General features: G+C 42.3%; 11 protein-coding genes across 15 annotated transcripts in view; 5 read left to right on the forward strand and 6 right to left on the reverse strand.

Annotated features, from left to right (window-relative positions):
- The first annotated feature begins 5,314 nt into the window (after positions 1-5,314).
- On the forward strand, positions 5,315-62,344 carry LOC125009296 (pre-B-cell leukemia transcription factor 1). Of its 3 annotated transcripts, none has more exons than XM_047587124.1 (9): positions 5,315-6,045; positions 6,892-6,965; positions 47,160-47,404; positions 48,879-49,069; positions 52,161-52,296; positions 53,581-53,629; positions 55,604-55,716; positions 56,609-56,698; positions 58,810-62,344. In XM_047587124.1, exons 1-9 carry the CDS (start codon positions 5,858-5,860, stop codon positions 58,900-58,902), a joined length of 1,179 nt encoding a protein of 392 aa, XP_047443080.1. In that variant the 5' UTR covers positions 5,315-5,857; the 3' UTR covers positions 58,903-62,344. The 3 variants fall into 3 exon arrangements, with proteins under 3 accessions (XP_047443080.1, XP_047443078.1, XP_047443081.1); XM_047587122.1 differs by having other exon boundaries at positions 5,317-6,045; positions 53,581-53,740; XM_047587125.1 differs by lacking the exon at positions 55,604-55,716 and having other exon boundaries at positions 5,319-6,045; positions 53,581-53,740.
- Positions 62,345-68,893: 6,549 nt separating this feature from the next.
- On the reverse strand, positions 68,894-73,196 carry med8 (mediator complex subunit 8). Of its 2 annotated transcripts, none has more exons than XM_047588374.1 (7): positions 73,109-73,196; positions 72,677-72,798; positions 71,888-72,032; positions 71,671-71,811; positions 71,488-71,575; positions 71,149-71,388; positions 68,894-69,285 (listed from the first exon to the last, which is right to left on the reverse strand). In XM_047588374.1, the coding sequence occupies exons 1-7, from the start codon at positions 73,112-73,114 to the stop codon at positions 69,215-69,217; spliced, it is 813 nt and encodes a 270-aa protein (XP_047444330.1). In that variant the 5' UTR covers positions 73,115-73,196; the 3' UTR covers positions 68,894-69,214. The 2 variants fall into 2 exon arrangements, with proteins under 2 accessions (XP_047444330.1, XP_047444329.1); XM_047588373.1 differs by having other exon boundaries at positions 71,128-71,388.
- A 3,023-nt stretch (positions 73,197-76,219) lies between these two features.
- aldh9a1a.1 (aldehyde dehydrogenase 9 family, member A1a, tandem duplicate 1) lies at positions 76,220-81,675 on the reverse strand. Its single transcript, XM_047587965.1, has 12 exons — positions 81,515-81,675; positions 81,127-81,285; positions 79,972-80,117; positions 79,589-79,718; positions 79,362-79,496; positions 78,434-78,630; positions 78,199-78,339; positions 77,916-78,104; positions 77,650-77,737; positions 77,398-77,539; positions 77,021-77,133; positions 76,220-76,644 (listed from the first exon to the last, which is right to left on the reverse strand). Exons 2-12 carry the CDS (start codon positions 81,266-81,268, stop codon positions 76,550-76,552), a joined length of 1,518 nt encoding a protein of 505 aa, XP_047443921.1. The 5' UTR covers positions 81,269-81,285; positions 81,515-81,675; the 3' UTR covers positions 76,220-76,549.
- A 1,662-nt stretch (positions 81,676-83,337) lies between these two features.
- tmco1 (transmembrane and coiled-coil domains 1) lies at positions 83,338-86,099 on the reverse strand. Its single transcript, XM_047587269.1, has 7 exons — positions 85,894-86,099; positions 85,384-85,461; positions 85,228-85,287; positions 85,089-85,135; positions 84,941-85,008; positions 84,645-84,789; positions 83,338-83,777 (listed from the first exon to the last, which is right to left on the reverse strand). The coding sequence occupies exons 1-7, from the start codon at positions 85,961-85,963 to the stop codon at positions 83,679-83,681; spliced, it is 567 nt and encodes a 188-aa protein (XP_047443225.1). The 5' UTR covers positions 85,964-86,099; the 3' UTR covers positions 83,338-83,678.
- A 1,553-nt stretch (positions 86,100-87,652) lies between these two features.
- uck2a (uridine-cytidine kinase 2a) lies at positions 87,653-93,362 on the forward strand. The gene is made up of 7 exons (XM_047586467.1): positions 87,653-87,828; positions 89,215-89,374; positions 89,527-89,623; positions 90,369-90,511; positions 90,649-90,746; positions 90,843-90,891; positions 91,393-93,362. The coding sequence occupies exons 1-7, from the start codon at positions 87,724-87,726 to the stop codon at positions 91,527-91,529; spliced, it is 789 nt and encodes a 262-aa protein (XP_047442423.1). The 5' UTR covers positions 87,653-87,723; the 3' UTR covers positions 91,530-93,362.
- aatf (apoptosis antagonizing transcription factor) lies at positions 93,232-95,353 on the reverse strand. The gene has a single exon (XM_047586466.1). The coding sequence runs from the start codon at positions 95,261-95,263 to the stop codon at positions 93,584-93,586; it is 1,680 nt and encodes a 559-aa protein (XP_047442422.1). The 5' UTR covers positions 95,264-95,353; the 3' UTR covers positions 93,232-93,583.
- A 416-nt stretch (positions 95,354-95,769) lies between these two features.
- magoh (mago homolog, exon junction complex subunit) lies at positions 95,770-98,583 on the forward strand. The gene is made up of 5 exons (XM_047586468.1): positions 95,770-95,961; positions 96,250-96,308; positions 96,851-96,961; positions 98,189-98,271; positions 98,363-98,583. Exons 1-5 carry the CDS (start codon positions 95,871-95,873, stop codon positions 98,460-98,462), a joined length of 444 nt encoding a protein of 147 aa, XP_047442424.1. The 5' UTR covers positions 95,770-95,870; the 3' UTR covers positions 98,463-98,583.
- Positions 98,584-98,705: 122 nt separating this feature from the next.
- cpt2 (carnitine palmitoyltransferase 2) lies at positions 98,706-103,064 on the reverse strand. The gene is made up of 5 exons (XM_047586465.1): positions 102,548-103,064; positions 101,809-101,889; positions 101,607-101,713; positions 100,227-101,531; positions 98,706-99,690 (listed from the first exon to the last, which is right to left on the reverse strand). The coding sequence occupies exons 1-5, from the start codon at positions 102,727-102,729 to the stop codon at positions 99,362-99,364; spliced, it is 2,004 nt and encodes a 667-aa protein (XP_047442421.1). The 5' UTR covers positions 102,730-103,064; the 3' UTR covers positions 98,706-99,361.
- Positions 103,065-105,417: 2,353 nt separating this feature from the next.
- On the forward strand, positions 105,418-113,431 carry scp2b (sterol carrier protein 2b). Its single transcript, XM_047588144.1, has 5 exons — positions 105,418-105,585; positions 108,152-108,242; positions 109,425-109,554; positions 109,735-109,814; positions 112,759-113,431. Exons 1-5 carry the CDS (start codon positions 105,449-105,451, stop codon positions 112,852-112,854), a joined length of 534 nt encoding a protein of 177 aa, XP_047444100.1. The 5' UTR covers positions 105,418-105,448; the 3' UTR covers positions 112,855-113,431.
- Positions 113,432-119,475: 6,044 nt separating this feature from the next.
- Positions 119,476-132,126, forward strand: podn (podocan). 2 transcript variants are annotated; one of them, XM_047587882.1, is made up of 11 exons: positions 119,476-119,572; positions 121,269-121,562; positions 121,684-121,777; positions 123,736-123,800; positions 124,997-125,106; positions 125,191-125,347; positions 125,509-125,624; positions 125,820-126,033; positions 126,196-126,639; positions 126,999-127,147; positions 129,610-132,126. In XM_047587882.1, exons 2-11 carry the CDS (start codon positions 121,278-121,280, stop codon positions 129,764-129,766), a joined length of 1,791 nt encoding a protein of 596 aa, XP_047443838.1. In that variant the 5' UTR covers positions 119,476-119,572; positions 121,269-121,277; the 3' UTR covers positions 129,767-132,126. The 2 variants fall into 2 exon arrangements, with proteins under 2 accessions (XP_047443838.1, XP_047443837.1); XM_047587881.1 differs by having other exon boundaries at positions 119,486-119,602.
- Positions 130,893-141,275, reverse strand: part of slc1a7b (solute carrier family 1 member 7b) — a 30,165-nt gene continuing 19,782 nt past the window's right edge. Inside the window, exons 4-11 of the mRNA XM_047587883.1 lie at positions 138,599-138,641; positions 138,275-138,506; positions 138,070-138,169; positions 137,208-137,441; positions 136,003-136,197; positions 133,715-133,849; positions 133,525-133,624; positions 130,893-133,255 (exon numbers count right to left, since the gene is read on the reverse strand). Coding sequence (XP_047443839.1) covers positions 132,995-133,255; positions 133,525-133,624; positions 133,715-133,849; positions 136,003-136,197; positions 137,208-137,441; positions 138,070-138,169; positions 138,275-138,506; positions 138,599-138,641 — 1,300 coding nt within the window. The 3' untranslated portion in view covers positions 130,893-132,994. The remainder of the gene's footprint in view (positions 133,256-133,524; positions 133,625-133,714; positions 133,850-136,002; positions 136,198-137,207; positions 137,442-138,069; positions 138,170-138,274; positions 138,507-138,598; positions 138,642-141,275) is intronic.

Raw genomic sequence — 141,275 nt, forward strand, 5'->3', positions numbered from 1 at the left:
ACACGGTGATCACTATAATGTAGAATCAGAAGTCCTCTGCAGGAAGGACAATCATCTCAGCAGCTTCCTCTCATTCAGATCCTTTAAGGTAGAGCAGCTAGATGGAAGCCACGGGGTGAAAGGTAATTGATAACTGGAATTTCTCAGACAGCATTTAAAGAACTGTGAGAGACTAGAAAAAAAAGTATTCTCTGGTGCGATGACATAAAAACTGAACCCTCTCTGAAAAACTCAAAGCACTGTGTCTGGTGAACGCCAGAATGTTAATAGCATCTCCGCAGTCAAGCAATAGCACCTATGGGGGTGCTTCACAGAGGCAGGAACAGGGAGACTAGTCAGAACTGAGGATGAATGCAGCCATGTATAAAGAGGTCCTTCAAAAAAAAGCTATTTCAGAATGTACATGACCTGAGACTGGGGCAACAGCTTATCTTTCAGCACAACATAAACCACAGTAAGCCAAGTTTGAGTGTCTTTGGCCTATTGCTCTTGAATGGCCCAGCTAAACCCTGCTTAAAACCCTGCAAAGTATCTGAGGAAAGACTTGAAGGTGACAGAAATGGTCAAATATAAAGCATTACATAAACCTGTCAAGACAACCCAACCTGAAATTTGCTTATATTTCTAAAAATGTCTTTTTGGTTATTATGAATTACTGAGTGTAGGTTTATGGGCACCACGGAAATCTGTGGGCCAGAATACTTTCTGAAATAATAGTATGGACTAAATTAACGTGACCAGGGGATCCAGTGGATGGTTTGTTCTTTGGTAAATTAATGCAAAGGTAAAACGACAATCCATGTATGGTATAAGGGGACAGAAATGGACTTAAAACTGGCATAGACTGAATAAAGAGAGAAATGCATAATGGAAAACTCAGACTAAACAATAAATATTTAAACATGTTGCTACGTGAATCAAGACAAGTGACAATTTTAAACATTTACTGACAATTTTTGTCAGATTGTTCCATCTGTATAGCTCACCACAGTCTCGGTCTGTCCAATGTGACAGAGTCAACTAAGACTAAAATTAGACAACATCCACCTTGTGGGAGCTGCGTGAGTGGAGAGCTATAGTGAGAGGAGCTTTTTTTTTGTCATAGTCTAGTATAGTAACCAAATTTTCAGCTTCCCTTCTACTTAACCGAACCCTGGCTCAGTTGGTGTTTTTGGCTGTTAGCATAGAGATTCAGATGCACATCCTCTGGACTGAAGTAGACTGGTAGCTGAGAAAATCCAGAGGCAATCAAATTTGTGATCGGACTAACAGAAACATATTTAAGGTTTATTAAATCACGGAACTCTATCTTGTAAGACATAACATCACCAGTCAGAGCGTTTACATGCACAGTTTAATAGAGCTACTATGCTGAGAAAATCAAATAACTGACGGAACATGTCCTCCTCCTCCACACCAGGTGGCGATATGTGTCTTTTCTCCAGGTTAATACCATGTTAATACGCCCCCCTTTCCGGTTGACCTATTACGTCATATAATAAACGAGTCTTTCATGCGTCAGACCGGCATTTCAAACAACAACCACATTGATAATAGTACAGCTTTTTTAATCTCGTACGCAATGTGTGCTACTCATGGTGCAGATAAGATGCGCACTATCCCTCAAGTGGTTCTCCGAACAGCTCTGTTTACCTTCCTCTGCAACCTTCTTGGATGTTTTTGCGTTGTTGAGTTAAAAGTCCGATTAAGCATATACATGCAGCAGAAAATTGATTTCCCATTGCCTTATCTGTGTGTCTTCATCTGATGAGGAGAACTCAAGTTGTCCAGTTAAAGCCGGATTAAGGATTTTTTTTTTTCCCACGTGCATATAAACGTACTGATTGTGTTAGGAGTGTAAACTACAGTTAATACTTCTGTGGGAGGTGTGATCCATTCATACTTGTGTGGTCTGACTCACTCTGTAAAAACAGCACCCAAGCAGTAGTTGGCACTGTGTCTTTTTTTGCCAGTCAGGTTCAGTTTTGTTTTTACTTGCTGCTTCACTTTCAGGGATGGCGTCTAAGACTTTCGCTGAAGTTTTGCAGAAGATGAATCCTGTAAATGTTCGTATCTCCGAAACCTCCAAGATTTTTCTCCCTATGTGTTCCATCGTTATTGATCCAAAATTATCAATTCGAAAACTGCAGATGGAGAAGTAGCCAGCAGCGCTTAGCCTCACTGGGGTCATGGGGGTTGCTGGAGCCCATCCCAGCTGTCACCGGGCGAGAGGCGGGCTGCACCCTGGACAGGTTGGCAGCCTTACACATAGACAAACAATCATTCGCACTCATACTCACACTCACACCTCAAATCACTAATTAGCCTAACGAGAATACCTTTGGAAGTGGGAGGAAACTGGAGTACTCGGAGAAAACCTACACAGACACAGGAAGAACATGCTAACTGCACCCAGAAAGGCCCGAGGCGGACTTGAACCCGGACCTTCACGCTAAGAAGCATCAGTGCTAACCACAGAGCCGCCAGGAAAAAGTAAAGCATCTGGCAATGTATAAATCAACACATTAAGTTCTCATGTAGACAAGTTCTGTTATGAGTCTGTTTCTTGTGTACATGATTTATTTCCAGTCGACTCTGTTTCCCTCTGCTGCTGCCTTGGAGGACAGAGCAGAGGTGTGAGGGACGAAGCTGCTGTCGTGTCCTACACCTGGGCGTTATATTTGCCACCACTGTTAGAGTTTGCCTTTGTTACTTTTAATAGCTGTGACACTCTCACAGAATCCCAACAGGGTAGATGGCACTCTGGTACAGGGAAATTCATGCATTCAGCCCTGCACTCAGCAGTATACTGCGTCTATCTCCGCTGCAAATTAAGCATTTTACTAGGACATCTATTAGCATTTCCTGTTTCATCACTAGTGAGTGGCAAATCATGCATCATCCTGGCAATGAATGGAGGAAGATCAGTGCCAGCTCTGTGATTTGTTTGCCTTGCCATGTAGCCCGAAAGTATCAGCATATATTTAGATTTCTAAATGCCCTGCTAACATAACTTAGCAGATGTTGGGGAGTCATATGGATGTTGGTGTAACAGAGACCCCCTTAGGTATTCTCATTATTCTACTACTGAGCAGATGGCAGCGAAACTTACCACACTTACCATTATCCATCATACATATTCTGCTCCCAATTTACATAGCTGCTGCTTCACAGAAGCTCCTACGGGGAGAATAGCAACGTAGCTCCAGGATTTCTCTGCAGCTCCACCTGAGGCCCAGGAAACAGTCTGAGATGTCACTGCCGCTGCACTTCAAACTCAAATATGCTAATGGTTGTACAGAGGAATTCCAGTAGGTGCATTCCAGTTGCATATTTTTGAATTGGAAAGGAGAAAACTCTGATCCTTGATGATTTTAAAATAGTTTAATATCATACGGGGAATGTTTTGCGATGAATCAGCCTTAATAAGATGGTAAAATAGTGGCTTTTATTGCATCCTTTGAGGTTAATTTTTGCAGAGAGTGTTACTTATAAGTGTCTCAAGTTTCCATAAAATAAATTAGCAGTAAAATACCCTGTGTGTTTTTGTCGCTTGCTGGTTAGTAGAGGATGAGAATTAGACTGTGATGATGCACTTCATTTCACCAGTCAAACTTTTTAAAACGAAAACATTAGCATTTGAATAGCCGACTTTAAATTGTATTGAAGAAAATGTTTTTTTTTTCTTCAGAATGCTTAAGTTTCTGATGGTAGCACTGTAACACTAGGTTTTTACAAGAGGATGTTTGTTTTGTTTGTGCACAGCGACTGAAAAACGAAGAAACTGTGGAAGATCCAAAAAGTGCAGTTCCTCAAATGGCCACCTGAGGCTGGTACCCAACGTGAGTCAAACCCCATAGACGTCAATGTTAAACCAACTTTTCGGCAGAAATGAACCGTTTACGGTCCGGTACAAAAATCTGTTTTAGTCGTTAAATTATACCAAAGCTTAAAGTTATGCATAACTAAAGGTATGGTTGCTTTGAGTGACACGTCGTCGCCCTGCCAGGTTACGAACTCTTTGCTTTGATATCAATGCACAACAATGTTTATTTTTACTACTTTTTATGCTTGTATCACGAACACAGCATTAGCTTGGCAGAGTCAGGCACTGCCAAGCTAATGGTCCATCTTTACGTACAACCATACCTGCCAGCAGGAGTGTCATGAGATGCAGCCATGCACTAAGAAGTGTAGGCAAGAGGAAGGCTTAAGAAAGCAATGAGTGTAAACAAGGTCGTTTTTTGTAAATGGTCATAAAGTCAGTTTTACAAATCCTTTTTATTCGTGGAAATGTAATGTATTTAGGTCGTTGGTTAGACCTCAAGGATGCACACTGTGTGCAAAGCTCCAATGACTATTTGTTTATGGTGCATTAGATGAGATAAAAATTGTTTCCAAAATTTCCAAGAGTTGGGAAGATCTTCGTATTGATTTCAGATAAAGGTAGATGAAATATTTAGTTAGCAGCCCAACAACATCTGTTTACAATAAACACTATAGTCTCTTGGATTTTTAGGATACTGTAGTAATATATATATATGTATGTATGTATATATACATATATATGCACTGCTCCTCCTCTCTCTTCCTCTGAATGGCTCACAGTGGTGGAGGGAGCAGCAGCAGTGAGGCAGCACTGGGCCTGAAGGGCACTTTTCAGCCTGGCCAGACACACTCGGGCCTTGCTGCTTGGCTGCGCAACATGGGTCACCGCCTTACATTAGGAGGACCCTGCCAAAGTCAGCCAAGCGTGGCCCTGCAACATACCTGAAAATGAATGAACAAAGCCGATGCGCCCACCGCGAGAAAACAAGCATGTCTTAAAGTAAAGGATTCTTAAAGGATTCTTGTGAACATGGACATGAAATATGAATTATATCAGAAATGTGTATTTATTCTGAGCAGACTGGGTTTTTATCCAGCTGTAAGCCTACAAGTCCACATGCACATTATCTATCCAATATTTTTAACAAATGAGACCGGCCAGCGGTTTTACTTGATTAGTGCACATTGTCTTGGCACTGCATGGAAATGAAATGGTCTCCTGCGGAGACTGGCGGAGCCAGAGGAGGCTCTTCCTGAGGTCAGAAGGAGAGACTGAAGCAGACCTCATGTCTCAGCCACTATTATTTATTTGGAGTTCAGGCTCCATCCATCATGGTGTTGCCACTCTGTACAGTCTCCCAGGTCGCAGGCTACAGCCACATCTCCCAGCTTCTCCTCTGCATCCCACTCTTAATGATCGACGTTTCATGAGAGGCACCTCAAGGTGGGGCTAAATGGTCTTACAGTATATTCCCAATCATGTCGCGTAGGCGGAGTCTGACTCTCATGCTCTCTGCTGTGATGCCGCCTGCCCAGTCTGTACTGTACATGACTAAAGCAAGAGGATGGAGTGAGTGAAATAAACCCTCACTTTTTATTTCTCGCTGCCACTTGTCTTTTTTTCTTTTTTTTTGTAATTTGACAGGGAGAAGGGGTTTGAATCACTGCGCGAGACTGCGAGAAAGCGTGCGCGTTAGTAGTGGAACACTGGCTGTCTCTTACGCACACCCTACTCCAGTGAAGGCAGCAGCAGTTCAGATCAGATTTCACATTCAGCTCCGACCAGCTGAGAGAGAGGCAGCTAGAGAGCAGGAGGGCTCGATTCTCCGCTTTCCACTCCGAAACCTCTTTTTTTTTCTCCCCCCCTGTTCGCTGAGCGCCACTAAACGCTCCTGCGAGGAAAAACCCGGGTGCGCGGCGCAATTATCGGGATTTTTCCCTCCCTCCTTCTTTTTTTCTTTTATGTATTTTTGCAGGATTTCAGCCGCGAGAGCGCCACAGAGAATTAGATAAGAGGGAAGAGGAAGAGATGGACGAGCAGCCGAGGTTGATGCACTCTCACACGGGGGTAGGCATGGCAGGGCACCCCGGCCTGCCGCAGCATATGCAGGAAGGCACCGGAGGAACGGACGGCGACGGAAGAAAACAGGACATTGGAGACATTTTACAGCAAATCATGACCATCACGGATCAAAGTCTGGACGAAGCCCAAGCCAGGTAAAGGACGTGAACCGGTTCACTGCCAGGAGGAGGAGGAGGAGGCGGCAAACTAGAGGGAAAAAATATAAAAAATTGGAAACATTAGGGGAAAAAAATATGAGCATGTAGCAAAAAAAAATATACAAATTCAAAATAAATGGAGATTTGGATGACAAGAAAAAAACACGAGGGCGTCGCGTTGCCTTGTGCAAAAAGCCGACAGAACGATTTTGCTCTAATTAAAATAACTCGACAACCGCGCTCCAACTGAAAATTAAAGTGTACGAAGTGGCGTTTATTGCCAGCGTGTCGGCCACCGAGAGCGTTTTTAAAACACTCGCCACCTTATTTGAGCCACGCTGCATTTATTGGTCAACACGGACGCGAAGCTCATCATTTATTCTAAATATGATTTGGACTCAGTAACAGTCCAGCCTCTCTCCCAAGTGCTGTGCAGTTTGTTTGCAGCTGGGAGCAAACGCAAATGCAACTTTCTCAGATTTTACCCGTTTGTGTACGCCACCATAAAATGAGTCAAGCTGAAATTGCACGTGTTAAAAATCAATTGTTTTATTTATGTAGCATGTATGTGATGAATTATATATTTTACACATATAGCTATAATCACAATACAATCAAAGGGCAACACATTAAGCTTGATGAAGGTGCAGGTGTTAATAATCCACTTGGAAATGTCTTTTCTGTAATCACAGACCTATAATTGTACTGTAGCATTTACCTTAACTTTAAAAACAAAACAAAACAAAAAGACAAAAAAACAAATGTCCAGTAATTTAGACTCTGGCTAAGTTTTGGATGAAGGTTGGATGTTGGTTTGTTCATGGAGCCACTTTTCTGTTTCAGGAAACACGCTCTGAACTGTCACAGAATGAAGCCAGCTCTTTTCAATGTCTTGTGTGAAATCAAAGAGAAAACAGGTACGTTGCTAATGCTAATTCTACACAGGAGTACTGTGCACTGTGAGGACTGCTCTGTTGTTGCCTCCAAGTATCCTCACCCAGGTGAAGTAGGAATACAGTAGAGCACCCAGTGATACGCAGCTTTAAAAAAAAAAAACACAGAGGCACAGTACCTGCTCTCCGTGAGAAAGAGTGTTATGTGAGTGTGTGTGTGTGTTTAATCATCAAAGAGTCACTTTCTGTTGAGGCTCAAATTCACATCGGAGAACCTGATGTTGGTGGCTCACTCGCAGCACAATTCACCATATAAATTTCACTGACATGCAAGACGTGTGTTTCCTCCTGTAGCTGTAAAGTCTGCGCGTTTCACAATAGGAACTGCGGACAATTACCTCCAACAGCCCTTATCAATTATCGTGTCAAAATATGAATGAGTTTTTTTTTTTTTTTTTTTTGTTATGCTATTGTGGAATAATAGAGAGTATTGAGCAAAATTGTCACAAGCACGCTGACGTCTCCCCTTGTGAGTTATCTGTCAAGTCTGGTGAATACGTCTCTTTCTATTATGCATTGTGTCTCTCCATTAAAGCAGTTGTGAGGGAGCATGTCAGCAGAATAATTGCTAGGAGAGAAATAACATAACATAGGAGGCGTAAGTCATGTTTCCAAATCATTTTCCCCGTGACATTTTGGAAATTGGCACAGACGGAATTCAGTGCACTTCAGAGTGATAGCGTGCGTCTCATCTTTCATTTCCCTGTTTTTATGCTGATGTGCCATAGGACTCTCCAGAACTTACACTGTCGAGATACTGAGTCGCGAAAAGCGTGGCAGTTTAGGACGAGAGCGAGCGCGTTGCGTGGGTGTTTCACACTCATCAGTGCATGAAATCAAAGGGAATGGCTGTCGGACGAGGACGATATTGTTTTCATTGTCTTTAAAGTTGCACTTGCTCATACTTGACCTTTGTGGTGGCGGAGGCTGGTGCTGTTTATATTGTTCCTTGTGCGTGTGTGTGTGAGCCCACCCTCGCCGGGTGCTTTCATGGTTTTCATTGAGGTTTTCATTGAAGTTCACCTTGCTGCCCCCCCCTTACCCCCACCTCAACCCAACCTGAGCCTGGCAGTTTATCTTGAATCGGCCGCTGCCTCGGGAGAGAGCAGGGGGGCCTTTTGAAGCCTGCTGGCTCGCTCTTCTTTTTGTTGTCTTGGTAGGTTTTTTCGGAGGGGGGGGGGGGGGGGCAGTGACACAGTTATGCATAGTGTTTTACTCCCTGGCGCTTCTCGGAGTTCACCCAGAGTTCGGCTCTGCTGAGAGTACAAAGTAACTTGGACCTCTTCCTGCCCGCACACCCTGTCTTTTCTCTTTCAGCTGGTAACCTATGTGTACAAGGTGCAGCTTATGGAGCTTTACGCACGAGATCTGGTCGCTTGTGGACTTTCACTTTACACAGTTAGCTCTGCTCAAGTGTTAGCAAGACACATTTATGGACTAATTCAAGTTTTAAAAAAAAAGTTCCCAACCTTTTTAATCAGCTTAATTAATAAAGTAGTTTTCAATAATGTTCTGTCGCGCCTGCAGTGAAGAGTAATTTCATCCTCGCTCTCAACATCTCAGCAGTGCTGTCAGGTTTAAAGTATGTGTTGAGTGTTAGAAAGATCCATTTCCTTTCCATGAAAGAAGTCTGCGGAAAAGTTCATGGGACTCACACGTTAGGAAAATCAAGTCAAATGTTGTGTCTGCTCATCAAATCAAGACCATACGACTTGGAAGAGAAAACCAATACGTATCACTTAGATTCTTATTTTTTTTTTTGCTGAGCCCAGCAGTGCATATTTAACAGAGCTACTGCTTATACGAATCAGTATTTCCCTGGTAATGCACGAGTTTGAATTTCAGTGTTAATTAACTACAGCGGTTTGAAAGAGTCGCAGCTTGTTGCTCCATCTAGTGGCGCCTGTCTCCCTTAAAATTCAGGTTAAAACACAGTGACGTGGGTTATGAGTAAATTTTTTTAAGGTATTGTAAGTTTAACTTTCGATTTCTCAGTTTATTGCATTTACATTTCGACTGCGCAGACCAGGACAGAGCAGAGTAAGCAGTTTTTTTTTGGCTCACATGTTAGTTGAGATTCTTAGGTTTGTGGTTTGTGGAAAAAAAGAAGAAGAAGAAAAAAAAGCTCTTAAAGGACTTTATTTTACAGTAAGTACTAGAATTGATGTGACCTACGAAATCCTTCTGAAGCAACTTTAAATATTAGTGTACAGACCAACAGCTTTAGTCACTCAGCTGCAGTTGAGCTGTAACCGAGTGCAGAGACAGAGTGTGTATCCACAGAGCTGCTGTTTGCTTGTGTATATTTTCCATCCCTGGCTGTCCCTGGAGCAGCTGACAGCACCTGCAGGACACAATGCCGCCGCTGATCTAGGGCCTGAACTTGTGACCCGCTCTGTGTATTTTTGCTGGGATGAAGTGAGGGATGGCCAACAGAAATATTGTGCAGTTTAAACAAGCACAATAGTGCAGCGGCGCCCCAGAGGAAAGGAAGAAGGAAGGAACTCTTTATTTAAAACTATGACTTTTTTTGTTTTCTGTTTAGGGTTTTTAAAAAAAAAAAAAAAGAAAAAAAGAAACGCAGACACCGCCTCCGTCTTCGCCCAGTTTCATTCCAGGCATATTTGGGTTGTCTATTTTACTTCAAAGGAATGCTGTTTTTCAGACGCCGTGTGTGTGTGTGTGTGTGTGTGTGTGCTTGTGTGGCATAATACATTCCTAAGAGGAGACGGAGCATAAAATATATAGAGCATATTAATTATGTGACTGCATGTGTCCTAAATGTAGAGCAAAGGTAAAAGCGTCCGGGTCTGCCTGTGTTGGTGCTCGTCCTAGCAACGTCGGTGCGCTCTGTTAGTTTCTCACAGAGACTTTCCAAAAATATATCAACAGTTTGACTCCGCTGCTATTGGGCCGTGAAACCTTAACCTCTCACTAACTGAATTCCTTAAGTTAACGGGCTGGTAAATATAGACGTATCAGATAATCTGTCTGTCTTTGTTCCAGGTATTTTTTAAGGTGGACTGACTGATTTCCCCAGGTCATCACCATCACTTTTTTTTATTTTTTTATTGATTGATAAAAAAAAAAAAGGCCCCTTTATATAAGCAAAAGCTTGACAAACTGATTTGGAAAATGAGCTGCCTTGACCTCTGTAAACACTTCATCAACATCATAAATCTCTGGCACTGTCAAACAAAACCACTCCTTGACTGAGCTGCTCAGTAAATGCACTGCTCTGACTTAGTGTTTAATTTTTTTCCTCTCAACCTCGACAAAAGGCCAGCTTTCTCGTGGCCCGTGTTTGTATAGTGTAAGGTTTCAAGCCTAGGGGATCCTCCATTTATAAAAATGACTAGCCGAGTGATGTAATGTTATTTTTTGAAGGGTGAAAATAGGGTGTTTTACAGAGGGCAGTCGAGCAGCGTTTGACAGGATGAAATGAGCCAGAGGTCTGATTATGGAAGGTGCATGGAAGCCTACACCACATTGACTTGTCAGACCGTTCAGATGCTTGGCATCTGCCTATTTGTATTACAGAGAAACACACTGGAACAGCCTTCAAAGGGTTCAGGTGTGATGTAATCTTTAAAACGCGATATGAGCTGGTGCGGTGCTAGTGCTGTCGCTCAATTCATTGAGAAGATTATCTGCAGGAAATGAATTACCAGTAGTTTGGATATGTGATTATTATTTCTCAAAGTTTTCAGCGCTCGTTTTAGATTAAAAAAAAAACATGGCTGCAACTAAAACAGTTTGTTTTTTTAAACTAATGAATTAATTAATATTATTATTTACTTTCTCTTAAATAAAATAGAAAAAAGTCAAAAACATAATTTCTCAGAATGTGAAGCAAAATATCACCTTCAAAAACATAAATTTGTCACTTTTTTTGAACATTAATATAGTAAATTAATATTTGGTCTACTGCCCTAATCTATTAATTGATCATTGCAGCTTTAGACAAAACCAAGAGATTTGGAGCCGTAATTAGTAATTAGTCGTGATTAATTAATGACAGTTCATTTCTGAGCCTTTAATCCAAATCATCAATTGCTAAACTAGAAAAAAAAAGCTGTTTAAATTAATATCCAAGTTATTTTCTTGATTGATGTATTAATCAGAGGACCTATAAAATGTCAGATAGTGGATGAGCTGCAGTCCTAAAGTGGTGGCACGCAGCAAACTGCTCGTCAGGCCGGGCCGTAACAGCTTCTTGCAGGGTTTGTTGGGAGTCGTTGACAGTGCAAACAGGCGGGCGTTAACGGCGCACGTTACCCTCTGTGCGCAACATTACACGGCGGCGTACAGTAGGTCTTACAGGGCCGTGCTTCCGCTCTCGTGATCGTCTCTCGGCGGACACGGGTACGTGCAGCTTTTGTCTCCCTCTTATCCTTCCTCGCCTGTGCTGATGCAGCAGCATTCGTGGGGAGAGAAATGCCAAGCTCGCCGCCACAGCTGTTTCCCCAATCTCTCCTGCTTATTCATCCACTGAGAGAGAGGAAGAGCTGAAGCCTAATTCTGCTCCGAGGATGCAGACAACTGGGCAAGATGTTTTTTGATTAACCGGCGCGAGACGCGTATATCGACTTTTCCGGTTCTGTGTTCGATGCAGAATCCTAATCACAGGATCATCAGTGAGTGACAGCATTGTAAATGGTGACTTAATACCATTACAGTATAGAACAATGTGGTTACATTATACATTATGCAAATTGTCATTCTCCTAATTGATACATGTTAATCATATTAAGGAGCTTAATTATAGGAATCTTACTGTGCTGCGATTTGGTAATTAACACTGACATCACATGTACAAGGAAAGTGATCTATTTTTTTTTTTTCTTCTCCAGGAGTCGTATCCGTATTGTCGTACCCTACTCTCATCCTTGTGAAAAGGAAGCGCCAGCGCTAAACCGTTTTTATATTTTTAACTTCTGAATTTCCTGAACTGATGAATGATTTTTTTCCTCTCGGCTGAAGGCCGCTGGAATGTAGTTTGTAGAAAAATTACACCTCGCTCCGAGCTGCTCTGCCGGTGTGGAGATTACAGAATGAAGGCAAGATCCGAGCAGACTTGTAAAAGAGCGCGGGCCTCAATCCTTTACCCGAATGTCGACTCCGGTGCTCAGCGCTGAGAAACGATGGCTAAAATATCACTGTTGTGCCATTTACCTCGATCAAGGCTCCCTGTGCAGTCTCGGTCCCTGCAGGTTTGTCCCGCTTTTTTTTTTTCTTTTTCCTATATACACACATATATATATATATACACACACACATACCGGTCTCCTTAATATGTAACGAATTTAATCAAGTCTGCAAATTTGTTATGCACGTTAAATTGAACATGCAATGGCACATTTAAATGTGGTTGCCATACCAACCCCCCAGGAGTTCATTTTCCATAATGTAGTGTTTGGAATCTCATTTCCTCCACTCTCCCCTGCTGCTACTTGCAGACGCCACCTCCAGGCTTCCACTGTATGTTCACTGTGAAGGAGGCTCGGCTGCAACGGCTTTCAAACACTGGAGGGAGAGAGAGAGAGAAAAAAAAAGAGAGAGGGAGAGAGGCCTCTCTCCACGTAGTGGAAATGACACAAATTAATATACACTACTTAAACCAGACCAAGATTAATGGTTCCCTTTCGCTGCAGCTTAGTCCCACTGTCAGTTGCCGGGTGCTCGTTGGACAAAATCAACACTAATCAACATTTATTCCACTTTTGCCCTGGGCTCTCAGGAGTCTGGCAGGACTGCCTGCCCCCCTCCCACCCCACCCACCACCCCCACCCCACGCTCCCTCCTCACCTCCTCCCTTCCCTCCCAGCAATCCACCCCTCCCTCCGTCCGTCTCGCTACGCTTTTCACCTCTCATCCAGCTCCTCCATACATCACCCTCCTCACACCGCTCCGCTCCTCAGAGGAGAGTGCGCCCCCTCCTATCAGGCCACATTAGAGTCATGATAGATTTTCTCTTTTCATTTGCATCTGATATTTAACACAGCAAAGCAGTTGCTTTGTCACTTTACAGTACGGGCGTGTGTGTGTGTGCGCGCGGGGCTCTTGAGCGTGTGTGTGTGTGTTTTTGAAGGAGTCGGTAATCTTATCTGCACTCAGTCACCACTGCATTATGAGAAACAGGATATGTATTCACTGTTCAGTCAGGAGTGTGTGCATGTGTGTGTGTGTCAGGTATTACAGTATTACACAACCCTTCATTTTCTGGAAAGTAGTATTTTAGAGTACCCACGGCTGTAAACTGAACTCCCAAGCTCTTGCCATAATAGAAACTTATCACATGAGCGTTTCCTCAATATTTACAGAGCTTAGTCTGAAACGACACGCTGTTCGGTCTGTGCTGCGTGTTGTACTTTTCCTTTTGATTTCAGCGACTCGCAGCGGTGGCGTCTAGCGGCACGCTGACGTCTCCCTCGGCTTCGCCAGCCTCGCAGAGCCACACGAAGCGTCGCATGAAGGCCCGTAATTGGCCGAGCTAATGCAGGTCGCAGTTGCGGCTCGTCTTCTCCATCGTTCCACCAGCTCCGGCAAAAACAAACTCACAGGGGCCGTCATTAAGACGCGCACGCCCCAACCTGTGAATGCGCAGTGAATGAAGTTGGCGTTATTATATGAAATCCAGTGACTGGATTGAGTCTCGGAGAAGACGTGGAATTTTCTCATTTCAAGAGCTACTTATGAACGGTGGACTCTAATCTGTAGGTGCTTCTGGTTTATCCATAATTCATTACTTAAGCGTCTGTTTTCAGACATCACAGCGTGTTCTCACTCCAGCATTAAAAAGCACTGATGTCAGCTCATGTGATGGGGTTTGTCACTTTTTAATGATAATTTAAACAACTGGTTGCGCAAGAGAAACAAACAGCGGAGAATGCTTGGCTGAATGGATTATCGTGACACGCGAAGTTTGGAGAGATGTGTTTTCGGATCTGATGAAAATTTAAAAAGAGCTAATTCACCCTCGCATGTATTTCACCCAGATGTTTTTTTTCTTACCCACAATTTAAGGATCGTAATGCGCAGCAGCACTGGGTTGAAAGGCAAGGAAACACGGCGAACGGGCGCAACAGTCCATCACAGCAGTTGAGATTTTATTGACGTCCTGTAATCTGAGGTGGAATCCCTCTTGCCACAGCCTCCGATCCGAAGCCTGCGCGCGCTGCTTTGTTCTCCTCGGAGGAGGAAAATTGTGCAAACAGCTGATGCCCCTTTTCCTACATTGCCAAGATATTCAGCGCAGTGTTGTCCATCTTGTAGTCCTGCATGGCCGGAGGCATTGTCATGGCACCAACTGGCCTCATTGAAGTGACACCCGAGTGCTTTGTCAGCTTTGTGTCTCAGGTGCCAACCTACGCTTCCCAAAATAAACTGTCATGCAATGTGGCAGGACAGAAAAATGTAGCGGGAGCATGTTTGGACCCCGCGCGTCCCCGTCCCCCTCGCCCGCCTGTCCCCCCCCTGAAAGGAAACAAATGTTCCGTAGCTGAAATGTATTGTGATTTTGGACGCCTTCCCAGCATCAACACCGGTGACGTGGTGGGGAACTTAAAGCGCAGGGTGTGATCGTCTGCCGCATCGGCGGGGGTCACAGCAGGTGGGATCAAAGACGCAAAACGTGGGGTTTCTCTTCACCGATGCTATTTCATTATTTTTTTTTTTTATAACAGATTTTATTTCACCGTGGACCTGTTACATTTTGCATTTTGACAGCTCTTTGTTATCTGCAGACATCCTCTTCCAGAAATAACTTATGCTCACTGAAGTAAGCTCCTCTTCCTGCTTTATTATGGTCTGTCATTTTCTCTCCGCGGTGCAACATTACACCAAGAGAGTCGATGGAGGATGTGCACTTGGTTGGAGCCGCTTTCGGACGGTCGGGGAGGGTGTTGAAAGTCGTATGCGGAGATACCTCACTGACCTCTAAAGTGTAACCGGTGGCCGTGTCTGCCCTGTTGGACGCGGCCCTCGGTGTGTAATTCTTGTTAGATCGCGCTGTGGCCTGTGCGCTGCCGTGACATTGTTATGACTAGTGGACTGAAGTAAAGGTGGGAGTCACAGAGGCTTGAAATGGAACCTCAGTCCGCACCTCCATAATGAGGAACCAGCAGCTAATCATGCAGACAAAAGGAAGGATTCTGTAGGCTGACAGGGAGAGGTCTAATGATGTTTCACTAAACATGGATGGCTGCAGAGCTTGGAATCCGAACAGCATTTGACCTAGGATTGTCCAGGAGGCGGTGAAACGGGCTCATTACTTTTCCAGGGGGGTCACTGCTCCATCCAGGCGAGACAATAATGCGGTTAAAACCGCGCACGCAAAGGCTGCTAAAAACAGAATAAATTAAACACTTGTGTTTTTAATACGCCGAGTATAAAATCCTATTGGTGAAAATTAGAGCTCAAGTGCGTGAAAGCCCCCATTTGGATTTCATTATGGAGCGTTTCAACCAATACAGAGAAAAAACAAACTCATGCATAGTTGGATAGTCCAGCAACCAATCACAGACACTTTGTCCGAAACAAATTTGACTCAACAGGGCTCAGATGACATGTATGACTGCATTGCTGTTGCTCTTCTGGCCTTCTCTTCTTACCGCACAAAGCTTGTCAAGCAGATTTGTTTGATCTTCGCCCGGGCATAATCGGCTCCCATCGGAGTGACTCCAGGCCAACTTTCCACCACAAAAATTTTGTGGGAGAGCGAAGTTTGGGCCGGCTTCCAGGTTAGAACCAGGCTGCGCTCACAAATATGTGAGTGTTTTGCAAGTAAACATCAAAGGGTGTCTCTCAAATGCTTCATATTGAATATGAATTCAACAGAATTCTCTGCAAATACCCCAAAAACCACTGGAAATAAATACATTTCTAAATGCGCTGCGTTGTCAGCGCCCATCTACCCTGAAGCTGTAGCACGAATGTTAGCTTCACCAACGGCCATTAAGGAGATATTTTCCTGCTGGAATAAAGAGAGAATAAATCAGTTTATTGATGGGCTGAAAATTCTTCTCACTGGTTGGATTTTCTGCTGTACCCTGTAATTAGTAATTGAATATGTGTCTTATACTTATAGTCAGGCAAAACAAGAAATTAAATAATCTCCACGGGTTTCCTTTCAAAGTTTTCTGTCCATTTTTTAGACTAAACAATGATTCAGTTAATAAAATAAAAGACAAAAGAAAAAAATCAGAACATGAATTGATGATCAAAATAAAGAGTGCTTGCCGCTGTAAAAGCCAGCTGGCCACCCTGTCACTGCTCTTCCAGCAGATAAATTAACGTCGCTCCGGCCTCTGCTGCAAAGAGATTGTGTTGTTAAGTTAATATTCTGACAACAGAGATGAGATAAAGAGGTTTTAGGAGTTTGGAGGATAGTGTAACCTTGATAAAACGCTCATCTCAGTGACACTGATTTTCACCATCCATCTTCATCTGATATGAAGTATGCAAATGGTGGCATCGGCTGGGAGTGGAGTACAGTGCTGTTAAATGGGCCATTTCAAATGTTCTTTGTACCATGCTGACTTCCAAAAAAAATTCACTGTCAGCCAGCGCGCCACATCTTGAAGTCTTTTTGGAGGCGCTTTTCCACCTTTATCTTATATTTTCTTCTATTTATTCCGCTTCCATCCACCCTCTCTTCCCCCATTTTTTTCTCTCTCCCCGTCTCCAGCTTTTTCCCTTCCCCTCTCCCTGCGTGCCATACAAATTAGGCAGACACTGACAGTGTCAGAACGGCTACTCATGAAATATTAACAGCTTGTAGAGAATTTTACATTGCTACATTTCTCTTCATTTTTAACTATGTCAGCACAGGCTGTGGAACATTTATTTGTGTGAGTTCAGGAAGGCTATTACCCTAACAGCTTTTTTTTTTTTTTTTTTTTTTTTTTTCGTGTTGTAGATGATATCCATCACCCCTATTTCCACATGCATATAGTTTGTCTCACCTCAGATATCTTTCCCCGGCAAATGGAAGCGATTGGAGTGTGTTTATTTTTTTACCTACCGCATCCAGGGAACGGATACGAGGTTCTTGATGTAACGAAGCGTTTATATTGCCTTATGAAACCAGTAATTATCTCTTTATGAGTAAGATAAGACCAACGTTTTGCATTGAACAACATATGGGCAGTTGTTAAAATGTCAGGACTGTGATAAACAAGTCCAATTAGAAATTGCGTGGGATTAGTATTCCTGAGCATAAAAGGGAATTTGAGAAGCATCACGCTCCTCTCGCCTGGCTTTAAGACGGCTGCTATTGCTTTTGTTTATTTATTTATTTATTTGTTATCTCCCCGGTTCACTTCTGGTCTTCAAGCGCCTTCGGCTCAGTGGGCGGGGATGGCCTCTCCCTTTCTGCCTTTTTTGTCGGATGGCCTCTGTAAAGATGGAGCTGTCAATCACGCGCAGGCTCCCAGACTCTTGAGAGGCAGCATCAGTTTTCAATGAGGAACTGGAACAATGACTTTTGTTGTCACACATGTGCGTTTCTGTGGAGCGTTCCGTGGACAGCGTGTGTGTGTGTGTTGCTCCGTAATTAAATTCATCCTCTCTGTCTGCAGTGAATTTAGACTACGTGTTGTTTTGAAGGGATGATAATTCCGCTGCAACAATGTTACATGTAAGCGCAACTTTTTTTTCTGACCTCCTTTCTTTTTCATTTACAAATCACATGCCCCAGGTTGGGGTCGTCGGGGCGGCTGAGGAAACGTGCGTCTCTCGTGATAGTTCCGGACTCCTGTGTCTTGATTAGATTCAGACGCAAAATAACGTCGGTTGCATTTAAGGGAGTTGGAAGAGAGTGACACAATCTGCGGAAACAATTACATGTTGCAGTGATCTGGAGTTTACAAACCTTTGTGTCACACCGTAAAATCTAATTTCATTAGATTTCACTGGATTCAAATTGTTGATGTTAACGAGCGAGTGATAATGTGCATGTCGTGCATTCAGTATAATAAACATCTGAAGGACTCGTTGCTGCGGAGACCATATAAAAATTCAATATTGCCCCAAAAGCAGCCTTGCTCATTATTTCCACCTTTTCAACCAGCTGCTTGATGTACTGCTAATGTAACCGGGGTCACGTCACGAGAGAAATCCGTTCCAATGCCTCTAAATGCTTTCAGCGTGGACACAGCCTTATCATATTGCCAAACCTACGCTGAGGACAACCAACGCAGAAGCGGTTCTGAAGATCCAGGTGTGAATATTCTTTCTGCGCTCGCTTTGTTGCTATAAAATAAATGGAGGAAAATTAGTTAATGAGCTGTGTCCTCCTCTCTTATTATATGTGGCTCGGGCTTCCTCTCCTCCTGACTAATGATGATGTGTGGCACAGGTAGCTGTCAGCGCAGCGTGATTAATTAAAAGGAAAACTAGGCCAATTTGTCATATTGTTTTAACAGTGGTCAGGGAGCAAGGCGGATCCTTCCCCACCCTCTCTGCCGCCGACACCCGAGTAACTTGTTGGGTTTCTGCAGCTATTTGTGAGAACTCTCATCAGCTCCGGGGGAGTTTTTATCAGCGCCTCTCCGCTCAGCCTGCCTCGACACCGAGCCGACAACAATTAGGGAGGCGTCTGCTTTGGAATGGGGGCGCAGAAATATAAGCGTGCCAAGCGAGGCTGACATAATGAACGGATCCAGTACAGAGGCGAGCGCTCCTTTGTCTTCGGAGTTTCAGTTTTCTGAGAAGCACCGAGGGTTTTTGCCACTAAGCGCGGCTCGAGTTGCGTTCGAGTTTCAGTGTTTGTCTTTTTGAGGTCCATCCGTGCAACAGTAATTAGCATTGTTGAGGAGCCGGCGTAGTTTTCAGCGCACGCTGACTGAGGCTTCTCAGCTGCCAGCTGTGGGTCTCGCTGCAGGCCCGAGTCGAGAGAGCAGAAGCCTTGTTTGTGTTGGACTGCAGCGTCGCTCCCAGTGTGCAGCCTGGCCCTTGTCAGTGGTCCTGTCATATCTGTCTCGGGCCTGTCCCGACAGCCGAGGCGGGCTCGTCCTTGGAGAGACAGGTGTCAGCAACTTGCACCTCCTCCCTCCGCTGTCCACCTCCCACCCACCCACCCTCGTCCGCAGCAGATGTCTTCTGCAATGGAGCCTCATATTTGAAGCTGAGCAACTCGGAAGGGAAGGGTCATCTCTGCCACCCATTCGCAGCCGCCACATCGCGAGAGACTGTGGCTCTGCGAGCGCGTGAGAGCGCTCACGTCAGACACGGAGCATCCACCAGAGGAGACTGTCCCAGTCCGAAAGCATTACAGGCTGGGCCCGCGTCCTGACTGACTTACACACTGACTGACAGCTTTATTGTGTCCTTTGAGGAACGGGGATGAAAGGCTTTCATGAAGAGGCCTTCTAAACACAGACCATACTCGGTCGTGCTTGGCAAGAATTGCTCGTTCCTTTGTATGCATTGTTGTTTCTTTGTGTAGAGTCCACGTCTTTTAGCTGACAGCACACTTTTCTTTTTTCTTCTAATTGTACGAAAGCAGCTGTGGGGGGAATCAGACTTGTTATATTCTGACTAGCTGTAAGGACGCAACAGGAATTTCACGAGGAATACTTCATCTTTATGAAAGATGAAAGCAGTGTAATGGCACTGTGGCTGTTTTCCAGTAAGGGCTGCAGGGGTGGGCTTCTCGAGGCTGATCCAAACTACAGTAAGAGCTGCATATACGGCTGAGGGCATAAAGACAGTTACTTCATTTTATTTTTTTTAGTTCATTTGTTTTTTTTCTCCATTTTTTTTTTTTGCAGTTACCTGAATTGATCGACGGCAAAGCCAGACAAAGATTGCTGTATATTTAATGTCTTTCAGCAGCCACATTAAGGGTGCAGTTTGTATGGTTGGTGGTGGGTGAAGGGGCTAGGGCTGGGGTGGGGGTGGGGGGGCTGCTGTGACATTAATAATTTAATTGCAGTCGTGTATCTGAATGCTGCATGAGCGCCAAGTGATGGATATTTTTAATGATATGAAGAGTGAAGCCCAGAACGATCAATGCTGGCACACACACTTTCCAACCACACACACACACACACACACACACACACACACACACATAGAGTGTCTGTCAATGTGAATCTAAGAGCCTGGTGAGGATGATTGTGCTCCCGCACTAATATTGTTTTGGTCCGTAAGCCGTCTGGTCTGATCTTACAGGCTGAAGGTCTCCGGCCCAAATGACTCTGTCCCCTTTGCTGGTGCTGTCAGAACTGACAGTCCTCATGTTTATTTCATTTTGCGTCTGGGCTGTCTCGTTTCCCTATCCTCCAATGTCATTAACGCTCCGAGCCAGGACCCTGCAGTGGCGCGCCTAATGAATTCCTCTGCGGCTCCTCACTCCCCACCTAGTTACCCCAGCTCAAGGTGTCAAATTAAAACAGGCTGGGAAGAGAGAGACGGAAACACTTTGTGTACACGCGTGTCTGTGTTTGTTTTAAGTGGTTATTACAGAGAGAGTCTTGGTTTCCTGGCCACTGAGAACAAATGAACTTTTAATCTTTTAATTAAAAATGGGCAAACAACAAAAGACGAAATAAAAAATAAAAAAACACCTCTGTGGTGTAGCGGAGGGTTTGATGCTGTATTACACACGGCGCTTCTGAAGTCGACATGCCGCTTTAACCCTCTATTTTTTGGTTGATGATCGGTGTAATTATTGTGCGTCACTTGATGAAGAATTGTCGCTTTTAACATTTGGGATCTCCGGGATAATTTGGGGAATGAAGTCGGCGGCGGTGAGGATGCCTGGGTGACTGCTAATTGTGCTTATTTAGTCGTCATTGTGATAAGCGTAACGAGGCTAGACGTGTTATTGAGCTGTGAGGCTGCAGCGGTGGGGAAGCAGATTTCATACATTCACGCCACATTATGGAGGCTTTACGAAGCGCATTTTGTTTGTGGGGTATACACCGTGTGAACATGATCAGGTTTTGTTTTTTTTAACATCAAAACACGCTTTTGCGAACATAGCGCTCTTTGATTAGCACTGTTTTTTCCCCTCAATTCTGCTTCGTGAGAATACAGCCGAGGCTAAGCGAGAGTGTACCAGCGTGTCCATTTCCCAGCGGAGACCCTTCAGAAGTGACCACACTGCTGCTGCTGGACTGTCAGAGGAGCGGGCCCCCCCTTGTGTGGCTCCCTCCCTTTCCCTGACAGCACCGGAAGATGGAAAATGGTGTCAATCAATTCATCAGAGCAGCACGGGTGGCTGTGCAGAGAGGAGAGCTGGGGGCGTGGTAATGGCAGCGTGCAGGAGGAGCGCAGCACATGATTATGGCTCCCCGCTGCAACTATTTCCCCCCGTCGCCGCCGTAGCTGATGCTGCAGCGCCTTAAAGGAATGAGTGACTGCAAAGCCGTCGGCTGCAGAAGATTCCAGTGGAGCGTCTTTAGCGGACCACAGTTGCATTCCGTTGTCTCGCGGGAGCGTCTGGAATAGGCCTCGCCGTGCTCTCCACCGTCGCGACTGTGCTTTGGACCACCTTGGCATTCAAAGTCCACAGCTTGTTAGAGTGGAAGAATGTGCCGCGTTAATTAAAGATGTGTAAATATGCTCGAATGGGCCGCATCTTCACATTAGAGAGATTTGCGGAATCAGTGCTGTAATATATTTTAATTAAGGATTAATTAAAAAATAATGGGGATTTTATTTCGCCTGGCAGACCGGCCTTGGACGCGATTCTGGCGTCTGCTGTGAGCTCATCAGTGGAATATTGAGCACCACGCCTGCTTCTCAGGAGCACGGGGAGACTCTCAAGGTCTCTAGAAAACAAAAGCTCTACCCTCTCCTGTGCTGGGAAAAAAAAAAGCAGCAAGGAAAACAGACATTTACTGTGAGAGGGAGTGGCCAATGCGTTGGCTTAATTAAATTCCCTCCCTCCCCCCCCGCCGCCCCACACCCCCATCCTCACCCTCACCCATCCTCTTCTCGCTTTTTCGGCTGGCAGAGCAGCAGAGTGGCTCTGAGACACGGAACACTAGTTGTGCTGGCAATTATGTTAATGGGATGCTATTAGGCCATGATTCCGTATGAGCGATCGGGGAGAAGAAGAGCCCCGGCGGCAGAAAATGATAACGGAGCGTGCGCCTCGTTGATACCGCTCCAGCAGGATCATTTGCATAATGAACCCTCCCCACTAACGAGGGGTGTGGCCTCGACACCGAGCTACTTAGAAAGCTCAGGAGTCGCAGCGTGAGGCGAGCCGACAGTGAAGGCACAATGTGACAAAAAAGATTCATGGACTTCACTAGTCGCTGCGAAAGCCATTTTGGCACGAATTTAACTGTAGCATGCAAATTCCGACGCTCGCTCCTCTGCGAGCTCACTTCACAGGCACTGCTCAGTGTTTCCTTATACAGAGAGACATGACAACGCAGTTTCTTTGTAACGCACGCTTACCTTGAAAAATAGACGAGGAAGTCTCCGTATAGCGGGCTCTTTGGCCTCATTTAGTCTACGGCCTTGGACTGGCTGAAGTCAAAGGCGAGTTTCTGCCCCTGCGTGGTGTTGGCACATACACTGTATTGTTATTTCTGGCAGCTACATTCTAAAATGTCTTCGGCTTCCATAAATAGTTCCAAATAAAATATTCATTACGCTGCCATTGTCAATTTATTTGTGCTCTTTTTTTTGTTGCTCTCCGAGTCAACATTTTTGCATTCCACGTACAGGGGACGCGTAGACGTTTCTTTTTTTTCCAGCTCAGGTATTGGGAGCATGATTCACTAGGCTTCAAGATGGAAACTACCTTGGGGCACCACAGCCCTGTGGATTTCCCTCGGCGGCTAAAATAAAACAAACCGAGCAGGGATTGCGCTGCTTCTTTCGCATTACACACATATATATATATATTTGCCGAGCGTAAGGTTATCCACTGGTGTTATTGATCCAAACCCCAACGATTCATTATTAATTTGTGCGGCGTTTCTATCCGTGCGCCGCTCCTCTTCCCCTTGATGTCTTGATGTATTATTTGTGTGTCCACGCAGCGCGCCTATTTTCCTGCGGCACGGCCCGTCGTCTTTAGACACAGCCTCAGGATTTGATCGGAATGATCTGGGGGCCCAGGGGAAGACATTAAACACCCAGAATGCCCCTCAGGCTGCTCTCCCCTCCTCTCGTTCTCAACCTTTCATTCTCCCTTAATGAGAACTCCTCCTAATTATTTCAGTGGCTGGAGCGTGGGGACACAGGCTGAGTTAGATCCCCTGCGCTCGGACGTGACTGCTATGCTGATGAAGGCAGGGGATCAATAATTTAGGCCCTAGCCTTAATGGTGGGTTGAGGAGAAAGCGATACATCTGAGTCAGAGATTACATTTTAAAGGCACAGCCAGAGCTCCAGCCGGAGTTAACTAGAAATCCCTGAATGTGTTTGCTGTAAACAGCTGACACATTTACGTTTACTGGAATCCTTATTGCTCTTCCTCTAAAGCTAAGTCCGCGTCTAAGTGCTTGTTTACCTAGCTTTGTATAGCCTGAATTCACTTATTATCGTCTGCAGACTCACTCCAAAGATGACTCGCTCGCCAAATGATTTGCATTTGAAGTATGTGGGGATATAATTGATTTAGAGGCATGAATATTGATAGTATCTTATCAGCTTGGTGCCCATCCCTCAAACCGCTCTGTGGAGAATAATGGTCCTCTGAGCATTTTTCTGGTCATCTTGCTTTAGCGGATGCACACATAATCTTTAAGTGTACAGAGCCTCGGCTCCATGAAGCCCCTCCATCTCCCTCTGGGGAGGCATCCATGCATCTTTTAAGGATTCTTCACATCAAGAAGGCCTGAGCAGAGTACCCTGCAGTCTCTCCCTCTCAATTATTGAAGCTGGGATTTTGATGCTGTTTTTTTTTTTTTTTTTTACTTAGCCTTGGAAGAGAGGAGTAGGGAAGGGAGCCACATACAGAGGACAGTAGCCAAGCCAGGCCTCACGTCCCCCTCTTGAAGGAAGAGAAAGATGGTGACAATTTTCTGTGGCAGTTTATTAGAAGATTCTTTTTTTTTCTTTTACTTTTTCTTTTTTTTTCTTTTTTCTTTTTTCAAATGGAAACTTGGAGGAGGTTTTGAAACATTCATACGGATTTCATATTGCAGACATTCCTGCTTCAAACAGAATGATTCACTGCGGGTTGCATTACAGCTTTCCAGCGCCGCATACACTGTCACTGCACGATAGAAGGAAGGGCTGCATCCAATTATAACAAGGGACACATTTGCTCACAGTGTTTCCTTTGATTGATGTGTGAGGGCTGTGATCGGGGCTCTAACGAAGTCCAAATGGCTCGGATTGAAACGTTACTTATTGCCTCAGCCCGACGAACAATAACATCAACAACAGACATCAGTGTCCTCTGTGCTGGTTGCCATAGAAGTGGTAAAAATGAGTGATGAATCAACTAAACTCGAGACAGGATCTCACGTTATTCTCTTCATCACTTGTAATGTAAGAAGATTTAGTTATTGCGTACAGGCTGTGGGTACAGAATCCCACTTGGCCTTGATTGGATCATTGTTTATTTTTTCATTTAAGCGCCAAGGAAGTCATGCAAACTCCACAAATTGTTTGGCTGATGGCAATGGCACTCCACATAAACTCCATCTATTGTCTCTGTGAATTGCAGCTGCCTTTAAGTCTGATTAAATATTGATATCCATGTAAACACTTGTGCCATATTGAGTACTTTATCCAGAGTCAGAGTCTCCCTCTGCAGCATGGAATGGAGCTGCTGCCCCGCATGAGAAATAGGCCCATTGTTTCAGGGATCATTGTTGATTTATGGTGACAAAATAAAGTGTTCTGACACAGAGCTGAAATTAAGGCCCAGCCAATTTCCAGCTCAGGTGTCGGAGAATTTGAATAAATGCCTCTGCAAGAGTGGGCTAACGCGCATGTCCTCGGTTTACGGTGCACGCGAAGCTGCTTTGAACAGCGGCGGCTGTCGCAGTAATTTAATATTGTCTTCCACAGGCATAAATATTCGCTGGTTGGGAAAAAGACAGAGGATTAGTACGGCCTAATTGATAATTGACAAGATTTATTCAGCATCTACAATCAATCAAGACAACACTCTGTGAAGTGGTGTGCTACATGAAAGCCAACATGTCTTTGATTTGCACAAGTGCAGGCCAACATGTGTTAAACATGTTTATGAACAGATCAGAAAGATAACATGTGCACATTCATGTATGCCCCCCTATATGGATGGTAAGTGTGTGTCCATTTTAGGGATTCAGTGGTTTAACCACCGCACCAAACTGGGAAATAGTGAGTTTCTGTAAAAATTTACAACTATTATCATGTGCTTTTTTTTTTTTGTATGTTTGAGGCGAGCCTTCCTCCCCATTTCCCTTGTTTATCAAGTATATTCATATTCTGCTCATTATTTAATTCATTTAAAATTCCAAAGTCAACTCATCCCACTCAGTTGTTTCATATTGAAAACTTTCCTTGAAGCACAAGTAGTTGGGAATGCTGAGTGACTGAAAAGGGCATTTTGAAATTATAATACAAAACTTTTTTTTATATATATATATATTAAAAGTCTCCCATGGACTCACCTCCGATCTTGTTGATCACCTCCTATTACGGGAGGTCACGCAGGAAGCGCTGAGTCCTTTGACAGCAGTGTAACAGAAAAAAAATGAAAAATAGAAGCAGTTGGAAAGGAGGGATGAAAGAATAATAGTCGTTCCAGATGCTTTTACTTTATGTTTTTTCTTTTATCATGGTTACAATTAAACTAATACTAAACATTATGTGCTTAGATACTTAAAGACTTCCAGCAGTTTAAGGGGCTAAATTGTTTCCTTCCCTGACAGCGTTTAATGCGATAGAACATCTGCAGGAAGTGACGTGCAGCAGTGACTCAGAAAATGGCAAAGCAGAAACAATTAGAAAATGGTGAAAGATGAAAAAATAAGCGCGCTGGTGAGGACGCATTAATCGTCATTGTAGTGTGAGCCACCCCGTATCAGCGTCTGGGCTTTCATACGCTCATGCTGTAATTTGACAGTTGGTCATTATTTGAAGCTCTGAATTTGTTTAAGAACCGTTACTGAACCATCAGACAAATTGCGAGCGAATCTGGGGACGCCATCATCCTGGATTGCATCCGCAGATTAGCTTGAGGCACAGTGTAGCTCACTACCACCTGCGTCTTTCATCCTACGCTGCAATAGTTGCCACATACTGAGATAATGCTGCTGCGAGGAGAGGCATTTTCCTTCATTCTCGCTTTCTGTTTTTCCCTCTCTGTCTTTGCTCTGAATAATAGATCTCCTCCCAGTAGAGTGTCTTTTTTTCCCCCATCTGTGTTTTCCCGATGTCTCAGGGTCAACTCAATGGCCACGTGAAATAGAAGCATTACAGACTCTTACTTTGAGACTTTACAAGTGTGTGTGTGTCCATATAGTACAGTATACCACGCTCCATGTCTGAAATGCCATGCTCTTGGGAGAGGGAAGCTATCCACATATAAGAAATGAATGAGGTAATGTGCTGAGAGGTAATGGGTTTATGCAACATACTGGAACAGAGAAGCTCATTAGGAGACTGGAGCCTTAACCCCAGTGCTGCTTGCCTTTACTCCCTTTGTCATAACAGACTGGTGGAAGATGGGGAATTCAGTGCTGGAGGGGTGGGTGGTGGGAAGGAGGAGGTGGTGGGGGGGTTCCATTTTGGGAGGTGGAATTTAATACTGGGAGCCTTTGCACAGAGGCACAGGTGAGTTAGTTTATGTATGAAATGGCCTGTCTCCAAGCAGCTAACCAGCCATGTCGCTTCTGCTGGCAAGGCAGCACGATCAATAAGAAAGCTCTCAGTATTAATAAGTGACCTACATGTCACGGTAAATGTGCAGAAAGGTCGATAGCAGTAGTGATTTAAATCTAAATAATAAGTGCTTGAAAGAGATTGGTGCTGAAACTGAATACTTTCTGGTACCAACCCAAATGTGTCCAGAGTGGCCATAGACTGGTTTATGTTCAGACGTTCCAACGGGGCCGACAATAGATCAAAACATTTCTTTGCGATTAAAGGAGTAGTTTCCATCGTTAATGTGTGATTATTGGTAATAGATTGTTTGAAATGTACTTTGAGGTTTATTTAAGTTTTTATTACTCTTGTTAACATTGGAGTTAACGAATGTGATGTTGCATATTGTAGCAATGGCAATTTTGCTAGCCCCTTCCCCCCCAATATGCTCTCTGCCCTCAGTGATGGGCTTGTTGCTGTAATAAGCAGTTTCTTTATCAATTTCTGTTTTTGTTTTTTTGTTTTTTGTGTGGCACTTTTGACACTACAGGGTGTACTCCTGTAATGTCACACTTGAGATTCTGCTTGCTTTTCACATTGCTTTCCACTTCACATGACCGTGCAAATAGTATTTTTGTAGCTGTGCAACCGACACTTGTTTCCACTTGAACTGGTTCATAGCAGGTCACAAAATGTGAAGAATGTTTAAGGTGAAGCTTTCAAACCGCCGGTGCTGGCTTGACCAGAAAAGACATTCACTTCATCATCGCACGGGACAAATCCTCACAATTAAGGCGGCGGAATTAGACATTTTTTGGCAGTTTTACTTGAAAACACTGAAACGGTTTAACCAAACATTAAGCAATCTGTCACTTGACTAATCAGTCAGTGACTCATCGTTTCAGCCTTCGGCCCTTTTAGTATTGCTGATTTAACGGTTGATTTGATGGTAATTCATATTCCTCAGAGAGGGAAATTAGTTTTTAGAGCAAACTCTTTGTTGCTGCTCAGATTCCTAAAGGTCTAATGTTAAGATTTAGAGGCATCTAGTGGTGAGGTTACAGATTTGAACCAAGTGAATCCCTCTCGCTCATTTTCCTCCCTTTCCCAGAGAGGATGTGACTGTGGAGGTAAAAAATAAAATAAATAAATAAAAAAGCTTAAAATTGACAAAATCTCAAAGTACTGTATTGAAAAATGTATTTCTTTGGTTACGGATCCTGGACACCCACACCACTAATGCAAAAATAAAAATCAATACGCAGCCCTATTGCTTACTGGCTGCTTTGATTTTCTGTAACTGTAAACTTCCCATCCTGTTGCGGTGAATTCAGCGACAACAGGAATATTCCCTCTATTTTGAGGTGGATTTTGTTGTACAGTGTGTGTTTAGTTGGTAGCTGCACACGACACGCACTGAAAATTCGAGCCCGGGCTTTGTGCCATCTAAAGTGTTATCACACATCACTGGACAGCACGTCAGCTGACTGAAGTGTGCTACAGCATGTGCACACTTCGCCCAGTGACGGTGTCAGCATTATAACTCAGTGAATAACATGCTTCGATCATGTTTGGTTTGTATGATTGAGTCGTAGATGTTTTCTTTTTTTTTTTTTTTCTCCCTCACTCGCTGTAGCGGCAGGATTTGTTTGGCAGGCGGACAGGCAGGCATCACCAGGTTCCTGGCCCGCGCTGAGGCAAAGTTTCCGGTCTATTTCCAGCGCGGCGTGTTCATTCTAGGTGACTGGGGGGACTGTGTGTCATTAAAGGCCTGTCCTCTGCCTCTACCCAAGTGTGAAATGCTGCGCCTTGGAGATGCTGGTCCGCTTTTGTTTGTTCGACCAGTTTGTTGCAAGTCAGAAATCCTGGGCAGAAGGTCAGCGCTGCTGTTGGAGGTCAAGAACGCGCCGCGCTCTTTGAATTCAGCTTTTAATACAAGCGTCCACCTTAGACCTAAAGTGTAACCGGCCATAAATATTTGCTAAAATGAAACGAGTATTAATTTAACCAAATCAGGCTGCACGCAGACTTCCTTGTGTACTACAAAATTTTCTCATCTACTGTCAGAAAAGAGAAATGAGCCCATTGGGACACATCCACCCAACAATAAAGTTGGTGAATTACCCCCTTGTTGACTATTTCAAAACCATTTTATAGTTGATTCAAAGATATAAAACTTTATTGGATAAAAAGACACAGGACGGGGCGCTGTATGGTTTTCCTGGCTCCAGTTTATACTATCTATATTATAGGTCCTTCATGACATTTAAAACTTTATTGGACAGGACTTAGAAATCTGGGGGCAGTATATAAAATGAGGAATTTATTAGACTTTGTGCCCTTTTGTGTGGGATGTGGTTGAAATATTGTATGGAGAGACAGATGAGGCCAGCCTGTGTGGTTTTAATGCAGCAGTCAGTCAGTAATGATGTGCAGTAAAGAGCAGGTAACAGATGCTGAAATAAAAGGAACATGATATATCAATATTTAGCATAACAGATGTGATGTGGCGTTTTATAATGCCAATAATCCCCAAGTGACCCTGTAAGCCTGTAACAGCTGAGTGATTAGTGCATTTAACAAAACAAGGATTCAGGTTTTTATTTTTATTTCTAGGCTTGTCTGTTTTCTTTTTGTTTTTTTCTCGAGGATGTGCTGTGATGTACATTTCCTGCACGGGGAATGATATGCTCTAGATGCGGATCAGGAAAGGCTATAAAAGTCCCGTGTTAAACCAGAGTGTTTTTTTTTTTTTTTTTTTTTTTTTTCACCCCCAAGGCAGGTGCGCATCCTCAGCCACGAGAGCAGAATTTAAAAGGAGCCAGGAAGGTAGGCTCTGCGGGGAAACCAAAGTAGGAAGTCAATAAGGCCTGAATCTTTTATGAAGGCAGAGGTATTCAGATCACAGCTCTGCCAACAGAAAGAGCAGACTGCTGCTTATATGAGGAGACAGAGAGTAGTAGAGGGTCTAAATCTCTCCCAGATTTACCTCGGCCCTCGTTAACACAGGAGCCGCTGCTCGTTACAGCTCCCGCCTCGCAGTATGTATGGTTTTCCACCCACTGTGATGCCAATTGTGAACAACAATACACACACTGCGACGTGAGTGCATTTGTCATCGTGTTCTATCGGTTACGTGTCACGTGCAGGCCTTTTTAAACTTATTTTCATAATTTTTTACCATCGTTTTGTGGCTTATGGGAACAATTTCCAACCAGAGTCTGGGATCATGTTGACAACAACATAACCAGTGCGGTTGTGTTCAAAACAAACCGGCCCATGCAACATGACCGACCACATCTTAAGGTGTTTTTCTTTTGGACGGTCTCTTGAGGACGTTCATAATGTGACATGGCAGGGAAAGTGTTTTTCTAAATAATGATTTAGGACCTCAACATCACCTCTACCCACTAGGCCAATAGAGATGCCATTACCCTGGTTATTTATCACGAATTATACGAGACTCACAGCTGAAGCGCTTCTGCAGCGTGAATGGACCTGAAACACGTTCTGGTTAAATCATTACGAAATAAAAATGAGAACATATCTGGTACTCGGATTAAAAAGAAATAAGGATACAGAGATGTTGACTGTATTACCCCCATTAGGCAAAAAAAACATCCTATCTCAGAGCTTAAATTTCTGCTAAGTACGATTGTAATAGCAGGTGGAAGCTGAGAGCTGGGCAGTGGCCCCAGAACCAGTTCCTGAGATACGCTTTCCATCCGTGTTGGAAATCAAGTGTGTTTACAGTCTTCCCCGAATGACCACGCTGGAAATGGGGGGAGTGAGTAGGCAGCTGTCACAGACAGGCTGGAGGGCAGACCTGATATTGGTTAAAAAAAAAAAAAAAATGGGGATAACAGTGCACATTTTCAGACAGTCTCTCCGGAGAGACATTGATAGTGTTGCACTGGACTGTACATGTGAAAATATAGCCACAAATAGCTGGGTAACAAAAGAAACAGCCTGAGAGCTAGAAAGACATGCTCAGAGCCCAGCTCCTCTCTAATCTACGAAGAGCCGACCAGCCGCAACTGGAAGTGCGTGTGAACGTGGGATTGTGAATTTTGGGAAGCCGCAGACTAGGAAAGCAGACTCAAACGTTGAAAGTAGCGTATATGGCAATAATAGAATGATATTGATTGCAACTCTTGGCTATAAATATGACGAAGGGCTCCATCACTTCCCGTTTTGTCAAAACCTTTATACTAAAAACGGCCCTGATCGATATTTTATATTAGCGGCGGATCACATGACTGTATGTAATGTCAAAGAGGTTGATTGTAGCCTCCCATATCTGCAACCCCTCATAAGTATAGAGAGTGTTTGAGCTTCTTCTGAGTTCATCTAAGAAACTTTACAGCTTGTGTCGTCATGCTCGCCAACATCGCAGCGAGATGAACATCCTTTAGCTGCTGAGTGAGTGGTGGAGACCAAAATGGAGCTCGATATGAGTGAAAGCTGGAATGAAAGATGGTCTTTGTCTCCGTTGTGTAGAAGTGACAAACAGTTTGCTTTTGCCTGTGCAGTATAAACACCTCATCAGGGCTGTGTCACAACTTGATCCACTGGCCAAAAACTGTCTTAATTCAAGTCCAGTAAAACAGATAATAAGAAGATGCACTAACACTAAAATATAAATGTAACAGTTTAGATTAATAGGTCGACTTCAAGGCTGAAAACAATTCACACTCCATCATCTTCGTCTGTTCTCCCGACTTCACCCCGACTTTTTCCCGCTTGCACTGCTTGCTTGATGTGTTTTGTGCTGAAAGACGGAGCGTCTGGGTGGCTCTTGTTTACTAAGGCCGCGCTGGGGGAAGTTTAACTCTGTTATTGATTAGGGAGCCAGAGTGCATCTGAGAACTGATGTTTTGTGAGGAATCGCCTGAAGAATAGCCCGTGTTGTGTCGAGAACTGAAAATAGCCCATCAGCGCCCTAATCTAATTAGTGCGTATTTGCTGCTGCCAAGATCTAATTTAGCATGCTCGAGAAATGCACAAAGACACCAAATGACACTGGATGAAAAGGGGAAATATTAATTTGAGAGGGAAACAAATATCCAACAGGGCCTTAATAGATGCCTGGAAATGTAACATTGACACCGCCCCGCTCATTCATGATATCGCCCCGGCGCACAGGAAGGAGCAGGTGCAGCATTGCAGAAAGGTCGAAGTTGGCCTTTGTGAATGTTGGCCTGCTACACCGGGGCCTGGGAGATGTCCACAATAACAGACCTTTTTTATGTCCTTTTTCTATCCCAGAGATGCTCCGCTGGCTCTCATTGCAATTAAAACCAAGTGTCCATCAGAGGCTATCTCTGCTCTGTGTGGCCCATATGTTTGGGTGCTGATAGAGCGTGGATTACTCTGTTTGGGACACAGATAACAGGCTGTTTATAACCTTGGCAGAGTCTGGGGCCTAATCTGGCAGGAGCATATTTCCCCTTGCTCCCTGATAAAGGCCTGTTAGCAGCTTTATCACACGGGCAGATAGAAGTCGAGCCAGAGCAAGACGAGCACAGCGCAGAGCCCAATCTGGCACCACACACACGGTTCTGCCGCTTTATTTTTAGAAGTCTTCTCACCCCCCACCAAACGCACATTTACACAAACACCAGCTCCGCTCCTTGTCAGAAGGAGCTATTAATTTCTACATCTGCCTTCTAAAGCAACACAAGGACCCACAAACAAATTAAAAGGACAATGTCCCTATTCATCATTATAGCATTTGGGGCAGCGTAATGCCCGTGCTGGAGAAAGGAAACAAGAGCAGCAAGACAGAGGCCATTCTTCCTTAAACATCATCATGTTTGTTGTAGTCTGTTATTTATTTATATATATATATATATATAATGTAGAATCTAAATGTAATTAGCCAGAGCTGCAAAAAAACAGAACGTACATAGAACTGTGCCTGTAGAAAAACTGTATTTTTGTGATAAGACTGGACACACACAAAAAAAATATCCCTGACTAAATAAAAAGGCTTCATAGCTGTTTTCCTGCTTATACCTCTAAGTTGCTCTGGGATACATGGAAAGCCTCCTCTGTTATTTTCTGTATCCCCATCTTGATGGCTCTGCGTAGGCACAATTAGAGAGAGCGCTCCTTTCACAGCCAGAGAAAATTGTCGTCCTCTGTAAATTGCTTTTGCCGCAGCTTAAAGAAGATCTCTTGTTACCCTCTCATTCAGTCTTTCTCGCGGCCCGCTCTCCCCCTCTTTCAGGAAAATTGCTTTCTCGCTATCAACAGATTGCTTGCTGCACTTAGGGGTAAATACAGGTAGACTAGAGCATTAGCATAACATTATTCAGACAAGTGTCAACCTCTAGGCTGTTAGCGCTGCATCTAAGCTCGGTGTGAGGTGAAATGAAGTGCTACAGAGTTGGAGGAGATGCTTCCGCTGCTGCTGCTGCTGCTGCTGCTGCTGAGATTTTTCTGAGAGGAGCCGAAATTGGCCAAAAGTGCGAGAATGAGAAAAGATGATGTGCGTCAGTGTTTCTGCACTTAAAAAGGCGGCGGCGGTGGGAAAGGAAAAAAAAAAACGAAAAAAAAAAAAACCCGTCGCCTTAAAGGAATTCAAGCATGGAAATGTGACAGCGGGTCTCGCTTCAAGGTGACTTAACGTGTACGGTTTACTTCCTGTCAGGCTGCAGGAGGAGTTAGATCCTGGACTCTCGGGAGGTCTGTAGCATGTAGGTCAGACCAACCTCATCATCCAGCCGCACACCACGCATGATGGAGGTTCAATCAACGGCCAGCCGAAGCGTCCTTGGGCAAAACACTGAATCCTAAGTCGCTTCCGATGGAAGAACCTCACACGGCAGCTTCTACCACCGGTGACGGCGCGCGTCAGTGGGCGAATGAGACCTCGTTGCGTTTATTAGATGCCGTTGCGTGAGGCTGAAGAAATGCTGGGTCCTGTAGTCTTGCTGCAGAAAAAAAAAATGTTAATGCTTTTTCACCCGCTTTGGTTAGCTCAAATTAACCTCACAAGCAAGAATCTAATTAAGTTTCCTCATTGAAGCTTAGCACCACTCCTCTCCTCTGCGGATGATTTGATCTCCTCTGTCCTTGGGGAACGGCTGTGAAGAGCAGCAGGCATGATCTTTCACCAGGGGAGACACCCTCTCTATCCTCCTCCATTACTCCACCCTTGCTCCGTCTTTGATTGACAACAGGGGTTCCTTCTGACCTACATTTGCATCTGCTCCCTGACCCAAATAGGGCCCACGTAATGAGCCGCTCGGTCATTTCTTCCCCCGTCCTGCGCGCTGAACTTGTGTGGTGTTCGTCCTGGCTACAGGGGGGTGTTTGGCTGTGCAGCGGTAGCCGTGTCCCCAGGGCTTTGTGTCTGGAGCTGCAGGGCTGCACAAAGACACTGTCCCATTCACAGGCTCGCCTGCACAGCCACCCGGGCCATTCTAGGTCATCTGATTACTCTTCACAGCGATTACTAATCAGGGACTTGTGCTAATATGCTTTATCACGGAGACGCGCGGGCAGAGTCATCACTCAGATTTCAATCTTGTTTGTCAGGCGGTATGTCATCAGTTTTCCTGATGTGTCTCCTCAAATATGGCAATAAAAACGAGATCCATTCTGAGTCCCTGTCACGCAGAGCGTTGGGTTGTAATATAATCCGACTGCGCAATGAGCCTATTGTTGTTTCCTCCCAAACGCCAGAAACAGTCAGCGCTAGCACACACTTGTACACAAACAGAGAGGGAGAGAGAGAGAGATCCCCTGGGATCCCACTGTGGATTCCACGAGCGAGCGTGAAAGTCGTTCGGCGCTCTCAAGACATGTAGCTCGTGTTAGCGCGGCAGCCATCACAGCAAAACCTGTCTGATGAACACACATCATCAGGTCGGAAATGTGAGCGTCTTCTTGATGAAGACGCTTTGTCAAAAATAGTTCTGTTCTTCCGACACATTAAAGTGTACTTAGAGAACAAATCACCCCTTTCTGTTCTCTTGCGACTCCGTCAGATCATATACGTGAGCCGCGGCGGCGCTGCACAGCGTCGGACATGTGAGCAGTGCACAGGCATCGCGCACGTTCCTGCACGAACATCATACATAGGCACGGGGAGGAAATTGAATTTAGCTTCAGCAGAAATATAAATTTAGACTTGCAGGAACAACTGTGGAACTTGTTTCCTGGTTTCATTTCCTGTCTCTTCACTGTGGGATTTTCTCTTATCAGCAAGTGTGATATTATGAGAATAATCTCATTTTCCCAGAGCCTCTCTGCAGCTTTTATAATGACAATTTCCCACATTCGTGATTTTGATAAACATCCACACTGCTGTAAGTGTCGCAGATAAAAACCGTCCCTTTTGGAGGAGAGGGAATGAGACGTATTCACCTAGAAATTGCCTCTCTTTTTATTCATTTCACTCCCGGTTTAGTCTACCTCATTTCTGATATTATTGCTCCCATCTGTGCTGAACAATCAGAAAGGAAACCTTTTCTCGTGGCATTAGATGGCCTTTCATTTTCCTTGGGCCTGCAATCATAATGACATAATGTTGTGCACAAGCCTCTGCAGCGCTCGCCTCTCTATCTCTCACTGTGGATTCATTCTCGAGCAGCTTCACTCTTCCCGATATGTAAAATACCAAATCCTATTATTTCTCCAGCTAAATAACACCGGTCCCAAAGGCCTCTCGTGATGTTTTAATGAGTGTCCCGATTCCCGATGCCGTCTTCCCTGCATTTCCTTAAACTGCCAAGTAAGAGCCCCATTAATAATTCAGCTCATTAAAGTGTGTAATTAATCTGGAGCTGTGTAACAGGGAGAGACTGGGGCACGGGGAGAAAACTCTCCAGGGGAGCGCAAGAGAAACATTGGGCTAAGAGACACGGCGCACCCGCTGTGATGGAACCGGTTCTCCGGTGCACAACCAGTCCCCTTGCATCATTTATCTGGCAAGGAAAAAGCTACAGAGAGCCGCTGCCGCCGCCGCCGCCTCTGCTGCTACACCCCGAGACATCTTCAGGCGGCTGGGCCCATCAGCGATTCAGTGCTGTGTTTGTGTTGTGTTGTCCTTGTGAACGCAGAGAATCTGCTCTGGTGTCAGTTTACAGCAGAAGGTCAGTTTCTTGGAAGGCTGTTTTAGTCACCACAAAATTCCTGATTCCTGATTCTTTTCGTTAGAAAATCACTTGTTCCAAATAAACTAAACACACAACACACTTACTCACTGTGTTGTATTGTGAGCCATTGTCAAGGAGACACATTTTATTTCATTTTATTTTGGGAAGTCATTATACATCAGCCATTTATGACTATATATAGTCACAACTATGACTGCCACCCACGACAGATGTGATTAGCACATAAATATGAGCAAACATAATAGTGAACAGTTAATATGAATGTCAAAATACAGGAAAGAAAAATTAATTAACATCCCAGTCTTCACCTTATCAATTCAAACCTTTTTTTTTACATTTATGTCCAATATATTTAACCACATCTTTTGTTTGTACATACTTTCTTTTCACACATGCTTGAAATAATATCCATCTCGGATGTCGGCGGGTATGCTAGGTCGTGCCAGCACCACTGAAATTCCTTCAAACCCGATTCACCAAAAAGTATCAATCAAATAAATAACATGAACTCCACTCTGGGAAAAAAAAAAAATAAGATGCCACTCGCATGAGGATCATTAAATTTCGATGGAGTGAATAGTGATGAGGCAAGCCTTTTAGCCTAAACAAGATGAACCATGGTGAATATTTGCAGGTTTCCTCTTTTCGCTCAAAATGAAACTGTTTGCATTCTGTCTTTTTGTTTCTCCGTAACCTTTCGTGCGGTAATATTTCCTTCCGTTCCTTTGCAGACTGACAAATTTGGCCACGTAATGATCGATCCTCATGTTATCTATGAAGACTTAAAACTACACCTTCAGTTTCAGAGCCGGGTTGACATTAGCTCACTGCATTACATGTTATTTTTGCTTACAAAGGTCAATATGTTGCAGTAAATACGTTTGTGGTCACTGTCAGGTTCATTCATCAACTGTAAATGCCCCGTTATCCTATGAGCGTCTGATCATTTGGCCTCAAACATCAGTCAGTAGAAAAGCAGAACCTGAAACCAGATGATGTGATGAACGACATTATATCACTCACCTAAACAGTTTTCACTTTATATCATTTGACCAGCTAATTAATCATTTCAGTTCTAATAGTGTCAATAAACTTCAGATGACAATATTGCAAATGGCAGCAATTACTTAAAAATGAATTAGTGTCTTTATCGATTGTCAAATATCAGCCTTGAAAAGTCAGCATCGCGCCGCTTGTAATCCAAGTTTCCGAGGTCTAATCGCAGTAGTTATCAGGCAGAGCTGCACAAACATCTATGGATGTTTGAATTCGACTTGACGTTACACAACTGTGAGGTAATATTTCCTCTTCCGCGAGACACTATCTTAATTCACGCTGCACTTGACAGCACAAAGCCCAAACAAGGCAGCTGAGACGGGCCCTGTGCTGTTTGCTTTCAGATGCTTCAGGTAGACCTCGGTAAACAGTGGCACTCACACTCAGCATGCCTGCTGCCACTCACGAGCCCTCAGCTGCTCCAGATGTGGCTTAATTTACTGCGACTTGGCTAATCATGGTGATTAAGGATTAATTACTGTTAATCACTTTTACATAAACTGGTTGGCAGTAGGAGAGCTGTGCGCTTCGAATAATGCCACCCACAACTGTGTGTAGTCTCCAAGGCTTCCCGGTCCAGTGTTTCCGTTTATGCTGTATTGGAATTTTTCTAGTCTTGAGCTCACCACTCCATGGGTGAACCTTTAAGTATCCTCTGCATTGGATTGTACCAATCAGATGTAGGTGTACTGGATGTTTTTTTTTGGAGATTGGTTGAGTCTCAACCTTCCTTAAGCATATTTGTTACTAACAGGAGAGACATTATCGATATGCGACACAGCAGTTGTCTGGTCAGCTGAGGCTAAACAGATACTGCTGGGCTGTGCGACTGTCCTGCTACAGGAGATAAGAATGTGAAGGAGCATAACCACTGCGAGTTCCATTAACACAGACTGACAAGGGAATCACAGGGACATCAGGGGGTCCGGGACGAGGCTGACAACAAAGCTGCGCTCTGCTCGTGTCTCCTCAACCCCCCCACCCCACCCTCCCCTCCCCTCTCCTGCACAAGCTGAGGGTGGCAGTGTGGTCACCTTCCCTCCTTGGCCTGGTTTCACACTGTGACATGCTCGTCTGCTCTCCTCAAGGAATGGCTTTAATAAGGTAGAGCAGATCAAGGCGACTGTTAATGACATGGCAGGCCCAGTCAACACACAGCCCGAGGCCATGGATTGGCCCCAGTCTGGTGCGTGCTGCCGGACGCCCGCTATCTCATGTGGGACGTACACACACACACAGGACACTTATCGGGATGCTCTTTAACTGCTACCCATCCTTGGATGCGGGCTGAGAGTTTGCACGGTGGAATGAAACCAACCAGATGGGGGATTGGCTCATTCGCTTTTCATTTTTGACAATGGTCATCAAGTCATTGTTTTGTCTTTTGTATGTAGCACGTAGCACCTTGGAGCCCTTATGTTATCCCGACATAAAGACCAGCTTGTCCAAATTTCTTTTGTTCCTTTAAATAACCAACACAGGCCTCTCTTTAACAAAAGTCATTCCTGGCACCTACTTAACGATGATCATACAAGCTATGACTGGTCGTTGACTCTAAATATATAGATATTTGGACTAGTACATAATAATAAGACAGTACTAATTTACAATTCATGTGGTATTTTATCAAGCATTTCTGATGCATGAAAAGCCATGTCTTATTATGTATGTATTTAGAGACTGTATTTGATTGAAATCTGAGAAATTAGTCTTTGGCCAAACATCTCACAGCTCAGCATGTGACGAGGGATCACATGATCCCTTGTGATCTTGTGCAGTGTATGAAATCCAGTGGGTGACTGTGGTTTGGTGCACATTAGGGGGAATGAAACTTTCCTTTAAAAGAGTACTTTGGTCCGTTTTTGGATGTGTAGTCAGAGGGTGCCGGTGCGTGAACGTCATCCTGAATGCAGTGAGATTAGGTCAAGCATTGCATTCTGCTAAAAGAAAAAAGTTTTTTAAAAAATTGTCAGACAGGAAGTGGATGGTGACTAATACAAATCCTCTTTCGTGTAAACTCCAGTAGGAAGGGTCCTCTGTACCAAACTCTACGTTGTCATTAGTGGCCCTAAGGCCTTGGTGGATCTAATTCTAATTACCTCCATTAGCGGTATCTGCAGAGGACTGGCGCGTGTGTGGGATCACGGTTTCCTAACAAAGACGACACTGCTTCTTTCCCTTCTGAACTGGTGGTGACAAAGCGGAGGGGCCACACCGAGGATGAGAAAGCAGCAGAGCGCTTTAATGTGAAGGCTGTCAGATCCACTCTCCTTGGTTTTCACCTTCTGAAGAGCACAAGGCCTTATCGGTTTAATTGCCACTTTATCTTTTTGTTAATTTCCCCTTTAGTGCAGGAGCTCTCATTCTACCTTTTGATATGTCATTTTACGTTGGTCTTTGCGTGACTTACAGGAAGTGGCTACATAGATTAGTATATTTCACGAAAAAGACAGATTTCTTTTTAACAACACTGTTAAGGACCTCAGATACCTCTTAATTGTCTTCTTTGTCCATTAACCTCTTTCATATTTTCTGTTAACCTTTTTGCCTTAATATGAATTACATGCCTCCAGGTTCATGCTTTGAAAGCAAGTCAAGTGAAATTATTTTATGCTTCACACATCTCAAATTACTTTTTGGACTTATCTTTTAAGTGAAGTCAAATTTTATATTTCTGGCAGGAGTTTAAAGACTTGAGTCTTTACAAAGGCAAACAGAGGGGACTTAAGGAGAGCGGGATTTAACAGTTTGATGCCTGTCGTCTTCCTCCTGGTGTATGTTGGTTCTCTTTCCATTCCAGTACACTTGCGACTGTATAATGAATTATGCCGATGTTGAATTAGCATGTAGCTGTCGCTTCAGCTCTGGTGCTTGCCTTGTGACAGGACCACCGTAGCACAGGCTGGTGTGGAGAGAGGGGGCTTCTCCTGTGATTTATTAACTGCTGAAGCCACAATGAAGTGTGCCCACTGAAGCACCATTGCAAACAAATAGGGCCAGTGCTGTCACTGTAAATTCAAGCAGACAGGCCGACCACAGCCTGGCCAGAAAGGGTTAATTATGCAAAAGCATTTGGCTCTCAGACACATGGGGATGTTTTTAAGGATGGACTCTTTGAGGCGAGATTACACCACACGCCGTTCATCACAGTGCATGTTGTAAATGTTGATTTTCTTTGGTAACTCCAAATTATGTTCCCCTCAAATGATATTATAGTCTTTCTTTCAGTACACAAGGAGCCACAAAGCTAGCACAGTATATGTGTACCGTATTCTGTATGTTTCAAGTATTTAAATCTTTAAAATGTCCAAAAGCAGTATCAGTATTAAAGCTGCATAACTGAAAGAGCAAGACTTTGTTCATTTAAAAAACAAATTAATGATTTTAATCCTTGAGGGTGATCATAATGATAATGATGATGATGATGATGATGCTTGTGATGGTGGAATATTTTTAAACAAAAATAAAAGATAATTAACACAGAGTGGCTGCAGTAAGTGTATTACAATTTAATGATATTTAATCTTACTTTTAAAAATGTTAATATGCCAGCTGCTCTTTTGATTTAGCGAACTTTCTTGGTTTGATGAGTTTAAAACCAAAACATTTAAAAATGAATTTAAAACTGTACCGATCAAACCTGTCCAAGTCTTTGTCAAGGTGCTGGAAAAATCAAAAACACTTGAATTTGTGCAATGGTTTTATGAATTTAAAATATTATTAACAAGCACTGCCACTGTTAAATTAATGCAAAGGACTTTTTGATATTAGCATCAACTTGGTTTATTCTTTTGCTGAAATCTCGGTTGGTTCAGGATTTCAAAGTGGATCTGTTTGCCAGGCCGAGTTACTTGGAGGCATTTTGAAATGTCAGCTAACAGTCTTATGTTTGTTTTCCTTGGTCTCATTTTTCAGTCACATTTTAGAGTTCGTCATAGTACACGAACAGCTGTGGATTAAGTTACTAACCATCTCCTCATGCCCTCAGACAACAGGCTTGTCTCTATACTCGTCCTGTTAGATCTCAGTGCTGCATTTGACAACACTGATCACAATACTTTACTACCTGTCCATGTCAGCAATAATTCTTCCTCTTATACAAAAGTTAGTCATGGAGTTCCACAAGGATCTGTGTTAGGACCAATGCTTTTCACATTACATATGCTTCCTTTAGTTCTCAAGCAGATGGGTCCATAAAAGCTTGGTTCTGATAAAGATTTCCTTGCTACTATCGCCTTAGTTCTTGTTCTGTGGGTTTCATCTTCAGACAGTTTGAACTGTCATATGAAATTGGATTGAATGTAACTGAATCTAAGTCTAATCCATACTAACTACCAAACTGGAATTGCATTTTATTCTCCGGAGTCTGTCTTTTTTGGCCATAGTCATTGTTAAAAACACAGGTATTTCCGACTGAAAAACTGTAGATAACGTCACAGATTAAAGTATTTCTACTCAAGGAGATCTCTGAAATGTCAGACCAGGCAGCTGTTGATCTGTCTGGGCACGCTGTCACCTGACCGGCATCGACTGTCATTTTTGGCTGACTCTCCCTGCGCTGCCGCTCGTGACGTAACAGCGCAGATCACATTTCAGCATCTGGGTGCAGTACGGGAGGGCCTCTAAAGGTCTCCACCACTTTGAACTACGGCATCCAATCTCTGTCAGAGACCTTTATGTTTCACCGTCCATCCCGCTAACTGTGACAGAACAGCCCAACGTCATTAATTAAACATCAGGCTTTCCCCAATCACCCGATCGCCATGACAGGCTGCCATGCCAACAGTCCCTGTCGACATGCCTTCGAAATCTAGAAGGGGATTACATATGGTAATGGTTTTTGACAGCCTGCCATTTGCCTGTGTTAATCTGATAGGATAAGATATCTGGACTGCAGAGCACGGTGTTCTGTAACATTTTGAGTCTGATATTGTTATGCCATAAAAAAAAAAAAAAAAAAAAAAAAACTGAATAATTTTGAAGATGGAAGCAGTGTCCTGGAAGAAATCTTAATCCCCCTGACAAGCTTTTGATACGAACCCAAATATTGTCACTGACTCAGAAGTGTATTTTTAGACCCGGATCTTGTATTTGCTGTCAATTTTAACATTTCTCCCATTTATGAGGTGCTGTCGTGTATAGCGAGGCAATGTGACCCTTCCAAAATGATAACATTTCTTCAAAGAACCTAGTGATGGTGTCCTGGGCTGCCAACCCACTTTTATTTTGGGTTCGATTCATTCCCCCTCACGGAGAGAAGACACAGATTATTCTCTGGTCTTTGTTCAATTAAGACTGCCACCAAACACGTAGCTGCTCTGAAATGATGTATCTTTGTTGCAAGTAGTTCAATTAATATTTTAATACCCACACCAATCTTCATATGAGGCCACGAGCCAATCTTCTCGTATGACTAATATATGGGGAACAGAGAATGTTACACATGTGCTCGCTGAAAAACAAGCAACGAGGGGGGAGACGAAGGGGGTTTAGGCAAGCTGCTCTCCCCCAAATAGGGACGTAAATCATCTCCGAGCATGATATTCCGAGCTTATCCTCAAAGTGCAAAAGCTTTTTTTCCTCAGCTGTGTGGAAATGAAATAAATATTCCCAGATAAACGACCAGACAGTTAAACATCCACCTCTCCAAAAGCCAATTGCCCAGGGCTTTTATTAAATATCGATTTGATTTGTAAAAGGCCAGATGTTGTGAGGTTAAATAAATGTCATGTTCTCCCATTCCAGTTTACTTTTCTTGTCTTCTCAGTCGGTGACATTTTGTCTCTCTGTGTGTACACAGAGCAGTAAAACCACCGACCATCATGTTCCAATCCATCCACGCAGCGATGCATCTACACCGTAAATGCATTTCACTTCCCACACTCCCCCACAATCCTGCATCCTGCGCGATATTCTTAAATTCATTAGCAACCGAGGCCGATGTAAAAATTCCTACGATTTTATTCATCTTGTCGCACGAAATAAAGCGAAGCAATAAAGAAGCCTGGTGCCTGCCTCCTTGGGAGAATTGCTTGTCAACAACAGGGGGGAGGAATAAGGCATCGTCTGACAACAAGCCATCTTTGAAACGCCTCCAAGAGGGAAATGGCATCCATTAGAGACATACAGAAAATGTGTGTTCACCGAGGGGGAGTGGGGCCCAAATCACACACACACACACACACACACACACACACGGATAATTGTTTGTCCCTGGGAGAACCTTTAGTGTTTGTCTGCGGGTGGGTAAGTAAGTTCACCAGCACTATTGGACAGGGAGTGCCCAGCAGACCCAAGGCTTGAGCATTAGGATGAATCAATTAGGCTGCCATTTGCCAATAAAGTGGCCCTCACTGAGTCGTGTAATTATGACCCACAGCAAAGCCAATTTTATGGAGGCACATTATCCCTTCCTTTTCTTTAGTAATTTTATTTGTTTGAGATAATCCCTCCATGGTTTTAATTACGTGCTTTAGATTTCAGGGTAGAATAAATAAATCATCATTTGCTTCCATCACTTCTGAACACTGCAGGTCTGCGGTGTAAGGGAAACTACCCATCACAACACAAGAGGCTGCAACCGTCAGGTCTGCCGTGGTTACGGGGATCGCGCTGATTAGTCCCCTAAATTAAAAAGTGAATGGCGTCGCGTCCCCCTTGCAGAAATCCACATTAACCCCACTCTGAGCGAGTTCCCATCAGATTGCGTGATAAGAGGCGGCAGGAAGAGCTGATATTATAGGCAGGCAGCTACCTAGCTTGTTCCCAGCTCAGAGGACACTGTGTAAGTGTGACAATGTGCTGTCAATGAGGGATGACAGTACACAGCCAACATGGCGTAATGCATTGTTCCTTCCTGGGTCCCTCCTGACAGATGCTCTCCAAGACAGCTGGATCAGCAGCAAGAATGGAGCTGGGATCTGGGCTGCGCACGAGGAGAGGATGTGATACGCGGCTGATTAGAGGGGGTATACACGTGTCAACAAGCGAGGCCTGGGGATCATGTCGGAGTTTGTGTTAATTGTCAGTTTAAGACACGTTTACCTACTTATTTTTGATTTTTGAAAAGGGTTCCTTAAAAAGGGTTCCTGAACGTAACCGTTTATTTTCCGTTTTTGCCCGTGATGAATTTTTTAAAAATTTTATTTAGGAAGAAGAAAAGAATCAGTCTGCTTTTTTTTTGTTTTTCTTTTTTTTTTCTCTTTCCTTTCCAAGTGATCTCCGGAGAAATGACCTTCTCTACAGCAGGCGCTCTTATAAGACTGATGTTGGAGAAGCTTCAAGCCAAGTAAAATAAACACTTCATGAATGTTAAGCTGGAACTTGGCAGACGTGAATCGGATCGTTTTTGTGGACACTGGGATTTTTTTTTTTTTTATGTTCCCTTTTCATTTGACAGTCTAGACGTTTTATGAGTCGGGAAAAAAATCCGGCCTCGGATTTTTGCAAGAAACATCTGAGAAGAGCTTCCCCTTGTAGATTTCCATGCTGGTGTTTATTGGATGTTTACTCTAGGTCTTGTGACGTTTTCCCCCCTAAGCCCAGCAAACAAACTCTGTCAATCTACACAGGTACTAACGATACTAGAGGCTTAAACTTCTCTGAGCACAAACGATTCTGAATCAGTTTGAAACTGAAGGTAGTATTTGTCACATGGGGATTTGGAAACCACCGCTGGTCTGTTAGGTATCTTAATCAGGAGTGATGTAGAAAGGTCTGTAACCTGCTTTGCACATCAAGTTGGATACGCATCATATTTACACCTTGTAAAACTTTGGAATAAAAAATACTCACATATTCATAGATTCTGCATTTTCCTTTGAAGTAGGAGGCATAACCAGGTAACGGAGCTCCCTCTATGGAAGTCAGTGTATTTTAATATAGCTGGAAGGGGTCTTACAAGTTATAACTGTAATTTCTTATTGTGCACTTTGTCAAAGTTGTCAGTCTTCCTTCTTCTTTTAAGTATGTTGTGCTATGAGTTGTTTTCCTTCAGAAAATTACTTCCAGAAAGTGCAGTTCATTTCCCTCAATGGGATATTGTGGTGTGCTCTCATTTTAACACCCACTTTAGTCTGGTATTTATGAGGTGGTAACTGTAGAAAAAAAAAGCGCCTCTCCGTACTGGTGAGTGCTCAGCAGCCGGGGCGGGGGCCGACGCTGATGTACGTTAACTAAAGCAGACAGGCGGGTTTAGAGTTTCTGATGGAGCAGGTCTGATCGGGTCAAACCGTGGCTGCAGTCGTGGCGGCGTGGAAGCGAGGCGGGTGTGAAGCCATCCGAGATTTCTCCCCCCCCCCTGAGCTCGTCCATACATTACCGGAGTGATGAAGGAGTCTGGGTAATGAGACAGGATGTTTGTACAGTCCTGCCATCCCGAGAGACCCCCTCTCCTCCATCCTCCTCCTCCTCCTCCTCCAACTCTCCTCCCACTCTCAATCTACCTCCCGCTGAGCCTGTGGCCTGAACCCCTGACCTCTTCCACTCGCCAACAGTTGCCATATTTGCATTTCCAGTTCACTTAAAGGCAGAGGCGGGGAGGGAGGGGGGTGAATCCGGGAGCCCCCTCCTCGTCCCCTGCTAGTACAGCAGGCCTCATTCTCATCCCTCTGACCCCCTGCCCAGGCCTACCAACCCGGACAGCAGTCTGGGGTTAATGCACCAAGCACTCCTATTGTCTCTGAATTAATGAAGTGCTCCCTGCCTGTCCCTTCTCATTCAACGACAACGAGGCAAATGACAAGCGGCGGCGTTTTAAATGGCTATCGACACTCGCGGGGGCCACAAAGTCACAGAGTCAGAGCCCGTGTTAGCATCGCGGCCCAGTCCGTGGAACAATACCACCAGCTGCCATCGATGCGCTTTCGATGTCCACTGTGGGATCAATTTGGATGCTGGAAGCACCACTGTCCACACAGAAGAAGGGCTTTTATATTGAAATGGATGGTTCTCAGATGGAGGAGGGAGAGTCTGAGCCTTGGAGTGTTTTCACTTCAGAAAATGGAAGGTGGGACGTTGATGTCCCAGGGAATGGCAAGGGAGACCTCTAGTGGAAGACAACCGCATCTGTTTAGATCATTGTTGATCTGGAACGTAGTAGTGGGCAGCGTTTATTGTTCCGTTAGATCACATCCTGTCACTAAACATGAAGTGAATGTGGAAGCTCACATATATAAACGTCTTTGTCTCTATCCGGGCCGGTGAAACATGCTAAAAGGCACCGGACAGCTGATAGGATGCTACGAAGAAATACTGAATACTGAGGAAAAAGGGACAAAGTTAATCACCTTGTCATCCCGGTCTTGTTTAGCATGAAGGTCACTTCAGTTCATCTGCTAATTATTTTTTTTTGACTGATCCCTTCATGACACGAGGAAAATCCTAAAGCTCAAGGTGGCGTCCTGTAATATGCAGCTCTCTTTAATGCTAATTGTTTTCGGGTCTTATTGAATCAGAGCGGCAGTTAGTTGGGTGGGTGGACGATTGGATTCCAAATTTACAGCAATCAGCTGTCTGGCTGCTGAGGAAGTCGAGAAGGGCAGAGCAACCTGGCGGAGACTGGAGGGTTTTTCTTTCTTTCTGTCTTTCTTTCTCTGAAGTGGAACGAGTGGACAGGGGATGATTACCAAGCACAGTGCTGTGGAGGGCGAACGGACGCGCATGTTTGGTCATAGCCGGAGAGGCTCCGTCCGCCTCAATATGTTCCCAAAATGGACCCATTATCAGATTTAATTTAAAGACCTTCTTCCCACTCATCACCTTTAAACCTGCAGCTCAAATCACAATCATTTCTTGGAGTATTTCTGGAAGGAGTTGTGCAAAATGAAATTCCTCTAATTCTTATATATAATATAGTATGCATTAGTGGACAGCAGCACAACTCCTGTACATGAGCCGATCTTGAACTGCGATTTCCCTTTCACATCAGAGCCCAAAGATTAAAAGACAGTAATTTAATAAGGAACAAATCAATCAGTTTTAGTCTCTGAGGTTTTGCTTAAGTGTTCAGCTCTCTCCATGACTGAGGCTTGATTGTGTCTGCCTTTGCCGAAGCACACACTGCACGGCTCACACTGAGCCGGGCTCGCTGGTGTCAGCCGTGCGGTCAGGCTGTGCGGCTGACAGCTTGTTACGATGCATCACTCCACCGCAGGTGCGACCTTTATGACTGACCTCTGACCTTCTCCTGTCATCACAGTGCTGAGCATCCGTGGCGCCCAGGAGGAGGAGCCTCCGGATCCCCAGCTCATGCGCCTGGACAACATGCTTCTGGCGGAGGGAGTGTCCGGTCCGGAGAAGGGTGGCGGATCGGCGGCGGCGGCGGCTGCGGCGGCCGCCTCGGGAGGGGCCGGGGCGGACAACTCAGCGGAGCACTCGGACTACAGGGCCAAGCTGACCCAGATCAGACAGATCTACCACACGGAGCTGGAGAAGTACGAACAGGTGCGAACAGCAGAGGTCTAAACTTTATTTACAGCATATCTTACATTTCTTTTAACAATAATCTCATAATTAACTTATCTGATACTCGTCCTCAAAATGTTACCAGGACATTATAGGCAACATCTCAAGATACAAGACTTATATAAAGTCACTCAAACTAGAGAAAACTTTAACAATACTGACTGATGCTTGTCTTAAATTGAGGCTTTAATGAAAATTAAAGTATTCATAAAAGAAAAGAGCCCTTACCACACCACCAGGCTGAAGTTAAGTGAAGTCAGCAGATTTCATTTCCAATTTTCTAGTCAGCGACATTAAATAATAGCACACAAAAAAGCCCATGGTGATGTTGTGAAATGACTAATAACATATTGCAAATCTTGTAATGGTTCGAAAATCCAAAGATAAATAAATCGGCTTAAATTTTTTAAGATGTTTGTAATTCGGTAAACAGATTCTCTTAAGACTAACTGTAGGTCCATTTGAACAGCTCCTCTGACTCCTGTACAACTTTATGTTCCTCTTTACTTATTGTTTGGGACAGTAAACTGTTCTAACACAAAAACAACATATCTAAAGTCATTCAGTGTCGGGGTTGTGCAGTAGCTACTACCACAAATACGCAAAATCGCTTCACAGAATGATCATATAGCTCGTCCATCCTCCCACTTTTTCTTTGCTCTCCTGAACTTTGTAATCCAGATTTCTTACTGGATCATCTTAAAATCAAGTGGTAGCCCTTACAGACTCAAACTGTTTCCTCAGTATACATCACTGTCTGTGAGAATTCACTATAGAGTGCGTTTCTTAGCCCAGAATAGTCCGTCACATGCAGCATGTTGTGTGTCTCTGTGTGTATTCAAAGTACAGCTTTTAACGTCTGCTGGAACGGAGGGGGGTGATTTCCTCTCATTGCCTTGATAACCGATGCATCCATGACAATAGCATCCCTTTCAGATGAATGTGAGTAAGACAGATGAACACGCAGATAGACAGACGCACACAAAGCTTGACACATTCAAATCCGGAGAGAGATCGACAGGAAGAGCAGAAATAAAGAAGGGGAGACAGGAAGACGCGCAGAGTCGGAGTGCAATATCGTGGTAGATTCACGCCTGGTGTCACATGGGGTATGGGGGGGGGCTGTGGGTGGATGAATAAAATGCCGTGGCATGTTCGTCTGGCTATGCTGTGAAAGTGTGTGTCTGAGAGGGGAACAGCTGTCACTGGATCCTTTCAACATACTGCCATCACCATTTCTGTTAAATATGAAACATATCAGTGCTCATATTCCCGCTTGGCCCTGTGAGGGAACTGTGCCCCAGAACTGCATTAAGCAAAGAGCCGGATTGTAAAAATTCCACCATCTGTGAATTTGAAATACTGTACTCTGTGCGCTGAACGTGACACGGCCACGTTGACAAATCGAGGTCTCATCCGCAGCTTTCGTTTGTCTTGTGTACTCTCCCTGCAGGCATGTAACGAGTTCACCACCCATGTGATGAACCTGTTGCGAGAGCAGTCGCGCACGCGGCCAATTTCGCCCAAAGAGATCGAGCGCATGGTGAGCATCATCCACCGCAAGTTCAGCTCCATCCAGATGCAGCTCAAGCAGAGCACCTGCGAGGCCGTCATGATCCTGCGCTCCCGCTTCCTCGACGCCAGGTGTGTGTTCTTGCATGCGTGTTTGTGTTCAAAGCGCACATTCCACGCTCCGTACCGCAAATAACCCCCCAATTTAGCAACATTACAAATATCTCATCGTGTCTCTCTCAGCCTCATATCCATTTGAATGGCTGATGTAGGAGGTCTCTCACGCTATAAACATGCGGTAGCACATGCTGTTTTTGCTACTTACCACACATGCTGGGCTGGTTTGCATCTAAGGATGCCATTTGGACCAGCATACCCAGCGACACTGGCCAATAAGAGCTCTCTGCGTGCTCCATAACACTAACTGTTTCCTTTTTTTTAATGTAATCGCTTGTTCTCTTTGATGCGTGCCTCGGATTTGCATACATTTCTCCAAGGATAAATCTCACTCAAAGTCTGAGTTGGAGGCATAACATTTAAATGAGGCATGCGCTCCCGCACAAAGCTGCCTATCTATTCTCTTGCAAATGATTGTGGTGGTGCGGCAGAGAGGGGAAGGGAGAGGAAGAGGAAAGCTTTCACTGGTTGAGAAGCGCTGCCACGCTCGGCTCCGCTGATTAATCTAGTGGCTGCCGGAGCCCATGCTGTGCACATTTACATATCCTCATGCAGGCTTTTGGAGCGAGGGACCGAGATTTTAGCACAAATCTCCTCAACGGTGGATGCATGCAAAGAGATTTCACAGGGTTCCCCTCCAGCTTATGCAAAGCCCTCTTTAGATGAGGCACATGCAGACGTGACCTGATAGGTGCAGAAGGTGGAGGGGTCAGTCACTCATGGGCATCAGCATTTGACATCTGTCTGGTGTTGGCGGCTACTGCAAGCTTCCTCTCCCCCCTTACGAAAATATGCGTTGCCGTCATCTTTCAGGTTGTTGCTTTGGCTTTACAGCGATCAACTTTGCTACTTGATTCAGTCTCAATATTATCCTGACCTCGTAGCTCTTTTCATAGCTAATTTACATTAAAATAAAACTACTGATCAACCCATTACACTATACATTACCTACACAGCACCTCACCGCAGACAGACAAAAGCAGCAGCTAGCATTGATCCAGTTGCGCATTTAGCACCTGAATAATGAGTAAAGTCTTTTAAAGATTAGGTGGAGTGAGGCAACAAGAAACTCCATCTCAACTGAATATTAATGTTACTTTATGTCTGCAAATGATAATACTGTGTCTCAGTTTTGGGTAGTGGGTTGTGCTGACCTCTGGTGGCCCAAGGTTGAATTATTGTACTAAAGAATGGTACAGTTTATTTCTAAATACACTGCCTGATCAAAAAAAAAAAAAAAGTCTGGACGAATAGGTACGAGCCTCCTGTTGGATATGTACTGCATGGGCAATTTTGTATTAACAAGTTATTTAACCCCAACTGATGAGTGAGTAGCTTCTCATTTCTTAAACAACCATGTCGACAGACACATCTCGTGGTCATGGAAAAGATGTTAGTCAGTTTGAGGGGTCAAATCATTTGCATGCATCAAGCAAACATCTAAGGAGATTGAAGCAGAAACTACTAAAACTGGGTTAAGAACTGTCAAATGCTTTATTGAAAGCTGGAAGGACAGTAGGGAACCATCATCTTTGAGGAAGAAATGTTCTGATTCATTGCAATCGGCAATCACTTAAACGTTGGGTGCAATCAGATCGAAGAAAAACAACAGTAGAACTCAGGGCTATGTTTAATAGTGAAAGTGCGAGCATTTCCACATGTACAATCTGATGGGAACTTGAGGGATTGGGACTGAAAAACCACTAACTAGTGAGGCTAACCGGTAAAAAAAAGGCTTCAATTTGCTAGGGAGCATTAAGATTGGACTCTGGAGCAATGGAAGAAGGTCATGAGATTTGATAAGTCGAGATTTACCCTGTTCCAGAGTGATGGGGCATCAGGGTAAGAAGAGAGGCAGATGAAGTGATGCACTCATCATGCCTAGTGTCTCCTGTACAACCCTGTGGGAGCAGTGCTATGATCTGGGGTTGCTGCAGTGGCATATTCCAAGATGACAATGCCAGGATTCATCGGGCTCAAATTATTAAAGAGTGGTTCAGGGAGCATGAGGCATCACTTTCACACATGGATTGGCCACCACAGAGTCCAGACCTTAACCCCATTGAGAAAAAATTAATGCAACACAGGATGGAAATGAATTCCTATTTAATTAAGCAACTAATCACTGTATAAGTATATAAGATAACAAATCAATTTGGAACTGTTTTGATTCCCTGCCCCCCAATGGCTGTTTTGAATTTCTCTACATTTAAATACACATTGTTAAACTTGATTAAATGTTAGAACACATACTTGTTTTGTCCACAATTAATATTCACTATCTGTACGTCTCGATTATGACCCAGCATTTCCTTTTATTGCCACCGTGGATGTTTTTTTTTTTTGCTGTTGCTCATAAATGGAGCTGTATCACAGCAGTTCTGGGCCAAACGGTTCTCTTGAGTCCTGACAAAGTGTCTCAAATCGAAACCGCAGCTAAATTGAAATTTTGTGGCACAGCAGAGCTCTTATCGAAGAAAGTAATGTGCAATATAGCCAAAGCAAGACCAGATAGACCTTAAGAGGCGCTATAAGAGCTGTCATAAGACACGGCTTTTTGAAGACCACTTCTCCAACAATAAAACATAATACAATGTCACACATGTTGAGCGAATTGCTTAAGTGTAATTTTTGCAACTTGGAAGGCGGCCATCTTGAATCCAAATTTGTGGATGAATGCAACAACAGAACGAAGGATGACAGCAAAGCTGATACATCTTAGATTGGATGTGCTATTAATGTAACTTCTGGAGGCACAGCAGTGTTTGGACAGCATGCTCTGCAGGGCCACTGGTGAAGGAGAGACGAGGGGTAGGGGGGATGGAGTTTTTCATTGGATTCAAAATTAGCACTGACCATAAAGTGCAAGATGAGTCATCAACATTTTTCTCCCTAGTTTTCCTCTCTCTTAAATTCAACGGAGACTTTTTAATTTCATGGTGACTTTAGCGCCCCATGAGTTTTTTCCTTCTGCATTACGTGTTTCTTTGATTGACATAAACTGTAATTTATTCCCATTTCAGCTGCTGATTTTTTGCAATTTCAGACGGAAAAGACGAAACTTCAACAAGCAGGCGACAGAGATCCTGAATGAGTATTTTTACTCACACCTCAGTAACCCCTACCCCAGTGAGGAGGCTAAAGAAGAGCTGGCAAAGAAGTGTGCCATCACAGTGGCCCAGGTAAACCACAGATCACTGCCACTTGACACCACCTGTAGGAACACTACTGTACACACAACAGTGAGACGAAGACGACTTTTAATCTGAAGCTGCTGTGAGCGTCTTGGCAAGTAACTCAAGTAACGGGGTTTCTGACTGTCACAAGTACAGACAGCTCCTCTAATCCTTTAGCACTACCTTTCATTGAGACAACGAAGGACTCAAAGTATGAATATACCACGTTAGACATCTATGATCCAGATAATCAAATCAGGCACTGCTGTTATAATTTTATTTATTCCATCATACAGTGGGTCGTTTTTTTGTAAAAAATAGAATATAAATACAGCTAATGAACTTTCTAATCAGCCATGCTTTTACATCAGGGTAACATGTTGAAGACTGACATCTGTTGGTTGTCACTATTTTTGCCGTTACTGACAAAGCAACGAATCGATTAAATCCATAGCTGCCTACAGCTTTGAATGAGAGTAATTAGTAAATCCGCTAGACCTCTCCTGTCAGCCGAGGCATGTGATGCTTTACTATAAATGTGACAAACATCTAAAGATACTCAAGGTGTTTTCTTTTTCTTTTTTTTTTGCCAATGGTGCTGGCAGGCAAGAAGAGTAAAAATATTCCGGCACCTTGCTTTTTCATCTTTGCATTCTAGCGCTCGAGTTGTTAAAGTCCTGTGAGAATTGATTATAAGGAATGCAATGACGACGCCAAGGTAAACAGCAGTTTGGGTTTTGAATCCATCATTTGGGAATGGATTGTTTTCTCAATTGGTTTCATTAATTCATACCAAATGATTTGAGGATGCAGCTGGGCCCGATTGTCGAAGCTGCTCAGTAGCTGAATGATTTGTGGAGTTTCCGTTTCTTGGCCACAATAAAGGAGAATGTTTACCTACTCTGTGTATTGGAAACTTCCAGGATTGATTTGGTTTTCATTTTAATGTTGTTTATCATTAGCGCTGGGATTACCCTCCTGGCTTCATCTGGGAGTCCATTAGCCGTAATGGGTGTTAGCGGATGTTGACTGATTGGTGCTTGCGTGAGATCTGATGATAGCTGCAGTCATGGTGACATAATGAGACTGTTATTGGCAATCATTCCATCCTGGCTCTAATGCAGATTCACAGCACCAGTCTATGTAGCCACTACCTCTGACAGAGACTCTCTGCAGTGTTACACATGCCATTAAGGCCATGCAATCTAAACACTGCTAAGATTTTTTCAGAGAGGCTCTGTGTGGTAATATCCCATGAGAATTAAACTATTTTCTTGTTTGTCTGCTCAGGTTTCCAACTGGTTTGGGAATAAAAGAATCAGATACAAGAAAAACATTGGTAAGTTCCAAGAAGAAGCCAACATGTACGCTGCGAGAACTGCCGTGAATGCGGCTAATGCATCCTCACATGGAAGCCAAGCAAATTCACCCTCAACTCCAAACTCTGCAGGTGAGACAGGAAGTCCCTGGCTCTGCTCAGCTACTAGACATGTACCTCCTCTCTGTGCATTACTACAACTAAGCAATTTGAGGCTTTTTCAGTGCTGATGCTGGTAATTTGTAAGGGATGAAAGAATTAGGACATTCAATGAGAGGCAGTTCTTGTGCATAGAACCTGCCTATCACCTGGTAATGCACCATAATTATGTTGAATAGGTTAAACGGTTCCCCTTAACAAGCTCTCTAGAGCAAAGCTGTGTCAGAGATTAGCCAACCTGAGCCCCATGCCAAGTCTCCATTATCTCCTTATTGTCCTTTTGTCTTGGTTTCAATTAGTCATATTCTATTTTAACACTGTATTCACCATGGTCTGATACTGACATTCAAGGGATAAGTCTGGTGGCATTCTGTATTTTTCTTAAAAAGATAAAAACCAGCAATGAATTGATCCTACTGACCTGGCCTTGGAGCTGGATTGTTATGGATGTTTCATCATTACCACGATCACAGACGTTGTAGTAGCAATCAACCCCACATGCACTGTCCATATGCTCTTCGTACTAAGTAGAAACCTGCATCCATCTGCAGCTGAAAATAGTCCTCTGAGTTTTAAATTAGTCTGAACTATCTCGGCTGTTTTGGGAAATTACTTGTTCTCAGTGAGGAATGAAACTACATAAACGGATCAGGGAGCTACCGCACATGATTCATTTTGAAAATAAAAACGTCTGGACTTTCTCAAAAAGTCTTGTGTGAAATTGATGTGCAGCTTCCAAGTAACATTTGGCAAAGTTGCATTAGGGTTACTTACGTCCACAATGGTGCGTTGTACGTATATGACTCCCAACAGCTGTTGTGTTTGTAACATCAGCTTTCTGTTTCTTCAGATTGAGATTCATACTTTATTGTCCCCAGGCGGAAATTTGCTTTTCAGTCCGTATACACAGCACATGTAAGAACATACATCATTCAAGCACACAAAGCATTCAGCACATATCACATATAACACCCGACATCAAACACAATATCACATAAAACACCCAGCGAAAATCATAATATCACAAATATCACAAATGATAGTGGATGCTTATTTATCCCATTAACAGTTTTTAATCATAAATATTTTTTTCATATCGAATTAATACAGAGTAGCTAAATGAGAGTTTTGAGCAAATGTGGAGCAAATGTATTACACACACGAGTATTCAAGTCCTTTCATGTGCTGAGACGAACAAACATGGTTATTATTAAATTAAAGCATTTTTTAAAAGTTTTGAATGATGCCAGACTTATCTTTTGAAACCACAATCCAGTATTCTTGGGAAATGTTTGCGTTTGCTGTCTTACTTTGACAAAATAATGTTGTCCATGTTTTTGAAAGCTAAAATACAAACTTTAAAATGGTCTTCATGGTATATCCTGTTTAGCAGAACAGTCACCTAATTCATCCAAAGCTCATTTAGGATGGTCTGTTGTAACAAAAGGGCAATTTCCCATGTTCTTCTAGTGGTATGCTAAAATAAACAGCACATCCAGCCTACGTACTTCTTGACCCAATAATAACATTGTATTTGACATTGGATAAGACAGCAAACAAGTGCATTTCTCATAATGTTGGACAGCTTCTTCAACTTTCAACTCTTTTTTTTTTTTCTAATACGCAAATGACTTGCCATGCTCAACGCACAGCTTTTCTGTCCTCACGTGTCCATTAGCTCCTTCTTGGCTCCGCACCTCTGATCTAACAGAGCCTGTCTGGCTGCTAGCTAACCTCTGCATGCTGCCCCTCCAGGCTTCTGCCTGGACGGGCCACTTGCCTCCCCTGCTTGCTCTCTGTCTCTCTGTGATTCGACTGCTCCCTCTCTCCTTTCAGGTTCTGGTGGCTCTTTTAACATGTCAAACTCCGGGGACTTGTTCATGAGCGTGCAGTCTCTCAATGGGGACTCGTACCAGGGGGCTCAGGTGGGAGCCAACGTGCAGTCGCAGGTAGGGCCCCGAGCAGAACAGATAGACAATAGAGGGGCAGGTCCAGGACTATTCCTTTTAATGGCAGACCTTTTGTCGTGGGCAGGTGCTTATCATAATTGGACTAATGTCACCATTAGTCTGTTAGGAATCATCAGTACTTACACGTATATCAGCCAAAACAGTACTGTAAAACCAATCAAGTTTCAACAAATTAAAATTATTATTAGCTAATTAATATAATAATCAGGCAAGGTAACAATAATATACACTATTTATTAGAAAATGTTTTAAAAGACAATCACACCTGCCTTTTTAATTGAGTATGATGACTAATGCAACGTTTTCTTGTTCAACATATTGTGAATGCTTTCTGCTTTGACTGGCATGTGTTGGCTTGCTAGGTAGGCTTTACATTTACATTTTCAGCCTAAAAACCTGTTGGCGGGATGCGTATTGCCAGCCTTGCTAGCATGAAAGCACAATAAATATTTTTTAACCCAATCATACACGCCCCCATAGCTCGTTTTTACCTAAAACTACGAGTAGTTTTCACTTGAGGAGCTCAATGCTGTTAATTATACCTGTGTGTGTTTTTTTTTTTTTGCTAAGTCAAAATGTCTGTCATGAAAAAGGCTTCAAATCCACGGGTTCCTCACAGTCTGATAGTGCAGTTGTCTCAGTCTGAATGGTTTTATTTCAGCTAGCTGGCTAGAAAAACAAACAATTCCTTTCAATTCCGTTTCCTTTCCTGTTTGATTGGACATTGTTGCTTCCAAGGACACGCAAGACAACAAGAGCACACCGCTGCTCTAGTGTGCTCTTGTTGTCTTGTCATCCCTCTCTCTTTTCTCCGGTGCTTCTTTTGTGTTGACTCTGACCTTGCTTTGTCTGCTGTTTCTGAATGTTTCAGGTGGATACCCTTCGCCATGTTATCAGTCAGACAGGCGGATACAGTGAAGGACTCACAGCCAACCAGATGTACAGTCCGCAGGGCATCAATGTAAGCATCCTATTTTCCATCTTTCTCTCCCTACCAATTATTTCAAAGCCATAGGGCTCAGACTGCCACTTAGTTGGACTTATCTCCACTCCACGGTCACCTAGTTGATTGCCGCTGTATCGCTCGTGCCACGGGCGGCGTGCCGCCCAGCGCACGCAGGCATGGTGCCGGCCACACGCATGCAGAGCCGCCGTGTGAGCCTGTCATGTCGGATCAGGCCTGGCGTAGCACCTGCAGCCACGTATGGTCAGCCGTGAGAGACCTACACAAACAGGTGACACCTCGCGCTCTAGACTTTAAATCCCTCTGACCACCTGACCCGTGATTAGCAGCCCCGAGGCCAGGAGCTCCCATTAATGCCTCCCAGGAGGCAACGCCGCTGTTCGCTAAAAATAAAACCTCACACTGCTGGAAACATCTCCTCATGTGCCATAGGGGTGTGTTCCCGTCGTGTTTGTCTTATTTTGCGGAAGAGTTCGGGTAGAGAAGTGGGGGTTGTGGGGAGAGGGAGGGGGGGTCTGCTAGCTGGCGGCAAACAGTAGGGAAATTCACAGCGACAAGCTGTGTCGTAAAGGGGAAAATCGATAAGACAGACACAAGGAGAGCAGAGTGTGGACTTGGGACAGCAATCCAAGCGCATTGCTCAGATCATGTTCCTGCCACACTAATGGCCCTGACAGCGAGCCGCGCTGAGAGGACGAGGACGGTCACAGCCGCGGCTGGGTTCCTCCTCTGTCGTCGTCGTGCCTCGCTGGCCATATGATAATCAGATGAAATGTCTCCCGTATAAAAAAAAACAAGTATGTGTATTCAAATAAGCTTCCTGGCGGCTCGGAGTGCATCCCACAGCCAGATGCACTAACCCTGAGAGGCCGCTAACGTATTCAGACCCTGTTCTTTCTCAGTCCTTTGACCTCACGGATACGGTTCTCCTTGGACGCCTGCTTGCTCTACCACATCTTACACTGCCACAATATGCTGTGTTATTCACTTTTATACCCTGTAAAGAAGCTCTGCAATGCATAATGTAAGAGCAGATATCTGTCTGCCAGGCGTTTGGCCTGTGATTTATGTAGCTAAGGCTAGTAAGTTAGATATTTTTGCTCTCAATATGTGCACTGCATTTTTTATATATATATATATATATATAACATTTTTGCATCTAGTAGGATTTTCTTTTTCCAAAGTTGTTTATCTTATAAAGAGTTATTTTTCATTAGTGACTTTCATGGCCTCTTTTGGGATCTTGAATTCAACTCACAATGGAGCTCCAACGCGACCGTACTTTATAAATAATACATTTTATAAATTTATTTTCCCCCTTTTTTTTAAGCTGCAAATAAATTTAAAAAGTCCGCTATATGAACAGAAAGCAGAGAAGTTGCGTTGCACATAAGTTAATAATTAAATGCAGGGAAAACAATTAACAATTCAATTAGAAAAAAGAAAAAAAATCTTTCCCTGAAATAAATTAGATTGACTATGTTATAAGACATGACGCATGCCTCGGATGATTACAGCCATAATTATAACGGTGAAAGAACAGGTTTAAGGAGACATAAAAGTAGTTTGTGGTTAAATCTAATTTTAATATCCCACATTCTTTTAAGCATGCCTGTCCCCCGTAGTGGAAACGCCCCCCAGACCTCTAATTGTGTGTTAATTTCAGCTGTCATTGTCATAATTAGAGCACACGACATTAATTGTTCTCTGTTTTGTTTCCAAGGCCCTTAAATACAATTTATATACATTCATTCAGTTTATATTGTTTAAAAACAGCAGCACCAGATATTTATTTCAAGACAAAATCTTGCAATTTTCTTCAGTGTATCGCTACATGAATTTATGTGTGCAGCGTATGACAGGGCGCAGACTTCTAAGGTATTAGCTATAATTTCAGCTATGTGCCTTTCCTCCTATCTAAGAGGCAATTTGGCCGGAGGGCTTTGTGACGACTGTGTCTTTCACAGTATCCCAGCGTTCGTAGACTGCTTATCCCCCAGGACTTCTGTTCATTGTACCTCAGTTGTGTTCCAGCTGCATCGGGTAATGAATACAGAAGCAACACACTCACCCCCACTTCTGTCTCTCTCTTATGTTTCCCCTCCCAGGCAAACGGCGGCTGGCAGGATGCTCCGACCCCCTCATCAGTGACTTCACCCACAGAAGGACCGGGAAGCGTTCACTCCGACACTTCCAACTGATCCTCCACCCCCGCCCCATCACCCCCCTGCCGTCCCCTTGACTCCCCACCTTCTTCTTCCTCCACTGTCATATCTCCCGAAACTTAAACCCAGACCCCCTTTTGGGACTGGATGTGACACAGCGGGACACAGTCGGGGTCTGGGGATGACTTGTTCACATTTAACGGGCAGAGATTTCACTTTTCCTATCTGGACCACCGCAGCACCGTTCGCAGCCCGCGTAGCGGACTTACATCCACACTTCACAGTTTGTACAGTTTCCACTTGATGTCCATGTTGCCTCTTTGTATATTTTCTTTACATTATATATTCACACGGTAGGCTCACAGTCAGCTGCATATTGCCCCACGTTCTTGTAAATTGAATTCACACTACCTCTATTCGAAATAACAACAGAGCAAACAACATTTAAAACGCTTTGGTTTGACAAATTTTTATAACTATTCCAACTTTACTGTACACCACGCAACGCCCTGTCACGACACATCTGTTTTTAAGAGTGTACTCTGATGATTTTTCTTGTTTATCTATAGTGCCAAAGTTCAACCCTGGAGGTGAATTTTGATAAAGTTTTTATCTCGTGTCCTTAACATTTTTCATGCCATGCTTTGTGAGGTATTATTATGTTAGTCCTGTCATATTAGTCAAGTAATATCCAAGTACTCTGCCTCAATTTATATCATTTATATTCAGAACTCCTGCAACAGATGCTGACGTATACGGTGTTTTTATATTTTCTTGCCAGGGTAGTCATGTTTTCTTCTCATATGCAGAACAACGATGTAGAGAATCTATAGGTTGCCGTTCAATTCTTATCAGAGTCTGGTAAGACTTAATTAGCATTTAATTATGGGTTGTGTTTAAACCAATACAGAGAAAAAAAAATACTTCTGGACACAATTGTATAATCCTATAAACCAGTCAGAGCCATTTTGTTGTCGAAGGTGCTTAGAAAGACGTGTGTGACTGTGTGACTTTTACTCTTCTGGCCATCATTGCATACGGCCCGCCCAAACGATTTGAGCGGTGCTGGAGATATTTGCTGGAGCATAATTACTTCCAAACAGAGTGACTCCAGACCAGCTTTCCTCTGCAGAGGTTTTAAAGACGAGATGACTTCCAGGATAGCGCAAGTTAAATAATTAAACGGGCTGAGATGAAGGTCTGTCGCGCATTTTTGGCTGCATCCACGGTAATTAAGTATGGCTCGTCAATGCGTATCAAAGCACAATAAGATCTGCTGATCAAGTGAAAGGAGAGCATTTATAAAAGGATTTAACTCTAGTGGTGGTATACAACACAGTACATTGTCAGATATTGTTTATGTATCAGTGAGATCAACGTAGCCAAATACTGCTGGTAACCAAATCCAAAACATAAACTTTCTTTCTGATTTAAAGGTATAATTTTTTGAACACACATATTTTTTTTCTTCTCAGAATTCACCTTCTCTTTTCATGTAAGGAATTATATCTCTCTTAAAATTCTGACTGAGCCCAGAATAGATTTTTGCATTCCTCTACATTGGCAGCTTCATTAAGGATTTCTTTTTTCCTCTTTTGGACGCATTTTAATATCTGCAGTACTAGACAGCACCCCATAACGCTCTAGTAATCTGTATTCAAAGACAAACGTTGCAGTCAGAACACAGTAGTGTTGATAGAAATTGAAAATGAAAACGAATAAATTATTCTTTGAGATGAGCGTTCCTCTGCAAAATCCACTTCTGTACTCCAAATGTCCTACTGTATTCTCAGAATTTAGGCCCAAATGTAATTCCCTATGCATTTGGTTCAGTTCGACTTAAGGTTATTTATCCGTAACCCCTGTTCTCTGATAACATTTGAATTTTGAACGGATGTGCTTTTATTTTCATCACTTTCAGCACGAGTTTTTGTTCCGAAGGGATGCTACATTCATCAACTCAAACCAATCCAAAATGTGAAATAAAATTTGTGACTTTTATTGTATGTACAGTATAGTATGTGGTCTATAACGTATACATGATTACAATAGTCCTCATGAGATATCAGCATTTACATACTTTGATACCAAAAAAAAAAAAGAAAGAAAATGGCAGACTTTTTAATCCTCTACATTGGAATCAGCTTTATCAAGGTTTTCTTTTTCCTCTTTTGGAAGGCTTTTATTATCTGGTGAGCATCCCACAGTGCTCCAGTGCTCTGCATTCGAAGCCAAAAGATGCAGTTAGAATTCAGTAGTGTTTATATAAATTAAAAATGAAAACAAATACCCAGATGGCACACAAATTCATATGATCTTTGGATATATTTTTATGATCTCCATTTTGTGAATAAGTCTTTTGTTTGTTTGTTTTCATTTGGTGTTATTTTGACTGTGTCTTTATATGTTACCATCATATATGAGTTAGCCCAAGAATGCTCTATATACATTATGTAGATATGCACCTTTACTCATCTTTTGCATCAGCTGTTGGATTAGGGGGTAAAATCCTTTTTTTCCCCCCCTTATTATTATTTTTGACTCACGCTACCAACACAAGCCGAGACAGTTACTGTCGTTACGATGGTGAAAACTTATCTTTAACATCACCCTTTGGTTTTGTTTTTAGCTCAGCAGAAAACAAAATCCAGTTCCAAGACCCCTCCCGATATTCACAAGACAGCCTGAAAACACTTTTTTTTTTTGAAAACAAAAAAACAAACAAAAAAAAAAAACTGGTTTCGGTGTGTTTGTATTTATTACATGTGTATGAAATCATGGTTGCTTTGGCGCTACAGCGTGGAGGTCAGCCCCAGCGTGGTAACACCTAACAAACAAATTTGGATGATTCTGGACACCCCTCCCCCCTCCCCTCCTCGACTCACCTGCTCAGTATTACTGCCGAGGGGCCAAGCACCATTGAAGTGATACACAGAACCTGCCTCAGTCTTTGGAAGTCATTGGAGTGAACTGACAGCGGCGGCCATGCAAGGCAACACGAGGATTGTTTTTGCACCCCTCCGAAAGAAAAAAAAAAAGGCTTAACTCTACTTTTCACATTGCCTGTCAAATATTATCGAAGCTTCATGTAATGATGCTTTTTAGTTTTTGAATATAAAAGGAAAAGAGACATGAAAAGAAAAATGAACAATTTGTAAAACATGAAATGTTTTATTTGTTGCATGTCTTTTTGTTCTTCAATAAAAATAACGTACTGCAGTGTTTTGAATGTTAACTTCTTTTTTATAAGGATTTCAGAGTGAAATCATGGAGCCTTTTTTTCTCGACAGGTTTTAACTTTTAAGATCTCTGCGTATGTAAAAAGGTATCAAATGGAAGCACCATTGTCTTTTTAATTCCGATTCAAAAATCTGTTTTCTGTGGAGAAAATTAGCTGAAAGGTGTAGGTTTTATGGTCTCTTAATTTGTACTGGCAATGCATATCCCAAATAAATAGTTTCTTTTGTTGCATAAACTGCGACTTTGTCATTCGTGTGTGTTTCTCCTCCAGAGTTTTGTAACAGGGTCAGGGTCAGGAGTCACTGTAGGATACAAGTTAACACGTTGTAGAGTTGGCAGCCCGACACCTCTGGATAACATTGCACGTCTCAGTTCCTACTATGCCGTGGCACGGAGGCATTTTATCACCACTAACACAGCGCCGGAGCTCGGCCGGGCTGCCGAGGGTGTGAAGGGGACATTTTCACAGTTTTCGAAGTGAGTGAAAGCTGTGTGCTCCGGGCAGACAGACGCCTCCTCTACCCCTCACCACCACCACCACCACCACCCTTCCCCTTCCCCGCGCCCAGCGCTCCCTCCGAGGCATGGTTAATGTGCGTTCCCCGAAAGAGGCGGAATCCACACTTATCTCTCTCCTCCAGATAAACCAGACAGGATGTCTGATTCTGTTCCTTCAATTCATCCCTCCTCTGGAAAGGAAAAAAAAAAAAAAAAGGAGGAGGAACGGGCTGAAACATTAACTTGTGGATTAGCAAGAGGTTCCCAGGAGCATCCAAAATCAGAGAGCGTGGCAGGGACTGTGGGAGTGACATATGCAAACATGATCAAGTGTAATTACATGGAGACGCCTCCTTGTTTCTATCAAAGGGCTTCTTTTAGCCACTGTTCCAGGGCTGAAAGGCAAGAAGTGCTGGACGTGTGTAATTTATTCATGTGCTCCTGCAACACCAAAAGGCATTGTCAGGCTAATTCAGTCATTACATGGTGAAAAGGTGTAAATCCCTTTCAGTGTTATGTGCGTTCTTTTGAATTCCTCTAACGAAGGATAACGTGCAAGGCCGTGACAAATACTGCGCAGGTTTTTAAGGAGACAACGCGGTTTGTTATTCATGTTGAGCAATAAAAGTACACAAATCCAATCAAGTGCAGAATCTTGACTTCTTTTGTACATTAACCCAGTACCTTGTGGGTGAAATATAAAGCGATTAATGAAAAGAAATATCCCTTCTGCATCTGTGGACCTCAACCTGAGAGCAGGGATTCATATGGACTTTTCTCAAGAGCATGCGTAAACATGGCCAGTACCAATGTATATGGCAATTAAGTTGCATAGAGGCTTTTTCATGTAATTTCATTATATGTCTGACCTGGCCTGATCTCGCCATTGTGCCTTTGCATTAACTTGCTAAACTATTAGCCGTGGCCATGGCCAGACACTCGTCTAGCAGTGGCGTGCTCATTATTGATGGCTGATGTTACCAAGTATTTTGCCTACATGACTTACCATGCCATAATCACAAGCTCCGTTTAAACATAACACCTGATATCAAGGCTCTTTAGCTGGTCACTGCTGCACAGACTTTTTGCAAATGATAGCACAAGCGGTCAGATTCATTATTGCATGTATTATTCAGTTCTTCTCTTCCCCCATGTGGCCCCGCCCTGATGTGTCTCACCTGTGCTTCATTGTCTCCCTTATCTCCGTGTTCCCTCCCTACTTTTCCAGGTCGTCTTTGTTCTTCATGTCAGAAACGTTCTAGTCTTTTCCTATTGGACTTTTCCGTTTTGTCTGCTTTTATATCCACCACTTGTCCTGAGTTGTGCATTTGAGTTTTCCTCAGCCAGTGGGACGTCTCCCCTCTTGACCCTGTCTGCAAACCTGCACCTTAAGTAAAAAGAAAAAAACAAAACACAAGCCTAACTGAATTTAACACAAAGATTTCACACATAAACCTCCTGTCAACCTCTTCATGAAACACCAAATGTTGCTGCTAAAGTACCTCAACCGACTTTGGCGCTGAAGTCCTGGATGAAGATTACACAGAAGTAAGAGTTCCGGTTTGGACCAAAACATTTCTGAGATCTGGTGTACGTTCAGAGCTGTTTACTCCCAGGCTTCACTACGTATGTCCAAGATGTGTGTTGACAGGTTCAGAATGACTTTATGCCTGTCCAGTTTCATGTAGCGAGATCAAACAGTACTGTTAGCTAGAAAAGGGTAAAATGAGCACGTTAGTTGTTCACATAAGCCGTTTGAAATATTGCCCAATTTCAACCAGTTTGCTGTCTCTTCAGTTGCTCATCAATCAGGGGAGCACTGAAATGGAGACAGTTTGTCAGGTTCCCTTTGAACCTCCTTGTGAATGACTTGTTGCCACCTGCAACAAAGCAGTACGTTATCCTTTTGATAAGAGCATTTGAGCTTCCCACGGTGAGCATGACGTCAATCAGACATTTTCTACTGGTGGGGCACAGTCAAGTGGAGAGACATTTTGACCACACTTAAACCATGTTTAGGGTACTGTGTCTATACTGTATATGTTTCTATTTCAATCACCTCACATTATCTCTTCTGTTTACTTGTCTACTGGCAATTACTGGCAAAGTTTTGAGAAAAAAGTCAAAATTTCAAGAGAAAAGTGCGGTACTGTATGCGTATGCGTAAGTGCATGATGATGAAAAAAAAATCTACCTCTAATCTAATTTTTTTTTCTCATGGGTGGCCCTCTTCTATACCTAAGTACTTTTTAAATCTATAAATAAATATATATTTAATTCCAACTTACTTGAAATATTTGTGAGCAATGAATGAAGCTGGAAATCTTGCATCCATGCATTTGAGCCTCCTCACGCCTCGAATATCATATCAGTCATTCTCAGAGCTGGACCACAGTGCACGTTTCACGTGCACTAGGAACACGGGTCACATTATATCAATGACAATAACAAGGCTCCTCAAAAGCCTAGTCTTATTTACAATGCATAATGTGCATCGGTTGTATCTACGCCTGCCGGCATGATACGCGCACAAACGCCAAGACAGCTCACATGTGCCTGAGGGAAGGGGCTCCTGAAGCCGAGGATTGAGGTCAGAGGTCTGAGGGCGCAACGTTAAGGAGAGGCTTTGTCTCAAGGAAAACTTCTGCATTAATAAGATGAAATAAGTCCTCTTCTCTTCTAATAGATCTTAAGCGAATCACAAACTAACTGCAAGGAAAAAAGGTTCTGCAGGAATAGGGTCAAGTAATTAGTGGCTGTGGGTGTGTTCCAGTCAGTGCTGCAGATTTCAGATTTGGAAACAGTTCAGTTTGGCAAGGCCTCAGCGCTCGTATTGCCTATGCCACCCACAGATCTTTAATGAATTCCTCTGATCCCAACTTTCATAAAGAAGACATTTGGAAAAGATTTCACAGATCCGTGTGTGTCATCCTATCCTTTCAAGTTACTTCAACCGTGGAACATTTGAATTAGACTCTGCAGTATATCTGAGTGTTATTTGGGTGTGGGAGTTTAAGGCTGTAAACTGTTTCTTTATATTTGCCTAAAGCTTCCATAATGAGCAAGATATGGACCTTATCGTGTTCTTCAATTACAGGGAAAATAATAATAAAAAAAAAACCTTTAAAACCGTGCCAGGAGACGCTTTTATTAAAGAAATGGGAAAGTTATCTCTGCAAAACATGGATCAAAAATGAAACAAACAAAATACGTTGCGTTGATGATCAAGGACATTTGGATACAGGGCTGTTGCATTAATTATTGTACTCGCGCCCAACAACAGAGGCGTGATCATTCACGTCCACTCTCTCGTTGCTGTGAGCTAATTTGTGTCTGTGGTTTCATCCCCTTAAATGTTTTCGCCTGCATCTCCGGACATGAAGTCGTTTGATGTGTTTGGTCACTGGGACGTGTCGCTTTAGAAGAAATCCCTGTCTTTTCAGATAGCTTTGCTGATTGTGTTGTCAGGATGCATTTATGTCTGGTTAAAAACTATCCGGTTACCCCTGCTCTGTGTACGCTCCTACTGTATACTGTAGCCTACATTGTAATTTAGGAGGCAGCTGTCATATTGAGTTTTCCTTTAATCCTCTACATACAGCGAGGCCCAGAGTGTGTCAGAAAGTACTGAATGTGATTAGAAAATCTCTTTGCATCACTCCTTGCACGCGCACAATCCCGATGCATGAATTTAAATTCGCAGTCGCATGAGAAAGTTGCTACAGTGTACACACGTTTCCACAGACTGTGGCAGGTCCGCTCAGTGCCTTATGCCGTATGTGCTGCAACAGTGAAACGCTGCTGACCCCTCATGGCCTGTGTGACTTCAGGTCCACTGAAGCTGAGAAATGCAGACTGTACTTTGAAGGCTCGTTACCCAGCGTGTAGATGAAAGCTGTAAAATCGAAAATAATTTATTCCCTTTTTGATTTATTATCAATGACGCGGACCTTGTAAAATCTGGACAGTCGACTTAATAGCACAGAATAGCTGCTCATTTATGGCTACATGAACCCATGGGACAATTAGAGTTAGTTCACCAAACTAGGCCATTCAGTTATAGCTGGGGTCTGAGACAGCTACAATATAGGAAAAATTAACGTTAGCTAAGGTTACATCACTACCTTTTTTTTTGTGGCACAAATCAACATCTTTCATGCATTGTCTTACCTTAGACTCTAATAAGAGTAAGCCCCTCTTTTGTCTATTTTCCATAATTCAGCTCCACATTAGTGATTTCTCATAGTAAGCGCAAGTGACAGCCTCGTTTATTCTTTTGTGCAGGTGCAGTCCTGGAGTCCTTTCCCTCACATGAACCTCTTATAGGTCAGCACACTGGTGTCCTCCATCCTCCATCAGGCAACATGAGACCAGTTCCTTACTGTTCAACAAGTGCGGAGTGAAACACCCCTTTAATTATGCTGCGCAGCCAGCATAATTTCCTAGATACAAACAACATGTTTCCCCTTTCAAAGAGTATTATCCAAAAAAAAAAAAGGAGTTTGTGCAACACTGGTCTTCATCATATATTTGACATTTCAGTGGTATGATATTATTATTTACTGGTAATTCAATTCTGAGCAAATTCATTTAGCTACTAGATGCTGCAGGACAAATGGACAATGATATATGCATACTGTATTCTAACTGCACACAGAGCAGACATTAACGGTCACAGTTATCAGGATGTGGCAGCGTTGGGCCAGCGATAGTGTGTCATTACTACATGGGCTCCCAATGGAGCTCAATTTAAATCAACACTCCCCATCTACCCTGGACGTTGTTTTTTTATTAGACGAACAGGTGAACAGAACACAAACAGAACAAAAGAGAGACTGAACTTCACGCAGTCACGTGAAAATTTACATGTTAATTCTCAAATGTTGCAGCTAGAACTGAACTGTGTAAGAGAACAATTTATTTCAAACATTTTTTATATATATATTTTCTAACCACAATAAATTCTCACACATATATGTAAGGCTTCATAAGCTTATGTGCAATCATTAAAATAAAATCTGACCCAAATGATAGACTATGGATGATTTAAATGAAAAGCTTTAGCCCATTATTTTGCTTCAGTTTTGGATGTTATTTCTTCATCTTAATATTTTTATTTTTCTAGTACATAAAAACAGAAATAAACATCATTAATTACATTCAATAGTCAAAATTGGCTTTATTATAGGAAAAAAGCATGCATATCAAAAACCAGAGTTTTGCAAAACCAATTCATAAATAGTATTTTTTCTTCCCGGCAAATAATAGCTACAATATGTAATATGCAAGACGCAGTTTACTTAATTTATAGGAGCTGTGTCTGAATCATATCTGAATTTATTAAATATCTTCAGTCCTGGATATAGAATCACTGGACACCTCCACCATAAATAATAATACTACGAATAATAATAATACATTTAGGCTAACATTCAGAAAGGATTATTCTTTTATGGGTAAAAGAATAATAATACCAATAATAATAAACATAATGGGAGTATATTGATGTTGTCCACTGGTATCTAATTTGCATTTCAACTTGAGACCTGAAAAAAAAAAAAAAAAAAAAAGAGAATACATTCACTCACCCTAACCCAGCCTGTCTGTACAGTAACAAAAAATACAAAAACTAGTCACCTCTACTCTCTCCTGTACGACACCATTTGTCAAAACCGTTCAAACGCTGCGTCACGCTCCAACTTCAGGAGATAGTTCGGAACCTCACTTGAACGTTTTTGCTTCGTGAGGTTTGCAGGATGTTGCTCGTTGGGCCTTTGTTTGTAATTTAACCCTCATCTGTGAACACGAGTGTGACCTTGTGCAGCTTTGAGCTGTCTCAGCAGAGCGTCCGACCGCGGCGGCTGACACAGCGAGACGTCTGCCTGTTTGGGGACAGAGGGTGTATGTAGGTCAGCCATGGGCCTGCATGCTGTGACAGCAGCACGGTCACTGTGCTGTGCAGCGGGACAGGGATTGGAGTGGACAGAGAGCCGGCACAGAGAGAGGGCCCCCCTCACACGTCAGCACGGATTCTTCCTCATTTCCTCCCTTAAACACTTTGACATTATCAGGCCACACAGAGCAACGTCCGCCCTCATTATTCTCACCTTTGGTACAGCAGCAGCAAAATGGACAAAGGGGAGCAGAAGCAGATCATAGAGCACATCAAACATGTTGGGATGGTCATTTCACGGGGAAATGCCTCAGTCATGTCAAGAATAATTCATTTCTCATATGCGCCAAGAAAAACTTTAGCGTTGATGCTTAAGAGTAATTAACAAACAGAGAGGATCTTTAAACACATTTTATTAAAGAAGTGTCATGTGTACAGTGTACAAAAAAATATAACGCTGCTCATAAATGACAGCATACTGCCATCTAGTGGCTCTAACAGTGAAGCTCAGGTGTGGCATCGGAAACGAAAGTCGAGTTCTGTACCAGACAAAAACAAACTTCATTTCATGTTCATCAGAGCATGCTGATCAACGCAGAGAGGTTCTTACACACACGTAAAAATAACACTAACAGTGTTGGCATGTTTGTGCTGTAAATGTTGGCACAAGAGTCTCTGAAATGTAACAAGAGGAGGGTAGAAAGAGAAGGTTGGAGCTCATCGGTTGTATGGATGCATCGAACCAGATGCAGATTTGATGTTAGTCTTGATGCTGCTCGGCATTTTACCTGGGGGAAAGAATAGACAGTGATCAGTTTCATGAACGTTTTTTTTTTTTATTACAAACAGAAATCAGATGTTACAGAGCAGCAAACATGAGTCAAAGGGTCAATTCATCACCTATTACATGACAAATTACCACCATCTCTGTCGTTCACAGTGGTATTATTTTAATTTACAACCAAATGGGTCTATTGGCTTTACAGCAATTGATGTACTTCTCATTCATCACAGAGAAGCAGATCTATCTGTAACCAATAAAGAGTATAATAAAGATATAATAAAGAGTATAAAGCCTCTTCAAAGTGTCAATACACCGATTTGGAATTAGAAAGTTAAATCTGTCTGTTAGTGAGCTATGGACTATGTTGTGTTTTTCACTGCCCTTTGTGTGGGACACTGTCAATTAATCCTTAATAACGTTAAGAATGTGACTGACATGACGGGTATGAATTCGCAACTACTAAAATGATTGAAAGCAAACACTTGAAGTGTCTTTTTTTTTAATGCAACACACACCAAGGCAAATTCCTTGTATGTACAAATATACTTTTCTGATTTAAGCAACTTGTGAGAGAACTTTCACCAGAAATCTAATGATTCAACACCTCAAAGCAGCCACTGTTTGCTTTAATGGGAACACTGCATACTTTTGTCAACACATTAACCAGCTTCACAAGGTCGTCGCCTACAACTTTCCAGTTACCCGAAGGCATGCATTGACTTTCTAATGCATGTGAGACGTCTGTCGGCTCGTGCCAAGCTAGTGCTGCTGGTATTTAGCAAACAGCCCTATAACCGGTGTGGTAATCCACTTTAAGAAAACATTTGCTCAACTAAATGAAGAAAAGAAGTCCATCATTATTTTTAGACATGACGGACAGTCAATCTGGAAAATTTGAAAAGAAGATTCAAGAGAAGTTGGAAAAGCCATAAAACTCTGAAAACGACTCTTCAGGTTGAAAAGTGTTCATAAGTGGGAAGTCATTCAGTGAGCTGACTACCTCATGAAGCTGGTTGGACAAGTGCAAAGCTGTTACAAAAGAAACAATGTACCTCTGAAGAATTCACAATGGAAACATGTTTTGCTGAGACAAATGTATGTGTGTCATTTCACAGTATACGACTCCTGTTCTAGGCTGTGGAAATCTGTCCGTCATATCCATAAATACTATTATTATTATTATTATAAGAAAAGTGTTATGAAGCTTACCACTACTTACAAGAACTAAAGTGTGTGTAGGTGAAACATATTGAACTTTGCAGTGGAAGTAGTGTAATATTTTACTGTTCTGTATTATTTTTATGTGCTCTCCAATAAAACACATTTAGCCTCGCTCTTCTTCCTGGCAACTACATTTCACACCGACACATTAAAAACTGCCTTTGTTATAGACGTACACCGATGAGCCACAATATCAAAACCACTGACAGGTGAAGTGAATGACATTGATCATTCTGTTATAATGCATTGCTCAGGAGGAGGAGGAAACGTTTGGTCTTTGACATTCTCATGAATGATACTTAGACACGTACCACCCACCTGAACTTTGATGTTGACCACACCTGCCTTCCCCATAATCTACCACATAACACTCCCTGATATGTTTAGTAACAGCTCAAACTACATGAACAATAAACCAAGGCGTTGACCTGGCCTCCAAATTCACTAGATCCCAAAACATGATCACGTATGCACAAGGGAGACCTACACAATATTATGCAGGACGTTTTAATGTTGTGGCTGATAGGTGTACGTACTTGTCCCTCACACAATGCTACAGCTACTTCTGATGTTGTTCACTTTGTTCCAGTCGTGTGTAATGCAGTGCGCTGAGTGAAATACTAACCCAGGTCTCCAGGTCGCCTACCTGGCTGTCCTTGCTGCTGCTGAGCGACGGGTCCTCCCATACCTGCTTGCTGGTTTGAACCACCACCAATGGTGACCTGCTGCAAGGTTGGACCGCCGCTCATCATGGGACCCTGACCCGGGTGTCCAGGAGCCAGAGGGCCTGAGGGCCTACATTTGGAAAGCCCCTTTCCAAACGCAACAGCTCCAACCAATGCGTTGGTGTCAGCCGGGTTGAACGATGGTTTGTTCTGTCGCACTCCTGGAAAAACACAAATATATAAACGTTGTTATCAATATATCAGCATTTTTAGTGCCATAAATGTATGAAAAGTATCAGTGCAGCCAAAGCGCGACATGCCTGAACTGTCTGCTTCTCTGTCTTCACGAGGGTTGTTGAGCTTCTCCAGCAGATTAGAACACAACTTATTCAACGCCTGGATCTGTTTCTGTTGATAAAAATAGTGGCATTGAACAAAACAAAAACAAAAAAAAAATCTTAATCATGGCACCACTGGCTGACTTAACCCAAAAACTAACCAACCTGTGCAACCTCTGGGCCAATACGCGCTGCCTCTGTACTCAGCTGTTTCTCCTGCTCCTCCACCTCCGGATCAGGTTTCGTCCGCAAGTAGTCTGGTACGATTTCATGGCTGAACACCGGGACGCGCTGCTCTGTGAGTTTCTGAGAGGCAGTAAATGAACAGAGGTTAAAGGGGTGATTAAAAAACAAACAAAAAAAAAACAAATTTGATACTCACAGCTAAATCCTCGTCCCTGTCCGGAGACAGGAGCAGTGGGATTATAACCTGGTTACGAAAGGACGGCGTCTTCTCGTTCTTGAGGAGTTTATTGATAGTATTCAGCTGGCCAGACAGAAGTGCAAAGTTGTCCAACACAGACGGCCTGAGTGACACACATGGAAGCATCTTAGAAGGAACAAAGCACTCACCCAGGAAAACATATTGTAGCTTTGATATTTACATTTTGACAGAAGAGCTGAAGAAAAGTTGCCATTCTGTTATCACCCATGACCGATTAGGTTTCAGATTCAACACTTTTCTGTTTAGATATTACTTCCTTCAGTCTTAATTTCAGGATCTGACCAGAAAGACAAGCTGGTGTGATTATCTGTGGACCAGACTTGTTCCAGTGCGTCCCACAGATACTTGATCCATTTGGGATCTAGTGAATTTGGAGACCAGGTCAACACCTTGTGCTTTTTCTTGTTTTTTGAATTGTTCCTAAACATTTTTTTCAGGCTGCATCCTACCGGGGTTTGGCTGCTGCCAGTGTCATTGCTATGGAGTGGCAGTGCCTGGTCTGGTCTGGTCTGGTCTAGATGGGTGCTACATGTCTAAGTAACATCCATATTAATAATGAATTCAGGCCTAAAATAGCTGAATTGTCGCAAGATAAACTTCTCCATAAGTGGTCATAATGTTATGGCTGATCGGTGTATGCTCTGTTTACTTCCGTACTCCATTTCCTCAAGGATCCTCAAGGAAAGAAACCAAACGATCACCCGCGATCAACAATGTTTCACTTACCACGTTAGACGTTCGTATTCGTTTTCCAATTTATAAATAAAACTGTGGAGAGCGTTTTTGACATGAGCAACCCGGGAGATGAGCGACTCCACCGACGCTTCCAGCTGCTTCTCCTCTCGCTGCTGAAAGAAAAATAAAGGGTCTTCAGATACATCTAAAACGCACCTAATACCCACTGGCACACGTAAGCACCAGAATGCAAAAATACAACACCGTGAGCGAGATTTACATGAATGAACCATAGCTCCGTCGCCTAGATGTCCAAGCTAAACTGCTAACATTAGCCGCTGCTAAAGCTGTTTACCACACAAATAAAAACAAGAAGCAAACTAAAGTAGCTTAATGCTTTATGTAGCTGCAATAAATGTAGTATTTAACAGTGTAATTAGCAAAACAACGCTCTGTCGTTGTCCATACATTGTAAATTATTACCTGCATAGTTGAGCTACAGGCTAACTCGACCAGGATGAAACTCAAACAACAGAGAACCGCTTCCGGCTCATCGCTGTCAAATTAAAAGCTTGAGCTTTGAACTTTAGGGGTTTGGCGCACGAAACTAGTAACGATCGTACTTCAGATTTCAGATTTCAGTGTACTATTGTCTCACAAAAGACAGAAAAATACAACGTAAGAGAAATGGTAGTTTTTTGCACTTCGAGAAAAAAGTCGAAATGCAATATAGTCATTGTGGTGATTTTGCTTGATTATGCTTGAAGAAATAAGATAACAATTCAGTCAGTCATAATTCTGACTACTCAATCTTCAAACCATAGATTGTACAAATATATTAAATCAATAAAAAAATAAATATAATATTTAGCCAATGGTTCAAACAAATGGACATCAATGCATACTTGATCATAGGCTTTCACATATCAGTGCTTCTTTAAGAACAAAAATAAATAAATAAAATGCCATTGTTTCCTTTTCTTTAGAATAATAACAGTTTAAGCGTTTGAGAAAAACAGGTGATTTGTTTAATGTCGACTAGTGACTGCAGTCATGTGGAAACAGCGTAGCAGGAATAGTGTGTTCATAAAACATAATTTTATTTATTTATTTATTTTTTTCACTTGTTTTATATGAATGTAGAAATACTAGGATGGTGGGGAAGAATGGGAGATCGACATGATCTCCGTCTGATACATATCCTACAGGTTTTAGTTGGTTGTGGCGGACTGGTGTGAAGTTGATGAATTTAGAAGTGGCTTTCCACCACCACAGTCTTCAGCTGACAGGTGACTCTGCAGTAGCACTCGCTCATCACCAGGGCGCTCTCTCTTCCAATACCCGTGGAGATCATGACAGACCTTTGGGTTTTTTCCCCTCTCATTCAGCAAATGCAGTATCGATCACTTGCTATCTACTCTGCATCTACAGTAAAAACACTGCTCACTCTGTCCAGACCTGGTGTATTGTATCCTCCAAACGGCACATCTAGACGACTTGTAGTTATTGATGTGGCAGGTCCTTGTCTGGGGCTGCCTCACATCGTGGCATTTGCAACTAGCTCTGGCATTTCCGCGATAGAACGTACAGGATTTGAGGTTTGGAATTAAAAAAAAAAAAAAAAAAAAAAAAAAACTTCTTCAAAACACTAGCCATCTGTATGCAACTTGTTTATTGGCAATGGCTATGGAAACCTTGAAGTGCAGCCTACAGAAAATACTTTATCTTAAAAGAGTAAACCATCAGCAGTGTATCAGGGGTCCACGTTGCTAAATAATCAACACTTTGTGTCCTCAGCTGACCTGGTAAAAAACTCCCGATTCCAATCCAAAGGGGGTGTTGTTGCCTCTGTGGATCATTTCCTACTTTGTGTCGAAAGTCATGACTTTGGGGTCACTGGAGACAACACGCCATCTTCCACAAAGCACTTTGGCCTCTTGGATAGACAAAGGTCCATCAAATAATTATGAGCACTAAAGAGGTGCTATTAAAACTGATTAATTCCCCGTTACGACCCAGCTCAAGGGGCACGGCATAAAGTGAAGACACATGATGGTGTTACAAAAGTAAATTTATTTCATTAAAAAAAATAAATAAATCTTCTGCAGCTGAAAAGCACATTATTGTGGTGGTTGGTACAATAAATACGTTTAAAGCAGCTGTCTGTGTTATGTCCATTATGTGAGTTCTCTGAACCCCAAACCTCTTCCCTACTCTGCCGTCTAAATGCACTGAATCTTTTAGTCCCAAAACTGCTGACAATTAGCCTTTTGTGTGCCATTTCTCAAGAAACACACTGACACACCAAGAAAGGAAGGAGGAGAGAGGCAAATCCACAGTCATCGAAAAGACCACTGTAATGCAGCTGCATCCACTGTGAAATTGTTCTTATTGAAGTGAAGAAATCGCTTCTGTAAAATGGGTGATGTAACACACACACTGCTATAAAAGTCATCACATGCCAGAGCAGGAGCAGACTTCCATGATACAAATAGTTCTGTGTCCCCACAAACGCACCAAGAGGGCTAAGACGCTGGATGTGCTGGCCCGCAGTTGATGACAAAGCAATGCAATATGATGAAATAAAACCAGGCTAAGATTTTGAACTTTTTGAAAACAAAATTGTTGGTGCACCCACCACTATACCAGTGAGGCCGGCATAGTACTCAGTGCACTGACAAGAAACATCAAGGTCCACTAGCACTTGAGTAATGGATTTGCCATAGTCATTACATAAGCATAGGTTCAAGATAATGCAGCGTCAGAAATGGTGTATAAAGTACAAATATAGGCCAGCAGTGATAAGGTATTCAATGAATGACCAGATTCAGCGTCGGCAGCTGCATTGAATTACAAACTCACCCCGCCTCTACTAACAGAGAAAACAAATGCAATGTTCCAGTTACATAACAGCTTGTCCTCTTGGTAACCCAAATGCACTGATAGTATGCAGTCCGCAACATACTCAGACCATTAAAAAAAATGAATGAAACTGTGTACTGGTGTACTTTAAGTGCCAAATCCAAAAAATTCTTTGTAGGCCTCTGTGATAAAATTACAGTCAGGGAAATATCTGTGCAAGGCCATAAAATTCAGTCATCCCAGGAGCATAGCACTCTGTTTTTTGCCAAGTTACGCAAGACCAATTTGAACTCTGTGTGCAGAAACAAGCACTTTGTCTGGCCAGCAGCAGGAACTGCTCATCGCTTGACTTTTTCTACAGTGAGGGGGTGGTGGTTTAAGGATCATGCCTCAGTGGAACGGGCAGGGACACAGGTCTGACAAAGGGTTGACAGATTGGGTGGGTGGGTGGTTTCTTATGCATTAGAAATCAGTGCATTTTAATAAACCGTCCACCACCATTACAATGTAATGCAAGGTCACTAATTCAAATTCCTGCTACATTCGGGGCTAACGTACTACTGAGCAAGACACTTAAAATTGCTATGCAGACACAAGGTCAAAAAATTTCAATATTGTATATTACCATCATTAATCTACTGATCAGTTCTTAACGAGGTGTAAACTGTTTTAATATGATGCTTTTCGTTTTGATTCATATTTGATTCAGATGCAACAAACAACAAGAAGAAATTTTAGTCTCCAAAACATTTTATTTTGAGAAAAAGAAATTAATCAAATGGCATTACAATGAGGCGTACAGTAAACAATGCATAGGATTTCTAATTAAGGCTGTTGATGCTCCTTCATTACGCACTTTGACATCAGTCATGTTTCATTTACTTGCTTAATACTATAATGTGGTAATTTCTACTTCAGTCCTCAGCACGAATACTTGTGGAATGTAATCAAAGTAAGTGCATAGTAGAGTGTTCATGGTATATATTCAATGTCTAATGCACTGAACACACGCGGGTGAAATTTCATTTGGAGTTCTGGCACACTACTGTAAACCTGGTGCGTTTAAAAAAGGCTCTCCACATTGCCCATTTCTACGACCACGGTCTTCAGCTGGGAGTAGTACTCGATTGTCACCTCGCCATTCTCTCGGCCAAAGCCTGCAAAGATCATTAGAGGAAAAAAAAGTAAATATTCAGCAAATATAATTTACTATAGGTAAGTTATTTCTATACTCTTCTGCAGAGAAGAGTAGAGAAACCAAAATGACCATGGCCAAAACGCCAATAATACTTAATACAACAAATGTCATAATAAATGTAGAAATGACAGTATTTTTGTGCTAAAATAAGTGAGTCAGTGAACATCACTGGCTGCTCAACCTTTTTTTTAAAAAAAAAAAAAAAAAAAAAAATATCATACAACAAAAAACATCAATTTCAATTAAAACAAAATATACATAACCACTACGAGGTTTTAAGAATGAGAGGAGCTTCCAAAGCATTACACTGACAAGGGCATTCATTTAACACCTACCTGAATTCTTGTATCCACCAAATGGTAGTTCTACAGCACTGTTGTTGTAGTTATTGATAAAGCAGGTCCCTGCCTCCAGCTGTGCAGCAACACGATGGGCCCGAGTAATGTCCCTGCAGACAGAACAAAGAAAGATATTTAAAATTTATAGAAAAGTAGAATACCAAAAAATTTATTAAAATTAATAGTTTACACGCAACTTCATTGCACAGCTAATGCTACGACTGTGCAATAACTTTAACTTGGAAATGTTTATTAGATGCATTTTGGAAACTTTGAACGGCTGCCAACTGATCAGAACAAAGCCTTTATCTTCTAGAGCAAACCATTAGCGTATCAGCGGTTGCTCCACATTGTTAAATGTTCACACTGCAAACCTGGTAAAAACTCCTGAGGCCAATCCATATGTGGTGTTGTTGGCCCTGCGGATCACTTCCTCCTCTGTGTCGAAAGGCAGGACGGACATGACTGGACCAAAAATCTCCTCCTTCACACATGTCATGTCGTCTCTGCAGTTATCTGTATTCAGAGAAAGGAGTGGGGGGTAACACATGGTGAATACTAGTACAGAAAACATGCAGATGGTGTAATATACATGTATATATGGGTACAGAGTGTTTCTGACCTACCAAGTACACAGGGTGACATATAATACCCTCCTTTCAATTTGGCATCACTAGGGACAAAGGGCTCTCCACCACAAAGCACTTGGGCCCCCTGGATAAAAAAAAGGGTATAAAATCAGATGTTGTGCCAACTAAAGTAAAAACTATTTAACTACACAGTGCGATATGACCGATTTCTTTCTGAGGCTAAAGTGCTACGAATACCGATTCATTCTTAAACCGCTCAACCCTGCTGGATCCTTCTGAGCAGGCCACCTAAGACAACACACCTCTTTCTTGGCCTGGCTGACATAGCCCAGCGCTTTGTCCAGTTGTGGTTTGCTGATCAGAGCACCCATTCGTGTGCCATCGACCAGGGGGTCACCAACAGGGATGGCCTTGGTCCTCTTGACAACCTCCTGTAGGAACTGCGGCATGATTTCCTTTTGCACGAACACTCTGGTTGCATTACAGCAGACCTGCAAATTTCAGACGGACATTTTAAACTGTAAAAGCTCAGATAAGGTCGAGATGGTCAAATCCATCTATGATGACAGAACTCTGGTGTCTAACCTGTCCCTGTGTCAGGAAGTTTCCCATGAGTGCTCCCTTCACCGCGTTCTCCAGCTCACAGTCTTTGAAGATGATGAGTGGAGATTTTCCCCCGAGCTCCAGAGTCACCTGCTTCACCCCCTTTGCTGACATTTCCATGACCTGCGAGTGAAGACAACAGGAGGATGCTCTGGGTTAACGTGACAAACCTCCTGTTGAGTTAAACAAATCCGTAGCTCCGTGCTGGTTTCTGGACCTTTTTGCCTGTTGGAACGCTGCCAGTGAAGGAGACTTTAGCTACGGTCGGGTGATGGCAGAGCAAGGTGCCAGTCTCTGCTCCTCCTTGGACCACACAGAAGAGCCCATCGGGTACCCCTGCCTCTTTGTAGATCTCAGCCAGGATGACAGCAGTCACAGGAGTCATTGGAGAGGGTTTGAATACCATGGCATTACCTGACAAAACAACCACACTGTAACACTGCACAGAATCTGTGAGGACAAATGTGAATCAGATTCATACATCTGGAAAGCGCAGTTTTTCTTTATAAAGGCTGCAGCTGTTTTCAAATGCTCTATTGGACTATGTGCTTTGGTTCATTGTCTTGCTGGAAAATAAATGTTCTCCCAAACTGTAGTTCTCTTGCACACAGATTGTCCTACCCCTTTTGCACCCTACTTAACAAGCCATCCAGGACCTGTTGCCACAAAGCATGATGCTGCCGCCATCATGCCTTGGGGGATGTTTTTTTTGTTTTTTTTTGTGGTGAGGTACAGCGTTTGGTGTGCACCAAACATGGCACCGACTCTGATCAGACCAAATAACCTTCTTCCAGTTTACCCCTGGACTCTCTGACATGCCTTTGGGAAAACTCCTTCAAGGAGACTAGTGAGGTGTAAATCTCTGGACAGATTTGCACATGTGCCACATTCTCACTCTGACATAAAAGAGGATTTTAATGTAAATTCTTATCTTAAAAGTGAAATTATACTGGCCATGACTCCATTTATAAAAGCAGTAGAAAGGGGAAACATCCAAGGAGGTCCAGACTTTTTACAGGCAGTGTATCTCAAACCTGATTAAAGGCCAATTCGCACTCAGGCTGATGATATTCAGGAGCAGGTGCAATAAAGCAATGTGTGAAATCAGCCAAATTGACGCTTAAAATCACTCCTATAAAACTCACCACACGCCAGAGCAGGAGCAGACTTGCACACTGCAATCTGGAAGGGGTAGTTAAATGCACCGATCCCCACACACACACCAAGAGGCTCCCTCCTGGTGTATGCAAACGTTCCACCGGGAAGCTGGATGTGCTGGCCTGCCGTGGATGACAACAAAAACCCCATGTTAAAAATAAAGACATGCTAGGATTCGAGCTTTTGGAAAACACAAACCTGTTGGCGCACCCACCTGAAAGCGTACCAGCCAGGCCAGCATAATACTCAATGCACTGCCAGGAAACATCAATATCCACCAGGGCTTCAGTGAGGGTTTTGCCATTGTTGATCACTTCTAACTTTGCAATCTTCTCCCTTCGTTCCTGGTTTGTCATTGGAACAAAGCAATAAAGATTCAAGATAATGCAATGACGCAGCTCAAACAAGACCGACCCACAAATGGTTTGTTTAGTGCATATGTAGGCCAGCAGCGAGTGTCTGCTTTCAATGAATAACTAGCGTCTCACTGCATGCATGCTAAGCTCAGTTCCAATTTCTGTTGCATAACACTGGAAGCGACCTGGTTAAGTTTCCAGGCCTGCAGATGGTTTTGACACAACAGACCGATTGTCTCACCCTGATAATGCGGGCGGCCTCCAGCATCACCCTAGCCCTCTCCGTCCCAGACAACTCTCTCCATTTGAGGTAGGCAGCACGAGCGCTCTGCATGGCCTCCTCCACCTCCTCGGCACCACAGGGTACCATCTGGCACAAAACCCGACCTGCACAACCGAGAAGAGCAACAGGTTGCAGACAGCTCGGCTGAGAATGACAACATTTAGGTTAAATGTAACTTTATCACATTGAGTGTTTAACATTTTCTGTTCCATTCACTCAGCATTAAATTCCAAAGTTTCCCCCACCCTACTAAAGAGAAGTAAAAGGGGAGGGTTTCAGTTACATAACAACTTGTCCTCTTGGCGACCCGAGGCACTGATGAGCTATTATTAGTGAAGAGGGGTCCTGTTCTTTTTGGCCCTTTTTTGCTCGGCTCCCAAATGGCTCTTCATTCAGTTTCAATGGAAGCCTTATATTTTAACCTAATTAAGTAATTATGAATGGTCTGTGTGTTTTCGTGCAATTTTTCATTCACCGCTTTAATTTTTTGTAACAAAAAAATACAGGTACTACTGTAATCAAATAATTAAATCATGATCAAATCAAATAAATAAATATAGGCTTAACATTATGACACTTAGATAAAAGTCTTTAATGCAGGATGGCATTCACAAATACCGGATGCCATAGCTTGGATGTCCAGTTTTTGCTAATTTCTTCACTTTTTCCCCTCGCTCTATGTATACCTGGCTTGTACCATTTCACTTGTTTTCTTTGAATCTTTGTCCCCCCCTTTTTTCTTAAAAATAATTGTGTGATCCTAGTCTGTCCTCGCATGTGATTGGTCGCATGGTGTGCCGTCCCACCCCTGTCAATCAGTAAAAAACTTTATTTATCCCCGAAGAGCAATTGGTAAGGCGAGGAGCGGTACATAGAATAGGAGCAAGAGAATAAAACCACAAAATGAATAAAATCACAAAAGTGGGTGGACAAAAACAGCATATTATGTACAATGGCAGGCCTGCTGCCAAAAGCACAGGAGTCAGCTCTTTTTCGTTCGCTACTCTTGACTGTCGAAAGAGTCGACTCATCAGTGTGCACCGTCCGTTATACAATGTAAATCCCCCAGAAAGAAGGGAAATTGACAACAGAAGCAGAGTTGAAATGACTCACCAGTCGCAGGTTCAAAGACGGGCTCTGCGTTTTTCTCCTGCTTGGGGCTGACTCGTTTACCACCCCAGAAGTTCAGAGGGTCTGTGACCACCACGGACCCCGTCGAGGCTGAGGGCATCATGTCGAGAATAGACTGGGCCATTTTCACACAGAGGACGGCTGCAATAACACAAGCAAACTTTAAAGTGCTTTGCAACAATTTAAACTGTGCAATGAAGACCGAATAACAGGGGAGCCCGTGCGCTGCACAGCGTGCTCTGTGCTTTAGCTTTTGCTAAAGTGAAACTAGGGCACGGAGAACCCGCGCATGACGCACATTTTTACGCGACAAAACGCGTACAAATGCAGAGAGAGAGTGAGAGAGAAGTAAAAACAAATACGAGCTTACCGTTCCTGCTTGTACAAACAGAAAGGATGTGAAACGGAGGTTAAATCGGTTAAGATTGTTTCATTGGTTTCACGCCCCTGTGGTACGCACAGCCAGGAAACGCCCACTCCCTCCGTGCTGCGTTCATCGCGGGTCTTCGGGTTCGTCTTTTGTCCTCTTTGCGCAATCGTCCCAGGGAAGAGATCAAATCAGCTAAGCAGAATCTGCACAGAAAAAAAGTGAAACATTAACGGCACATTAGTTCCCAGTGACACTTGCAAGATTTATTGTGTCTATTTTTTGGATTTTTTTTTTTTTTTAAATTGCACAAATCTACGGAAGAGTAGCATATTGATGAGAAAAAAATGTGATGAGATAGATTTGTTTTTTCATTATGCACAAAAAACTTTAGAGAAAAAAAGTGGAAATTTCTAGAAAAATGTCGAAAGTAGAATGTAGACGTTTAAACCGGCAGTCCTGGGCCTTGGATCCAATAAAATATATCAGCAATATAACTGGAAAAAAAAATCATAATACAATTTTAAAGTCTTAATATTAATTATTAATTAAGCCCCAGTACTCTTTCGCAGAATATTGGCGGTACCATATGCATAAGGTAGGGTACTGCCGGTTAAAGGACTACTTTTGACGTTTTTCTCAAAATTTCAACTTTTTTCTCAAAGTGCATGATGAAAAGAAATCTCCCAATGGGTGGCCCTAACACTCTTCCACTACAAATCACTACCTCACTATCTACATTTTATAATCTTAGCAATTATATTACCAATTTTTATTTAAGCAGGCAATTATTATTTCATTCCCATTCCACACTATGTATTTCTCAATGTGCTGTTATTTTTTGTGTATTCTTTCAAATTTGATATTGTTTATTGTATATATTCTTGTCTAATTTACGCACTACTGTGACAAGGAAATTTCTCATATGTGGCACTCCAAGCTGTGGTCATATGCACCATGTTTGCATTTACTATCTCTTTGCTGTGCTAAGACCTTGATTGGAGTTAATCCATGGAAAACTGAATGAATACGACAGATCAGAAAGGCACATGCATGTGTATATAAAGGTCCCACAATTCACACTCTGGGTCCAGATAAACATTAAGTCAATATTAAGTCAAAGGATCTCTGTGTCAACCTCTGCAATACAATAATAAAACAGCAGCGAGGTCAGGTCGTGGTAGGCCATAAAACCATTTCAGAGAATTTGAGTGTTTCCAGGAATACAGTAGACTCAATTACTGTGAAATCGTGTGATGTGGACATTGGTAGGCGAGGTGAATAAGTGGTCACTTACAGCAGAAATGGGAGAACCTGACTGAAAGATGACTAAACACCAGCAGCAAAATCTTCTATCCTCTATTGGAGGACAGTTAGATGTAAATGAATTGAAGGTGAGCGACAGCATTTCTGTTTTGTCATGCAACATTTCAAAGATTTTAATATGGCAATGAAAAGGCTTTTTAGTATTGAGAAACTACCAACTATGGTAGACAAACATTTTGGCCAGAACTAAAAGCACCTCTTCTGGCAAACACTGCTCTGTGGCTTAAGTGTTCTCCACAACGAAGCATGTTTTCTTTAAAGGAGTTTGAGAAGATCAGGGAAGAGAGATCTGATATGTTGGAAGTTTGAATTGAGCCATAACAAAGGTCAAAGGGCTCCCTGATGAAAGCCCTTACCCAGAATAGCTACAAAAGTGTAGGAAAGAACACATCATCTCGCTTTATGTTATATCAAGACATACCATTACCACAAACAGTTTTCTAAAAGAAAGAATTGAACAAATATAATGAATTTAAGATGTAAAAAAAGAAAAGCGCCACTAAAATGTAATAATAAAACTTTATTATTATGTAAGATACAAGGACACATCATTACTGAAAATGGACCAGATGTTAGTGTGACCAATTAATAATTAAAAATCTCCAAACACTCTATTGTTTGTGCTAAACACAAGGTAGACATTTGTAACCTTTGGTGATGAACAGAATTACAAACAACTTCTCTGCTCCTAATATCTAACCGACACAACCTTAAATAAACCACAGAAAAAGAAAGTAGCTGCAATATGTAAGACTAGCGCTTCAGCAGGAGCACTTCTGACTGCGCGCTGATGGGGGCGCCACATCCGTAGGCTGAAGGAGTTTAAGAGGAGCGCTGCTCATTAGGAAAACTTAGCCGCCTGGGGAGGTGGTCCCAGGAAGCCACCAGCCTGTTTCGTCGCAGCTCTGGAGGGAGCGAGGCCGAGCATTTTCTGGATATTCTGGAGGACAAACACACGATGATTTGAATTGAAGAGTCATGTCACAGAGGTACATATGCATATTCAACAGAAACATTAGGATGGGGCATTATTCTGTTGGAGAAAATATGAAAGGGGCTTCTTTATTTTTCTTCTCATCAGTAAATTTCATAAAAAGCCTAAAAGCAACAATAAATACTTTCTGCTAACAAAAGCCTGGAATGTCTCAGTTTTGATGCAATTGTTAGCCAAAAACTTGGCAAGCGCATGATGACACTGAAGTTTATACAACATTACAGCAATACCACATGCACTGTCTAAACAATCTTGCGTCATTGATAATGAGACTGACAATGTCTTTTCATTTGTGTTTTTTTATTACACAAGCTTTACTGTTTGATCTAAAATTTTCAACACAGCAGAAGTCTGTGGCCAAAGTCCCGAGAGGCTTCTGATATTCATTACGCAAGAGGAAAAAGAAAAAAAAGCAATGCTGGATAATCAAAGCGATGCCAAGAGGGGCAAACAATACTTGGCCTGAATGTGGCATTCAGATGACTCAGCATGCTTTTACCTAAATTAACTCAAATGTTCTGTGACCTCCCTGCGATAACTGAGGGTTTTGTTCTGCCTTAATAATAAGTACCATTGAGAATGCTATAATATTGAACTTTCAGCATGTCACTTTGCTGCAAACGTAGGGAAATGACTGATTTTTCCTTAGGGAAATTGTTTTAAAGAGACAAAAGTTTGGCTACAAGCTTTGTAATTTTAGTCGCCTACAATCTGAAATGTTTCACAAAGTTCCTCCAATACATAACTGTCCTTGTTCTGACACACAGTAAAAAAAATAAAAATACAACAGCCCCGCTGTGAGTCTCGAGTTACCTGTCTTATGGACATGGTGCAGAGGATATAGAGGAAAATGAAGGAGCAGTCAGTGTAATCCTCGCCCAGCAGGTTGCGGTGTGACAGTCCCTGGATGTAGGACAGCGGTACGAACGGCAGTTTGGCCACAACCCTTCCATCAAAGCTAAACATGAGAGAGATATTAGAAAATGGAAAGAGCTTCTCAAGAGCAATAGACCAGAAATGTTTTTTTTATTTTTTTTTCAATTTCTTTTGTATGTTCTCTGATTAAAATGAAATAAATGTAAAAAGTATTTTACTGTAGAAGAACTTACATTGAGTTGAACATGCCCATCAAAGCTGTGAAGCAGAAGCCAATGGCGAACATGGATTTCATGCGCACCTACAAATAAATAAGTTTAAGATTAAGAAAGTAAATAATCTAAATAGCTGCACATTCTCTGTAAACAAAGTGGCTCTCACCATAGACAGGTCTCTGTTGTTGTTCTTCAGTTTCTCTTCTTGCCTCTCTGTAATTCAAACAGATTGCAGTTCATAAAAACAGTACTGTAAGGTCGCACTGTTACGACAGAGGGCACCAGTTTATTTTCTGTGTTCTTACCAATCTTCTTCTTCTGTTGGCGTCCGGCTGATTCGGTGATGGTTTCCTTTTTCTTTTCAACTAACATCAGAAAAGCAACAGTGAACGTCTCACACAGTCTGTACAGAAATTGTGCAACAATCACAGCAGTGTGATTTCAATTCACAAGTCACTTACGTTTTTTGCTTTGTTTTTCCACTTCTGCCTTTAACCTCTTGTACTTCTCAGTGCGGTACACTAAAACCCAAGTAATCCCTAAGGATAAAGGTCGTTAAAAAAAGATAATAATAAACAATGCAACACAACTATTAGCTACTAGTACTACAACATTTATTAAACCTTTACCTAGTTCTAAATGTCCAGCCAATAATGAGTTATCACAAATACTTGTTTGAGGCCAAAAAAAAAACAATAAGCCAAGTACATTTTGTTAGTATTTTGTGTCTAAATGGTCCATTTCTTTTCTACTCAATGCAAAGGTATGCAACATGGAGCTTAATCGGCTAAGCTAATCTCAATAGCCTAATATTAAATAAACGACAACTCCACAATTAGCGCGTAATTGATATTAACGATGTTCTTAATGTTTCCATACTATTTAACACAGAACTTTATATATATAAAAAAGTTAATGTACAAATGTTTTTTTAGGCGATAGTAAAATGCCTGTCGGACCGATTCACTCACCTTCGGCTAACAGCGCCGTACAAACAGAGATGAACACGATTAGGATAGTGTCTGCGAACATGGTGCTCATCTTAGTGGTAGTGGCCCGTTTATCTGACAGCAGAGAGGACCTGTATTTTTGATTAATTTAAAGGCTGGCCACACTCCACCACCAGCCCCAGTTTTCATAGAGCTAGGTCAGCACTACCGACGAGGTCACATGTGAGAAGCACTTCCGGTTCACCGGTCTGACAGGAAGACGACGCATGCGCTAATTCCAATGAAAGCTCATTTGTGCAGAGAAACTAGAACAAATATATATTTTTTCTTTTATTATTAATTAATTTATTTAGTTAGTTATTTCAATTTGACATGGGCATGGAGTATTCCTGGAACATTTTTCCAATATTTATAGAAACTAACACACACAGGCAAAATGTAAACAGACAAGACCCACAAGACAAAAAAAGGGAAAAACATCTACTACAAAAAGGTAAAAGGGGTGACCACTAGTTGTCAATCTGTTATGATATTATGGAAGTCAGTTGCTGTGTTCATGAGGGATACATGCCTCTGTTTACACTGCAGAGAGCTTGGTGTGAGCCCGTTTTATTATAATGTTTTGCTGATCCTTTTAATGAATATCTATTTTTCCACGTTTGAGAAAGTAACGTGTGTCTTTGATCCAATGTGTAAATGGTGGGGGTTTACAGTCCTTCCACTTGACCATCTTGCAAACAGTGTGAGGAATGCAATACTGTTAGATTCTACCAATATTAGTAGTTTTCCTACATTTTCTGTACTATAGTCATAGAAATCAATACTGAGAAGCTAACTAAATGCTTATGTCTATTTTTTTAATGTATAAATATTTTTATATTACTTTTTATTCGATTCATATTTGAGTATTCTGAATAAAGGATTCTGATTAAAATGAATTAAAACTTGACATTTACAGGTTACCAACCAATGCAACTTAACACCTTTTAACTGGGCTAATCAATTCCAGTATCAACTGTCGGGCCCTCTAGTCTCACTTGCTTTCCAATTTTCCAGTATTATATTCTGCAAGTTATTATTTTTTTTCTGTAAGAACCTTTTCACAGCTTACTCTATTTAAATCTGCTTTCCCTTTGATCTCGTAGTTTTTAAATCTTCTTTTATTTTTATTGCACTGCGTATTGTATTCCCATGATGTTTTGTGCATTGCTGTTTTTTTTCTGGTAAGGTGACGCTAAGTGCTCTGAAAGATGTCTGCAAATAAAATGTTTTATTAACTATCACAGAGCAAAACATCCGCTGTTGTAGTCTTTTATATCTACTTCTGAGTCATGCCTGCAAGACTGTGCAGTGAGGTGGGGTAAAATTCGCAACCATGCAGGATTTCCTTATGGGGAGGGCACCAGCTTCACACTAGTATACAGGCCAAGCTCACTGTTAACTGTAAGGGTTTCTTGTGTGCATATTTAAAATGTGCAGACTCTCTTTGTTTTATCGATCAAATTCAGCGTTTCATCATTGGCCTGCTGGTTATTGCATCATAAAGAGAAAAAGTCACGTTGTGTGAGGGTCCCAACAACAAATGTTTGCCCCAGTGGTTCCTGAGGAGGTGTGGATGCCAGCAGTCAGTGGTGTCCGACTAAAAAGTCAAATATTGCACTTTTAAAAGAAAAGAAAAAAAAGTTTAGACATCAGGTTACCGTCCTAATGAATTAACGGCATCTACTCCGTGCCCTATAGCGTCTCCGTCACCATCTTCATCATCGACACCATCATCAAATGGGAGGAGCGCGTTGAGCTCCGGTGTGTGTGTGTGTGTCAGAAGGGACCGCATCGCGCTGCACATGAAGCATGGCAGGCGACAGCGAGACAAAGCCAGGTGACCAAGCCGAAAATGACAGCAATGGTCGGCAGCCGTTCCTCATCGGTGTGGCCGGAGGTACAGCCAGCGGCAAGGTTAGATCGACAACACCATGCTGGAACACCTTATTTATTTATTTATTTAATTCCTGGGTGACCGCTAATATATGCCGATATCAGATGTGTGTTAGTGTATTAGACTGTCTGTGGGTTGTCCGGTACAGAAGATCGAGGCTATCACTTTAACATGGAAAGGGATTTTTTTTTCCTCTGATAAACAAAACAACAACTCAGATGAGCATTTGTGTCATAGTCTTGACCGGATCAGGATTGATGTCGTTGCTTGATGATTAATGAAGGAAAATGTAGGCCGCCTACACAGCATGCTGTACAGGAAAACCTGAGAGAAAATGCCCTTTTTTCACCTAAGCCTTCATGAAAGCAGTGGGATGTGTGGAACAAAGACTACTGCATCATGTTTTTTTTTCTTTTCACATGAGGGAATATAGAGAGAGGCAGGATGAGCGTAGAAAGATGAGTGAGATTTCAGTTCATTCGCCTCAGCTGTGCAATCTGCTGGAAAGACAGAAAAAAAAAATAAATAAAGCACTGCTGTAGACAAGGGTGGCTCAATAAACTCCCCAGCAGTGTGAAACAGAATAGAATTTAATGATTTTCTTTTTTTTTTATTATTTGTCTGCAAGAAAGAAATATCAGTTTTAAGAAGCGGTAGCCTGAGGAATTTCAGTTTTTTATTATTCCTGCATTCATTGTTTCCGATCCACCATTCCCGACTTCATTCACCCTTACTTCACTATTTGGCTCTTAGCACTACAGTGACGTCCTCTGTGCCATGAGAAATCAGCGTTATCATCATAGCCTGTGCATCGCTTCACACGTTCCTTATACTTGTTCTTTCTTCTCGAGATCAGAAAAAGATTCATTGGTTTTATATGTATTTTTGTGTACAGTTGCTTTTCGGTGGATTATCATAGACGGCAGTGCCAAACTTTTCATACACCGGTCCAAATGTGTGGTGAAACAGCATTTTAGTAACATACTCCTTGACATTCGTGGTGCAGATGGCAGTAGGCTGGGTTTTAGTTGAATAAATCGACAGAACTGAAGTTGTGGTTTAGAATTCAGTTGTTTGTGGCTTCCACTTCCTGGTATTATGACCCTGTAACTGCTCACAGTGCACCTGTTGTCCCAGGCACGTTATCTGAACAGGGAGTTAACCATAGTCCTTTGTTTTGTGTATCTGCCTGTGAGTGTTTCACATAGTTTCAGATATGAAATAAACAATGTCCAGCTTTGATTGCAAGTGGACATTATTTATTTGACTATTTGCTTCCCTGCTGTAATTTACATGAAGTAGAAAGTGTGAATGAAAGTTGGCTTTAGTTGTATGTGCAAATACTCAAGATGCTAAGTGAAAGCATATGGTGAGAAAGCTGTCGTTTGGTCTTCATGTGTGGCCAGTCTTCCGTGTGCAGCAAGATCATGGAGCTGCTGGGACAGAACGAGATCGACCACCACCAGCGGCAAGTGGCCATCCTCAGCCAGGACAGCTTCTACAGGGTCCTCACCCCCGAGCAGAAGGCCAAAGCACTCAAGGGCCAGTTTAACTTCGACCACCCAGGTATGTCGCCTCTTCACTCCTGCTCTAGTGCTGAATCATCTGGCAGCAGGGGAATCGAGGATCGAACTCTGCTGCAGACCTCAGCATTGTTTATTCAGAAGCCATTCCAAGAAGTGATTTTCACAGACTTTGTGCTCTTTCCCTCTGTGCAGATGCTTTTGACAACGATCTCATAATGGCGACCCTGTGGGACATCAAGGAGGGAAAAACAGTTCACATCCCCGTTTATGACTTCGTTTCTCATTCCAGGTGAACCAGTCTTGTCATGTCCGTGTAGATGCGACATTACAGAGGTGTGTTTGCAGGTTTTAGCTCACATACTGTAAAAAGCAGCCTCTGCATAATTATGGTGCAGTGAGCAGACATGATGTCCACTCTGATTGGTTAATTACCCATCCCTTTCTGCTAATTGATTCTGATATGATGGTGAAATTAGTGGGCTGCCTGGAACATGGGAAATGGGATATGTCTGAAAATGGTAATCGGTAATTAAGTCTTTTTTAGACTTTTTTCTCTGTACATAGTAGGGATATTGGTTTATTTATTTATTTTCAGTTCCAGCAATGGCTCTGTTTCTTAGATTAAAACATCCCCTTATCCTGTCAGCTATGACTAAAGTCTCATAGTAGCTAACATTAGGAAACATCTTAATATTTACCATTTTTGTCAGTTGCCATCGTAATGGCTGCTCCCTATGAAGATTCTCAGTCATTCAAGTTGTGATATATCTACAAAACAAGGTGGCACAAGAGAAAAGGCACTCGTAGAGTTTCTGGGAGACATTTCACCACTCATCCAAGTGGCTTCTTCTGTTCTAAAAGACTGGTTCTGAGTTGGGGTTTGAATATGAACATCTGTCTGTGTTTTAAGAAACTCTTCAAGTCCAGCTGTCCTTGTTTTTTTTTTATCTACCATAACTGAGAGCCCTCACGGACATGTATCAGGATATGTAACATAAGTGGCTTTAAGTGTTTAATGTCTTTTTGTGTGGCAGGAAGGAAGAGACTGTGATGGTGTACCCTGCCGACGTGGTGCTGTTTGAGGGAATCCTCATGTTCTATTCCCAGGAGATTCGAGACCTTTTCCAAATGAAGCTGTTTGTGGACACGGACGCCGACACTCGTCTGTCGCGTAGAGGTGCCACGTACAAGCATGCTGTACACAAATATATTATATTGTCTCTTTCCAAGGGCGACAGAATGGCGAAACAAACTTTAATATACAGTATATCTTATTTTTTAAGAGACGATCTCTTGGTCTCCTTTTCCCCCCAGTGCTGCGGGACATAAGTGAACGTGGTCGGGACTTGGAAAGCATTCTCGCACAGTACATTACCTTTGTGAAGCCTGCGTTTGAGGAGTTTTGTCTGCCGGTGAGTGCATGTCTCTGTTGTCAAGTTTGCTTGGCCCTGTCCCTGAATTTGGACTCACGGTCAAATCTGTTCCCTGTTTACGCTGGTGCTGTTTAGACGAAGAAATATGCTGACGTGATAATACCACGAGGAGTTGATAACATGGGTGAGTATTTTCATTTTTGAAATATATGTATATAGTCTGGGAGGTGCACCAAGTACACTACACTACAGATGATCTATAAAGCCAATGTTGGAGACTCAGCAGCGTTATCATGAAGGACGCAGCTGTTTATTGTTGGCACGCCAAGCTGGGAACTGTGATCTGTCGAAATTGTAGGAAGGAAGGTGTAGACTAAACATCCGTCTGGTTTGAGAATTTTTTTCAAAACAAACTATTAAATACAGTTGTGCTGTCCGTTTGACATCTTGAAGGTGAATAACTGCACCGACCTAGCCTTGGTTTGTGTGTCATCACACATGAGTGGCAAAGTTGAGCGCCAAAATACCCTGGCAAAACATATCCCACAGACACATTACGCAAGGCCTTTAGTACGTTTTTATAAATTTCAGGAAGGTTTTACTCCTACTATCTGTCTCTCAAATATGACTGAAGTGCAAACTGGCGCCGTCACTGACCCCACGATATCTATGTCTCTCAACGCAGTTGCCATAAATCTCATCGTTCAGCACATCCAGGATATTCTGAACGGCGGTCTGACCAAGCGTCTGAACGGCTGGTTCAGCGGATACGGAACAACGAAAAAGCAGCCCAACATGGAGTCGAGCAGTCGGCCCCACTGAGCGCAACGCCTGGCCCAAAAGGGGAGGGAAGGTTCACTTGACCGCGCCGAATGTGCCCTTCATCATCGCTACTTTAACAAGACGGGAGTAATTGCCAGGAAATCAGAAGTCCTCCTTTAGGCATGACTCTTGGACTGAGAAAATCAACAAAATAGATGGGAGACATCTTTGTAGATCTGGTTTAAAGTGGTTGTGTTCAGTTAAGTTATTCTCTTTCTTGTGTATTGTATTAGCTTCAAGGTGGAGGAAAGCAAAGGGGCTCACCTTTTTTTTCAGTTTCATTTGAAACTGCTGCTCAACACAGTGCACAGCTGGACTAACTAAACTAACTAAAGAAACAGTGTTATACAGGGTCTGGTTTTCAGATCCTTGACAGCCTTCCAACTATACAATAAATGCAGCGTAACGACATGGTGTTCAATGGCAGGGCCTAATTCCCTTTATTAATGCAACTTTCTTTTTCAACCACATTTTCACTTCTGCCTCTAGTTTTTGAGATAATGTAAGAATTTTGACAAGTGTCCTGTTGCCCCGAAGCTGTACGTGCTTTGTCTTGTGTAAATGGAAATTATTATTAGACAAACTAAACAACCGGTTCCCACCTCAAACCATCTGATGTACAACATCACCGCCAAAGATCTTTTGTCTATCTGGACTAAATGTGGAGTTTAATTTGAATGTGATGCAGATGTTACTGTCACTAATTTAATAAGATGTTGAGTAGAAGAAATATGTCATGGAATTATCACAAAGTATCTTTGATTTCCTTAAACTTGAACTCCTCAGATGCACATGTTTGTATACTTTAATTTAAAAAGAATATGCACTGAGTTGTGAAATGACATTAAGGCTTGTATGTAAATGTTGTTGGATGCCGTTTTCTTCCTGTATACTTTTCTTACGATAAAAGTTCTCAGGTACTATTTGTTGGTTTTGATTTTCCACTTGAAATGCCTATATTAATGTCTGGTTGTAATCACTCCATCTTAGTTCTGACATGCCATCATGAGTTTCCTTTTGAATATGAAGCGAATGAAAGTCCAACATGTGGCTTAGAGCTGCTCCATGTGACAAAGGTTGATTGGCTTTAAACTTACAGATAGTGTGGAGTCAGCCAGGACCACTGTGTTCATGTTCTGTGAATCTGGGTGAAAATTAGTTATACATAGCATTCTATAGGCCACTTTCAATGTAAGCAATTTTCATGTCACACTGGGAAAAGCAAAATAGCTGGCCATCAGTATTGGCAACTTCTGTGCTTTTCAAAAATGTGGAAATAAAAACCCATGATGTAACTGGTAACTCATAAAATAAAGTGTTTGTTTTCGGATGCGTCAGAGAGCCCAAAGTGCTAATTTTGGATTCATGACCTCAGTTGTGGCTGTGGCTCTGCCGTGATTATGTCACAGGGTCTCGAGCTGTGTCCAAAATCCATGCAGTGGACTAACACTGAGCAGGTTGCAAGTTTGTAGTGTGTTCTTACTGGAAAAGTGGCAAATATAACTAAATCTGGCCTTCGTGTTTGCATGGTGTTGGACACTACTCTTTCATGAAGCCATACACAAAAGTCTCCACATCTATTTTAAAATAAAATCTGGTTATTTTAAGACACTGGTAAAATTTAAATAGTGTGTGGAGTTGGGACACGGTATAAAATCCACTGTATGTTGGAACAGTTCATTAAAAACAAAACACCAAAACCTTGGCTGTAAATCACTTTACTTGAACCATTGGAGAAAAAAAAAAGACATACATTATTTTACTTCAAGTCCACTTATAAATCACATTTTTGTTTAGTTTGAAACATTTCTTTTTTAAAACTGGTCACTAAGCAAAACAAAAAAAACATAATGAAATATAAACTTAAAGAACTCGATGTGCTGTCTGAGTCCATTTAATTTCCATCCAGTCAGTGCACCATAACTACCCGACTGGGCTCAAGGGTTTCTGCTGATGGTGAGCAGGATCAGTCTGTTCTGATTCAGCTGCTGTTTGGCATCATTCCCAGATAGGCAGAGAAGCTTATTTTACACTCTGTTGCTTCTTTTTTAACATCACTCCCTGGCTGAGGCGTTCTGGCCAAAGAGGCTGCGATACAGTTCGCTACGTGCCTCATCGCTCATTGAGCTGTGGTCAATAGGAGCCATGAAATTCACTAGCTTACTGTGGATGTGGAATCGCACTTTGCGCCCCTTGCTGGCTTTTGTGTCCACCTTCTTCTTGATCTTGCTACGCAGTTTCTGGATGGCCAACCACTGCCTGCCCATAGCCACCTGATCATTGGGGTCTGCTGCACTCGTCTTGCGCTCAATCAGCTCCCTCAGTAGCTGGTGGTAGAAGTCGTCGTCATCAAATATGTCCTCATCCAGATCTTTCAGATGTGTGTTGGCCTTCAGCGGTTGGTCTACCACTTCTCCCTCTGTGATGTTGTTGTCAGACATGACTGCAGAGGCTTCTTTTTTGCCAAGTACTCTGTACTCAGAGCGCTTGGTTTGTGTCCGCCGCACGAGCCTTTCATTGTCCATCAGCACCTGCTCAACCTGGGTCAGAATATTCCTTTCAAATGCACCGAAACCTTTGTTACTTTTGCCCATAGTCAGCCTAGTTTTGTCGTGCCACTTCTGCAGCGTGGCATTGCTGTATGGCTGGAAAGCTGCGAAACGCTTAGCCATGAAGTCGGGATATTCTGACATCTCCAGTTTTCGTTTGGGCACTCCAGACTCCCGCACTGGGCTTTCTTTGTTCTCATCACTGTCGATCTCCTCGTCTTCGCTCTGATCTGCCCTCTTCCCCACAGCGATGGTCCTAGTGTCCGTATTTTGGTACAGCAGATGGTCGTGCAGCTCCAGCAGGGACCTCTGAAGAGCCTTCAAAGCTTTGTGGGTGTTCTTCATCGCCCCTGTGAGCTCAGTTCCACCCAGCCTCTTGAACTCTGGCAAAGTCTGAGGCTGTGGGAGCTGGTTGGAAGTCGCCAGAGCTTTCTGGATTTTGATTCGCCCCTCGAGCAGATGGTCCCACAGAGCCAGCTGGTTCTTCACAGCCTTGCCTTTCTCAACCTCCTCGTCCACTTTATCGCGGGAAAATGTGCGGACAGGTCCTTCTTCCATCTCATCATCATCATCATCATCATCATCTTCGTCGTCGTCATCATCATCACCAGAACCTCCATCTTCAATGCTACCTTCAGACTCCTCATCGCTGCCATCATCATCATCTTCACTGACTCCCAGTTCGTCCATGCCCTCTGTTAGTTTGTGGAAATCCACTCCTTTAGGAAATGTGATGTCTGAATCCATCTTAGAGGACATTTTAGCATTTGGGTGTGAATCACTGTCCACTAACTCCTCCTCCTCGTCGTCATCTTCATCCTCCATAGAATCGTCTTCCTCATCTTCACCACCTTCTTCTATACTACCTTCTTCTTCTTCTTCTTCTTCTTCCTCATCCTCCTCCTCAACCTCCTCGCCGTCATCATCATCATCAGATCCTTCAATATCCATCAACAGTTGTTTACGGGACACTGCCTTCCCCACATACCGTCTGTCAGTGTCAGAAAGCAGTGATGTGTTGTGCTTCCGCAGAGCACTGAAACCGACCCCATCTTCATCGTCGTCCTCATCTAACCTTTCTGTCACTTTGGCTTTGGTCGCCTCATCGCCGTCATCCTCTGGATCTGCAAATTTTGGCAAAGGATTTAATAATTCCTCGAGCTGTTGTGAAAACGAGCCAGCCATTGCCGAAAGTTTACAACAACCACACGTGTGGCGAACTTCAGATCGCTGGTGTGCGACGGTGGTTGGGATGACGTCAAAAGAATGCGACGACCCTTAGCGATGTACGGCTTTTTTAACCCTGCGTAAAGTCTTTCAGGCATAATCTCAATAACAATACGGTTCATAAATAACTACTTGTTTGAAAAAACAACAGCAAATGAATAACAGTAATAACTTTGACCCAGGGAAACCTTAATCTTTCATAACCGGTAAGGATAACGAGTGAAAATATATAAAACTTGAAATACAAAAGTGAACCATCCCCCAAATCATCAGAATTTTCACAGCAACACAGTTCAATAAAATTACTGTTATTCTCGTGACATGCAAAGGCAATTACTAGTTTATTAAATATATTTAAACATAACGGTGAAACGTATTCTTTTGCAGAGAGAACTGGTTTGGATCAAATACCTGAAAGACCAAATCCGGGCCAAAATAACCCGTCCCCCTTTATGATCCTCTACGCATGCGCAAACTAGTAACAGACTCCGTGGTGTTCTTGCTAGCTGTAGCTAAGCCTTGCTCGCCAGACTTCAGCAGAACGTGAATTTTCTGGAGAGTAAATATGTCAACAAGCGACTTCTATTTGAGATATTATGTTGGACACAAGGGAAAGTTTGGACACGAGTTCCTTGAATTTGAATTCAGACCTGACGGTGAGTTTAGTTTGACGGTAACACAGACAAGTTAGCTGTTCTTCGTGTCGCAAGCCTCCCGGCAGTGCCTAGGCCGCAGCGGACTCGGCGAGTTTCTAGCGCCAAATTCTCTGTTTCGCTTCGACTGTAAATGTGCTAATGTTTATGGCTGTAATGCTACTGCTGCCTTTATTTATTAGAAACTACGTAATTTAAGATCTATTCTCTGTGTGTGCGCCGCATGTGGCCTGCTTGAATGAAGTCACTGAATGAAGTCACTACAAACTGAATGTGTTTCTCCCCCCTCAGGTAAACTGAGATATGCAAACAACAGTAACTACAAAAATGACGTCATGATCAGGAAAGAGGTAATTAACGACAATGAATATGCTTTTTAAAATTGTGAATAACTTTTTAAGAGTGTAGCTAAACTGTATGTGAACTAGGAAGTGGCTCCATGGTCATTCATTTAAAGGGGGGGTTGGTAATCCCATTCTCATTCAAGTACCTAAATTCAGTAAACTTCACAGTACATGCAAATGCTCTTGCGTTCTAATGACAATACGATAAGTGACAATGGGCACATTTACACTGCTGCATCGACACTTGTTTCTATTATTTTGCGTCCCTATTTTGGTCAGTGGGCTAGACAAAGTAACAGTCAGTTTAGTGTTTAAATCAATCCAGTTTAAAAGAAAGAAACTTTATCCTCCCAGTTGAATTAACATGTCTGTTGTGTAAATCAAACATTTGAAGTGGGATTTAGTGCAGCACTGTTGTATTAAAATGTATTTCACTAGTTTACTTAATGAACTGACATGTGACTGTTTTCATTATGAAAATATATCAAAGCTTGAAGGTTTCCAGAGTTACATCTGTTTTTCTTTTTTTTTTTTTTTCACCCACTCAGGCATACGTACACAAAAGTGTGATGGAGGAGCTTAAGAGGATCATCGACGACAGTGAAATCACCAAGGAAGACGATGCACTGTGGCCGCCCCCTGACAGAGTTGGCAGACAGGTTCGTAATATTCGTTTGCCTCTCCATTATCTTCCCATATTTGTAATTTCGAACAGTAGCAACAGGTGCTTCTGTGGTTAAGGCCGTTTAAACATATGGTTTGTTTTTCTGAGCTTCTTCCCTGAAAACACACAGGGCCTTGTTTTGATTTTGTCCATACAACACACCATTCAAACAGTCACAGTGTAGTATGGAAAAGGCCAAGAAACTACCGGGATAACAACAACAACAGAAGCAAACTGGAGTCTGGAGGGAGAGAAAAGGGAGTGACTCAAGGATTTTCTAATTTGATTTATAAAACTACCAAACATTAAGAGTTTGCTGTTTTGCAAACGATAGAATTCTTGATTGCACAAATCTTTCAGCCTCAAAAGAGCTACATGTCTGTATAAATAGAGGACAGAGTACGATGGCTGCTCATTGTCAGTCTGCTTATTCTTGTCCAGTCTTCTGTTGTGATGAATATGTGTACAACCAAGTGGAAACAAATGTACCTTGTGGGACAAGTTAAGTCCAAATCTATTAGATGTGGGTACTCTGCTAAGACACAACACAGCTCAAGGCTTAAATGAACTGTCAATGAATGTTTTGTCCAGTTCGGTGTATATCTCCTCATGGCCTTCGAGCTGTCTGACTTGGGGGGTTGAAGTATCACTGCCTCGTCCTTGATGCATGTTAGCACTTCCAGCAGCAACAGTTTGCATAGCCAGCACCATTGTTTGCTTTCTCTTATTACGGTCTTTGAAAATGCATGCCCATTATTTAGAGGGGGAGCTACTGTTTGGCTGTGGAGTTTAAATATGATCAGTAGGGCTAGTCCCCACACTTTTGATGACTTCAAAAACAAATCATACGGTTACTTACATATAGTACATTAATAATGGTGGCGTGGAATATTGGGTCATGTTTTCATATTCCTTTTATTTCCTCCTTTGCAAATGAAGTCATATAAATGTAACTGCCCATTATGTGTTTTTCATATCACATAAGTTTTGATGGTTGGTTCCATAGTGTTTTCAGCAGTTACATATTTTGTTGCTGTTATGACATTTTTGGGTCAGTGGACAGAACACACCAGATGTCAGTGTTTGATTTACCCACGGATGTCATTTGCAGTGTTATTCATTAAATTTCTGTGTCAACACCTGCGCTGCACTAAATAAACTCTGCAGCCGTCGGTTTCTACCAAAACATTTTCAAGAGCTGCTTTTGTCTAATTTTTTACAGGAGCTGGAGATTGTCATTGGGGATGAACACATTTCCTTCACAACTTCCAAAATCGGCTCCCTGATTGACGTCAACCAGTCAAAGTAAGTGGTGTATCCAGTGGCTGGACACTCCTGAACATTGTATATTTGTTACTAAAACAAGAGTATGACTTAAAATATTGCATTGTTTCAGGGACCCTGAAGGTCTACGTGTGTTCTACTACCTGGTTCAAGATCTGAAATGTCTCGTCTTCAGTCTGATCGGACTTCACTTCAAGATCAAGCCCATCTAAAATGTCGGCTCGATAGTTTTAATGACTTTTTCTGATGTTTCTGTTGTACTACCGCATTTGTACATTTGCTTTTGGTGGAACTGTTTTTTATTTTAAATAAAGGAAGGTGAGAGAAAATGTTGTTCTTTGCTGATATCTTCACCAATACTCTATTACTAACAATGAACAAAAACTGCACTATTAGAAATAAATATGATTTTAAGTGGGACAATGCTCTTCCTGCAAAGAAAGAGAGAAATGTAATTAATTAAATTAAGTTTTACTTCAAAATACAATCAATCCCAACAAAACTGTAATCAATAATGACAATTTAAATACAGTGAGTATTCTGTAAATGTTGAGCTTCACATGATTTTTCATAAGGCACAGCATCTCTCTCCTGACATCAACTGCAAAAGAGAGTTATGAATGAATAATGACAAGTAGCACTCTTAGCTGATCTTGGCTGCAGTTGCACAATATAACCCTACAACAGTTAATCCTACCATCAAGCTACGGACTACACTGCTGTCACAATGAACTGTCTGGTTAAATTAGTTTAAATAGAAAGTTATTGCGTTTAACATAGCTTTGTCATTAAATACAAAGTCAATAACCAACACTGGAGATTTAGTTCTCCAACAGTTGCTCTTCCCATGTGTAAACAGATGAAGTTTAATTTACTAACAATGAGGCAACACACAGTTTAATTTCTAAAAGATCTATTTAATTACTGGGATTCTGTTATTCTTCTCGAGAGCCTCCTATGCCGTATGAAATATTTTACTAATCTCTGTCTTCATTGTGCATAAATGTAATAATATAACCAGAAGCTTTGAATGACAACCGCGCTTACGTTCCCTGTTGCGTAAAACTACATTTTTTTTTTTTTTTTTGTCTTTGGTGATCAATTTAATTTCTTAGCTGAGTGGCTTCCCTTCTAGGACACTGAAAATGTCCTCTAAAGACTTTTGGACACACTGCAGGAACTCGTGGACGTTGCGAGCTGGATAACTGGACACGTTGCAGCCGATCCAGTTGTCGTGGACGCCGTAGCCCACGCCGAAGCCATCGGGCACCACCGGGGCGAAGCCGCCGAGATTGACGGCGGGGCTGGTGAGGGTGCTGGTGGACAAAATGTTGTGGTTGATGGCGGCGTAAGCTGGATCCGCGTACAGGCTGTGCAGACCTTGGCCTTTTGAGTTGGACAGGTACCGCAGAGCGAACAGGTGACGGTCAAAACCTTGACCTGGTGAGAGAATTAAAAGGGAGCAGTTAGTGGAGTCCACTACTTAATCATCTGTGAGAAGATCACAGGCATTAGCTTGGTATATTTGAACTAGAATGGCACTGTGGCCTCTATAAGAGCTAAAAACACTCGCTAGTCAGACTCTACAGATAACCTCTTCCCTGGATAGCAAACAGGGCGCCACATGCGCCCATTGTTTTTACTTGTTAAATGTTGCAACCAAGATACACAGCTTTTACACATCAGATGTATAGTGTAGCTGTATATATTAGGATGAAGACTAAATTTGAGGTACCTATAAGCGTCAAAGCTATAGTGGCCCAGAGACTTCAACACACTCGAAAACAACAAATGAATGAAATAAAACAGCACAATGGAAATGTTTCCTAGGATGGACACAGCAGGCTTGTGTTTGTTGCCATGGTGAAAGTTATGTAAGTCAACTATCTGTACAATAATAAATTGTGCACAATATTTGACAAAATTAGTTGATCAAACATCATATATGAATAAATATGCATGTAGAATAGTCTCACCCATAGCGGCTTCTTTGGTGAGCTGCCCGTGATATTTTGAGCATTCACTGAGCATGGCCCGCAACTCCGTCGCACTGTGTTTGCCTGGCTCGCAGACAAAGGCGTGCGAGCACTGCTTGGTGTGTATCGTGGCCGGGCGGATGGTCTCCGTGCGGCCGTGCTTGAACGCTGCGGTGCTGCAGGACTCGTACGTGGCTACCGTCTGTCCGTACTGCCTCAGGAAGCCCATCTGAAAAGCCAGCTGGGCGACAGCATCTGGACTCAGCTTGCTCTTCTTCAACTGTTCCTTCCCGCCCTTCTTGAACTCCATGGCGTCGATGGTGAGCTTCGACACGGCCGAGTCGAAGTTCTCCTTTGCTTTTTTGATGCCGTTCTTCAGCTCGCCGTCCAGGTTGAACTGAAGCCTGCGCACAGCGGAGGCTGAATCCACAGCGGCCGGAGCAGAACCCGGGTGTACCAGCGGCTGCTCCGTTGTGTCTTTAAAGACCTCGTTCTGAAAGCGAAGCACAGCTACTCCGTCGCCCCAGGAGTGCTCGAAGTTAATAGCAGCCTGTCCGTCTTTAGTGAGGATGATGGTGAAGGACTTGTCGTACCAGCGGTTGCAGCCATCCCCATGCAGCATGTTGTGGGAGATGTGAATATGGTCCCGCATGCTCTCATCATCCAGACAGAGACAGAAAAGGGCGCTGTCGACGACCCGCAACTCCTCTGCATTTCCAGCTGCGAGGAGCTTCTCCCTGAGCCCGGCCCAAACGTCTCTGTTCTCACTGGTCAGGACGCCCAGAGGGAACTCGGGCGCTGGCGTCGAATCAGACAAAATGTACTTAAAGTGTGACTGGACCTCTGCAGGCTTCACCAAATTCCCATCCCTGTCTACAATGTCAAACACGTACATGTTGCCTTTCCTCATCACTAGCAGATGTCGCCCCTTATCATCGGTGAAGAGCTCATCCCGGCCGCGCTTTGGAATCCGAGTTGAGTTAAAGAGGCGAAAGTACTGCGACATGTCCAGGGGGTAGGCATTCACCATGTAGGCTCCATACCAAGACAAGGAGGACGGGACCCAACGGATCAGGTTCTTGAATCCGTCCGTGTCGCTTTTGGCCGGGTTCAGGTGGAAAACCTCTGGCTCCAGTAGACCAGCCCGGAGGGTTTTCATGAAGCGCACCGCTGAACACACCATGTTGGTCGCGCGCAACAGCTGGTCGTTGTACTCCGTCTTGGGGTCGGGATTGAAGGACATGAAGGGGTTGAAGTTGAGCACCACGGAGTCGCGTGCAGAGAGATACATGTCGAACCACGGCCCTGGAAGAAAAGAAGTCGTTTAACCGGATTCCCTCTAAGCATTTGAGATGCTCCAGTTCCTGGGTCGACATTCACCTGAGATGTAGCTTGTGTGTTTGTTGTTTTTGTCCTGAGCGACCAGCTCTTCGTGCAGCTGCTTCCCCACACCGTTCTGGAAATCCTGAGCAAGTTTCTCTGTTGCTCTGAGGGTGAATCATAAGGATTGTTGCAGGTTAAGTTTCATGCATCAAATAAGGATACAAAACGGTGTTTTTTGTTTTTCTTGTGAAATAATTACCTGAACTGGTCATCACCCAACAGAGGCTTCTGGGCAGCTAAATACCTCCTGATTGTATCCTCCAGTTTGGGTATGGGTAGTCTAAACAGCAAAAGAACAACACAAAGTATACCGATCAGACATAATATTACGACCACTTTTATAATATTGTGTAGGTCTTCTTTGTGCCTCCAAAACAGTTGTGACTCATCAGAGAATGAACATGAGGGCCTTTGGGTCCTATGGGTTGAGCAGGGGGCTCTGTGGATCAGAACTGTTCTGGTTCCTCCCAGGAGTCTATTTTTTTCTATTATTTTTTTGTTTTGTTTTTGTGTGTGTGTCCGAGTCAGGCTGCATCCCGTTTCACTGCTATGGGGTGAGGGGGCCTGGTCTGGTGCAGGTGGATGCACACGAATGCCACGTCCAACTTTTTCCCAGCAGAACACTGCATCGTCAACAATATGATCAATGTTATTTACTTCTCCCGTCAGTGGTTTTAATGTTGTGGCTGATCTGTCAGTCATCGTTTGGTCCCCTAGTGGTGACCGAGCTTATATCAGGTGTGCCCTTTTACCTACATTCATCTAAACGCTTAATGGGTCACCTTCTTTCATTCAGACACCTTGCAACATCCACTTGAAATTTTCACCGTAGTCCACATTCACATTAAACCAAAGTTTAGTTAAATTGGAGAACATTTTAATTGGGCTTTATGTGAAAGGGGTTCTAGGCAAAACCCTCTACTAGTTTAGTTCCTTACCTGGGGAGGCTCTTCTGGTAATGCATCGACGGCACCACGCTTTGGTGCAAATACTCCGACGAAGAGGATTTTTTGCTGCTGTAGTGTCGCGTATGAATCCCCAAAGCAGCGCTTCTCGCATGAATTAGACTCCCAGGTGTCCTCAAAGAGGCTAAACACTGCACTGAAAGCAGACCTGCCATGGTGCTTGAGCGCTAGTGGGGGAAACTGAACACCTACAAATGGTCCTGATCGACGCGAAGCGCACCGGAGAGCTCAATCCAATCGTCAAAAGCAAAGCCTCAAGGAGCATCCGCACTGCAGCTGTCACAGCTAGCATTAGCAACCGAGATATAGCCTCGGTTAACCGGTGTGTTTCCGAACGAGCTTGACAGTGAGATTCGTTCAGCGGAGAAAAATAAGAATATGTTTATACACCTCAAACTGGTGCAATACAGTCAGTGATAAGCTGTAAGAGAAAACAAAAATAAGGAAAAGAGCTGGAAACAGGAAGTTGAACCGGTGGAGCACGTCACGTGACTCCGCCTGGTTTTCGGGGTGTTGTTGGGGTCAATGGGTCAACGTACAAGAGTGTTTGAATGGCCAACCCCGTAAGAGTTTATTATTATTGTTGGTATTATTATTTGTTATCCATACTACCTGTGTTATAATGTACATTGTCCTATTTTATTGTGTATTGTCCTATTTTATTGTTTAAAATGTCCTGTTCTGCACATCACGCTGCTCACAGGTGCCTTAAAATGCCGCCTGAGACTTATAAAGTTTTCTGAATCTGAGTAGATTGATAGATTGCAGTATCTTAATCAAAATGGCTTTTATAAACCAATATTACATTTTCCTGCATTAAACTACTTGGGGTTTTATTAATAAAAGGCAGAGACAAGTGGCAAATAGTGACCATGTACACTGTTGCTTGTTCATGACATACAGTCATTTGGGCTGTGTTCTTTCTAATCGATGTATTGTTTTTACACTTTGATTCTGTGGGAATCCACTACAATGTGAAACCATCCATTTTTCATTATGCGATCATCTGTCCAGCAGGGTGCAGTGTTTTCCTGGTTTATGACTGTGTGTTCTTAGCATTGTGTGTTCTGCGGTTTAGGACTCTGAGCTTAAACCCCACACACTAGCTAAAGAAAAAAAGCTCACTGAACAGTCTTTCCATAGATTGTGAGCAAGGGAGTGATTAACCCAGTGCCAGCGGGGCACTTGTCCTTGAGCTCTCTCCGACTCACCTCAACCACCATCTGAAGCCCAAACACCCACTCATGCACTCTGCTCTGCTCTACAAAAGCAGTGAGGGTGATAGTTCATTTCCATTACAGCAATAATTAGATGTCATCTTCCACTTCTATTGTATATATTAAATGCAGTGTAATGTGCTGACCTGTCCCTTTTGCAGAGCCTACTCTATACAGTCAACCATGATGGTATGCCTTCATACCATCTAATATTGCTGTTGCTAATATTGCTACCACTTCTTTACAAATTGCTGGGTACATGTTGTATCTGTGGATATTTTTTTTTCATGTCACATATCTCACTTCAAGCACATAATGTTGTTTCAGTTAAATATCCACCGGTTTGGAAGTGCTTGGGTCTGCTTCTGCAAAATAAAATAACTTATACACTGAACATGTTTTTTTTAAGAAACTGTACACCAAATGGCAAATGAAAACTATATATTTAGCCTAACACTTTCATTACAAATGAATTGGTACCTGGGCGTACACCTCACCGACCACCTCACGCGGAGCAGCAACAGCTCCTGCCTGATAAGGAAGGCCCACCAGTACCTCTGACCTCATTTTACAGATGTGCAGTGGAGAGCATTCTCTGCTCCTGCATCATGGTGTGGCACGACAGCTGCTCAGCTTCAGAGAAGAAGGTTCTGCACCGAGTGGTTCATGACGGACCCCACGAACCCTGCGTGCACACTGTTTGCCCCTCTCCCCTCAGACCGTAGGTGGAAGAGGATCAGGACCCAGACTCTGTAACAGCTTCTACCCACAAGCAGTTTGACTGTTAAACTCTGGCACATACACATGCACACACACCCCTGCTGCCCCCACACCAGAAATTAAGCTATGTGTAAATTCCGCTGTTAATATAAATGTATTATTGTTATTTAATGTAAATTCATTTCTACTTTATACTTATATTTCTACTTTATATAGTTGCTTAAATGTTGGCTTAACCAGGCCTCAGTGCTTATTTCCGTTCCACATCATGTATATGTTGTTGGAATGACAATAAAGTTTCCTTGAATCCTTGAATCCCTGATAATGTCAGCTTAACAGTATGTGTGACCCCACTTTTGCTTTAATAAGAGCACTGACATTGCATGATAATCCATGTCATCCCTGGAGGATGTGAGAACGTTGCAATGAGTTTCTAAAGGGTTCAGAATTGTCCTATATAATTCTTGCGTTTCTCAGTTTATAAATCCTCCACAGTAAATTACATTCGATAGATAGATAGATAGATAGATAGATAGATAGATAGATAGATAGATAGATAGATAGATAGATAGATAGATAGATAGATAGATAGATAGATAGATAGACTGGATAACTGTATGCCATGGAGACTGACTGGGCAGGATATGAGACTAAGACCACATATGAGTACTGTGGCGCTCCACAGGTCAGAAACACAGTTCCATGCCAGAGACACTCACAAGAAGATGGGAGAGGAGGGGAGACAGCAGGATAGTATATACTAGTACTAGTATTTGGCACTGAGAATTGCATTTTCTCAGTGGTTGGAGTAATGGAGTAAGACTATTCTCAGTAGTTGGCCCAGTATGTTTACACTAAGCTGATCGCTATTCCTCTCTCGGCTATCTGTGGTCTGGAACTATCTGAGATCGACACATCGAGTCTGGAGATCCGGGAAATGGGAAGAAACAAGGAAGTGTTGTTAGCTAACAGTCTGCGAAGTACAAGGTACATCAGTGGGTCCGCGAAACATTTGACATCTGGCTTGATCAACTACCGTCATAGAAAAAAAATGCCTGAAATACAGACACGGCGGTAAGCATACTAAAACTTATGCGAGTAACTGCGGCACGTTTTTGATAAATCGAATTACAATGTGTGGTTTGTCAGTGGTAAGGTTACACTGAGTTAAATGACAAATGGGTTAAATGTCAAACAGCGCTCGCGGCTTGCGTTTTTGCAAGCTTAGTGCAAGGCTAGCGTGCTAATCCCCTCGATAGCACTTAGCTATGGGCTGTTGAACTGTGATGTGACTCTTGAAATGTCAGCGCCATCCTCAACAGCTCCATGTGGACCTCCAGCTTCTTCTTATCTAGGCCACAGTCAGGTGCATGACACGGTTCATAGGTTGAGTATTTGACACGAGTCACTGACCGCCTGGCTAAATCTGAATCTTATCTGGAGTCACTGTCAGAACAACCTGGGAAAGGTCCAAGAAGTCTTCTAGGGAGCCAGGTGCATCCTGATCAGGTTGAATCCCAGACTTGGAATTATCTCAGTCACAAAGAGTTCCTTATCAAAGAAGCACAATGAGATAATGTCCATGTAAACAGGGTTTTAATACAGAACTGGATGATCTTTGAGAGAACATTATGAACACATGGTGAAAATATAAAGATAAACAAAAGTTTTAATTCTAAAAGCAGCAATAAACAAATATTGTGAACAAAGAAGCAAACTTAAACAAGAGTTTATGACTATTAAAAGAAAAGCAAGAACTTGGCCTTAATTCTGACTTGGAAATGGGAATTTGAACATAAAATAATAATTTTTGCTTTGTAAAAATATGGTTTGTATTTTAAATTTTTTATAGACGTATTTGTTATTGTTATTATCTTTTCCAATTGAGAGGTCTCACCAGGACCAGCATTGCTAATGGTGTTAGCACATTCATTATTAATACGGCTGGGTATCACTGAATCATTTCCATTCCAATTCATAAGGTCCTCATTCAGTTCGCTACCAGAGGTTTGTGCCATTTCTACAATACTTTACGTCTAGTTGGCACATCTTACGTAAGGCATTGCTTTCACCAAGTTCGTCAAACTTTTTAAAACTAGGCAGCTTTTAGAGGCTCTCTGCGTTGATGTATCTGTCACGATTTGGATTTCCTTCGCATGTTAGAAATCTCTGGCTTTTTATTTATTTTTTTAAGTTAAGCCCAGTCCTAAATGTTAATCTCTAATCAATCAGTTATAAAATTATAAAAAGCGTTGCTACAGTGCATGCTGAGGGGTTTGAATACTGGTGGAAATTCTTCATCAAGCTTTTAATAACCAGACAGATTTGAGATCGACACATTAAGTGAATATATGGGAAGCAGGAAGAAACAAAGAAGTGTTGTCATCTAACAGCAAGCCAAGTACAAGGTTTGAACAACTACCATCATATAAGGTGGCAGGGTCTTTTTTTTTTTTTTTCCAAGCTTTGGTTATCATGCTAATCCCCTCAATAGCTCAAAGCTACGGCTGTCAAATTGTGACGTGACTCTTGACCTGTCTCCGCCATACTCAGTAGTTTGTTTGCTACTCTGAATTGAATTTGGCTGAGCAAACCCTTTCCTGGTTATACAGGTTTGTCTAGCAATGCAGTGCAGAAGCTCAAGGCAATATATTGGCTATAAGCTACACATTTCTATTGATATTTCAATAGTGAAGGTTGATAACATGCAGGATAATCCCCTTATCTGCGGGTGTATTCCATAACAGCGCAGACGTACTTAGCTCTCAGATAGCGTGATAGTGTCATCTGCTTTATCAAAGCTGAACTGGGGAAACATTGAACAATTTCATTCTTTTGTGACGCAAAGTTGACGTTGGCCACAGTGAGCACAGTTGTGTGGTAGCGGAAGCAGTGTTTTTCTTGGCTAAGTGTGTCCTTAACGTCAGTTAAAGTGGCAGTTGTTCAAGTGCTCAGGTTAGATGAGACACTGGTCAAATCACGGCACTAAAGATGAAAGTTGGCGTCCTGAAACTTTGAAGATTTGACTTGTGCATGTATAAATGTTTTCTATTCCACTGACCACTGAAAGTACAATCTTCTTTTTCATTTTAATAGGGAACCGGGGCATATTCCAATATGTGTCCTTATGAAGTACTGTTCAAATTCAAAATACGCACCTGGCCAGCTACGGTTCAAATAGCCCATTTTATTAAAGATGAAATTGCAGGTAACTTACATGGACTTGGGGCGGTCAGGTCTGACACAGTGCATTTCGCTGGCATCATCAAATATGCAGCCATTCCAAATTACTGAATGATCGTCTTCCATAGTCTGTGCTTCCGAACTCCCAAAGCACCAAATACACAAGTAGCCTCCCTCCTAGTCTTGTTTGCCTAAAATAACTTTCTGGGGGTGTTGCCAAAACACCAAGGTGCAAAACCTGCCTCCTCCTGCCTCCTTGTGTGAATGATGATTGATTTAACTTTGTGTGTCACATTAGGCCTGGTGGCTAGATGTGTGTCACCTATGCAAAAGAATGACTACAAATACACAACAATAATTTCATCAGTGATTGCTTTGCCTGTGTACTCGCTGTCTTTCAGCAATTTCTTTAATTGCTAACCTTGCTTTCTCATGCATTTGCCTTCTTCATGTCCAGAATTCAAGCCATTGACACCAGTGCTAGCGGTGGACTGGAGGGATTCAAGGCTCATGCGGTGTTCCAGGAAATCAACAAGAAGCTTCAAGAGGTGATTTCCGGGACTGTTGTTTCATATAGACTTCCTTTATATATTAGTATATCCAGTCATACACACTGTTTATCTGCACAGGATTTTGGCCTCACGGGGGAACATCTGGATAAGTTTCCAGTCATTTCAGTCATAATTTGGAGCTTATGTTGACTCAATCAGATAAATTGTTTCCCAAAACTCCTGATTAAGCAGTTACCTTTGCGTGACCTCAATCATACACGATTCACTAATGACCAAATGGCAACGAGGGGCTGCCTGGCAACCCAGTGGCATAGTTTAGTGTAATATCTCAGAAAACTGATTAGACAAACAGACTTAAAATTTCTGTGGAGCTTATCTTCATCTTATCAGAGAGAATCTGTTGAAGTGGATTTTTTCTGTGTCTCTTTCAATCCCAGCTTTCTGTAGATGTCAGGTGATATTCCAAACCAGTGCATGTGTCTTACCATTGTTATTTGATCTATATTTAGCTGTCAAGTGAGTTACGTTAACACGAGTATGTTTACAATGCCAAAGGAGAAAGTGAGGAAGTTTGTGGAAGAGTGCTAGCAGTCTTTCATTCCTTCCTGTGTTTCTACCAAAGTGGCTCATGTACACAGTTTAAACTCAACAAATGGATTAAATATATTTAGAATCTGTGTCCCATCACATATTGGCAGGATACAAAGCAGGAGCCCTCTAAGGAAAAGCTCCCTATTGCCTCTAGTGGTCATAAATTCCAAAAGGTTTATATTCTGTTATGAAACAGTTTGCATGCAATTCTTGTGAACATTTCACATGGCTTTTAACTGTTACTTTTTAATATGAACACATCCCAAAATAAAGCCATTTCCATATAGTTTGGCATGGAAGGAAGAATTAAAACGAGTAATCCATTAAAGCCATTGGTGTTGATCTCACAGGAGTTAAAGGACAGGTGCTAGAAATAAGCTGTGAAATCGATGTGGGACTTCATCTGTGTAGTAAATCTTCCTCTTATATTCGGCTCTGGAGATAACGAACTTGAAGAAATGTGCAATGATTCATTCACATTCAACACAAATGAACAATAATAATTTTAAAGAATGTGACGACATAAATCATCAAAAAATGTGTCAACTTAAAGAGAAATTTTAGTTACTGCACAAAATAAATGAAAACTTCCTCTTGCTTGACTGTATGCGATATTTGTTTTTGAAGGATGGGGAGCAGTTTGTAAAAAAGATTGGAGGAGTGTTTGCCTTCAAAGTTAAGGATGGCCCAAATGGACAGGAAGCTACTTGGTTTGTGGATGTAAAGAACGGCAAAGGCAGTGTTCACAACGACACAGGTGAGAAAAACCGAGGGCCTGAGTGACAGTGTGAGGGTTGTATCTCCGTAAATGAGCAAGGCTGACCATTGAATGTGACTGTGACTATCTAGTTTTACCTTATTAGACTTCAGTATCCTCACCCTGTGAAGCAGTATCCATATTTTAATTACGCTTGTCGTCCGTCTTTTGGCCCCACAGCTAAGAAAGCAGATTGCACCATTTCCATGTCGGACACAGACTTGTTGGCCTTGATGACGGGCAAGATGAACCCCCAAACTGTGAGTATTGAACTGCGGTGCAAGTTGTAAGCGAAACTGCAACCTTAGCTGCTCCATCCTGTCTCTATTAAATGTCAGGTTCCCAGTGATCTACAGCACTAAAAAAGAAAACAAAAAAAAACTTTTTTTACTGTTTTGTTTTTCTGCTGTCGAGAAATGCAGCAGCGTTTCACCTGCTGAAAATCATTTTGAGAACAGAGAACAATTGAAAACAGACATCAAGTGAAGCTAGTTACTTTGAAAGACGCCTGGAAAAACCACGGAAGATGCTATTTAGTCCGTCAGTGGATTGTCCTTGCAACAAAGAGTTAGAGCCAGAATTTTATCGTCTCTGAAGAAATGGAACTCCATATTAAATAAGCTTTTGTAAAAATTAAAATGTAGGACTGTTTAATTGATGTGTGGGGGGAAAAAAAGCTCTCTACTTTTGTGTCACTGATAGTTTTGATGTGAAATTCAAATGGAAAAGCAATTAAGTCTCCTGAGACCCAGACATTGAACACTAGTAGTAGTTTGAAAACATTTATTACTTCTCCCCACCTTACCTGTGTGTCCTGTCCATAGGTTTAGCTAATAAGTTGGAACCGTTATGTGTGTCAGGACTAGGGATGGACATCGATAACCGTTTCTTTTAAAGAACCGGTTCCAGCTGGTTCAATTCATCGATATCATTAGCCTTCGTGCTTATCGATTCCCCTTGTTGATGGTTTTCATGTCGAATCTTAACATCCCAGTCCAGACGGTGGCGGTAATGCACCTAAAAGTTGTTTGCCCGCCGCCATAAACCGAAAGAAGAAGAATCTTTACATCAAAGGACGTCATTCACATCACGTGACTCTCATATGACAACAAGGTAGACGTGATGAATGAACTGGACGGTAACATTGCAACGTGCAACTTATGCGGCACTGTAATTCCAAGCAAGAGCGGCAGCACCACATATGTTCGACAATATCTGGTCAACGAGTGTAGATATCAACAGGTCTCAACGGAGTATTTCTAGTGAGGATCCATTGACCAATTACCTACTCGTTTGCTTACACAAGCTATTATCTCTTGGTTAGAAACTTAATAAAATTGCTGCTGTTCACACAAAATCATGAATGCCTACGTTTTCTAGATCAAAAATTCAGAGGAGGAATTGATGAGGGAATCGGTAAAGAATGGGGTGCCCATCCCTAGTCAGGACATATGTTGAAGACATCAAGACAAAATGTTGGACTGTCTGTACAAACATTGAGTAAAAAGATTTATTATTATATGACTATAAAACATCGGACTCTGCTGAAGTTTGATTCAATTATTTAAAAAAAAGAGCCTGGATTGGCCACAAATTCCACAAATTATTCTTTTTAAAAACTCCATTCATTATCACATAATATGTGTCGTTTAAACCATAATAACTAAAAACATACCCTTGAATGTTTGAATGCTAGATAAGATATACAGTATACACAGACAAACAGTTTAAATGGCTGTCAATGGTCATCCGTAAAATGAAGCTTTTACAATAACAAGCATAGCCTCCTGACCTCAAAACTACTGAGATATTGTTAATGCGGAGGCCTTTTTCCAAGAACAAATGGCAGCATCACCAACTGAGGGGAAAAATAGGCAATTATGCGCAATTATCACCAAATACTAGCAAGAATGGCTGTTGGGTGACGCAAAAGATGGCAATGCACAATATGAAGACCTAAGGGAACAGCATTTTTCAAACCATCTCGGTAGCCTGGAAGCTAAATGGACCTCCCTGACAACAAAAGTAGGTCTGGAGTCGCTCCGGTGGGAATTAATTATGATCCAGCAAAGGTCTGCCAGGCCAGTCAAATCATTTGGACGACCTTAAGTGAGGATGAACAGAAGAGTAACGGCAACGTAGACAATACACGTCATCTAAAGGACCATGAAGTCGTATTTGTCACACGATCGCTTGTGTCTTCTTTAAAGGTCGTTACCTTAGAAATCCTGCTAGGACATGCAATGAGCAGCAATCCGCTGCAATCCCTCAAAATATATCCTAGATATAGTATATTGATGCAGTATATTAAGTCTTTTCTTAAGATTAGATGTATTTTTGACCTTTTACAATGCTGAATGGGTATAAATATCTCTTTGATGCAAAGCTTGCACGCTCGACTTCTTCAAATTTGTGATGCTTTGTGCATAAGAAGGGAATGGTGTCACACGCCCAAGTTCTTTGTACTGAAAGAGCGATAACATGTCTCCACCACTGGTGTGTAAAGGTTACTCACACCAGGAGGAAGACATTTTGCCTCTCATCCAAGAAGCAGTCTTAACCCTTTAACATCCCTCTGGATCATGTGTGGGACAGCAGTAGCTTTTTGAACCAATCAGAGCTCTGTACACGAGTTGTGTTTGAGTAAATGCTGCATGCAACATGTCTGATTTCACTGATAAAAGTCATTATAGGATTCAACCAACACATTTTTTCAAAACAACAACAACAAAAAAAAAAAAACAGGCAAACCCAACAACTTCTTACTTTTCAACCGTGTGCCAACGTTGATCACTCAAGAACAACACCACTTAATGAATTTTATGATGGAAGCTTCAGAGTCTTGGCTTTCAAAAGAGACTAAGACCATGCATGAGCTCCGAGCTGCCATTGTCCTGTGTTTGTGTCAAGTTGGAGTGTTTTCCTGCTTTGACGTTCCTAAATCTGGACAATGTTGAGTTAGAAAGGGAAAAAGGGATCATCTACCAGCAATCATATCTCCGCTCACTCACAAATGTGGCATGCAGTTTCCTGGCATTTCATAAGCCGTTGTTGACGTTGCCCCACTTTTCCCTTGGTTGAGTTAATCTCTCATGGTGACTCTTAAAACCAGCACTATGTTAGTTCTCTAAACCATCAAGAATGAAAGTGTTTCATATTCCAAACTGTCTGGATGACTTTCTCGCCCGCTCTTTACTCTTTCAGGCATTTTTCCAGGGCAAGCTGAAGATCACGGGGAACATGGGACTGGCCATGAAGCTTCAAAGCCTGCAGCTGCAACCGGGCAAAGCCAAGCTGTAGAAGACAAGACGTGGACCCGCAGTCAACTAACTACACCTCAGAACACTGAATAGAGTAAAATCATGAAGAACTGGTTTTGGAAAAAAAAAAATTATTAATTCTCTCTTGCAGTCTGAACAACTTTTCCTTCTAGTGACCTCACTAACCAACCAAGGGATTAGTCAGCAGCTCTGCCATTATAACTGGAGAATAAAATGGATGGACAGATAATTCATTCTTTCATTAAGTCCCCATCTGCAGGCCCTCTCTTGATGAGACTCTCAGTGTGTCAGAATAAAGGCAGGCACTCTGCTTTGTGATACTAATTCAGTTCGTGTCAAGTTTTTAAATAACCTTTCATGCTAATAAAAATCTTTGAGTGTATTATATCTGGAGCTGTTGAGTTTAGAGCAGATTGATGTCCTTTTTACACAATCATGGACATGACAGTCTAAGTGCCTCCTCGTCTCATGATAAGATTTTTTTTTAGCCAGTAACGTAACGTAGAAAGATTTTTCACTGCTGCTCTATCCTTACTGTATGAATCCCTTAAAGAATAAGACTAAATAAATATATCTTTGCTGGGTAGTATTGACTACTTTAGTGTTTTGTCTTTTTTGGCGGGGGAGTTCAGAGAACCTTTGGGAGCTACCAAAAGAAATATTTTTAAAACCTGGGAATTTGTTTAATTTACACCAAAGACTCATGACAAGATGAAAGAAAAAAAAAAAAAAAAAAATCCAGAGTGCTTGCAAGATATTGTATTCTGCAACATTCATAAATCTGCAACTGGGCTATTGTGTCGTTTCCATAGCAACGGCTTCATCAGCTTTCTGCCGCATAGCCCCATGCTGGCTTCTAAGGGACAGGAGTGGTTCTGTAACAATTCACCAATGTGGTGTTTTCTGTGGCACTTCCTCAGAGCTCCTTTCTGCTCTTGAAAGCATTCCTGACTCCAGGGGATACAACACTGATGCTGTTGTTCTAAATCCATGAGAGGGATGTTCTACCGCTGGACATCCTGCCAAAGTGACTTTTTTTTTTTTTTGTTCTTTGTTTTTTAATTTTTATTAAAGCTTTTGTGTAGTACCAGCCATGAACATGGGGACCTTGGAAGCATATGGCACAAGAACAACATGCTCAGCATAAACAGATTAGGTAAGTATAGTGCAGTTCATCAGCAGGAAGATTAAACGAACGTACGACATGTCCGTAAGAGTGACTGCGTTCGTGATTGGAGGAGGGTAAAATGCTGGGATGAGATTAGATTTCTTATTGTTGCCATAAGCCAACCTCCTTCCAGTTCATATCCAACAGGGCAGAAGCTGCCTTTTCTGTACTTATAAGATATAAAAATTGCCTGCAGGCACCTGTCCATGTTAAAGCAATACGGTTTTCAAACTTTTTACTTGTAAGGCAAGCAAATGTAACCAGTTTCTGTGCAACAAAATAAATGCCAGTGGGTTGGATACCGAACAAACAAGCAGTTGGGGAAAGAGAAATACACAGTTCTCAGTTCTTGTTCCCACCTTGACTTTGCTATTAAAGCAACTTTGTGTCCAGTAGTGGATAGTCACATGAGTTGCGCAGGTAGCAGATATCAAGGCTTCAGGCTGGGCAAGACAACAAATGACAATATGGTGTTCTGACTAAAGCACCATTCACACAGGAGTGTATTCAGGATGGACGCCACTCTCCCACTCTTTCAAAGCTGCATACGCCGGAGGCCGCATGACTGCCTTGGCAGTCGTGGGAGAGTATAGATTGAGAGACGCTGCTGCATGTATTGTTCCTATTGTGCTTCTATAATCATTCAAGATCATCTGTCCTGCTGAAAGTAACAAATATACACCGGTCAGCCACTACGTTAAAACCACTGAAAGGAGAAGTAAATAACATTCTGCTGGGAAACTTTTGGACCTGGCGTCTGTGTGGATGTCACTTAAATGTGTAGCATCCACCTAGAGATGAGATGCGCAAACCTGATCCACAGAGCCCCCTCCCCTCAACCCATAGGACCCAAAGGCCCCCCACTAACAACATCCTGTTTCCAGACACCACAGGACACCATCAGAAGGCCACAACAGTGTTGGAGGCACACGGGAGACCTACACAGTGTTAGGATCATAATGTTTTGCCTGATCAGTGTATATAGTTTAGATGAGACATAGGATGAGACATAGGAATCTATGTCATTTTCTCTACACTTTTGGTGCCAAGTGGGAATCGAGCAGGAGCGTGAATGCGCTCCCTGCACTCAGCTGCTGTCTTGTCAACATCCAGTGTTGCTGTCTGCGCCTGTAGCTGGATCAGACCACAGGTCAAATCTGCCCAGTGTTTCCTCTCTGGGAGAATACCTGGCAGCTTCTCTTCCGTTCTTATTCATTAATCCAGGACCTTTATTTATTTAATGTGTTCTGTTTTATGTCTGTAAAGTGTCTTTGAGTTTTGAAAAGCGCTATATAAATAAAATGTATTACTATTATTACATATTTATTTTAAGTTGTTTGAATTTAATGACTCAAGACTGAAACTTCTCTCCCTGAAACCCACAGAGACGAAATGACGTTTTTTTTTTTTTTTTTTTTCTAAATGTTGCCTCATATTTCCGATCATTTCGAAGCCATAAAAAAACCTGGAACAGTTTAACTGCGAAGCAGCACGTAAAATAAGATATCACAAGCTGTTCTTTTTATGATTTTAATGTTTAGTTTGTGGATGTTAAAATGGAAATACTGGCTCCAGTGTTTATTCAGTGAGAAACACACACACAAAAAAGGCAAACATGAAAGTCTCCTCCTGCGCAGTTTCGCGGCTCCATTTGTGGAGTGACCCTCCGAAAGTAACGGGCCTCTGATCGGATGTGACAGTACTTTGATCTCACTGTCGAGCTGGCAGGCCCTGTTTATGCTCTCCTTTTTGGAGGGCCGCTCGGTTTTCCAACACTGCAGCGACCGGGTTCCAGACTGCCACGCTGTAGTTTTTGCTTTGTACTCGGAGGAGCGCGGATCTGTTAACTAGCTCTGACCCAGATTCCACCGCAGCTTTGGCTCGGCTCTTGTAGTTCTCTGGCTCTTAGCGCCGCAGTCACACTAGGGTTATTTCATTGGTCAGTAATGACTGCTTTTAGAGTATGAGGTTTCATCAGGGTAATGCCACTTTTTATTTTGCAGTGGAACGTCCAACGTTAATGAGCAGCATAGGACTGCTTGCATCACACCTTTCTTTAGTGCTCCCATCTTCATGTGAGTAGCACGTTAAAGACGGGTCGATAATTTACAGTTAAAGATGGTTAGCATGCATAGATGCACTTTTTTTCAGTTTTTGCTGACTAGGTTCAATCAAACTGTGACAGAGGGAACAGCTAAGACTGTGAAAAACATTTTCCAGTTCGGTCCTTCATGGGTGCACTATAAATCTCGCAGTGTTGATGCCCTCAGCGTTATTTTGGCTCCCATCTGAAGAGCACAAATGTATAAAAAAAAAATTACAGGAATAGATAATGAGGTTTGAAGTTACTGTTACCCTAAAGTGAGGCATCAGTTGTATGACGGAAGAAAAAAAGTACAAAACGTTGGTTAATGTTGCAACACACCACTCGGATTTTATTGTGGGCAGTGATTCAAGTTTTTGTTTTCAACAACAGTGATAATAATTATCATAAAATCCTCTTATTTTCTTATGTTTTCTGCATAAGGCCCCGTCCAAACAACTTGATCTTTGCCCGAGCAGAATCAGCTCCCAACGGAGTGACCCCAGACCAACTTAACCCAAAAAAGTTTCAGCTGAGAAACGTTTAAGTTACCAATTAGGAAATGTGTCTTCTCTAAACGACTATGTCAAATTTAACCGCCCTTGTTAAAAATTGCAGCTCTCCATCTCAGTGGAAGTGAAAATCTAAATCAGTGCAGTACCAAGTAGCTCTTTCATATCCGATGATGCTTTTGCATTAAGGTCCTAAATTATCATCCATGAAACCAATGCCTGTTCTGGTGTCACTGTGACCCTGACCTGAATGAAATGTTTGATGCGCTGTATGAGTTATGGAGCACAGTGGTGATTCAGCTCATATAAAGACCATTATTATCCTAGTACATAATTATCTGTGGCAAGATGCGCTAAAAACCCCAAGGGTTTTTTTTAATTTTTTATTGGCAGTTTACAATAAACAATCACTGCATTTATGCAACAAAGATCTCCACGACTGCACTGTATTTGAAATACGGCACGCAAGATAAAAAATGTCACACTCGAAGGATTAGAGGGGCGATAGGGGATGACTCAGAGGAACAGCAGCAGCTGAGAAGCTTTACTGGACACTTTTCACATTGCAAACACATTGTGGGTGGGACTTGAGTACTTGTTATTGTGGAACACTTTTAAATGAGTGCTGCCATTTAAAGAAATGTGCTCAGTGGTAGAGAGTTTGTACCATACGGGAAAAAAAAAAAAAAGATTTATTTATTTATAAAGATTCATAATTATCATTTTTGGCTTGTGAACGAATGTGTGTCATTGAGACTGTAAATGTTTTGAGCTCCAATACGTACCATATACAATAGATGCGGTATATATTTACAAGGACATTTACCATTTACCAGGATCCCTCTAGCTCTGGATGATGTCCTTGTAAAGCCTGCAACCGTGCCATCAACCTGTTGAGAAGCGTAAAATGACTGCGTTGGAAAGGCCACTGTTTGTAGAAGGCTGCCTTGAGCGTGTTCCTCTGAAACAGTGGAAAGTTCTTGAAAACGTGTAGCCGTGACCCGAGCCCCACTGAGAGAATATCAGCCTGCCAAATAATGCGATGACTAATAGCGAGAGCACGGACCGGAGTGTGTTTTCTCCAATATCAGTTGGGGAATCGAGGCTACAGACCCAGGTCTGTCTCTTATTCTCAGCAACTTGTGTGATCAGTAAGCGAGACTCCAAAAACGACATCAGACTGCCATACACCCCGTATTTTCCACCCCTGTCACAGCATTAATCACTCTCTTCATTCTTGTTTGTAGTCGGTGGCTGTAGTTCCAGGACCAATAACTTTACAAAGTAGATTTATACTCTATAAAAATTCCAGATGCATCTGTGTGCTTATACTGTGTGCTTATATTTTTTCATCTGTGGATAGAAGTACTTTAATGAGTACCAAATGACACAAGTCTTTTGCTGACATGTTCCAAATGTTAACCGTTTAACCCAGAGTGCTTTCTAGGAAGTCACTAAAAGACCTTACAAAGAATGAAGAAAGAAAACAAGGGAAACAGCCTTTTCTCTTCAACTGTTAACGATTGTCGACCATACCTTCATGAAAAACTACACATCGGTACTTGCCACTACTCTTTTCAACCGGGACTATGCAGGATTAGTTATATTTTCAGTCTGACTGGCAAACTCTAACACATTTCATAACTTCATTTTACAAATATTATTCCATCAGTCAGACTTGAAACAAATAGCAGATACTGCATTTAGTCTGTCTTTCCATTTTTAAGAAAACAAACCTCTCTTTAGTTATTTGTTCTCCATAAAAGCTTATTAAGTAATTAAGTAATTAATCTTACTATGCTCACCAGCGTCTTTCCGTGAACTTTTATTTTGAAATTAAATGAATCAATGAATACATTTAAACATATTTAATTGAACAAATTCCACGACAGTCAGGAGCTGAGATGGTGGTTAATGCTGCTCTGCTAATAAGATTAATCAAGATGATTTATTGACCACAGCTGGGGAACAGTTGGTGGGCCGGGCGCGCTTAGCTTTGGCTGAACTTAGCCACCCTGTTAGCTTTCTAGCGGATGTTTGGCATCAACCCACCTTGATCAAATCAGCTTTTCTAGACATCTGCTGGAAAACTGGTTTGCATTATTTGAAGTGATACTGTTGGAGCTGGAGTTGGTAACGTGTTGTCTACAATTGAAATCTAAAAAAATAAAAATAAAAAAATAAAAACTTATTTCCTCACATTCATCATAAGCAGAAGGTAAGAAGCAAGGGGTGAAATGTTAAAAAAAAAAAAAAAAAAACTTAAAGAAGTATATATTTATGATGATGCCGCCATGGCATTGAGACTATTCTGCAAATACTAATGCATAGTTCTGGTAGCAGATGTTCACACATATGTCCCTAAAGGGAGGTGGGCCCAATCCAGAAACATGTGGGACATTAAATCATATCCTGTCGCCCCTTTTTTGGCAAGCTGCTCTTCCACTTTTAATTTATTATTAGACGACCACGTCTTTCTACTTCTCAAATGAAACTTATGCCAGAACACGTTGCTAATAATAAAAAAGGGACAGACTCAATTTGTGTAACTATTCTGTGCCGGAAATATCCACTGCTCTTACTCCTATATGTTTAAAGACATCTAACCTGTGAATCCAAGTGGTTCTCCTCCCGGGTTCTGCAGTGTGATCAAAATCTCTGACGGCTCAAACGGAAACTCACCAAAGGTTATCACAACATGTGACATTGCAACAGTAAAGCTTTTCTGAAGAGTAAAAGAGCAATGCTTGGGGAAAAAATATGAGAAAAAGGGAAAGAATTTGTGTTTTTGGCTCTCGGTCAGGTCAGAGATGCCTCTCCTACTTACTCCCTTCCTTCCACTTTCGCCTGCCTCTCTTAACTTTACTTCTCTCACTCCCACTTCTCTCACACATCTGGAGGGTATCTGGTGTGGCTTTGTGACTCCTTTGCCTGCTATGGGACAGCCTGTATTTGGACTGGACGTCAGACTTGAGTGCGTTTCACCTAACGTTGCTCAGAAGCGGTAAAGTACAGGAGTAGACCAGAATGTTGCTTTTGCAAATTTTACTGCTTCGTGTTTTATCGGTGGCTGCTATGTTAAAGGGTGCTCAGGCTGAGATTTAAGTGCCACCATCACTCATGCAGGCATGATAATCCTGGAATGCATATTTCAGGCATCTCAGGCCGTTTAACGCTTTGCTCGGCTGAGAAATAACAACACTAATTAAATGCATAGCATCTCTGCTTATAAAGGATGTTTTTACTTCCGCTGTCTTAAATATAATGCAAAATGAGTATTGTTGTGACTTAATGGCTTTATCCTCTCCGACCTTTCTATACGGTGTTGTTTTTATTCCCTTCCAAGGTTGGCATTGTGCAATAAGTGCATTTTCTGTGGGTGTATGCATACTGCACTGTGGATGTTCTGACTGCACTTATGTGAGTCAGTCATTCCTGGTAGCTGTTGTTGTGCATCAAGCAGAAAGGGCTTCTTTGATGGACAAGCTTTTAGACGTTTGCCTTGAGAGCTGCCTTTAGTGCCCACTAGGAAGATTTCTGACAAAACTGGAAGACATTGTTGGAACACAAGCCTTACATACAGCACTTACTTTGGGCTTGTCCAAAGAGAATTACAAAAGCCATCCAGGTCTTTTTTTAAAGTTCAAATTGATCAGGCTATTCCCTGAAGTTTTGACTTTTGTCAAACGGTTGATTTCACAGTGACAGCTTACACTTGGAAAGCAAACAGATCAAGCTGTCGTCGGCGTCGCTCATGTTCAAATTGGCTACAGCAGGTGGTGAGGACTGAAGTCTAGCACACAGAGCTTGTTGGCTGTTGTCGCTGGCCTGGTGCCGGAAACAATGCAAACGGATGCATTATTAGACATGATGTCACTGTTTCTGTCTATGCACCGGTTAGAAATGGCACCTGGCGTCTGAGATGAAAAGCAGTTCGTATTAACACCGGAGATGAAGTTTACGAGAAGTTACACTTCCCGTGTAATCAGTTAAAATTGATATTATTTTTCAATTAAACTCAGACATCCTGGTCTCGATTTTAAATGTTTTTCTTTAAAAGGCTAACATCATACTGTATATGGCTGCTAACAACATTAGCCTTCACCACAAAGCACTCCTGTGCCTGTAGGGGCACCCAGTTGCTTCAGTCTTTTGAATGACAGTATGTTGGATGATGCAAAGTTTTTAATAGCAGCTGAGTGACTACCGTGTCACTTAGAGGCTGGCGGACATGGTTCATAATGGGCCGGACCTCTGCCACCAATGTAAGGGACTCCAGCTCTAGAACCTACCACAAAGCCCACCTTCTGTATCAGTTTGTCCACCCGTGAGGTGCCTTCCTCTTATTAGTACTGCCTCCACATCACACCACAGCAGGGAAGAGGTCACTGGTGATGATTTTTTCTGCAGCTTCTGATTGATTTCAGCTTTGCAGGTAGAAAGAAACAGCCACTTGCGGATATGTGTGACACACAGGCAGTCCTTCACAGCTTAGCAGATTGGAGCTACTGCTGATTCCACTGTTTGCATCTCCTTCTCCCACCGTAATAACAGCATGCAATGAATTAAGAAGTCTTCTGTCACGACAGTGTAGCGGACACCTTTACAAGGAACAAAACACACTGTGGCCTGATGTTTTTAACCTCGCTGTCCATGTGCATGTGCAACAGGAGAGTTCAATGGACATGTCCTTTCCCAAGCATTCCATCCTGCAGGCCCTGAGCGTGCTGCTCTTGGCCTCAGTGTTGGTGCGTTGCCAAGCCCCTTACAAGCCACAAGCGAAAGAGGAGGAAGAGGAGCCAATAGAGGAGGCTGACATCACAACAGTGGGGAAGAAATCCGAGCTGATCGAATGTCCGCCGGAGTGCAGCTGTACAGCAGAAGGGGTAGTGGACTGCGCGGGAGTGGACCTCGTGGTGTTCCCGTCCAATCTGACGTCTAAAACCCGCCAGCTCTCTCTGCAGGTCTTTCATGCGCACAGAAACACTAAAACATATTTACAATGTGTAATTCTGCTCAGAAATAAGGTGCAAAACTGTCTCGTGTCCTCGTGTTCACTGCCTGTGTTTTGTCCCACGGTGCCAGAACAACATGATCGAGGAGATAACGGTGGAGCATCTTTCCCATCTGCATCAGCTTGAGACCCTGAACCTTCAGAATAACTGGCTCACCACAGATGGTAAACACTGTCACACAGTCTAAACACCGAGCGGGAACCAGGTGTTCCAAGAGGAGGCAGACAATAATGTTTGGGAAATTGTTTTCTAAGTTTGTCCGGCTCAGCTGTCAGAAGATTTGTTCTGTACAAATTCAGTCCCTTCACGGTCAGGTCAATCTGGACTAATTTTAGTTTGATCAGAAACTATTCTACTGCATGTGTGTGTGTTTCCCAGCTCAGTCAATACTCACATCCTGACAAGGACATCAGAAAACATTTTCAGTTGATGGAAATGTTTTAAGAGTTGTGTTGCTGTAGATAAAGTGGTGCAAAGTTGGAAAAGCTTGGTGTCACAAAAGGACTGTGCAACTTTCAAAAGAGCCGTCTTTCTTCTTAGAAATGAAAAGTTAACTTCATAAGAATAAAAGTGAATTCAGTTAAATATCCTAGGAAGCTTTGCTTTGCTGCCGCAGCCTTTCTGTGTCTGGAGCTGTGCTTTAAGTTAATAAATAAATGAAAACAATAAGTGCTAGAAGTGGTTCATCAGGCAGTCAGTATAAGCAAATAATTACACGACATAATCTCAACTGCTAACTGGATAAAATATATTAGAAGACAATGATGATTTTCACAACATTTTAATAATAAGCCATCCACCACCATGATCTATGTCCAGCTTCCCTCAGGCTGTATAAAACTGGCTATAAACTACTAGTACTACTTTCACTCATTCACACATTATCGCATTCACATTAATTGCCGTTGTGGTTATAGGCTAATGTTCAGCAAAAGGAATATTGTTTTGCTTTAAAGGGAAATTTAGATGCGTCCTCTTTGTTAATAACTGCATAAAATAATAATAATAAAAACTAGGTGCCCTTTCTGAGTGAGACAACAAAAAGACTTTGTCAGACTTTGCACTAGAACTGTCTCCCGACTACTTGAACATGAGTGTGAACAAACACGTGTCTGCCCGCACCTTAGCTTTTTGACCTGGACACGTGCACTCATCTGGGAGAGGAGCGCGGCTGAAGCCGGTGCGCAGGACAGATAGCAAATTTTGTGCTCAGCTGCACCTCATTAAACAGCATGGAAACTTAGTAGCTGCCAATCGATGGTTAGCTGAAATGGTGGTCGTTACTCTTTGACGCCATTCACAACAAACGGAGCGCTAATGCCTCTGACATGTGTTTGAGTATTTTTCCCCCGGAGATCTTTTAACAATAAAGTGATGGAACATGCTGCTGCAGATGCATGCAGAGGGCATCTGGCCAATTGTGGATTTGCAAAGCCGCTAACAGCTGAATCCAAAATAATAATAACAGATGACAAAACACGTGTCACCCCAGTCTGTAACTACGGTTTTCTGACACTTGTTACATCGTTCTCCTCAGACGCCCCTTGTGCTCTATGTCAGTCGCTCATTGTTATCGTCATTCTGACTAATGGTCTTGTGTTTCTGTTGCTACGCAGCTTTGACTGCATTTTAACAAACCACTGTGAATTAAACATTTTGTTCTTTTCAGAACAGTGTAACACCACAGTGCCCTCCTGGAAGAGTGTCAACCTGACTATAAAGTCTCAGCTAGAATTTATTAGGCTGACACTTTTAACGGCCACACCGCCAGAAGAACAGATTTTACAACAAATCCATAATAGCGCACACAAAAGCTGAACAGAGAGCACCTCAGCGGTCCGTGTCACTGATTTTAAGAAAAGACAAAGAAGCAGAAAGAAACAGTGGCTTTCATGAGGAAACATTTAAAAGCGACAGGGTGTAGGTGTGCTTGATAATCAGCGGCATCACTTTCAGCATTTTTCTCAAATTTTCCAAAAGTCCCTCTGCATAATCCCTCAGAGTTTTTGTTGTTGCTATTGCTGAGCCGCAGTTTTATGAGAAGTAGATAATGTTTTTTTTTGGCTGCGTGACATGCGATGATGATGTAAAATGACTTACGGTTCACTATTTTTGTTTGCAGGCCTTGAAGACGAAGGCTTTGAGATGCTCGAACAACTGGCTTATCTATACTTGGCAAATAACAAGGTGAGTCACACACCAAACTCTTAGATGGCTGACTCACTGCTGATCACAAATCAGCCCTCCCAGATTTGTTTTTTGGGGGTTTCTCAAAATTAAACTCGAGATTAAGTTGTTTTCTGTTTTCATTTCCATTGTGACAAAGTCACATCGTTCCAGCTGGCAGAGAGAGGTGGCAGTCGCCTCTCATGCAGTCCGTGTGAGCTTATGCTTATAATCACTTCCAGTATGCCTGTGCCAGCTGGTCGGAGCTAAAATGTTACTGACCCTTTTGGACACAGGGACAGGATGGACAGATTTGTTTGTGCCTTCCCAGAGAGGAACAGGCAAGCACACAGCCTACAGGAAGAATAAAGGATTTTAAAGTGCTCGCTAAGCCTACAAAGACACCCATGATGATTTAATCCATAAAGCATGTTATAAAGGAGAGCGCTCCAGATAAACATCTAATCTCAGCGATGCTTCCCAGATTTCTATACTAGTCTATATTATGTACAGTGCAGTGCAAATTTGGGCGAAGGGGTCAGGTGAGGAAAACCCTGCTTTATAATGAAGGCACACACCGGGTAAAAGCAAATATTTGAAGTTTGAAGAAAAATCTAAGGACAAGGGTAGTTGGGCCTTCATAGGCTCACAACATGGCACGAAACAACCCCAAAATGCATGATTCTCCAACACCCATTTAGTGCCTCTGTATTTAACCAGTGTTTTGTAGCCAGACTTAATTCATATTTTTGAGATGCCACTTGTTTTTCATTATTATGTACCAACAGATCCAGAGAAATAAATACCTCCACATGTAAACTGGGTAATCTTCCAACCAATCAGGAGCATTTTGCTGTAATGAAATTCAACTCTACAATGCTCAGATGACATGGGTAACTATGTTGCCCATCATCACATGGTTTGATTTTGTTCGGTTTGACAGTTCCCAATGGAGAGGTTCCAGACCAGCTTTCCACCACAACAATTGTTGTGGGCATTGGAAGTCGAACTGGCATCCTGGCTATTGCTAGTTAGCATTAAATACAAAGAGACAACAGAGGCAGAAAAGGAATTAATTTTAGTTTTGCATGTATCGCCATCTTCATTCTTATTTTAGTATGGTAATTTTCTAGTTTAAAACGATTTCCCTGATTTAGTGCAATCACAAGTAACAACAATGCCCTATCTGCCATGCTTTTTTCTTTGTGTGTTCACAGCTAACCTCTGCCCCAAGGGCCCTACCCCCATCTTTGGTTAGTGCTGATTTTGCTGCTAATCAGCTTACAAGGATTTATCCATACACATTTGGCTACAAACCAAAACTGAGGTATGACTATGCGTGTTTGTGTAAATGTACCTTTGTTCCTGGAGTTACGTCCATTGACACATATCCTGTGGTCTTGATTCCCAGGTCTGTGTATCTTCATAACAACAAGCTGACTGATGTGGGGCTTCCTGATCACATGTTTAATGCTTCTGAAAACCTGGAGATCCTCACCATGTCCAGCAACTTCCTGCGCGTTGTCCCCAAGAACCTGCCCTCCAATCTTTCCCGCCTCCATCTGAAGGTCCAGCACCGGTTACACCACATTAGATTTTGGAGGCAGACATTCCAATAACAATAACACACTGGAGCACCTTTTTGCTCAAGTTTGCATTTAAATATTATATATTTATATGTTTCTTTCATTCGTGAGCATGCTAACCGTGATTGTTCTTGTCACTACAGAGCAACAAGTTGGAGAAAATCCCAGCAGGGGCCTTTGACAACTTGCATAACCTCAGAGAGTTGTATCTCCAGAACAATCTTCTCAGCAACGAGGGCATGGACAATGAGACTTTCAGGTAGATCCTCACTTCTCCAGCAACATAGTCAACCATCTTGATGCCTGTTCGAAGTGTAAAAACATCTTAATTGCATAAAATTATGTGTTTAATTAAGTGCTTACAGGTTGAGGGCAATTGCTCTTGTGGTGAGAAAGTACACGGTACAGGATGAGAGAACTGATCAGATAACTGCATCCACTTGTTTCCCTGTAGCCATCTGAGCAGCCTTGAGTGTCTGGACCTGTCAAACAACAACCTGAGTGTCGTTCCTAAGGGTCTGCCTCGCAATCTAGTGCTGCTACACTTGGAGAAGAACTCCATCCGCAGCATCCCTGGGGATGCCCTTACACCTGTCCGAAACCTTGAGTACCTGCTACTCCACAATAACAAGCTCCGCTCCCGTTCTATTCACCCAGCTGCCTTCCAGGTATTCCCCCCCCCCCAATTTATTTTGGGATCTTTTGCAGGACTTGTGTGAAATTTGATTTTGGTCATGTAGATGGGATAGATTGGAAGAGATCATGCGCTCATCTGGCTGTCAGTTTCAGTAGCTCACATCTTGTAAATACTGCACTTGTATTTTCACTAGGGCTTGAAGAAGCTCCATACTCTCCACATGTACAACAACCTGCTGGAGCGCGTTCCCAGGGGCTTGCCTCGGCGAGCCAAGACCCTGATGCTACTCCACAACTCGATTTCTGAAATTGCCCGCAACGATCTGTCATTACTTTACACCCTCACGGAGCTCAACCTCAGCTACAACAAACTGACCAGCTCCAAGATACAGCGCGATGCCTTCAGGAAGCTGCGTTTACTGGAAACCCTGGACCTGTCAGGGAACAGCCTCCTAACAATGCCCCTGGGACTTCCTCGCAGTCTTCGAGTGCTTGAAATCAAGAACAACCAGCTCAACTCCATACCAGACGGTGCCCTAACAGGTATGGAGAAGCTACAAAAGCTGATCCTGAGTGACAACCAGCTGAAATTGAACTCAGTCTACCAAGGGGCCTGGATGGAGCTCAGTGCGCTCACAGTGAGTAGCTGCAAAAGACACAGAGCAGATAAGCTTAGCTTAGCATGTTTTATTCACTGTATGAAGAACCAAGTAGGAACCATGTGAGGTTGAGTATGTGGTTCTTCTTTGAGCTTCAGGTAGTACAATCCAGCATTTTTTTTCTAGATATGTGCCATTACAAGGGCAACCCCAGGACTAGCTTGTCAGTTAAATTATAGGATCCATAGGCAGACATTAGTGTAGCTAATATTATATGATAATAAAATAAATGTCTTCTGACATGTTTGCGTGAACATAAGCTTAACATGCCTGGTCAGTGTATACCATTGAAAATGTCCTAGTATGTTCATTGTTCATTATTCATCCTGCAATTTTAGACACTTGACCTATCGGGCAACCAGCTGTCGCACATCCCCTCTGACCTGCCGGAGTCTCTGGAGTACCTTTACCTGCAAAGTAACCGCATCTCCAGTGTTCCAGCATCAGCATTTGAAGGCACTCCGAACATAAAAGGCATATTCCTCCGGTAAGGGATGAAGAAATCATTTTAACCAGGAGAATGACTGTTTTCTTCTCAGACACTTCATTCATCAGCTACTAAACTACCAGTACAACAGAGGAAAGGTTGGCTCAGATTTATTTTAGGAACACTAATAATGAATGGATATCTGCAAATATCATTCAATATCTTCAAAGCTAAAAGGCCATTTATCATGCCACCACAGACAACTGAGTTCAGTGCAGTAGGTGCTACTTTTGCAAGAGCAGCGGGAGATTGAACGTCTTCAGTTGTGCGCTCAGAGCCTTTTCTTTCCTGTCCTCCGCATCCTTGGCTGTGGTGGGCATTACATTGGCTGGTAACCATGTCAACAGAAATGAGAGTGTGGCCTTAGTCTCAGCAACCTTCTCAGAATGACTAAGCTTGTTGCTTATTCATAAATGCATGGACTGAGTTTAGAAATTACACACAAAGAGGTACATGCTTCAGATTTTTTGGGCTTTTACCTCGTTTACCAGTGTGGTGGACATTCTTCACACTACTTTCGTTAAGTTCATAATTACGCAACCTTTTCACAGGCTGATCATCAGGTATGTTCAGTGCATTTTCCAGCTACTACAAAGGACGGGCAGGAGGCTGCTATTTTTACCTGATCATTAGGGATTCTTCGTGCCGTGGCACTCATGCAACACTGGTCAAAGTCAGTTATAAATCTGACTGTGTTCTAGGGCAACAAAGAGCTATTAGACTGGAGGCGCTAAACGCTTTGCTGTCATATGTGATGCTCCAAAGGATGGTGATGACACTTTATGTAATGCAGTCACTGAACATGATGTGTGCAAGTCATGTCATATAGTTGTCTTTGTCACTTCAGTTGATGCACAGTAACTCTCTGAAGAGTTACTGTGCTTCACACTTAGAGATGTTCATGGATGCTTCAGTCACGTGCGGTGTGTGTTTTTGTGTGTGCATACTTGTGGCTTTGTTGTGGGGGCTAAGTTTTCGGGTAATACTAATGTTGTGTGGACATTTGTCTTTATGGGGGTTGAATAGGTTTGGGTTTGGTTTTAGAATAGGGTTAGGGTTGCAAACTCTTCGGAGCTGTCCACGGTCCTGAAAGCGTTAAAACACTTTGCTCTGCTGCTGACAAAATGATATGTTTGTAGTAAAGACCAGTCAACAGGATGTTAGGAGCATATATTGGCTAACAGGACAATGTATTGTACATGCTGCACAGTTCTGGAAATAGACACAAGTCGTTTGTTAGGGTCCCAGGAACACTTTTCTTCATCAAAGTGGTGTTTGTCTCAAGGATATAGAACTGTGCAGATGTGATATCCTCCAGGCCCCTCACACTTTTGTTCAGATTTTAGAAGAAGCAAAGGCTCCTTCTACAATGACTTGTTACACAAGTATATTGTCCAACTTACAGTGCTGGGACAGCTCAGGACGTGTGTTATCTGGAATTCGTGCTGACTTTATCTACAGAATTCGGTAAATAAGGTGAATTAGTTCCATCTTTACGTGAGTTGTATACCACTTATTAATCACTTCATGATACACATTTGTTATTCCATAGCTTTGATGTATTAGCTTCATAATACTGTTCATACATAGATAGAACATAGTAAAGAAGGAACATTTGAATGCACCCATTTAAATGTGTGCGCCAAAACCTCTGATTTGACTCCAAATGTTTAAACTTTCATTTATTTATTTATTTTTTTTAAATCAAAATTCAACTGATATTGTAGTTTTGCTGTTACATGAATGAGATTTTTCCTCAAAAATGTAACCTTTGGTCTGTTACTAATCAGCACCTTTTAGTTTCTGGTGTGGATTCTAATCTCTCCATCTCCTCTACCTTGTGTGCATTCAGCAAATGTTCCACTTTTGTGTATTCTACATAGTGCGGGCTTATACTCACAAGCCCCGCAGCTGAAAGCAGCACTCAGACAAGAGGTTGTGGACATGCGCTTTCAAGCCTTTTGTTCTGTTTGATTTTTCTGCCTGACCTCAACCCAACCGCTGTCGCGTGTTTACGGGTCTTGACCTCTTCCAGGCTGTTGTGCTCATTATGTTTTTTCCATATCAGCTGCAGCCACGTTCTTTTTTGTTTTCTTTTTTGTTTAGTTTTTTCACCAAAATCCCCCTACAGCTGGGAACCTTTGGTCTGAGCCAATTCAGAGCCGCTGGAATGCTTGCATCAGTGGAAGAGGAATTTGTGTGTGTGTACTGATTGCAAATGAGTCCTAGTTGTTTAAGTTAATGGACAACATTTACAAGCATTTTTACCGACTGATGCGAGTAGATACCACGGATTCAACGTGCCTTGTGTGCGTGAAATTAGTCAGCACCTGTACGCTGGATAAAGTCAAAGCGTGAGAGTGTGTGCAGTTGCCTGTTGCCAGCAACCAGATGTGTTGGACCGTATTGTGTTCTTCTAAATCATTAAATGGCCTCATTCTTTTTCTTTTCTTTTTTTTAAGGTTTAACCGCCTCTCTGTGGAATCATGGGACGACAGCTCTTTTGCACACTTGTCCAACTTGCAAGTGCTAGACATCGGCACAGGAAGCACAGATGTCACCTTCAAAAGAGTTGAGGAGGAGGATGAGAAGATGACGGAGGAGGAACAAGAAACATAAATCAAACTCACTTAAAACTGACATCAGACTTTGCTGCACCAAGCACATACGTAAGAAAGAAAACCATATATTTCTGGTGCCGGATACCGGATGACGTTGCATTAGTTTCCATTTGTTGGGCTGGTTAGTATTGCAAATTTTTATATCTGACCTTTGATATCTGTTTCAGTTGTTTTGTTCCTTATCGTAAAAGATCGGTCAGGAAAGCCAATGTGAAATTTCCCATGTAAATGTATGTGAATCGAAACCAGAAGGGCAAAAGATGCACATCCACTGTGTCCATCTTTTTTCTTCGCTTTCTCTTTTTTCTTTTGCTGTTTTGTCTCCCTTGCTTAGAAAAGCCATTTGACTAGAAATACTGTGAAACATGTTTTGTTTTTAACACCGAGGGCGACAAGATAAGAAGCCTGACTCCACTTAAACCAACAAAGCCACAGTAATTGCGGGACTGCAGGTTTTTTCCTTTTTCTTTTTCTTTTTCTTTTTGCTCAGCATCACAACACAAGCCTGTAGTGATTTTTAAAACTGCCTATTTGAGCAGAACCAATGCAAAACAATGCAAAAATTTTGAAGGAATTCATAAATCATATTGAAAAGGAATGGAAGAATAGTAAAACAAACTCACATTAGAAAAGCCACAATCTTTTTTTCTTTTTTAAAAAAGTGGTTATATCAAAGATTTTTTTGTGAGCATAAGTTATAAACAGAACTTCTTTTATTCCCTACTCTTTCCAGCTGTATAACAGCTCGTCTTTTTGTAACAGTTAAGATACTTTGACCAATTAATTTCCCCCGTAGATCATTAAAGTCTAAAGTTTCAAATCCAACTACAGCACATCTCTTAGATCTTACCTTAACACACCTTAACAGGTGTGTTTTCTTCCTTATACAACATGTGCATTTACAGTCCAACTTCATTCATGTTTACTCAATAACACTCGATACAGGAGGGACAGAACATAGAAACGTTTCGCCATGACTTTAATGTTACCACGTTGGGTTGAAGCTGTCTTCTATAGTTATTTTTGAAATAAAAATCAATGTGATATGATGAATTTTTGTTATCTCACAATTTTGTCATCTGTGCTTCAAAATGGTAGTTTGTTCTTCCTCTGTTACATTTCAGTCGGAGTATTCCCTCACTCAGAACATGTTTACTTCCCCCAGTGGTCAGTGCATGTATAAGTTCGGGTGGATGCACCAGAACTTAAACAGCATCATGTACGGATTATAACTTTAGCCGCTAAATGTTCAGTAGTTTTACCTGATGGATTATTAAGTAAAACTATTGGTTAATCATAATGGTCTTTTACTTGTCAACAGTATTTTGACTGATTTGAGTTTATTATTTCACCACTAAGTTACTGAAAAGCTACGTCAAAATGCAGCCAGTGAGTTGTCTTAATGACAGAAACACTGGCTACACTATGGTTATATGTTAATTTAGTTAATTGTTTATTTTTTTTCTTTTTCCTTTGGCCATGTGCCTATAGAAGAAGGCAGCGTCACATATTTGAAGCTTCGATTTATGCTGCTGCTACTTCAATCTAAGAGAAAGCCTATATTTTCATATGACATTGAAAATACTCGTCCTGTTACATTCATTATGTTGCTATGAGTACAGCGTCACATTCACATGTACCAGTATAGCGTTGTCACACACAGTGTACAATCATTGAACAATAAAGCAATCAATTATGTGAAAAGGCTGAAGCGGGGCTGTGTATTTCCTAACACCAGTGCATAAGTGTTTAATGCAGGTTCTCCAACGTAACGCATTGTCACAGCTAATTTATGATCTGTCTCCACAATGCAGCTAGTCTGCATTTTCTTTTGTTTTGTGATGTTTCTGTCTCAAAACAAGCTGGACACTGCTGAAAGAAAACCCCTGTCACGACATGTTTTGCGTCACATGCATGTCATGTGTTGAGAGGTGCGCTGAAATCTGACAGTTGACAACACGGTGAGTCAAATGAAAAATCCATCTGTGTTTGACAGCGTTTATTGCGGCCTTTATGTGACAAGAGTGAAAGACTCTGCAAAGAAATTCAAACGTTCACCTTTAAAGGTCAAGATTTGTTCAAGTCTATTATAATACTCACCTACTATAGATATATATAGTCCCTCCAGACACATTCCCTTTTGTAGTGGCAAAACTGTAAAGGTGTATTTGGAGATGCTTAATGGAAGTCAATGGAAACACACTAGTACAGTAGTCGGTTAGTAGCACATTTGCCAGGGGTGACACAAGTTGGGTGATTAAGTTATCTGACAATTTCATCCAGTACTGAATTAGAATAACTTTCATGCAGTTGGTGTTAAGATGTTTCAGGCAAAAATCTGAGCTGACAAATCTTTTTTAAAAAAAAAAAAAAAAAAAAAACAGTTTGGCGAAAACCAACCTGAACCAACGATTGCAGAGAAAAATCCAGTCTTGATTCCCATTTTCGGAGCTGCTCTCTCAAGTTAAGCCAAAGCTTCTTTTAGGCTTCAGCAGCTAGTCTGATTAAAAATGATGTGAAGTCTGAAATGTCTTGTCAAGGAAAGCAAAGCGGAGTGTTAGCTAGCTAGTGCTAAAGGGAAAACAGAAGCAATCCATCGTGTGCAAATGAAGTTAGGTGAAAAATATACTTCGCACTCTGTCTGAGCATCGTTGGTAATCGCTGCTAGCCTAACACCACCAGCTTTGTTAAGGCAAAATTAAACACAGGGCATTTCACTTTGCCTCCTGGTCGCTCAGCTCAAATCAGACACTTGCAATTCAGTCTTGTCTCTAAAATAAACAACTGGCTGCTTGCAGTACAATAGTATAAAATATATTAAACACTCGTTGTACACTGACCAAAAACTGAAATCATAAAAAAATGTAGATATCAAATAAAAATGCATTAATTAGTACAAGTACTCACACCGCTGCTCAGTCCTGGAGTATTGGTGTGAGGTCATGTGTAAATCCACTCTGAGTTTTGGGAATAAAATCACTCTGATGTCCTTGTGGTGCCATAAATTCCACTGTCAAATTAGCATCCTCAAGTCTCAAGTCACTGCTGCTAATCAGCTGCTTTGCATTCAAACACCTTCCACAACCTTCAGGCCGTCTCGACAACGAAACGCTGATTTACGCCGAGGGATCGAGACGAGCTCGCCGTCGCTATCCTCTGTCCTGCGCAGACATCCTTCGTTCCAATTAACGACAACTACTACATACCGTCCAACACCACACGGAGGCTATACGTTGGTCTCAAGGCCGTTCATGTCAATCGCGCAGTGCTCTTTGCTCTTCTTTAGGTGCCTCGGGGGAATCGGAGGCTTCTTCCGCTCTGAAAGTGGTCGAACGCCCTCCTCCAGCTGCATCAGCCGCGCCACGTCTGCGGGGATGACCTTTGGTTTGACCCCCGAGGAAGGAGGCTGGTAATTGCCATTGTTGTTGTGGCAGTTCATCAGAGGTGGGGTACTCACTGACGTCTTGGTCTCGCAGATCAGTGGCACCTGGAGGCCAAAAAGCGCAGGGTTTGACAGAGACTATAGCATTACCCCAAACTTTTTAAAGTGTTTTCATGACAGTGTATAGCTTGCAACCACACACATCCTCCTTTCTTTATTATTTGTTTTTGTTATCAAGAGCTTCGACACATGTGGTTTTAAACTTCAAGCGGCAGTGCCAAGGGACGGCGCATTCAGAAACACAGTAATCACAACCATGCCAGTTTCATAGCTCACTTTATTGTTGACTCCTTCAAGACCGAATTAAAACTCACCCCATCTCCCTCTTTCATGAAATCTTTCCGACAGATGTGTGCCATGATGCCCGTTGCCAACGCATCCCCCATTACATTGACCATGGTGCGGAACCTGTCTCTATAGAGGAGGAAGGAGATGAGTTTCCGCTCCGGTATGATTACTTTGGATCTTTTCCAAATCACAGACGTGAAGACACATGCTACTTACAATGCCCAGTCCACCGCAATGATGAGGGTGATGTCGTCAGTTGGCAACCCAACTGATGTTAGCACTATCACCATGGTGACCAGTCCAGCCTGTGGGATCCCTGCTGCACCGATGCTAGCTGCAGTGGCTGTGATGCTGGAGGTCGTGGGCGGGGGGGTGGAGGGTGGGGGGTGGGAGCATTGTTAGAGACAGAAACCTGCTGTTAATTAATAAATATAAATACATGACTTCACTTTAATCCTCCTGTGAGATTGTGCTGCAAGAACTCGTCACCACCTTTCCATTCATGCATATTGTTTCCAGCTTTAATCCTACAGACAATCTATTGCTTATACAAATAGAACCCCTGACCTTGGATGTCTCCAGCAAAAACAGCAAAAAGAAAAAAGGAAAATATATCACCCTGCGGCACATAGTGCTGTGCAACACTGTTGCTGAATGAAAAATAAGGAGCAGTGGGTGAGTCATGATGAAATTTTAAAGGAATTATGGATTATGATACCTGAGTTGGACTGAACCTCAGGTAGGTATTAATGAATTAATAATTACATGAGATATGCACTTTGTGATTAGCATTACCATATTTTGACTGTACTTTAATGCCTTACCTTTGATTGACGTTCAGTTTAACGTGTTTTAATGCAAATGTACGCTTGTATTTAACGCGAAGCGAAGAGCCTGAGAATGTGCAAACGTCTGCAGCTGCAGCTGCTAGATAAGTTGGTTCGTGGGATAACTAAAGGCAGCTCAGATGAACATAGCAGTCTTACTCCTTTCTTCTCTTATCTGCGCTACGATGAATGGATGGATTTGTCCCACTGGAGGAAAATCCAGCCTTGTATGCTTGCCTGATAAAACACGGCCTTGGTTTGGGAAATTGAGGGCCGGCCAGATTCCTTTCCAGGTCAGCAACAAAGTGATGTTACACAAACTAAGGCTCATGATAAGCTGTCTCTCCCGCCATCAGGATAATTGTTATTCAAAAGTTATTATCATGCACAGCATGAACGTCAGCAGGGAATCATTCAAAGTTGAGCCTGATTTCTCTGTGTGCCTTGTTGATGTACTCATCACCGATCAAATTGCGTTTTTTTGCACGCAGTTCACATGAAATTAAATGAATGAAGTATCTTATTAATTTGTCCCGGGCCTCATTAGTCAGACGACTGCTTATTCAGCATGTCATGAACTAGCACGGCCTCCATGGCAACCGCCTCAGTGAAAGGCATTTCAATTTGGATCTGGTCGAGCACGGGATGATCCCACCACTCACCACAGCAGGTTGGGGTCAGAGGTGCGGCAGCGAAGTGACTGGGATGTGGTGGTTTATTGAGGCCACATGGCTCTTTTCAGAGAGATAAGCGGATAGTTTCAATCTACAGTTACTTTATGGCATTATGTACATATATATGTGTGTATGTGTGTGTAAAAGAGAAAAAAACAAGTGAAAAAAAATACACTAAAAAATGCAAAGGAGGATGACAACTGCTCTAACAAAGAAGCGTGCTTCTGCAGCAATAGTCAAGCCCATCAATTTTATTTCTTAAAACAAGATATTGCATTCTGCTCAAATGCTTAGAAAGGTGGTCTTTGTGTGTTTCCGCACAAAACATGTTGCATTATCTGTTTTTCACATAGGAATTTTAATTAAAACCGTCTTCTCTCTTTTTTTATTGTCAGAAACACAAATTCATTCAACTTCATAAAAAACAGATTCTGTTGGAGCCTGATATTTTTCCCGTCTCTGTGTGCTGAACACACTGGCACATTATTTGTTCCTCCTTGTAACAGGAAAACGTGATCTCATAATAGTTCACTAGTTCTCTCAGAGCCTTTTGACCAAAAATATTTGCTGAGTCACTGAACGGCCTGTGGAAACTACTCCCACACATGTTGACCGTATCAAATGCCAGTTTTCAAAAGAAAACAATCAAACACGAACACCAGCTTCACGAAGAGAAATTGGCCAGGTCCATGGAAGAAATCAAGGTTTTAACTGCCTCACGCTGGTTTCTTTAATTCACTCTTCAAACAACAGCTTGTGGTATAATCTTCCTCCCCTACCATTAAGTGAAGTGGAATAAGCAGCTTTGTCTTCATTTGTGACTGGACATCCTGCACGAGCTAATTTTTTTTTTAAGACGCTATGGATAATGTCATTTAATGATCACTACAAAGAAATTTATGACCAGCAGTCTGTTTTTGTTTTGACTCACCCAGCGCTATCTTCACCATGTCAATAAGCTTAGAAAGCACACCGAGTATCTGATAGCATCCGCTCCACTGACCTGATGGTGATGATCTGGCCAAAGTCCAGCTCGTAATTATTTACTTGTGCGATGAAAATTGCCGCCACGGCCTCATAGAGCGCGGTGCCGTCCATATTGATGGTGGCGCCCACTGGGAGCACAAAACGGATGATGCGTCGGTCAATGTGGTTGTTCTCTAAGAGGCACTTGAAGGTTATAGGCAAAGTGGCAGAGCTGAGGAAGACAGAGAAGGTCAGAGCGTCACATAAACATGCTGTCTTTAAAAGTTCTGCCTGGGATGCGCGTGGAATTTATTTATGGTTCGTTTAAGTGGAAGAGACTGGATAGTAATTGGGGAAAAAATGGGTGGTAATGTTTTACAAGACATTCAGCTCGGAGCAGATGCTTTTTACTGACGGGAAAACACATGCCGGTGCAAGGAGGACTGTTCACCGCAGCAGGTACTCGACCTCAAAAGCCTCGAAAAATTACCAGTTATATCCCACCTGTATTTTCCATATGGCATTGAGATCAAGAATTGATTTCACGCGGAAAAAATGTAAGAGTTAATGTCAGTTATTATTTCCACGTCAGTGCACATTTTAATTAGTTCATATCAATTCACGTGCAACATCGCCGGCGGGTATTTTCCAAATAACAATGATACGCTGTCATTTTCCTACCTTCCAGGCGGCCACTTATTTTCATTCATTCACATGTTTGCTAAAAATAAAAGCCACTCACAAACCTAACACATTTTAAGGTCATTTAAATTCAAAGCTGGCTCTCTTTATGTTACACGTTCTACAATCCTCCACCAGTATGTACGTGCACACATGTAGAATGGATACAATGAATGGAAGATGGCACTCAAAGAGGTTTCACTGTCGCAGTGACGCATCCACACTGTCGTTCACACAAGGCGTTTCGCCTTTCGAGATAGATCTGTGGACTGCTCTGTTACATTCCCATCTCTTCCCGCACACACCAGATGTTTTCCTGATCCCTCAACATCCCTTTGAGGCTTTTCATGGTAATGTTCCAGTAAAAGGAAATGAAAAAAAAATATATGTGGAATTAGGACTGAGGGATGTTCTGTTTTAAATCACAAATGAGGAAAATAACGATCACTTACTGCTTTTTTTCATTTTACAAGACTCCAGTATAAACAAAAATTATTCGGTTTATTAACATACTTTGGTGTGTTCGCTCTTTACTGCGGCTACAACTGCAACTGTCTTTACCTTGAGGAGGTTGCAAGGGCAATGAGGAGAGCCTGCAGGATTCCCCGTATGTAAACGATGGGGCTCTTTTTGGTGATAAAGAAATACATTGCGGGCAGGATGAACAAGCCGTGCAGCACCAGACCGAACACCACAGTGACGGCATAGAAGCCCAGCTTCTTCCCCATGTCCGAGGGGTCGCTCATCTCCAGGATCTTGCCGGCCACCAGGAAAACGATCCCGAACGGAAAGTACCTAGAGGACAATCAGAGCTGGATGTCAGCCGAGGCTGAGTCAGTCAGCCAAGTCAGGCGGACATATCTACGCTAGTGGTGAGTAAAAAACGAATCAGATACTGTACATCTGATTTGTTTACAATAAGAAAGTTATTTTTTAGCTCAGTGCATTTTGAAGGTTAATGGCAGGATCTTCTGACACGCTGAAGTTGCTTTTATCTAGAAAAGCAACTCCTCTGTACAGTTAAATTGCTCACTTGCACTGCAGGTAATCTTTCTTGTAAAAGATGTAATAATTGAAAAGAATGCTCACAACAATACAATATGTGCTACTGCTGCTATTATTCAGTACAAGAAGAACGCTGTGCTCCTGGCTTGCACAGCAGGCATTTGTATATGCAACATTTTTTCAAACTTTGCTCAGACGACCGCTTCTTTGCAGGGTTTGTTAACATAACATGCAGTAAATAACAGAGAGGGGCTGCGACTGGCAAACAGGAGAATTTCAATTATGAGTGAACCTTGTTACTCTATATGTCTAGTTTTCCTTGAATCCCTGCTGCACATGCTGTCCTTTATTATTTTTAAAGGGTAAATCCATCTATAGCACCCTAGAATAAACGGAGCATGCTTAGTTAAATGATTACCATATAACAATGGCGACAATTCTGAGGACAGCCTCATTCAGGCTCTGGCAGAAGTTCACCAAGGCGCTGCCATTTGGCCCCATCCTTCCCAACATAATACCTATGGAAACATACACACAAGTATTTCAATTTATTTTGATAGTTTCCACATCTGAGGTCAAAGGGTAATCAACAGAATTCAGCGAGGAGTAACGCATGTTCTTACCCATGGTGGCTGAAAAAATAACGATTCCAAGGACGTTCATTCCATCGCTTGTTCCTTCACGGGTGCGCACGAGCACATCAGGAGGTGGCGTCAGGTCCAGAGCAAAGTTCTGGATGTCGGTGCCATTGTCGTCCTGGATGCCATAGATGAGCGTTCGACGCGTGGTGGACTCTGATTGGGCCTGGCTCACCGTCGGCTTGGCCTTCACAATGTACTCACTGCTTGTTCGATACTGTTTCCAGGGAATAGAGAAGGAGAAGTAACTATAAAGGATGAAACACAAAACGTTTGCTTGAAAGTGCTGTTTGTGTTCAGATATCTCACTTGTTGAAATGTGGCCTGCACCAGATTTGATGGGAACATGTTGCTGCAAGAAAGACAACAAAGATAACATTTAAGTGGATTTGAAGCTTTTTAAACACGATGCAGGTTATTCCCTTTTACACAAAGACAATGAGTATGAGCACTAAAAACTACAGACTATCATATAGTTGCTCCTGCTGTTAAAAGCCTTCCATGCTCCGTAGTTTTGCACAATGCTGTGAATTTTACACATTTAAACAAACCAAATCACCCGTAAATAAACTCTCCACTTGCTGGTTTGTTTGGCTCTGGGAGTTGTGCAATACTAAAACTGGAGGGACCAACTGTATTGTTTTATTTTCGGGGAATCTACCACTTCAGCCCAACTTTATCCAAATTTCTTTCACTGCTAAACTTCTATCCCACACAAATTTCCATTCGCAGTGGTAAGTTTGGCAGACAATTTGCTGTTTGGAGAGAGACTGCATTCGTAATGTTCTCAAACTGTAAACATGTACACTGACCTCTAAAAGCAGCCTCAGTCTTACACGCCAAGCACATAATTAGATCATCTTACAGCCAATCAGATGCATTTTGTTTGTCCATAATTTGATGGGCTCTGGCAAATATTTGCATATTTAGTTCCCATCGGAGGAACGTCACACCAACTTTCCATTGCAAACATTTGGTGTGTCAGGAGGAGATTTAAACATCTTTGCCCTTGGTAATCTTAGCCTATTTTGGCCCCATTGTTGAATACTTTTGATCCTGCCATTATATGCCACATAAAAAATGTATACTATACTCATGTTTGGTATTGTACATAAATTCATCTATATGATCTGATAATATCTGTTTTCACTCTGGCGCCACCCCTCCCTGATCCACATCACATCTATAAGTAGGAACTATAAGTGCAAAACGAACGATATGAAGAGCAGTAAAGTAAAGTAAAGGTGCAGATTTCTTTTCTCATCTTATCATAGACAAACCTTTAACCTCCCGAGACACAAACGTTGTTAATTCTCCACGGCATTTGGGATTAGTAGGACCTAAGATATATAAAAACTAAGCATCATCTTTGAACAGGAAGTAATACTTCTTAAAAAAATCGATGTCCTAATATGTGGACACTGGGATCATGTCATGAGCAAAGACAGAACAATGAAGTCCCAACGTCCTCAAACGAGTACTTGCTAATAAGTGACGTCGTAGTTCGTTGCTATTGATAAAATATGTTAAATGTGCATGTCATATCAAACTAGAAACGTTAATGACAATAAATAAATACGTTCCAACTGTAAAATTCAATGATGTTTTCTACCTCATTGACTTTTGTCCTGTGATCATTGATAGAATGAATCCGCTATCATGTTTTTACATGGACTTTTGTATTGATTCTTTGCTACCACTAGATGGCCGACTAAAGCGTCCACTAATAAGGACAAGGGGTTTAAAGCAGAACAAGCTGCGATAAAACCTAAAACTTAATGTCCCTATATGAGGACACGGGGTCTCAGGAAGTTAAAAGACACAACCAAAAAAAACAAAAAAACAAAAAACTATTTTCAATTCAATATTTCAGGGGTGCTGGGACAAAGTTTAGGGGTACTTGAGCATCCCTAAAAATGGGCTGGACACACCTATGATCATCAGGCAGAGTGGTATCAGCTTCTTCATCTATTGTAACAGGACAAACATTTCCACTTTATTGTCTACTATCAAATTAAAACTATCATCATATTAGATGGTCCAAAGGAACGGAAGTTAACTTTAAGGGTTAAAATAAAGCAAAACTAATATACCATACGATATTCCACAAAAAAAAAAAAAAAAAAAAAAAACGAATTTGGGAACAAAGTGCCTGGTACCTCCTGGCCTTAGAACCATTTCACCTCAGAAGTCAATTTGTCCTATTTTTCTGGTTACACATATTCTAGATGTTACAGTTAAAAAACGTGGGTTCAGGTGCAGTGAGGTTGTTATTGTGCGTTGGCATTATTGCATCAAAAAAGCCAGATTCACAAGTGAGCTCATAGCCTTTTAAGTCTGCCTACACAGCTCTGAATAATGGCTTGAACTCCAACTCACCTCGCTATTCCACCAACAGACTATAATACCCTGCTTGGATTAGACAACCAAACACTTACAAGAATAAAATACATGACTGTTAATAGTCCTGTTTACTGATACTGGGTTTGAGAAACTGAATAACATCTCATATAAAAGAAGAAGATTAGATGCTTTTCAGTCAACAATGAAGTCATCCCAGAATACGGGAACTAAAAAGCTTAAGACAACCAATGTTTTAATCCTGTCTCAGGATTTGTGACAATGTCAGTTTAAATGTAGTAGAATGTTACACACATACACATACACACATACACAATCTGAATGCATATCTGATGTAAGATGACAATAAAATAAGGTAAATGAAAGAAAAATTACTTTTATTATCATCAGTTTACCCCAGTCATTTATTTATTACCTCATAAACCAGCTGCTTCACTGTTTTGTCCAACCTTTCCGACAAATAATCCATGAAGCCGTCGTGTACAAACTAGAAAATTATTCCTCACATTCTTTGTTCATTTATGAAGCACTTTATATACAGTGTAAATGAAAGAAATGTAAAATGTATAATGAAAAAAAAATCAAGTCAGTATTTAATAGATACACCTTTGGCCACTATTGTATA

The sequence above is a fragment of the Mugil cephalus genome, chromosome 6 (assembly GCF_022458985.1).
Source record: "Mugil cephalus isolate CIBA_MC_2020 chromosome 6, CIBA_Mcephalus_1.1, whole genome shotgun sequence".
Classification (NCBI taxonomy): Eukaryota; Metazoa; Chordata; class Actinopteri; order Mugiliformes; family Mugilidae; genus Mugil; species Mugil cephalus.

Excerpts from the sequence above, each read along its gene's own strand:
- LOC125009296 (XM_047587122.1), top strand. The coding sequence starts at position 5,858 with ATGGACGAGCAGCCGAGGTTGATGCACTCTCACACGGGGGTAGGCATG. Across the intron at positions 49,070-52,160 it reads TCCCGCTTCCTCGACGCCAG|ACGGAAAAGACGAAACTTCA; the intron begins GTGTGTGTTCTT and ends TTGCAATTTCAG. Across the intron at positions 53,741-55,603 it reads CTCAACTCCAAACTCTGCAG|GTTCTGGTGGCTCTTTTAAC; the intron begins GTGAGACAGGAA and ends CTCTCCTTTCAG.
- med8 (XM_047588373.1), bottom strand. Across the intron at positions 71,812-71,887 it reads ACAGGGACGAGGATTTAGCT|AAACTCACAGAGCAGCGCGT; the intron begins GTGAGTATCAAA and ends ACTGCCTCTCAG. Across the intron at positions 71,576-71,670 it reads TTGGCCCAGAGGTTGCACAG|AAACAGATCCAGGCGTTGAA; the intron begins GTTGGTTAGTTT and ends TTTTATCAACAG.
- aldh9a1a.1 (XM_047587965.1), bottom strand. The coding sequence starts at position 81,268 with ATGGCCCAGTCTATTCTCGACATGATGCCCTCAGCCTCGACGGGGTCC. Across the intron at positions 78,105-78,198 it reads ACTTCCTGACACAGGGACAG|GTCTGCTGTAATGCAACCAG; the intron begins GTTAGACACCAG and ends TGAAATTTGCAG. Across the intron at positions 76,645-77,020 it reads TGGTGGATACAAGAATTCAG|GCTTTGGCCGAGAGAATGGC; the intron begins GTAGGTGTTAAA and ends TGATCTTTGCAG.
- tmco1 (XM_047587269.1), bottom strand. The coding sequence starts at position 85,963 with ATGAGCACCATGTTCGCAGACACTATCCTAATCGTGTTCATCTCTGTT. Across the intron at positions 85,462-85,893 it reads TACGGCGCTGTTAGCCGAAG|GGATTACTTGGGTTTTAGTG; the intron begins GTGAGTGAATCG and ends CTTTATCCTTAG. Across the intron at positions 85,288-85,383 it reads GGAAAAACAAAGCAAAAAAC|TTGAAAAGAAAAAGGAAACC; the intron begins GTAAGTGACTTG and ends TTCTGATGTTAG.
- uck2a (XM_047586467.1), top strand. The coding sequence starts at position 87,724 with ATGGCAGGCGACAGCGAGACAAAGCCAGGTGACCAAGCCGAAAATGAC. Across the intron at positions 90,747-90,842 it reads TTGAGGAGTTTTGTCTGCCG|ACGAAGAAATATGCTGACGT; the intron begins GTGAGTGCATGT and ends GGTGCTGTTTAG. Across the intron at positions 90,892-91,392 it reads ACGAGGAGTTGATAACATGG|TTGCCATAAATCTCATCGTT; the intron begins GTGAGTATTTTC and ends CTCTCAACGCAG.
- aatf (XM_047586466.1), bottom strand. The coding sequence starts at position 95,263 with ATGGCTGGCTCGTTTTCACAACAGCTCGAGGAATTATTAAATCCTTTG.
- magoh (XM_047586468.1), top strand. The coding sequence starts at position 95,871 with ATGTCAACAAGCGACTTCTATTTGAGATATTATGTTGGACACAAGGGA. Across the intron at positions 95,962-96,249 it reads ATTTGAATTCAGACCTGACG|GTAAACTGAGATATGCAAAC; the intron begins GTGAGTTTAGTT and ends CTCCCCCCTCAG. Across the intron at positions 96,962-98,188 it reads CTGACAGAGTTGGCAGACAG|GAGCTGGAGATTGTCATTGG; the intron begins GTTCGTAATATT and ends AATTTTTTACAG.
- cpt2 (XM_047586465.1), bottom strand. The coding sequence starts at position 102,729 with ATGGCAGGTCTGCTTTCAGTGCAGTGTTTAGCCTCTTTGAGGACACCT. Across the intron at positions 101,532-101,606 it reads ACACACAAGCTACATCTCAG|GGCCGTGGTTCGACATGTAT; the intron begins GTGAATGTCGAC and ends CTTTTCTTCCAG. Across the intron at positions 99,691-100,226 it reads CACCAAAGAAGCCGCTATGG|GTCAAGGTTTTGACCGTCAC; the intron begins GTGAGACTATTC and ends TTCTCTCACCAG.
- scp2b (XM_047588144.1), top strand. The coding sequence starts at position 105,449 with ATGGGAAGAAACAAGGAAGTGTTGTTAGCTAACAGTCTGCGAAGTACA. Across the intron at positions 108,243-109,424 it reads TCAACAAGAAGCTTCAAGAG|GATGGGGAGCAGTTTGTAAA; the intron begins GTGATTTCCGGG and ends TTGTTTTTGAAG. Across the intron at positions 109,555-109,734 it reads CAGTGTTCACAACGACACAG|CTAAGAAAGCAGATTGCACC; the intron begins GTGAGAAAAACC and ends TTGGCCCCACAG.
- podn (XM_047587882.1), top strand. The coding sequence starts at position 121,278 with ATGGACATGTCCTTTCCCAAGCATTCCATCCTGCAGGCCCTGAGCGTG. Across the intron at positions 121,778-123,735 it reads TAACTGGCTCACCACAGATG|GCCTTGAAGACGAAGGCTTT; the intron begins GTAAACACTGTC and ends TTTTGTTTGCAG. Across the intron at positions 125,348-125,508 it reads TTTCCCGCCTCCATCTGAAG|AGCAACAAGTTGGAGAAAAT; the intron begins GTCCAGCACCGG and ends TTGTCACTACAG.